The sequence below is a fragment of the Grampus griseus genome (genome assembly GCF_964374135.1).
Source record: "Grampus griseus genome assembly, chromosome: 21".
NCBI lineage: Eukaryota > Metazoa > Chordata > Mammalia > Artiodactyla > Delphinidae > Grampus > Grampus griseus.
The window spans coordinates 12,497,550-12,641,728 of NC_139015.1; the positions used below are offsets into that span (position 1 = coordinate 12,497,550).

General features: G+C 45.5%; 2 protein-coding genes across 4 annotated transcripts; one reads left to right on the forward strand and one right to left on the reverse strand.

The window, feature by feature from the left end:
• Positions 1-12,523: 12,523 nt before the first annotated feature.
• Positions 12,524-101,315, reverse strand: ENPP6 (ectonucleotide pyrophosphatase/phosphodiesterase 6; the record flags this gene model as incomplete). 3 transcript variants are annotated; one of them, XM_082680486.1, is made up of 8 exons in its annotated part: positions 101,041-101,315; positions 57,403-57,582; positions 36,617-36,728; positions 31,951-32,092; positions 30,610-30,789; positions 27,960-28,097; positions 17,362-17,485; positions 12,524-12,853 (listed from the first exon to the last, which is right to left on the reverse strand). In XM_082680486.1, the coding sequence occupies exons 1-8, from the start codon at positions 101,279-101,281 to the stop codon at positions 12,648-12,650; spliced, it is 1,323 nt and encodes a 440-aa protein (XP_082536612.1). In that variant the 5' UTR covers positions 101,282-101,315. The 3 variants fall into 3 exon arrangements, with proteins under 3 accessions (XP_082536612.1, XP_082536611.1, XP_082536613.1); XM_082680485.1 differs by lacking the exon at positions 12,524-12,853 and having other exon boundaries at positions 17,120-17,485; XM_082680487.1 differs by lacking the exons at positions 12,524-12,853; positions 17,362-17,485 and adding an exon at positions 25,071-25,189.
• A 3,110-nt stretch (positions 101,316-104,425) lies between these two features.
• On the forward strand, positions 104,426-105,161 carry LOC309839030 (signal peptidase complex subunit 2-like; the record flags this gene model as incomplete). The annotated part of the gene is made up of 1 exon (XM_082680520.1): positions 104,426-105,161. The coding sequence occupies one exon, from the start codon at positions 104,426-104,428 to the stop codon at positions 105,110-105,112; it is 687 nt and encodes a 228-aa protein (XP_082536646.1). The 3' UTR covers positions 105,113-105,161.
• Between the last annotated feature and the right edge of the window lie 39,018 nt (positions 105,162-144,179).

Here is a 144,179-nt window from a genome sequence, read left to right on the forward strand (position 1 = left end):
TTTTGTCAGGAAACCTGGAAGGCCACTGCTACCATCTAGTGATCCAGTAACACCATTGTTCTCATCGGCTGGTCACACTAACTCTGCAGAAAGCAAAATGCCCAAAAAGCTGGGACTTGGGACCAGAGAAAATTCTGGTAGGAAAATTGGAAAGCTGCCAGGCTTGTGGCCGAGTTGGGGAATTCCTGAAGAGGCGTTCCTGGGAGAAACTTGAGTTGCATCAGGGCCCCTAAGGGCCTGGCTCTGATGCTCAGAACAGGAAGGATGCTCCTGGAGAGGGGAGCAGGAAAGGGTGGGCTGACCCCATTTCTAGTGGAGTCGCCTTGGGGACTGTCAGCTGCTGCTGTGACTCCTACTAGCATCGATCTCCAGAACAGGCCAAATGGACCCCTTCCATTTCCTTGAAATGGTAGGATTTATTTATGTCTATATCCTCTCTGTAGACGTGTATGATGTGGGTTTCCAACACTGTGTTTCTTCAGCTGCACTTTCATCATTTATTCTGCCAGGCTCGGCCTATCCTTGACATACCAAGCCATTAACTTGAAATCAGAAAATGTCTGCGAGGCCCCTACATTCTTTCCCCTGATTATCAGGCCCTACGCTAGCTGGAAATAAAGTCACCAGGCTGGAAGAGGAAAAAGAGTTGGTCTAAACGGTCATGGAAAAGTCTAAACAGAAGATTTTCTTTCTCTCTCCACTTGGAATGATTTATTTTCATGGTTTTATGAGACTTTAATGAGGAAACCTTATCGCTATGCCTGGTAATTATCAACCAAATTTCCATTTCCCGTCAGAAAATCCACAATAAGTAAAACAAAAATGGTGGAATCGGGAGACTCTTTGACCTCTGCGACCTGTATGGCTGAGGAAAAACTCACTGCCACACGGAGGAGGTGACAACGAAACACGTGTGTGACTTCCCTTGTGCACCGCTGCCGCATCCGGATTGACGTGTAACTCAGTCAGTGTAGTGTAACTCAGCGCAAGCAGACGCAGTTGCCCTGATCCTTCTGAATACTATCCCACGACATAGCTGATTAGGACAAAGGAGAGTACCATTTCCCTCTTTATGGTTTAATGTAATTTCTAGTCTGGTAAACAGTTCCTTCTGCTGGATGAATGAGGTCACACCTGAAGCAAAGGCCTGACACGATGCTATGGACTTTGCATTTTGAAAAGCTGAGGTTTTTTTTGGGGGGGTTTCTTTGGCCACAGATCGCAGCTCTTGCCTGTACATGAAGAAGCTACCATTTGGGTCACTCAGTGAAATTGCCATGATTCAAGCCATAAGGATGGATGCTCCCCAGGGTCTTGGGATTCAAGCAGAGAGCTTGTCAAACCTCCCAAACCTCTAGGATGGAAGAGGAGCTCAAATGAGCTCACCAGGAAGATGGAGGCCAGTGAGAGTGTTAGAATCTTCTTAGAATTGTCAGGTGCCATCGCTCCCAGAGCAGCCAGGAAGTCAGAACACGTCAAATCTTTATCTTCACTTCCAGTTTACTTAACAAGGCGAGAATCTCTTTTTCTTACACTTTTCTCTAGGTGTAAAATCTGTCATGCTCCCAAATAACCTATGGATTCCTTTCTGCTTGTTCTGTCATTTGAAAAGAATTATGCTCATACTTTATTGTATATTTATTAGCATCTGGGCCAGTGATAAGAGAACCTGAATAAGAGTGTAATGACTTACTTTAAATTAAAGAAATACTCTTCAAAAAAGTATTTTCAAGTCACTGCAGATAGGACTGGATAGGCTTGTTTCAGGTTCAACACAGTGAACTCCAGGAGAAAGTGGGATGGCTCTCATTTGCCCTTGTCCCCCCTAGAGCTGCGTTCCAACTCCCTCACCCCATCTCTGCATCCCTCTCGTTCTTCCCTTCCCCACAGGGGCAGGTAGGAGCAGAACACCAGAAGGTAGAACCACTCTAGAGCACGTGAGTGGTCACCAGCTTTAGACATCGCCGCTATTTTTATTATCTTTTCAGCGGTTAATTAATTTATACCCTTTGACTCTATATTGGAGGGGTACTCATGTCTGGCAGGCTTTTTGGACTAATGAATGAGCTGGGTCAGGCCTTTTTTTCCTCCTCTTTTCTCCCTTGAGGAGCCATTACAATTTAACCACCCTGTTAAGATCACAATGAAGAACGGGCTCTGACACACCGGCATTATCCAGAAGGGGCCTACACCAAGATCAAGCACTTCTATAAACTAAGACCCACATGGTATACTGATCTAGAACCATACTGTCCAACAGAAATACAGTGTGAGTCACAGAAGAAAATTAAAATTTTCTGGTAACCTTATTTACAAAAGAAAAACAAGTGAAATTCATTTTAATATATTTTAGCTCACAAAGTATTTCCAAAACATTACTATTTCCACATTTATTGGATAAATTAGCCTTTATCCAATGTAAAAATGCTAATTAAATCTTCTCTACTTTTTTGCATTCAATCTGTGAAATCTGGTGTGTCTTTTATACTTGTATTAAATCTCAGTTCGGACGAGCCACATTTTAAGTTCTCAGTCGCCACATGTGGCTAGTGGCTACCCGATTATGCAGCACGAATACACAATATTTATCTGCTCCGACTAACTACACAACCTCAGCCACTTACCACTTGCTGTTCTGGGTACACAAGTGACTTAGTAGTGGTGTGGAGTCTGCCCCAGAACATTCTGCTTCCCCTGTTCTCTCCACTATCCATTCTGAAGCAGAATTTAGAACAAGGGTTAGAATTCAGATCGGCCCAGCCCATCTCTGCCTTCAGAGAATTATGCGTTAGTTCACCCGCAGGTGTAAAATTTAGACCCCTGAGTCTCAAAGTTGGGGCTGCAGAAGAATCAGCTTAGTTAAATTCAGATGACTGGGCAGAACCCCAAGCCAATCGATGATGGTTTCTGGAGGTAAGGCCTGGAAATCACCGCTCATCAAAATCACCAGGTGATTTTAATTCTCCCTGAAGTTTGAGAACCATAGACCCTCACACAACATATGACAGGGTTTCTCTAGGAACTTCTGGTTGCTACTCATCCAGGCCTTTGTTTGGCTTCACGCAGCAACTCACATCACACACGTCCCAGGCCCACGGAGCCTGCTGGGAAGGCTGTCGGTCAATTTCCACCCTGCAGGTTATCATCGCCCAGCTCTAAGCCAGTTGCATCCAGAGACCTATATAACACCCCCGACAACTGAGATACATCTCTGGGATGTATTTTTAAGACTCCAACTCTCCTTTTTGAACTTCTACCCTCTATTTTTGTGTGTGCCAACATAGTTGGGCATGTGCAGCACATTATGCTTATACAACCACCATCCCCAGGGGCTTTCAGAATATTTATAAACATCTTGTCATTAATCTTCATGGCACCCTTGTAAAGTAAATAACTAGTGAGATTTTCTTTATCTGGCAGGAGGGAAATTGAGGCGTTCGAGAGTTGATGTGTGAAGAAAATTGGGGTCTACGGTCTAAACGGTTTGTTAAATCACTTCTCTTTTTGGTGGCCACTGTGTGCCTTCCCTTACCTGACCACTGAGCTCTGCCGTGGTCACGGAAACCCATTTGGAAACACTTCCGATAGAAACATTTTCCTGGACGTGTGCCAACTTCCTGCCTCGGGTGAAAAGAGAGGACCCTTCTATGTCCATGTTGGGAGACTTCAGGTGGGAGGTATGTTCTTCCGTTTTGTATTTATTTGGAACGGAATGATCTTTCCAAATAAATCCCAATTCCCAGGAACCAAGGGGTAAGCATTTGAAATGAAGGGTGGTATCTTGCCGTGCTTACGCCCTCTTGCTCCCCAGCAGAGCTGGCGGAATATGATTAATTCAGGGCTCCCTGGGAGCCCCGAGTCCCCCATAGGGACCTCTGGGTGCACATTTCCGCATGTGGCCCCCAGGCCATTTCTGTCTGTAGACTTGAGGAATCTTTCTGTCAAGAGAGACAGATGTGTGTGTATAACTACCTCAGAGAAGGTGTCCTTTAAAAAAGATTTTTAAATTGCTCTCTTTTGGCTGCCTGATAATCCTCTTTCAAAACATATACCTTAATAAATTTATCTTTTTATGTGTGTTTTCATAGCATAATTTTGTTCTCTGTCTTTTTATTTTAAAGCTCTATTTTTTTCAATTACAAATTCATTATAGACAATTTGTAATATATAGAAAATATAAAGAAGAAAATCAAAATCACCTACAATCCTACCACCCCCAGAAATAAGAAATACCTGTTACTAGTTTGGTGTAATTTTTTAAGGTTTTTTTCCCTGGCTTTTGGGGTTTTTTTGGGGGGGGCATTTTTTTGAGAGGACATGTGGGAAGTGGTATTTAAAAAATCACAACATGGGGCTTCCCTGGTGGCGCAGTGGTTGAGAGTCCGCCTGCCGATGCAGGGGACACAGGTTTGTGCCCCGGTCCGGGAGGATCCCACGTGCCGCGGAGCGGCGGGGCGCGTGCGCCATGGCCGCTGAGCCTGCGCATCCGGAGCCTGTGCTCCGCAACCGGAGAGGCCACAACAGTGAGAGGCCCGCGTACCGCAAAAAAAACAAAAAAAAAAAATCACAACATGGATACTAGGAATACTACTGGATATATAATTGTTTCTAAGTCTTTTTAGCAGTTAGAGCTAGAAAATGTATATTTAAAGATAAAATCTCTAAGAGTTTTTATTGACATTTCTTTTTTTTTACTTTCCACATCACTTTTTGAAAATTATAATTTTTTAAGTTGAAGTATAGTTGGTGTACAGTATTATATGTTACAGGTGTACAATATAGTGATTCATAATTTTTAAAGGTTATACTCCATTTATAGTCATTATAAAAATGGGATATATTCCCCATGTTGTACAATGATATTTCTAATTCAAGTTCAGGACATAGGAGTTTTATTTACCCTCTTCCAGTTTATATCTGCATCTCTTTTCTTCCACTCTGCAAATCCTGATTCTCAATGATACAGGAATGATACAATTAGAATATCCCATATTAACTCTCATGCTTTACTCTACATTACTTACACAATAGTCTCAGGACAAGAGTACAGATATTCCCACCACCAATAAGACTACTGACAAGAGTTAATTTTATTTTTTGCAAAGTCTCTCCCCATTTATGTTCCCTCCACTTAAAAAGTTATACCATATCTACATTGCCAAAGCACATAGACACTGCACACTGCCCTCTCTCCCTTGTTCTGTAATAACTGTTTATTTCATGTTCATCACTAGGCCTTATGTCCATGTGTCCCTGGTCAGTTTGATTGTCTGAAGCTTGTGCTCTAATAGATTCATCAGAAAAGACTCGTGGGCACAATATTTCCTAAATTCTTTCCTATTGATAACAATTTGAACCTTTCATACTTGAAAGTCAGTTTTGCTGGATATAAAAATCCTTGACTTGCATTTTCTTTTCATTAGTATCTCAAATATGTTAGTCCATTTTCTTCTGTCCTATTGTGTTGGAAAAGGCATTTTTATTATAAATCACTTCCTCTTTTTGCTTAGATGCCCAAAGGATTTTTTCTTGGTCTTAAAATCCAGTAATTTGTGGGTTTGATATTAGTGGTTCTGGTTGACAGTCTCAGATATGTGAAGTATTCTTTCAGTATATAGTGTTAACTTTTTTCTTTTTAATTTCAAAAAAGTTTCCTTGCATTACAGTTTTAATATTTATTCTATTCCTTTGCTTTTGTTTTCTTCTTCTTGGATTCGTGTTACTGTATATTCAGTGTTCTTTACTTGTCTTCAGTATTTGTCACTTTCTCGAGTCTTTTTTTTTAATCTCTTAATTTTGATTTTTTAACCCTCTCTTTTACCTTATATTCCTCCTAAGGCATTATCTGTTGTGATTATTAACTCTCTGGTCCATCTAGCTTAGATTTTATTTCTGAAATTATTTTTATATCTTATTCGTTCTTGAGTTCAACCCTTTCTGCCTTCTTATAATTTGATTTATGTTGTTCTTTCATATTGTTTTCTTAATGTATTTTGGCTCATCTTGAAATAGTAAGTCATGGTTTCAGTCCGCTTTGTGATCAGGTCTTTCTGGCACGATTTCACTGACTGTTGGACTACTATTCTGCTCCTTATTATCATTTAAAAATAGTATCTTAATATGGAATTTGACTTCAATACTTTTTACATTTTTATTTGAAATTAATTTTTCTAAACTTTAGAAGGAGATGCGGTGCAGGATAGTCTTTCTGATTTTATACGGTATCTTCTTCTGTTGTTTTCATGTAGTATTCAAAAATATGACATTTCTGGCTAGAAATTCCTGGCTCTCTTTTTTTCTGCCATGCTTATCTGGACCTTCTCTTTCTTTCGTCTCTATTGTCCCTATCTTGCTGGATTTTGATTTAACTTTCGGCAGAGTCTCCTCAGTTTAGGGTCTTGTCCCAGCATTGCGACCTGACTGGTCAGTTTCAAGGGCTTCTAGTGGACAGACTGCCCCCATCCCCTCCAGATGCCACTGTGGGAGTGGAGGGGTCCTTCTGAACACCACCTGGTTCTGGAATATGGTGGAAATTCAGCTCCTGCCTGTCCTGCTGACACCACACTGAGGCCAGAATTTCCTGAGCAGCAGAAGGGCAGGGGTGGAAACACAGCTCTTCCAGGAAGGGGATTTCATAAACACCACTTTCCTCCCTTTGAAGGCTTTTCTCCACTTCCTCCTGTCATCCACTCCTCACTTCTCAGTAGCAAAGGCAGATCAGACTCAGAAGGCATGGGAGGGAGGGAGCCGGTGACTGGGACTCTTCCTCCTTCTCCACATGCTACGTCTTTAGCATCCAAGGCTCTGAACCCCCTTCTTCTGTCTCTTCCAAGCCGTAGGGAGATGTACAGGCTTGTGTTAGCATCTTGTTGAAAAGTCGAATTAAGCATGATGAAGACAGGGCTCATTTATCTTTTCTTCCTTTCTTCTCATCTGCTACACTTCCTCGTGTTCATGGCTAAAGAGGGAGCCCGCTGAAATGTTGAAAAAGAAACCCCTGCCCTCTGGATCCCGTGTCACACATTAGTCATCTGTCAAATCCTTCTACTTTCTACAAAATGTTTCCTAGCTCTGGCTTTTCCAACCCATTGTTACTGTGAGAAGCTCTGTCCAGATTTAGGTGAACTGACCAGAGTGTCCTAACCTCTTCCCCTCCTTCCTTCCTTCCTTCCTTCCTTCCTTCCTTCCTTCCATAATTCATTCATTTCATCAGGCAATTATCAACTATTTTGTGGCAGACTTTGTTGGTGCTGCAGATTTGGTTTGGAGACTCCAAAAAAGAAGATTCAATCCTGGCATTCTGCTTAACTTACAGCCTAGTTGGAGAACACTTGACAACAAATTATTACAAGGCAATGTGACTTGCTTTGCAATAAACGAAACAAGAAAAGAATGTGAAAGCACAAAAGCCTTACAGAGAGTCTAGGCTCTGAAGGATAAATGAAAGTTTGCTAGATGGAGAGTGGGAAGGTCCATCCCAGACATGGGGCCAACGTAAGAGAGTTGACACTGGCACATTCAGGGGCCAAGCTGAGAAATTTGAGATGAAGCATTGAGAGACGTAGGGGGAAGTCAAACTGTAGAAAAGGATGGGAAGCAGAATTTGGAATTTAATTACACAGGAAAGAGAGACAAGGGTGGTTTTTTAACCAGGTGAGTAATGTGATCAGCCTTGCTTTTGCTGCCACATAATCCCACAGGCCAGGCAAAGGGCCGACAGGCATGGAGACATCAAATGGCCAAGAGCAAGATCCCAGAGGAGGCAGTGGGTGAGGCTCCCGACACCAGCTCCTCTGCTCTAGAGCTGACGCCTTCTTTCAGTAACAGGTGTTACTCCTGTTTTCTCTGAAATTCTCTCCATGCATTGCCCATAGCAACTGGAACATGGTGTCCTACAGAAATGAGAATTCAACTGTGTTGGAAAATGGAAGAAATGACATAGGGAACTATATTCAATATCCTGTAATAAACCACAATGGAAAAGAATACGAAGAGGAATACATATGAATATGACTCACTTTGCTGTACACCAGAAACTAACACAAAATTGTAAATCAACTATACTTCAATAAAAAATAAATTTTTTTAAAAAAATGGAAGGAAGGAAATGACTCTATTGTGAGTTCTGTGAGGACAGTCATGGTCTTTTTTCCTCTATGCATCCCCAAAACATAGCCCAGTACCTGCTGTGAAGGAGGAACTCAAGAAATCTTTGATGAACTAGACTGACTCCTCCGAAAGCAATCGGAAGGGTGTGTTAGTTTCCTGTAACAAATTACCAGAAACTGGGTGGTTTAGAACAACAGAGATGTATTCTCTCACGGTTCTGGAAGCGAGAAGTCTGAAATCAAGGTGTCAGCAGTGCCGTGCTCCCTCTAAAGGCTCGAGGGGAGGATCCTTACTTGCCTCTTCCAGCTACTAGTATTTTGATGGGTGGCGTTGCATGCAGCTGGTGTAGAGTGTACAGCCGGGAGGCCTAATCTGGTCCAGAGGAGTGTAAGGAAACATTTAGCCCGAGTCCTAAGGCAAGGGGACACTTACTAGATGAGGATGGGGGTACTAATCAAGGAGGAGAAAGTGATGTGAGGGAAGTGCCCTAAGGCAAGAAGAGCTTACAGAGTGAAAGGGAGAGTGATACGAGATCAGGTAGAGAGAAGGGTGCACATGGTGCCGGTCCCGATTAAGCTACAGGTGTGACATTAAGACGGGGGGAGTCAATGTCGGGGTTTGGGCAGGGACGTGACCTGGTCTGAGTTGCATTTGAGAGAGACCCTCAAATGGAGGAGAGGAGAACGAGCTGGAGCCAGCCCTAGGATCTCAAGGAGACCTGTCAGGAAGCCAACGCACAGTGATACGTAGAGCTCCTGGCTGGGATGCTGGTGAGAAGGGGCACGTGGGCTGTTACAGGTTTCCGTGGTGAAGCCATGAGGATGCTCTGGGAGAGACTGAGTACGTTTGAGTGGTAACATTGGCCATAGACTGGACTCAGGCCACCACAGGGATCATGGTTACTGCATTTTCATGAAATATTCCAAATAGGCAAATCTGTAGAGAGAGAGTGCAGCTTAGAGGTTGCCTGGGAGCAGGGTGGGGGGAAAGGGGGAGTGAGTGCTAACATGCGCGTGGATCTGGAGTCTCTTTTTGGGGTGATAAAAATGTTCTAAAGTTGATTATGGTGATGGTTGCACAATTCTGTGACTATACTGATGCCGTTAAATTGATACTGTAAAGGGAAGGATTGCATGTGAACTGAATCTCGATAAAACTGTTTTATTTTTAAAAAGTAAATATGCTTAGTATATTTAAAATCTAATCTCCTTCCTTCCTTCCTTCCATCCATCTGTCAAGTTTATAAGCTTGAGATGGAATATGCTTAGTCCATGAAATGAAGCATAATTATATTGTCAGTTGGGTGATAAGAAAAAATAACAACCCAAAACGGAAAGGTTTGTTTAATTGGAGGAACTGCAGACAAAGAGAGAGAATATCTGCTGTGTAAGCAAGTCTCCTCAGTGATATTCATTCTTTTTCTCATTCAACACATATTTATGGGACATTCATGAAACATTTGAGGCACCGCACTAGGTGCTATTTTATGATTTCAAAGCAACACATAAGTATAACTTCCATAGCAGAGACCTGAGACCAAGTTTCCCACGTTTTATAACCAGGCTGTCAAGGCTACCGTCTCCCGTCCTCCTAGTAAGTAGTTTTCAAGAGCTGACTTTGGTCTATCACAGATTGCTTACAAAGATTAAATACACTATCACATTTGGAAATCTCTCGATATTTACAGAAACGTAAAACACTTTCACAGAAAACTCATAAAAGAGCTGTGTGTCTTGAACAGTGAGTTTGTCTGGTAGCACCGTTGGGGATCTTACACTCACAGGGACTTGGGTGTGGAGAAGCCTCTCCGTCACTGGGGCTTACAGACCCGCTTTGGCTTAAGAAGGGTGGAAATCTGACCCAGCTGGGACCAGCAGCCAATGCCAGCCTGATGGCTCCTGAAAATAACTGGCAGATTACGAAGTTGCTGTCAGGAGGCTCAGGTCTACCAAGGTCAAATCAGAACCCGTCTCTCCTGAGAGCAAACCCAGACCTTAGAGTCACGTGACTTAGAAGTGTCGTGTCCACGCCAGATCCTCTGAACCTGCGTCTCTGGAAGAGGGCCAGATGACGCTTGCAGTCCCAGCAAGTTTGCAAACTGCTGTCTGTGGCTGAACTCAGACCTGCTGTGGATTTCCAAGAGCCCTTTAAAAGTAAAGAGAGTTGGGACTTGAGCCCAAGTCTGGGCTCTTGACGGCTAGAAAGAATTCCCTGGGCCTGCTCTTATTCATGTTTAAGTCTTCAGAAGTTAAGTGAATTGGGTTCTGGCCATTAGGCCTGTGGGCAGGGAAAGTAGCCATTCATCTTATCCTTCATTTAAAGATCATTCCTTTCATCTGTCTTCGGCATTTGCAGGTCAGTCCAATTACCTTCCTCCTGGAATTAGCGATGAAGTGGGAAAATAATCCAGGAGACAAGGTGCATGTATCGTCCTAGCGGGTATTGTTCCGATGGGACAAAATGCGTTTAGAGGAAGTAGAATTTTCCTTGGGAAAATAACATACCTTTAAAACAAACATCAAAAGAAAAAATTCTAGCCATATAATTAAGCCACTAAAATATATGCATTGCTTTAGGTAAAAAGGTTTTTTCTCCATTCAGTGTCTGAATTTTCTTTATTATTTACCAATAGTCATGATTCCAAAAGTACCTTATTCTCATTTATCTATTCAAGACTACTTATTGAGCAACTATACTTTGTCAGACGAATATCTGAAATTTTATTATGGAACTTGAAGATGTGAAGGACGAGGGAGGGGAAAAATTGGTAGAACAGGGCAGGAAGGACAAATCCGAGGCTGTGTGTCTGTTTGTACCCCTGTGGGATCACTGGGTTTCTTTTAGGTCTCCTTCCTTCACAAGGGAGCACAGTGGGCTGCACTGGACTCATTAGAACCCAGTCCTTTAAGGAGAAAGAAACCTGTGAACAATAGATGCCTATTGCAACTACCCGCGCCAATGTTCCGAAAGCACTAATTGGCTTCCGGCCAGGGCACAAAGGCTGATTTCCCTCCCAGGTGATTCGATGGTCTGCTGGCACTTTAAAACCCATTACATAAATCCTTAGAAATCTTCTGTGAAGGTAAATTTGATATTTTTCAGCAGTGATCCTTTGCTCTCATGATTCAAGGCCCAGGAACGGTTCCCAACCTTGTTGAATCAGGGGAGCATACATTTTCATTTTTCAAGGTAAACAACACATGAGGGCTTCATCATCCTGACGAGACCTGATCTTTTGCCCTTTCCTGACAAAAAGCCTCATTTGCAGATGTGCCTCATTTAGTGCAAACTCATTTTTAATGCGATGATATAGGTATATGACTCTGATCATATAGAAATGCAGTTATCCCTTGTTTTGCAACAAGAGCTCCTACAGCAAACTTAGAAGACTAAACTAAAAACATTTCATCTCAGGCTCAGTGCCTCTTCTTCGGGGTTTCTTAAGGTCTCTGAGGCGGCGCTTTGACCAGACTGTTTCCTAATCCAGTGGCTAAGTGGTTAGTGACTGGGATTTGACTCCATCATGTGGCCGCCATTCCCCGTGCCCCACCATTCTCCTTGGAATTCTGGGTCACTCAGGGGTCCACTTTGCTGTGGTTGTTGAATAAGCAGTGCTCCAGGACACTGGTGCATCAAACTTACACTTAATTGCATCACCATTTCACGCAATGACGTGAGATTTCTTTAAGTATGTCCACACCATCATCAGCCAGACACCCTTTTCCCTGCCCGTGATGATGTCAGGGGTCGCTAGTGTCTACACTCTGTACGGGTTTCCAAAGAGAGGCAGCCTCTGAGTGAGCCTTCCCACAGGCAATCCAGCGCCTGCCGTGTGCATGTTCACACCACGATACGCTACAAGGAGGCTCACAGAAGCCCGTATCTATTGGAAACTCTTCTGCTCCTTCAGGCAGGGAGAAACTTTCGTGCACTCGGACTTTGGGAAGGAACGCATGTCTTTCAATTTGTTCCATGAATTCTGCAGTTCCCATTGATTTTTATTGCTGGGTGAGCCAAGCTCAGATATGCCCTTTCTGGGACTTTGTATAAGGTGAAGAAACCCCACGAGCTGAGTTAGAAATAGCAGCTACTGCTTCACATGGGCCTCCTTTGTCCCAGACGGAAGGAGCAGTATGGGATGGTGGCCGTAGACCCTGAGGGTGGCTCCCGGGTTTGGACAGGGCACAGACAAGGGCCTGCTTTGTGCAGAGCAGGACAGAGAGGGGCCGGGATTCCATGGAATACCCACCCAAGGTCTGGTCGCTACAGGGGGAGGCCCTGCTTAGTTCATCTGAGTACATGGAACGCAAGGAGAAAATAACCTATAGTTGAACAAATGAAAAGCTAGGAGTTTCCTTACCTCTGGAAAAAGCAAAGTGGTTTTGTTTTTGTTTTTTTAAGAAATAGGGACTTTTATGTATAGAACCATCCAAGACTAATACATTTACAATTGTATGGCCTTGACTGAACTGACGAAGCTATTAGTGAAATAGGAGATGGCCAGGCCTCCCCCGTGGGGCACACACCGCGCTAGCAGTTCAGGACAGCAGCGCCAGCAGCGCCAAGGCCAACGTGCAGGCGCCCGGCCGCGCAGCCAGGGCCGAGCTGGCCGGGTCCTTCAGCATGCATGTCACCCGGGACCAGGACCCGTTGTTGGGCAGGGGGGCGACACCTGCCACGTTGCACATGACGTTGTAGACATCCACGGATCTGATGGGAGCGGCTCTGAAGTTGGATTTGAAATCTGAAAGGGAAAGGCAAGCAAACGAGTTGTCACGGTCACTCCTGGGCAGGGCAGAGACAGGCATGGAGTCACGATGTGGAGGAGTTGCATTCAGCATCCAGGCAGCTTGGGACTGGAAAATCCGCCTCGTCCGCGGGGCCTGGCCAGGGGATTGTGGACCTGGAAGGAGATCTGGAAGGTTCTAGCTTATGGTAGGAGGTTGCTTTCTATGGCTCGTGGAGATGTTTCTTTGAAAGACAGATCAGACAGCAAACTCTCTCTGTGCATAACTGTGCTTCCCTTGTGACAACAGAGCTTTCCTTGGGGACCCAAGGGCCATCTGAAGCTGCTCGTTTCTGCAAGCCCTGCGGAGCCGCTGTGGTCACAGAAGTTTGACTGTCCTGCCGGGCTCCCCAAACCCACTCCAGCTGCGTACTCTTCTTCCAGGCCACCTATCTGGCAGGGACTGGTTAGCCTGGGTGCTCCCCAGTTCAAGAATGTGTCCCATTTTCCTGCCACATGGAGGTCCCAGGACTGGATGGAACCTGAAATTATACAGTTTCCTCAGTGTGCCTAATTCACAAGCAATAGCAACGGTCTCCTAAATATGTCTGGAAGATCAGCTGCACATTCCTTGGGAGCCTTTCACTGGCAGATAAAGTAACTTAGCTGTGGGGAAAATAACGAAACTGGTAGTGGAGTTAGAGACCTGAGTGGAGGCTCAAGGGAGCTCATGAGGGAGAGGGCTGTGCCTCTACCCAAGGCTGTGCCAGACTCCACGGGGACACGGGCCCCCGAGGGCCTGGCTGGCTATTCACAGCATAGCAAGTAAGGGTGCTGAAGGAGGGACTTCAGTCCAAAGTGGACCCTCTCTTTCTCCACAGGAGGCAGAAAAGATGCTGAATGAAAAGTGTTTGTTTAAAGAGTGAGTATGAGACTTCAGTAATATTCATAAGCTCCCAACCAGAGCTTCCAACAAAGTACCCAAAACTTAAGAAGCTGAATTCAGGAAGGAGTTTTATCCATCAATAAAGACCCATGCGTGTGATTTTAGTCCCTCTAAAAAAAATTTTTTTAAAACAGGTAGTTTGGGGGCTAAAGATTATTTTCTATCTTAGAAAATAATCTTTATAATTGCTCTGCTAAAATGATCACATATACTTGATTTAAAGAGCAAACAAACAGCAACATAGCCCAGAAGTGTCCACACCAAATTCTACTCTTGTATTAACACTGCAATTATAAATACAGAAGGAAGCTATACACTGAAAACTCTGCCACAGCGTATGTTAGACCCAGGGCAACTTCCCAAGTGACGGGTTTTGCTTATTTTGAAGAATTAAAGTTGAATTCAGTATAAAGAGGTTCACAGGCTCTACAACCAGCCTGTAGCCACTTACTAGCTGGGTAACCTCAGGGGACAGGCATGGAGATGGCGCCTAAATCCTAGTTCCAGCCACGCTGTATGTGCTCAATAAATGAGAGCTGTTTTTAGTAATAGAATAAACGCCCAGCAAGGGAAAGTATGGATTGAGAATATTCACCCTATAGATGATTTGAAGGGTTCACTTTACTTTTAGGGCAGGGAGGGTAAGAGTCAGCATCACCTCAGGGTAAACACTCACTTTCCAGAACTTCCTGGAAAGGAGAACGTAGAGGCTGCCCTGGATGCCAACCTTTCCAATATCAAGGAAAACACTACAGTTAGAGAGGGTGGTGGTAACGCTGCCCCAGAGGAGAATCAGCTACAGCTGAGAAATCAGTGGCAAGGCTGTCCCAGGGACGTGGGAGCGACTCCCCTCCCTCTGACTTGCCGTGGACCTGGATGTGAGATCATCCTGCCACATCACCTGGTGGCCATGTCCTGTCACGTGGGAGGGTGGCAGACAATAGCATATCCAAGACAGCCGTCCCCAGCCTTTCAGACATCTCCTTCTTTAACATTTGGCAAGAAAATTTGAGATCAAGCTTTACTGACAAAAAATAAATGTTAGAAAAGATCATCTTTTTATGTTGAAAGTACAAAATCAAATCCGGTACATGTAAGCAGGAAGGAGAATTGGGGTTTCTTTCCCACTCCATCTGGTTCACGGCTTCCTGGTCTACAGGGCTGGGATTTTGAGCCCAGTGCAGAGATGATCCAGACTGGAATGAGAGCTTCTAGAAAATTCCTGAACAGCAAAACAATACCTGATCCAATTGGGAGAGGCCAGACAAGCCCTGCTAGCTCAAGATGGTGTGTGAACCTGGAATGGGAATCCAAGTTATTTCCATGGGTTTACATTTTTTGGATATTTAAACTGTTTCTCCTAAAGAGAGAAGGTTCTGGAGGCTCCCGCTGTGCCTGAACACCTTGGGCTGCTTTCCAAGTGAGGCTTGCTAGCTCGCTGGCAGCTCACTGAGTCACACTCCTGCTGTCTTATCTCGAATGTGTTCTCCACGGCAAGATTAGGTTGTTCAAATTAGAAACTGGGATTAAGCAGAGAGAGGCTATCTTCCAGAATTATTTCCCTTTCTCTTAGCTGGACCAGATGACTTCTAAAGCTGTATTGGGGCAGCCGCAGCGATGCTCAGCGTCCTTCCATGAGAGAGAAGTACCTACAATTAATCAGGAGGGATGTACCTTTATCTCAAAGTGCAGCTAGATAGCTATTAAAGGCCTCGCTCTTAAATTTTCTTCTGAGTAAACAGTCAGTGCGTAAAGCTGTTCAATCTTTCATGAGAATTAGAGCCAGAAACGTGATGGTTTGTGGGAGGCTCTCAAGGCTGTGTCTGCCTGGAAACATTTTTGCAATTAGCCCAGTCCAGTTTCATCAGGGGTCGACTTTCTGTCTGTAAAAGACTTAGGCTTTTAGTTTTAAAGGAACGTATGAGGGAGGCCTTTGCTAATGGACAAAATCTCCCCACTGAATTTAAGCTATTGCAGCTTTGGGTACTTTGTTTAAAGTTTTCGGTTTGACGCTAGACGTGCTTCTGCTTTAAAATCTGCCCGAGACTCTTACTCGTAAACACTCCAACTGACAACTGTTTCGCATTCATGATCTGATCCCTCTCTTCTGGGGAAAGAGGAGGCGATGTCTTTGAATGAAAGCCCTGCTGGCTAATGTTCCCCCACATAAAGGCCATGGCCCTGGAACGTCTCTAACCTGATCTAGCAGCTGTCACCTCAACATCCTCAAGGCTCCATCCTGAATTCACTTGGCTTTTGAGCTGCGAAGCTCTAGACTGGGGCTTGGCTAACAGGGAGGGCCTGTTAACTGTTATCAGGTGATGGCGTCATGCTGGGGCGTCCTTTGAACTCTCTCTTAGGCCAGTGTCATGACCCCAGTTGTGCTCTATAAATGTTTGCTGCCACTGGTGCTGACGCTTACTTAAGGACACGGGAACCTGGATGACACGTGGGCAATGATTTGGACCGACATGTTCCCTAAGCTCAGGCTCCCAGAGGCGCCCAAGGAGGGTGCAGAAGCTGACACCTTGCAGTTCTCAGCAGCTATCTTGTGGTAGGTAGAGTGACCTGAGGCGGATGGAATGAAGGGGGCTGATACATTTCTCTGTCCTGTTACATCAAGGAGAAGGGCAGGGCTTCCAGGCATGATCTCTAACCTATAATTTGAAAGGAAAGCATGGACTTTCATGGGCTGAAACATTTTGATCAACATGCAGAAAAAGGAACTTGGAATATGGGTCTTGGGGTAAGCTTACTGTGTTTAATAAGGAGTGTGGACAGCAGGAGGAAGGTTAGCAGCTCATGAGCCAGTCCACTGATTGTTGATGGCTGTTGACTGATTTTTACTCTGTTTTTTTAAGGGGGTATTCAGGTGGTAGTATGATCTTTAGAGTGTTTGATAAACTTTTCTAAAATGTGGATTTACAGTGCTGTGTTTATTAAAGCAAATAACCAAAGAGGCTCCCTCCATCTCCCCTCTCTTCCTGCCCTGGGAATGTAGGTCAAGGAAGGCACAGTAAATTTGCTTTCATCCAAGACATCCCGAGTCATTCAGGCTTATTCTCAAAGTCAGCCACAGAATCACTTCCTCGCCTGCCCTTGAGCACATCCTAGCTTCTGGTGGGCCCTAAACCGAATGACCTGCACAGGGGTGGGTGCTCTAGCCAGGGAGGAACTGTGGAAGAGTCAGACCCTGTGAAGCGATCGCATCAACTCCAGGACGCGCAGCTGTCAGCAACCTGGTGCCTGATAAGCTTTCCTGGACATCAGATGGCTGTGAGAGAACATTTTGATGAATTAAGTAAAAAAATGAATCATAAACATGTGGAACATTTTTTTCACTGCGCTCGAGATTTAAAACTTACAAGGAAAAGTATTTGGCCACGTTTGCCAAAACCAAGAAGCATTTGAAAGCCAGCCAGCTGAAGACACTTCATGGAGACCGGCTGGGTTTGCTCAGCTTTGCTCATAAAGAGGGTCCATAAAGAAATCACTCCAGCTCTACTAGTGCCATCAGCCCCTGCTGGCTGACGCTTCCTGAGGAAGGAATGACTAAGAGAATTCGGTCGTGTCTTCCTACCGGGTCCGAAGGCCAGGAAGATGCCCCGCATGTCCCTGAGCTCGTTGTCATATCCGTGCCATCCGCGCTGCCAGCCTTGCCTCTTGTCAGTGCTGTTCATCCAGAATGGAAGCATCTCTCGATTCTGCAATCAAGCACGACATTTACATCGCCCCGTGTCCAGACATCTGGACGAGTGAGCATCCGGTCCAAACTGCCACCCAGTGGACTTCCTGCTCAGCGGTCTCAGTCAGGGTCATCCAACCTCAGCTGGATCACTTCCTACTCCAGGGAGCTCAGACCTTTGGAGACCGCCCATTAAATTGCCAAAGAGCTTTAGTTCTGAAGGTATCTTCTTATGTCGGGCTGGACTGAACCTCGTAAGCAGTTTTAGAGTCACTAAGTATAGCATGTCAGAGACAGAAGGGACGTGAAAGTCTACCTGTGGTATAATAAAAAATATAGTTGGCCTTTGTCCCGGGTTCCCTGGCCCAGAATGCCTAGACCCTTGGAATTTCCTGAGTGATGGGCGTGTTTTGTTATTTGAAATGAGCCCCTTGCTCTGATACCTGAGTTTATGCTAATGAGATGACTCGCTGGGGTAGGGAGCTACATAGCTCCAGGATCACCTGGTCACCTGAGGAACCAACCACAGGATGAGAGGGTTAGAACTTTCAGCCACATCCTCTGACCTCTAAGATTGAGCTCAGCTATGTGGCCATGATTTAATGACCCACGCCATCGCAATGAAACCCCAGATAAAACCCCGGGGACAGCGTAGTCCAGGGAGCTTCTGGATTAATGAACACATTGTTGTGATGGGAGGGTGATGCACCCAAAGAGGGCCTGGGTTCTCTGCACCACTCACCCACATACTTTGCCCTGTGCGTCTCTTCCATTTGCCTGTCCCTGAGTAGCATCCTTTGTAATAAGATTGTAATCATAAGTATAGCACCTTTCTGAGTGCTGTGATTCATCCCAGTGAATTATCGAACCTGAAGGGGGGTTGTGAGAACCCTCAAATTTGTAGCCAAGTCGGACACAAGAGTGGGCATCCTGAGGACCCAGGACTTGCGGTCAGAATTCACATGTGCAGGCAGTCTTGTGGGACGGAACCCCTTGAAGTGTGTGTCTGCTCTAACTTGGGGTGATGTCAGAATTGAATCGAATGGTAGGACACTCAATTGCTATGGGAGAATTATTGCTGGAAAACACAGCGTCTAATCGAATCACTTTGTTTCTTTAGTACAGCATGGAAGCCCCGAGGCAGCCGGCTTCCCACAATCCCAGGGGCGCCCACTGCAGGAACCACCCGTCCTCCTTTCTTCCAGCTCCACCCCGGGGGGTGACTCGGAACATATTAGTCCCCTCCTCCCCATTTAGTCAACATTTGAAGATAGCACCCGTGTTCCTCTGCTCCAGGCTTTGGTATCTTCACTTTCTTCGACCATTCTTCACTGAGGATGGCTTCCAGAACTGTTACTGCCCTGTCACCCTTCTTTCCTGCAAAACTAAATTTTCTTAGACTGCAGCTGCTTACTCGAGAGACAACAAGCTTAAAGAAGGTTTTGCAAATCCTAAGGAGGCTGCAGCCAGTTGGACACAACCCGAGCCCTTCTTGGCGGACTAAGCCTTCATTTCCGATATTCTAATCATCTTGCTCAGCACAGGGTTTAATATGACAAGTTTTCCACATGCAGGAGGTAGAACTGACCACCTCCTGGAAGCAGAGGAGCTCAAGGACCAGGGATTTACAGGTTGGCTCACAAGACTCATAACAACACGAGTATTTTGTGTGCTGTTCGGTTCACCAAGAGCCTCCCCCAACGTGCACTTAATCATCACCACCTCCCACTGTGGATGGTATTATTTTTCCTACCTTGGCACAGAGAGGTTAAGTGACACTCTTAAAGTCACACAGCTGTTGAGAGGCAGGGCTGGGATTGGAACCCAGGTCGACAGTCTCCTGGTCTTCATGTGCCTTCCAGGACCCCATAGCCAGAGGTCGCTGCAGGGCTCCTGCCAGCACAGGACAGTGGGCTGTCCCTGTCCCTTGCCTCTTCACTCACTGAGTGGTGGCCAGTTACAGAGTATGGAGATGAGATTTTGCACTAGGATGTGGGTTGAATTCCAGTGATCCTGGGCAAGCTGCGTAACTTCTCCAAGCTTCAGCTTCCTTGCTGGATGTGATACTACCTGCCTCACAGAGATTCTGGAGGATAACCCGGCTGTGCGCTAAGCCCGAAACACAGTAGGTGCTCGATAAATGGCTGGGGACGGTCAGCAGATGCCACTGGCTGCGGGGCGAGGCGCTCGGGTCCTGTGCGGCAGGGTCGAACCCTCCTTTGCTTATTTAGCTGTCACATCGCATTGCACACCCATACAGTCTCACCCCATAAATCACTCCCTGGCATTACCGCTTTCCAAATCACACTGTTTCATTGACTCTCTGTTTCCTGAATTGCCATCATCCCCTATCCCGCCTTCTCCAGCTGTAGCTTGTAGTTTTCAATGGGAATATATTTATTAACATACTGCATTTCTGACTTATACTGTTTCTTGTTCTTTGTCTGTGGTGAGCTCACAACACATCCCAATTTAGCTTCGTTCGCTAATATCACACGCTGCTCCCCCCGCTCCAGTCTTTAGTGATTCCTGAAGAACTAGGTAGACCATACCACTGGTGATGTCACTAATCATGAACCCCATGGGACATATGTGTCCCATGACCAAGGGACAGGTGGAAGAGAGATGAGGACTGATTGCCTGATTTTAAAATTCCAGCTTAATTCCACAACCACAAACATACAGCAACAAAAAATCTCAGCCCTGAAGGTAACTGGGGATGGGTCTGATCACAGGTCAATCCACCAGTTCTTATTAACACGACAGGTTGCTCCAGTGAAACAACTATTCTTACTGATTTTAAAAAGTAATAGTAAACTGGCTGGTTATGTGAGAAGCGAAGTGATTGAACGGATTACATGACATAATCTAATGACATTATGTAATTAACCTCAAGAAGGTGCAGGGATGATTTCCTTCCTCGTCCTCTCCCGGTGCCTTTCACCATCTCACTGGGCTCTGTATCCCCACATTAGCATCCCAGCGCAGGCCTGTGCGGCCGTGTGACACATACCACACAGGGGCAGTCCTGCGGGTGAAGCGCCCCAGACCTCAGTCCCCAGGCAGGGGGTCCTCAAGCTACTGGTTGAGCCTCACCCCTCCTGACCCTATCAGGCCCAGGGGCTGCCACACAGCACTGCCTAGTGACATCCCAGGGAGGTGCCCGAACCCTGCAGGAGAGCAAGGGTAGAGGGCTCTATGTGTGAGCGTGAGTGTGTGAGCGTGAGTCTGCGTGAGCGTGTGTGTGAGCGTGTGTGTATGTGAGCGTGAGTCTGTGTGTGAGTCTGTGTGTGTCTGTGAGCGTGAGTCTGTGTGTGTGAGCGTGAGTCTGTGTGTGAGCGTGAGTCTGTGTGTGTGTGAACGTGAGTCTGTGTGTGTGTGAGCGTGAGTCTGTGTGTGTATGAGCGTGAGTCTGTGTGTGAGCGTGTGTGTGTGAGCATGAGTCTGTGTGTGTGAGCGTCTTGGTGTGTGTGAGCGTGAGTCTGTGTGTGTGTCTGTGTGTATGAGAGAGAGAGTGAGGAGGCCACCAGAAGGCTCTAGCGCAGAGCGCAGGCAGCCCTGTGGCTCCGCAGTAGCGGCCCCCAGGGAGCTCTGAGTGGCGGAAGGGCTGACACAGAGGAGGCCCTGTGAGGCCAGGGGACCTTGTGTAGTGACCGCACGTGGGGAGAGCGTGAGAAGAAAGCACCACGAGGCTGTCGGGAGGAGTGAGGCAGTGTCTACCCGAGGCTGTGCCAGTCCGACAGGGTGACCGACTGTCCCGGTTTGTCGGGGACTGAGGGGGTCCAGGGATGCAAAACTTCCTGTTTTAAAACCAGGACAGGCCTAGGCGAACCGGGGCAAGTTGGTCGCTCTGTAATGAACACTCTCTTGTCAATTCAAATAAAATCCTCACCAAGTCCATTTGTTCAGCACCTTCCAGTACCTTCCGGGACCCCTCCTCTGTACAGGGGTGGACAGCAGTGCCGGGACGCCCCCCTTCATGAGCCCCTAAACTAGTTCGTCGTTTCCAACAGGAAGGACCCAGAAAGAGTTCACAGGAGGAACACTGTGAGGAATGGTTGTTATTATGTTTATAGACTCGGGTTCTTTTATTTGGTGCCTGCGTTGTATTTGAATGCCTCACTCCACTACCAGCTCACCATGAAATGTCTACCAGAAGCCTGCTGAACTGGGGAAGCCAGATTGCTTAGGAGATAAGACTTGTGGTTTCTAGACTAGATCTTTGTCTCATTCATCCTTGGCATTAAAAAAAAAAAAAAAAAGTAGCATTCACTGTTTACCCCCAAATCAGCAAACCAGTTAATGAAGTTGGTTCAACCACTGACTGGACCTATCTCTTTGACTTGTCATTTTTGGATTCCTTTCTGCTGCTGAGCTGCAATGTCTCGGTAGCAGTCAGAAATGGGGGTGGCGCTGGGAATGAGGATCGGGGTGGAAGCGGGGTTGGAAGGCTGGGAAGAAGCAGAGGGTGGCCTGAACAGTCTGTAGTCATTACTGTCTGTCTGCACGTGGCCAAGGCACTTGCTTCGATAAAATGTCTGGTCATTTACTTGCTTTGTACTGTTGCATTTGGGGAATATATTAGCACGTATATTTCTCACCGCCTCCTTCCGATTTCCCCTCGGCGTAGATCAGAAAATGGTTACTAAGCCACAGAGAAGAATACTCCTGAGGGCGCAGGAAATGTCTTCCAGCTCCAGGAAAACATCTAGACTCCCGGTCTTGCCTTGCACCCAAAGTGACTTCTCTTGGGGCAGCCCCAAGGAGGTGGTAATCCGTTCTTCGTGGGTTCCCTCCCAGGCCAGAGGCGCCGTTCGGGGTCTTGTCTGGGTCCCCCTGCTCCATCTGGGTGACCTGCTCTCCAGTCTTTCCCCTTGAAACTCACCGTCTACACTGCTGGATCCCAAGCCTGGCTGTGCACACAGTGCCCTGAGCTTAGCCCGGCTCCCACTTTGGGTATTTGGATTCAGCAGGTCCGTAAGGCAGGAACTCTTGTCTATTTAATCATCATCTCCCAGGTGACTGGGATGCATCGTCTGGCCTGGAAACCACTGGCAGTCATTCACCTGGCGTCTGTCCCATGCCGTGTTCAGTGAGTATCCGTCGTTTCCTGAGAACGCTTCACGTTATGCTGGGTTACCACACTGAGGTCAGAGGCTGTGCCTCAGGCCCCTTCGTGGGGTCCCACAGAGCAGCGCAGGGCCTCCCTGCCAGAGACAGCATAGGGCCTCCCCGCGGCAGGCGCAGAGTCCAGCATGGAATCGCTCACACAGGCTGCTTTCCAAAGAGGAACCTGGGCGGCCGACCGGCTTTTCCCACCTGCCATCGAGGCTCATTGGCCGGCGCCAGGTTCACAGTTGGTTAAACATTTTGACCATCACCCCTCGTGTCAGCCACTAAAAGAGTACTTCCTGTCGAGGAGTAGGGTCAGGGACCCGAGGGCCCCCTCCTCCTCTCTTGATGAGGCCTCTCACCCCACCTCTAGGGCACTGGGGAACAAAGTTGAAATCTGGTCTGATTAAAATCAATAAATAAAATGTGAACACCTGTCTAAGGTGTGTGAGGGGCCTAATACAAATGAAATCTACGTTATTCCCCTAGGACAGGGTTATAATAGCGACTTCCCACGCCCTCCACATTGCAATAAACTCACATCATCTCAGCCTGGAAAAGGCACCCAGTGATGTATCAGAAGTGGCTTCGATTAGAACCCTTGTGGAAGGGAGCGCAATCCGCCTGGCTCTGGGCTTTTGCTGCTAGGGTTAAGGTCGAGCTAGGCGTCTATTACAAAGCACCGTGTCTCTGGTTTTGTGGCATCGTCATTTTAAACCCTCCTCCCGAGAAGCTTCCTGTGGGGATGACTCCTTGGAGCCCCCCAGGAATGGTGGTCATGAACCTTCAGATGTGTGTCTGCCATGCGCCACTGCAAAGACTTGTCCCCCAACAGTTTCTCTTTCTCCGTCTTAGAAGGCTGCCTCTTTCTAGAACGGAATTTAATTGCTCAGGCCTCAGGCCCCGGTCTGACCCTGGCAAGCCTGCTGCCACACGCAGCCTAATTCTGGAAATGGAAAATGCCAGACAGCAAAATCAGCAGGGACCAAGGGCAGCAGAATTCCTTGGAGTGGAGGGAGGTGTTGGAGGAGAGCACTGAGCGGATGGGCTTTCCTTTTCTTTTTTTTTCCTTTTTTTTTTGCGGTTACGCGGGCCTCTCACTGTGGTGGCTTCTCGGTTGTGGAGCACAGGCTCCGGACGCACAGGCTCAGCGGCCATGGCTCACGGGCCCAGCCGCTCTGCGGCACATGGGATCCTCCCGGACCGGAGCATGAACCCGTGTCCCCTGCATCGGCAGGCAGACTCTCAACCACTGCGCCACCAGGGAAGCCCGATGGGCTTTCTTTTATTCTTTTCTCCCCCGGACCATGTTTACTGAAGCGTGCCAACAGTGAGGAGGGCGTCCGTGTGCTCTCCGACAGTGCATACCAATGACCCTAGTCACCCCCAGAAAGCAAGCAGCTTCCAGCCCCCAACACCAGCTTCCTGAAGCTCCATTACTTGTGCCTGGACGAAACCGCTCCAGCTGCCACTAAAACTCAGAAGCCACATTCTCCAGCTTGTCTTGATTTCCCCAAATATTTTGGGTTCGGGCCTAACTGCCATTCAACCCCAGGCCTTAGAATTGAGCCCGGCATTTCATATCCTTTGCCAATTTTCAAAGTAAATCTTTCCTCTGGAGACAAATTCGGGCCTCCCTTGGAAGCTTGGGCCTGAATTTGCTGCATTTCCCTCCACTCAGACGAGAGCCCAGAAGATCAACGATGAAGCGCCCTGTCTCACAGTCTTTCACCAGCTTCCGGCTGCATCTGGCTGACTTTTTGAGCACAGTGGCATGAAGTGGACACTGTTCAGGAGAGGCCGCAGGAATTAGCCCCTGGAGCTGAGTAGGGCCTGGGGAGAGCTGATGTATCCGCCCGCCCTTGGGCTCCAGCTGTGGGCTAACGGAAGCTAGGACAATTGCCATTAGTGGTTTCAACACCTTTTTACCTGTTGAAATCTCTTCTAGGGCTACCAATAATTAGCCAAAGTTAAAGGCCTGACTCAGCTTTCCTCTCTGTCTACTTGGTCACTGATTTACTAACCTACAAAATAAACAACCTGTCAACGAGTAATCAAGAACCAACTGTCTCAATATTTATGAATTCATCTCTTAATTCATATATCACAAACATGTACTGAGTTTCTGCCATGTACTAGGCTCCACAGAGGAAAACGAAGGTCAAGATGCCACAGACCTGCCCTCAGGGAGCTTCCACCCCAGGAAGGAAGAGTTCAAAAGCAGACAGACAAGTGCAGCACCTGGGGAGTGATTCAGGGTTTTGTGAGATTCCAAGATGGAGGAAATTAGGGAAGAGCTGGGTATTTCATGGAAGAGATGGTATTTGAGTTGGGCTTAAAAAACAGGCGGGAGTCAGGAAGGAGAAGGCACTCTGGGTTCTACTGACAGTTTATTGGGCTATTGATGGTACCAGAACCCACTGAGTACAGGTGTGGAGAGCAGGTCAGGAGAGCATGAAGTACGTTGGGATCCAACCACTTGACACCCGACGCTTGAGTCTTGCATTAGAAAAATCATTTTCACAAATAAGAAAATTCCGGTTCAAGTATGTGCAAATCTCCCATGTTGGTGAGAGGAAAGGAGAGGGCTGGTTAGGAAGAGTTTTTTTGCCTTGTGACAAAAGCAAGAAAAAAATGAATGCCAACGTTAGAACTTCTGTGAAGCAGCTGAGACTTATCTCCAGACCCCACTAGGAATCAGAAGGGTGAGTCCATAATTCCAATCCACGAAATCAGAAATACCTTGAACATTTTAGTGGAAGATTTGAAGGCTCTTTGGAGAACTGGATGGACTTCGTGCTTAACGGTTACATCTGGGTTGTAATTCTTTGTCACTCCTAGCTCTGGGACCTTAGTCAAGACATTTAGAACTCTGAGCCTCACTTAACTCAGTAAAATTGGGATAACGTCCACAATGCAGAAACAGTAAGCAAGAGACACTTAATTCAAGGTGGGATATATATGTTGCTCCCTAATAAAAGTATGAGATGTACAAGAAGAAGCCACATCCCTGCCTTCCTGCTTTGGGATGAACTGAAGGATGGGACGCTTGGAGCTACAGCAGTTATCTTGTGCTCTGAAGGGAAAGCCAAAAGAACTGCAGAAGAACTGACTCAGGGCCTTGATATCGAGTTGCCGGATGAACCACCCTGGAACTTCTTACCTCTAAACTTCTAGTTATGTGAGATAATGAATCTTTATTATTTAACCCATTTATTCAAGTGGTGTATGACTTATAACCAAGAGCATCTTGACTGATACCCCAAGTTTCCCCATCACTGTGTTTTAATCACTCATTGGGAAAATGTGCATCGTCTTGCTAGATGTGCTAATGCCAAGATACTGTATTGACAGTTCAGGTACTTCCAGACTGAACCTTCTCTGACAGCACTGACGGCTGGAGCAACTTCCCTGGTGACTGTCCACCCCTCCTGGAGGAATTGAGATGGCTCCTCGTGAGTTGTCCACTGTCTTCATGACACCCTCTGGCTTTGCCACTCTCCCTATGTAAGCCAGTTTTTCCATAAATTATCTCAAATCACCTCTGTACTCTTATAATCTCCCTCCCTGCCATGGACCAGCCTCTCAGTGTGGTTGATTTCAGCAAAATGTGAGAAAGTAAACAATAGAGGCACATAGTCCTACAGAGAAATGAGTGACAGTTAACTGTGGATTAACCCTCAGCATCGATTTGCTTTTAAAAACTTAAAACAATTTTACCAGAATATTCTAAATGGAACAAGTTGCAAAATGTAAGCCCTTTTGTACGGCTTGGGAAGTTGGCTTTATGGAATAAAATTGAAGAGGCACCCAGTCAGGTGGCCCACCTGACTGCACATGTGTTCAGTGCAAAGTCCTAAGAAAACCACTGGAGATGAAAATGCTGTATAACCTCACTCCTGGTGAACTTCAAACGGTGTGATAAAGTGACCAGAAGCGTTAGTGCGCTTAGAGGAGAGAGCGCTAGGGGGCAGAGGGACCTTCTTGGAAACTTCCAAAATCACATGGCGTAGGAAGCCGAAGTCTGCTGATCAGGAGGACCCAGCTTGGCCGCGGACAGCGCAGCTGACATTTCTGACCAGTTCTGCTTTGTTTCCTCAGTGACCAGCTGCTTCTCTGGTCTGAGAGCACACAGGAACAGCTCAGTCCTCCCGAACGACTGAAGTTTACGTCAGGGAATCCCCGTTTTCCACACCTGGGTCGCTAGATGTCCACTCCTTTTGCCTGATCGGTATTTCTGCCGATCGCCACCTGCCCTCACTCTGGCAGATTAAATACCACTCTTAGGCCTTATACAGTCGTCCCTCGGTATCCACAGGGGATTGTTTCCAGGATCCCCTCGGATACCAAAATCTGTAGATGCTCAAGTCCCTTATACAAAACAGCACAGTATTTGCATATAACTACACACATCCTCCTGTATATTTTAAATCATCTCTGGATTACTTATGATACCTAATACAATGAAATGCTTTGTAAATAGTTGTAAATACAATGAAAATGTGATGTAAATGGTTGCCAACATCCAGCATATTCAAGTTTTGCTTTTTGGAAATTCCTGGATTTTTTTCCCCTGAATACTTCTGATCAGAGTTGGTTGAATCTACAGATGCGCAACCTCGAATTTGACTGTACTTTGTTGGCCTCAACCAACAACTCTCATGTACCAACACCTGCTACTCTCTTTTAGCCTGTAGTCTGGTCAGTTTGTAACCCAGCTTCATACTCATACTGACAGTGATCCAGGCCCTGTCTGGGAACTGACTCTAAACAGGATGTGACTGCGGATTCCCCTTTGGGGTGCCTTACCAGCTGGCCGGGTATCAGAAGCTGATGCAAGGGCCTAGTGAGCTTGGAGTCCAGGTGGGCAAGGAGGAAGCTGCTGAAATCACCCGGGCACCAGGCAATTAGGGTTTGGGCCCAAAATGCAAGATAAGCTCTGTAAAATCAAGTTGGCAAACCAGAGACCTGGACCTGTGGACTTTTGTCTGCCAATCATTTCCCTTTAAGGTGAAAGCAAAGCCGAGCCTCTCCTGGCTTTTCGCTGCCCTAAAGCAATTGCTTTGGTTCACAGTAACTGTTCCACTTTAAACTGAATAGGTTACACTGTAAGCCTGGGTAATTGAGTTAAGGCCCATTTGTTAAAATACAGCAAGTCTGGAGCCATGAAGTCTAAACCATGGCTCTGGGTCGGAGTCTCCAGTTTGCGTCTACAGAGTCACCTGACCAAGCCTTTGGATTCTCTAAAGAAGGAAATAATACAACAAATGAGACGTAAGCAAAAACGAAATTTTTCAGGTGGAAAAGGTAAATAATTGTTTACCTTTGGCCTTTTGATAGAATTTGTATAATGAATATCTTGTCATATGTTTTATATTTACCTCAGTTATGAACCATCCTTCATCGGCCACTAAGGTCAAAGGAGAGACAAATTTCCCCTTCTTGTAGTAGAACCTGCTCGGGATGGCCTCCTTCTTGTAGACAGTCATGTGCTCCACTGTTCTCAATTTGTTATATATCTGCAAGGATAACCAAGAGTGACCAGTTTTGCATTCTCTCTCTTAAATGTATGTGAATATTTATTGGACCTGGAGGAGAGGAAGGACTTTATAAAAACTTATTTATGTCAAAAATACTACAGTAAAATAAAAAGGTGAATGAGAAGTTGGTCTGCCTGATGTTAAACACCACCAAGATCAAAGAAAAGCATTTATTCTTTGACTAGACCTACAGCATGTCCTATCTGCACCTGATTTTTTTAAATAAATTTATTTATTTTATTTTTATTTATTTTTGGCTGCGTTGGGTCTTTGTTGCTGGGCGTGGGCTTTTCTCTAGTTGCGGCGAGCGGGAGCTATTCTTCGTTGCAGTGGCTTCTCTTGTTGCGGAGCACGGGCTCTAGGCGCGTGGGCTTCAGTAGTTGTGGCACGCAGGCTTCAGTAGTTGTGGCTGGCACGCTCCAGAGCGCAGGCTCAGTAGTTGTGGCCCACAGGCTTAGTTGCTCCGCGGCACGTGGGATCTTCCCAGACCAGGGCTCGAACCCATGTCCCCTGCGTTGGCAGGCGGATTCTTAACCGCTACGCCACCAGGGAAGCCCTACACCTGATTTTAAAATACTAGTGACTGTTTGCCATTAATTACACTGCTAATTTTCCGATGAAGATGTAAACCCTGTACCTCTTTCCAATATTTAGCAGCAGCTTAAATCTTTATGGCTAGAATTAAAATCAACCGGCTGGTGTTGATTTGTTGGCCCTTAGCCAAAGCTGGCATATATTCCTGGGTAGAACTGAATATAAAATTGAGTTTATCAATTCAACTCTGGAAAATAATTAACCTTTAGGCTGTTTAGTAGAGAGTTTCTACTGGCCCCAGGAGTTATGATTTCCTACTTAAGAAAATCCATAATTCTTAAGAAAAGTAGGGGGCATCACCAGAAAGATTTTGCATAAGTGAAAACTCTGATGACACATAACGGGCCTCACAAACTGTTGTGTCCGTCACGTGACAAAGTGTCACCCAAACATAGCCCCAGTTCTGAATAATCTACCAACTGCTTTAGGCAGCTTGCACTGCCTGATGTACACACCACATTGGAAGAAAGAAGCTCTTCCCAGCTCGTGAGCTGTTGATGCTCTAGCATCCTGGAGACGGCATGTCCCTAGGTGCCAGATAGGAGATAACAGATGACGTTCCTTGCCAGGAAAACAGAACTTCTTTGCAAGAAGCCATTTACTGTGGGACCTGCCAACGTGTAAAATATTCTTCCCAGTTTCATATTTAAGGAGTTCACGAGAAGCCTGTGCAAACATATTCAGCACCTCCACTTGCTGACCGTGGAGCCTGAGAAAAGGGGGCACCCGTCGGGGGAAAGGGACGAGGCTGGGGAGAAGCCGCACTGCGGGCACCGAGTTCCTCAACCCCAGCCACACAGATCTCGGACTCTCATGTGGGAGGGAGCGGTCAGGGCTGGGAGGAAGATCTCTGTCTGGGCCAAAAGGGCCGAACCCCAGCCTACACCTGCCGTGGGGAAGCAGGGCAGGCAGCCGGCCCAGCCGAGGCTGATTCCCATCTCCCTGCCGATGCGCCGCCCCTGGCAGCGGTGGAGGCCTCCCCCAGGGGAGAGAGGCCCAGAGCCTGTGCTGGGAGACGCCCAGGCCACACGGGCCAAAGCAGTCAGCTGGCGGGGCCACTCGCTCCTTCACCTTCAAAGCGTGGTTTACCCGCCACTCGGAGGGAAAGATAGTTTGGAGGGAGGGGTAAGCAGGGGCCTTGTCATAGAGCGTGCCAAGTCCCCGGGAGCCCTGCCCCACGCCATCTGCACGCCGTGGGAACTCCGCCACGGCCTTGTGGGGACGCCCCCTCGGATGGTGGTAATCACCGTAGGCGACACACACATCGTCCCTGCAGCGGGCCCAGCTGCTTCCCGTGCTTCACGGCCGCCCAGGAGGGCAGCTACAGTGTCGTCAGTCAGCACACGCAGTGGAGAGGCGGCAGGAGGGCCGCTTAGGGAGCTGCTCGGCTGCTGAGTGAGGGGGTCTGAACCCCGGCCGGCCGCGTGACTCCGGGCTAAGGGGCCGACCCACGGCACACGCGGCCTCAACCTGTGCTCGTCCGTCGCCTTCTTCTCTCCAGTCGCTGCTGAGAACAGGTCAGACTGGCGGCTTTCTCCAGAGAAGGGCCTTCTGTGCAGGCTTCCGCTGTCCCCAGCTGTGCAGGAGAAGTGGTGCATTTTGGCCAAGAACGAACCGGCCCCGCGCCACGTTCTGGGCACTGCACACCCTCGTCTCGTTTCGTGCCCACTGACGTTCAGTGCCCGCTTCAGAGAATAGAAGACACGGGAGGATGAAGCACTGGACCGAGGTCACTCGGCGAGGAAGGGGTCAGGTGGGTCATCTGCCACCGGAGTCCCGGCTCCCGAGGCTGCCCTGTGCCTCCGCCTTAAAGCTACACACAGACTCAGCGCAGAGTCATGGCCTCTGAGAGTGCGCTCTGCCCCCGTCCCCCCACCACCCTTCCCCCCCGTCTTGCCTCAGAATGCTTCCCGGGCGCCGGCCACAGGCTCACAACCGGCCCTCGGTCCTTCACCTGCTGCAGGTCATGGAGGCTGATGTACTTATCCAGCTCAATCACTTTGTCCATCCAGAAAATGTCAGTCATCCCGTGATCTGAGAAGATGATGACGTTGAGGTCGTCCTGCAGCTCGCGCTCCTGTGGGGAGACAGGCAGTCAGGACGGCGCCCAGAGGGGGACCCTCTTACACCAGCTGTCTGGCAAAGAGGTGTTTTCAACTACAAGTTATAGGAGAAAGCCTTCTTCCCCAGTTCTGAATTTAATCATCTGCTTGTCTGCCCTATAAGACACGGTTCAAAATCATAGCAGAAGTGCTGCAGGGAGGGAACGAGAGAGCCAGTCCCCGTCCGATTAGCGCTGAACATAATACGTACGAGGCTCCAGCCTTTTAAGATAGCCTTTCTGTTTTCATCCTCTTTGGGTCTTTCAACCAACTTGTGTGGGAATACAAATATCACTCGCCCGTTTTACACGTGTGAAAAATTAACCCCACAAAAGTTTAAAAACATAATATTTTAAGTCAGACAAAGACAAATATCATATGATATCACTTATACATGGGATTTAAAAAAATGATACAAATGAACTTATTTAAAAGACAGAAATAGACTCACAGACAGAAAACAGACTTATGGTTACCGAAGGGAAAGTGGCTGGAGAGGGATAAATTAGGAGTTTGGGATTAACATATACACACTACTTATATAAAAAACAACAAGGACCTACTGTATGGCACAGGGAACTGTATTCAATACCTTGTAATAGCCTATAACGGAAAAGAACCATATATAGTCTATTTATCTATCTTTCTCTATCTCTCTCTCTATATATCTGAATCACTTTGCTGTACACCTGAAACTAACACACTAACACAACATTGTAAATCAACTATACTTCAATAAAAAATAAAATTTTTTAAGTTTAAAAATAATACTTTGCTAAAAGTCATTCAGTAAGGGTGTGGCAGAATCAGGGAGAGAACCCAGGCCTGGGTTCCGCACCCACACCAATCTGGTTACCAGACTGAATGGTTTGGTGAAGCGTCAGGCCATCTCGCCAGCTGAGCCAGGCGGTAATGCAGATCTGGGTCATTTCAGTGCCACTGGCCTGGCTGTAAGACAAGGGAGGTCGTGGTACCTGGGGAGGCGTTGCGTGAAGAAACGAGACCCCTCAGACCCTTGAGCTGGCCCAGTGAGCTCTCAGCAATAAGAAGGAAGATGTCGAGGGGTGTGACAGTCAAGGAGACAGAAGAAGAGGGACAGAGGGAAGGTTAGCCCAGTGGTCCTGGTTCTCGGTCACCTGGATCCACGTGGTCATGTACTTCAGGACGGTGTCCACGGCCCTCAGGGCTTCTTTCCTCTGTGGCGACGAGGGCCCATAGTGGTGGCCTTCCACATCGATGCGCTCGTAGTAGATGGCCACCAGGTCCGCCTGGCCGCTCCTGGGGAGGGGGCGGGAAGGGTGAGAGCTGAGAGAGGCCCTGCCAGCTTTCCCCCCTCCCACCCGGCACTCCTGGCGGAGGCATGGGCATCCTCCAGCCCGTGCCCTGTGGTCCAGGCACAGCGATACCTTAAAAAGAACAAGGGGGTTCTCCAAGGGAGAGAGAACCTTGGAGAAGGTGCCAGTCCCGGGCACCCTGGTGACAAAAGTCAGAGAGCATGCTTATGGGTCACCTCCCCTCTCAGCTCAGCATGACCCAGGAGTTGGAAGAGGACTCGCGACAGGCAGGGGACAGTTCTGATAACTCCCCTCACCACGAGCTGTCACCAGAAGCTCAGAGAAAAGAGAAGCAATCATTCAGAAAACGTCTCCTCGGATACAGGGGTGGGAGGGAGACACAGGAGGGAGGGGATATGGGGATGTATGTATATGTATAGCTGATTCACTTTGTTATACAGCAGAAACTGACACACCGCTGTAAAACAATTATTCTCCCATAAAAATGTTAAAAAAAAAAGTCTCCTCCATTATTGCTGGTCTTCGAGGGAGCCTCTAAATAAAACACTAGACTGTAGGTTTCACTGACCCGCAAGAATAAGAACAAGCTTTACCAGGCAACCTGGCAGGAGGCAGACAGGTTTGTGTTTGTGTTCAGGGCCTGACATCTCTGGGGACCCAGGAAGGGTCAGCTCCAGGGCGGGCACAGGGTGAATTCTAGCACTGACCACACTTTCTGCATCCTGGAAAAACGCCCCCCTCGGCCAGAGTACTGGTGGTAAAAATCCAACTATTTAACCCTCCGTGCGAAGCTGAGACTGAGTGGGAACTAGTGACAAACCTGGAGTAGGAGGCTGAGGGAGTCGGGTGGGGGGAGAAAACACTGTGCGATGTACCCCCTCCTCCACACAGCGCACAGCTTCCCGCTGTGACTGCCCTGCCCACAACGTCCCCAAAGCACCTGAACAGAGCAGTGATGCTGATGACGGTGATGGTGCGGGCAGCAGTAACAGCGACTGGCAGAAGAGGAAGCAGTGGAAAAGGAATGAAGGCTAACTCCTTTGTGTGGACTTTAAGGGTTAATAACTAATCCTCTTGGCGGACTGCCTTATTTCTCTTGAAAAACTCTATTTAAACAAACACACAAGTGAGGCGGCCTGGTCTCTCCTGGTGTGGTCTCCCCCGACACTTGGAAGGAGAGAACGTGTATCCTTAGCGCCTGTGGTGCCTTGGGCCTTGCAATCCACAGAAGAGGAAAAAGAACCTCACAGTGGTTCCAGAGCGTGGTTTGCACAACCCCGCCCATCCTTCTGGTCTCAGGAAGATGGTGCTTCTTCCAGGAAGCATCCCTGATGCCCAGGCTCAGTTGGGTGGCCCTCCTGGGCACTCCCACGGCTTTCCTGGTTCATCTCTGGGTTGTGATTTTTCACACTGTGCTGTAATTGCCCATTTATGTGTCCTTCCCTCCCCTCTAAACTGCGGGGTTTTTCACCCTGGGATGCATTCACTCTCCACTGTGTCTCAGCTCAGCCTAGGGTCTGGCACACAGTAGGAGCTCTGTAACTGTCAGTTGAAGGTATAATAATAGTAAGTGCTCAATAAATCATAGTTATTCTAGGTCAGGCACTACGTTGAGGGCTTTTCATACATTATCATAATTCATCCTCACAGCAACCCTATCAGGCAGGAATACGTTAAACAGAGAGTTCAGTACTGTTGCCCACGTCACACAGCTCGTGAGAAGTGGAGCCAGCACTGAGACCCAGGTGGAGCTCCAACACCCTGACCCAGATACTCTGAGAGAATGCAACAGCCCGCACCAATGGGGAAACATTCTGCTACCCAAATGACCATGTGGAAGTGGTTCTTACTCTGCTATAAGAATCCCACCAACCCCAAGAAAGTGAGGCGTGAGACAAGGCAAAGGTAGCCGTGAAACTGAGTCCCTTTCATTTCTCGGCATGAGCTCTATGTCTGTGGCTTGGATGTGCCTCCAGATTCTGGATCTGAGATGAAAAGTGTCCCTAGAGAAAAGCATTTGCAGATGAGGAAATAGGCCAAAAAGGATTCTAGGCCTCACGGACCTCTGAGACATGGCTAGGACTGGAAATGTGAACTTCCCACGTCCAGGGTCAGAACACTTGACTCCACCAGCCCGGGCTTTTGAATGTCCACACCGACTCCATTCACTACACGGGGGTCGGTTCCAGAGAATGTTCAGCCTGGCGTCTTCCTTCACCATGGTCATACTTGCCAAGAGGGCGTACCTTTTAATGATGCTGTGATGTTCTCGTACCCTGAGGTGTACTTCATTCACAGTTTGGAGGATATGCTGGTTTCCAGTTAAGGGAAATTGCTAGTCAAGTGTGCTTTTCTCTTTTTAGAACAAAACAGACTGGCCCTTCTTTAACAAATACCATGTCCCCCCTCCTCCACAATGGGGATTGGGGTAAGTTATTATTTGCTTGCTTCTCACAAATAATATTATCATCATTCATACTCGCTAGTGTATGAATGACTAATACAAATGCCCCCTGCATCTACAGACAGCAGAGAACAAAAAGTCACTCAGGGTTCCACACGTGTGCAGGCAGTAGGGAAAAGCTCTAACTTGGGAACGGCATTTTCATACATATCCCTAAACTCCTTTGAGGCCCATGTTCCTTACACTGATGGACTGATAGCATTTCCTCCACCACATTGGAACATAATGGAACTTTCCACAAAATCATGCCCTCGGATATGTCTCCGCACTGAGCTGCCTTTTGTACTTGTGCCTGTAGCATCCCAGATGCGCTGGCTCACACAGAACATCCTATGTTTAGGTGTGTACACTTGCAGGGTGGGGCTTGTATGTGGAAAAAATTTCACAAGGTTTACTGGTTGCGCTAAAGCTCAGTGAAATGCTTTCAGGTCACTACAGTTTAGACACTTCACCTTAATACAGCAGCCACTGGGCTGGTTTCTTTAAGGCTATTTGCCATATTCATAAATCTCCGTGCGATCAGAAAGCTAGTAAGTCTCACAGATTCACCTGATGGCTTTGTGTCAGGAAGCTGTCAACCCCAGATGCCAGGAACACTGGAGGTGTGATGGTTGAGATTCGGGGATTTATACATATGCCTTTTGTGAAAGACTTCTATGTTGGAGCTCGTTGATTCATGAGGGACCTGAGTCTTCAAGGGCTAAGAGCTCTTGCCTGTTGGAGTTTAGCTGACAAATTCTTGGTGGCCAGCTGTTTTCCACATGGATCTGGTCTCCATCACTGGTCAGCTCATTTGTAATGGAGCGGTTGGGTGAGGAGTGACGGGTGGAAACGCCTGCAGATCTGTTATTGGCTATTTATAGCTTTCAGCCCAGGAACCATGCCAGAAGGACATGTGGCCATCGGCCCAATTACCTGAGAGCTGCAAGGGGCCCCCAACCCTGGATTTCAGGGACACCCAGATCTCCCATCACCTTAGGATCCTGTCCAGATTTCTTTTCAATGTAAAGAGTTCACAATGTCACATCAATTTTCCTTACTGAAGTGGGTTGGAGAGAATTAGGGAGAGAGAATGGTTAAAGGAATGGTTGAAGCTGCTGAGTGTTAAAAAAAAAATTGAGGGACTTCCCTGGTGGCGCAGGGGTTAAGAATCTGCCCGCCAATGCAGGGGTCACGGGTTTGAGCCCTGGTACGGGAAGATCCCACATGCCGCAGAGCAACTAAGCCTGTGCGCCACAACTACTGAGGCTGCAGTCTAGAGCCCGCGAGCCACAACTACTGAGCCCGTGTGCCACAATTACTGAAGTCTGCGTGCCTAGAGCCCATGCTCCACAACAAGAGAAGCCACCGCAATGAGAAGCCTGTGCACCGCAACAAAGAATAGCCCCCTCTCGCCGCAACTAGAGAAAGCCCGCACGCAGCAACGAAGACCCAACCCAGCCAAAAATAAATAAATACATACATTTTTTAAAAAAAATTGAAAACTTAGAAATAAGTCAGTTTCCCTGACACACTCATGTGCTATTCAGACCATTACTGATTTCTGCATTTTTCAAACTGGGTGTGATAGTTCCATGTGGAAGAGAAAAAAAAAAAGGTTCTATGTACTAATATGCTAATAGGCTTTGTACATTTCCAAGAAGATGGCAGAGTAGGCAATTTTTCCAAACTTATTCCACCAAAGATCTTCCTTCTTTTGTCAAAAACTTATATCTTTGGAGAGTCAGGCATTCACTATATCATGATTAGAGAAATGCTGACATTCACATTGCTTCTCTATTTTCCATCAACACAAAGAAGAAAGTCCTAAACCCCTGGGGACTTCCTTGCTCTCAATTCAACGTTTCCAAAGGGTGCCCCTACCTAAAATTACTCAACACACAATCATCCTCTACTAGAGGGTAGCAATCACCATGTGAGAGGCTCACTACCTCTCTGAGACATACTTCACCTATACCAAGTCTTCTTAATCCACTTTAGCATTCATTATTGGTCCTGGAAACAGGAAGAACAGTGGCATGGCTAAGAATTTGGGACACTTACTTGAAGAAGTCAAGAGCATCGCTGACTGCATTGGCAAAATTGATATCCGTTGGGACATTTTTATATTCTAGGCAGTAAGTAGGTCTGACACCAAGAATCTCAACCTCACAGCCTAAGAAGGAAAAAGACAGTAAATGGTTACTTTCTTCAATAATCAAGGTAGGGTGATGAGCCTATTTTAGGAAGCAAATACCATTAGTCAAAACAAAAATTTTTGTTCCTTTTCATGAAATAAAAGAATGTATTATTGATAAGTGGTGTATTTAATTCTAATTTTGTTTAACTGGAGCAGAGGCTCTTAAACGTCTTTCCTATACAGCACTGGTGTCTCATGACAGGGACTGGCAAAAATTGGTTAATGGTTGTCTTTCCCAATTTGAAACAACAATAACAAAAATTAATTAGTACACAGAATGTCTCAATTGAAACTTTTTTCTATAGATTTTTTATAACTACTAATTCTTCTAGTGCACCTTTGCCTATTCTAGAACCAAGTATGAGGTTAATATCTGATTAGCCTGGGAATAAGAAAATAAAGACTTCACTAGTCTAGCTGGACTCAGAAGTACTGCACTGATGGGCAAGTCTAAAAATCACTGAGTTAAAGCAAGGGCCCTGAGCCGTCCCCTTACCTCTCCCAAAATGAAGTAAAAGAATGAAAGTATTCAGATGTTGGGAGCTGCTGTGGCTTCAGCTTTTCTGCCCCAGGCCCCTGAACAAGTTGAAATGGTTGCCCCGAGGAAGAGACATCCAACCTCCTTATCAGAAAATAGGGCAGGAGAGGAACGTGCCAGTCTCAGTTTGTTAGTTGGGTGTATTTACTGGGTACCTACTATGAACTAGTCACTACGTTCAGACATAGTGGTGTATTTAATTCTAATTGTGTTTGCTCCATCCTGTGGCGTCCCAGAATCTAGCCTAGTAGGAGGAGGATTCCGTGCAAACAGTGTAATAGTTGAAGTCTAAAGTGAAGTGCACATTTACTGGGTGGTGAGGGGACTCAGACGAGGCACATTTAATGCAGATATTATTTCCTTCTGGAAGCTTTCCTCAAATCCCCGTGTTGGACTCAGTCTTACAGACTGTGTCTGGCCCATGCGTTGGGGTTAGAAGTGGGAAGAAAGGGACGTCCAAGCAAAGAGAGCAGCGGAAGCAAAGTTCAAAGTGAGGAACAATAAGGTGTGTGTGTAGAACAGCAAGCACGGTAACGTTCCCAGGCAAGGGGGTCTGGAGGCCAGATGGTGAGCTTTTTTGTAGCCCAGAGAAAATGATTCCCACTTACACTTGGTATGATCCTTACGAATCCTATAAAATAGCTGATGGTGCCTTCACTTTATACAGGAGGAACTGAGTCAAAAAGGTGAAGAGGGGGCTTCCCTGGTGGCCCAGTGGTTGGGAGTCCACCTGCCGATGCAGGGGACACGGGTTCGTGCCCCGGTCCGGGAAGATCCCACATGCCACAGAGCGGCTGGGCCCGTGAGCCATGGCCGCTGAGCCTGCGCGTCCGGAGCCTGTGCTCCGCAACGGGAGAGGCCACAACAGTGAGAGACCCGCGTACCACAAAAAAAAAAAAAAAGAAAGAAAAAAAAGGTGAAGAGACTTCCCCATTGTCTCAGGGCAATAATGAGGAAGAGCTGACATTTGAATCTGGTTTTATCTGACTCCAAAACGTTAGGTATTCTTTTAAAACAGTATCTGACGAATTCAGACATGCAAGGACAGACATTATGGACATTAAGGACAGACAGACATTTTTCCATACTATTAAGATTTACTCAAGCTAATCGAGAAATAAGTCAAAATAAAAGAACCCAAGAACGAATAAGATAGGGTTTTAAAATAAATAGCAGTAAACGATGAAATCACAAAATATAGTTAAGTATTAGTAATATTAATGTAGTTATGTGAAAATATTTTATTGAAAAATAAGGTGCATATTTTAAAAAAATGTTTAATGTAATAACCTGGATCTAAAGTTCCCAATTATTTAACCAAAAAGGAAAGGAAAAGCATTTTCATTGTTGCTGGAGGGAAGGGATGGTCAATATATAGTGTTCATTCTAGACATTGATTTAAAAGTTTGGAATATACAGAAGAAAGTTGTATGCATAACTTCCAAATCACTAAAGGAAGAAAAAGAAGCATACAAAATTAATCAAATATCAAAGTACACGAAAAGAAAAAAAAAAAGGAAATATCTAGGAAGCCCTAATATTGAAAGCATAATAAAAGAGAAAATCAAATATATTCAAAATAAATGTGAATGGGTTACACTCTACGAGAATGTCAACATGAAGTAACTATAAACTATTTTTAAAATTTACAGGTTAGGTAAAATGACACAGCAAGGTTAGATATAAAAGAATAGACCAAATAAACCCCCCCAAAAGTAAACCAAAAAATCAGCTCTCTCAATAGTATTCAAGTTGATTATGGTCTCAAAAGCCTGAAACAGCTACAAATCCACATTAATAGTTTAAAACGTAAATGAGTATTTATATACCATAAATATACACAAATATACATAATTATTATTAAAGAATTCTTATAAGAATGGAATTGTTATAAAAACACAAAAGTTGGAAAAACTGATCATATCCTCATCCACAAAGAAAATCGCATTAACTTCCAAAAAAGTAGAAATTATACAGCACAATGCATATTATCTGACCACAGGTAATAAAACTATAAATTAATTATAACAGTTAACTAAAAATAAATCCAACTCCTTATAAATAAAAAAGAAAACCTTTATGAAACGATGTAAAGAGGAAATGAAAACTTCACTGACAGACTAGTTATTAACAGTGAAAATTCTACATTTCAAAATTTCATGGGGGGACTTCCCTGGAGGTCCAGTGGTAAGGAATATGCCTTACAGTGCAGGAGACGCAGGTTCAATCCCTGGTCAGGGAGCTAAGATCCCGCATGCCGCGGGGCAACTAAGCCCGCGTGCCACAACTACTGAGCTCACACGCCTCAACTAGAACCCGCGCGCCACAACTACAGAACCCACGCACCCTGGAGCCCGTGAGCCACAACTAGAGAAGAGAAAACCCACACGCCACAACTAGAGAGAAGCCCGGGCACCACAATGAAAGATCCCACATGCCTCAACGAAGATTCTGCGTGCTGCAACTAAGACCATATGCAGCCAAAACTAAATAAAATAAATAAATAAATAATAAATAAATCTTAAAAAAAAAAACTTCATGGGACACATTTTCATTTAGGTCCGAAGCAAATCAGGAGCGCTGCCGTCACCGCTATAACCTGTTACTGTTATAGAACTTCTTATCAAGGCAGTTAACAACAAACAGAAATTTTAAATGAGTGGGGGAAATCAGGAGGCATGCATGAGTGTTTCTCTATGGGAACATTTAAAAAAAATTTTGTCTGTAACCCTTGGCAAAATACTCATTTTGCTTCATGACACAGTACAGGACACACACTCTCACAGAGGAAACAGAAGTTTCACTAAAATATGAGCAAAGCATGCTAATACTTTATTCTATTCTATTCTGTTTTAGGTGGGTTTTTTAAAACACTGGTTAACAATCCACAAACTGATGTCACTGTCCGTTATGAATCAAGACCAGTGTTTGAAAAACACCAATATGAGGCACACAGCTAGGAGTAGGTTTCTGGGTCACTCTCCTCCAGAGTGGCAATGTTTGGCAATATTTATATAATTTTTATTGTATACATGCTTTTCCTTGGAAACCACTTCAGAGGACATATTCTAAGAAAATAAATTTGTATATACAAGCACCTTTTTTACAATATTATTTAGAATATAAAATTAAGAAGCAATTTAAACATTTGGTAATAAAGGTATGGTTAAATTACAGCACATCCAAATAATGAAATACCATGCAGGCATATACAATTATTATGCCATTTGTATTTACTGCCATACTATTTTAAGTGAAAAAAGGCTAGTAAATAGTTTGTGAAGGATGATCTCATTTTTGTAAATACTTAAAGCATATTTAGGGCTTCCCTGGTGGTGCAGTGGTTAAGAATCCATCTGCCAATGCAAGGGACATGGGTTCGAGCCCCGGTCCGGGAAGATCCCACATGTCATGGAGCAACTAAGCCCGTGCACCACAACTACTGAAGCCCGCGTGCCTAGAGCTGGTGCTCCGCAGCAAGAGAAACCACTGCAGTGAGAAGCCCACACACTGCAACGAAGAGTAGGCCCCGCTCACTGCAACTAGAGAAAGCCTGTGTGCAATGAAGACCCAATGCAGACAAAAATAAATAAATAAATTTATTTTTTTAAAAAAGCGTATTTATGTCTAAGAAAGAGTGGAAGTGAATATAACAAAATATGACAGGGTGAGATTTGTGTGGCTGCCTTGGTAGACTTTTTTCGGCTAAACTGAAGCCATTCTGAACTTCTTTCTTCCTTTCCATCCCTTACTAAAGAAAGAGGAAAGCTTTCTCATCTGCCCAGGGTCCCTTGGGGGTAGGAATGGTCATGTGACTCACTACTGGCATTGAGATCTGCTGAGATGCTTCAAGTGGGAGGCTTTGCTTTGATATGAAAAAATTAACATGAGTTGCTAGCGCTACCTCTTTTCTTCTTCTGCAGTTTGGAATGTAGGTTGTAAGGACATGATCCCTGGACCGGCAGCAACCATTCTGAAACCATGAGTCAACAAGCATGAAGGGAAAAAGTTAATATGCTAATATAGAGCAGAAGGATCAAAAGAGCCTAGGTTTTTAAAATGACATTGTTAAACAGCTGAACCACATAAAGTATATACTTCTTATGTGATACAAATAAATTCCTATATGTTTAGTCACTGTTGGCTAGGTTTTCTAAAACTTGCAGTAGATAGTTCATAACTGATACAGAAGGATCATAGCTGACTTTTATATTCTTATTATTCCTTATTGAATTGAACTAACTTTCCTAAAATAAATATCTGTTATTTTTGTAATAAGAAACCAAAAACATATTTTTAGTGATAACTTCCAACTTCCTTCTAATATACCCATTAAGACACAAAAGTTCTATTGTATGAATATCCAGTTTTTAAAAATTATGAATAATGCTAATATAAAAATTCTTGTACATGTTCTTTGATGCACTTAGGTATGCATTTCTGTTGTAATATGTGTAGGAGGAGAATTGCTAGATTTGGGGTATGCGTATGTTCACCTTTATCAGATAATGCCAAATAGGTTTTCAAAGTTGCTATATTAATTTGCTCCTCCTGGCACGATATGAGACTTTGTTACTCCACCCTTGTCATCACTTGGATGTATAACTATTAATTTCCATTTAAGAATGACTTTACTTGCATCCCACAATCCAAATACCCATAGTTACTTCTTCTTTGAACCATGAGTTATTTAGAAGTCCCTGGTTATTTTCCAAGTATATAGAATTGAAATTTTTCTTTTTATTATTGATTATACTTTAATTACACTGTAGTCGGAGAACACATTCTGTATGATTTCATACAGTTCCAGTTTGTTGAGAAATGCTTTATGGCTAAAATATGGTCATTTTTGACAAATGTTCCATGTGTACTTGAGAATAATGTATATTTAGTGGTAGCTGGGTACAGTGTTCTAGTAATATCAATTAGGTAAATATGTTAATTATGCTTCATAAATTTTCTGTATCCTTCTATATTTTCTTATATTATCAGTTACTGAGAAAGATATCTTAGAACTTATTATCATTGTGAATTTACCCATTTCTCCTTTTGGTTTTATCAATATTTGCTTTATTTATTTTGAGACTGTGTAATTAGGAGCATGAAAATTTAGAATTATTACAACTTCTTGGGAGATTGAACTTTATATCAACGTGAACTGTCTTTCTTTATCTTAAAAATAGTCTAAGCTTAGAGTCTGCACCGACTGATGTTATAGCTGCACCAGCTCTCCTTTGGTGAGTGTGTGCTATGTCTTTTAAAAATGCTATTACTTTCAACTTTTCTGCATACTTACATTTAATGTACACCTTTTATAAGCAGCATATATTAGTTTTTGCTCTTATCCAGTCTGATAGTTGTTTTAAATGTGAATTTCTATTAAAGTTTAACATAGATACATACAAAGTGAATAAATGATAAGTGTACTGTTCATCCTGACAAAGTAAATGCAGCTGTGTAGCCGGCACCCAGATCAGGAAACAGAACATAACCTTCACATACAGGCACCTTCTCGTGCCCCCTTTTAGTCACTGTTCTTCCAAGTGTAAACACTATTCTAACACTGTAGATTAGTTTTACCTGCTTTTGAACTTTATATAAATAGACTCATTCAGATTAATTGGAGTATTTAATGAAATATTAGTAAAAAACAATAAACGTTGACTTGCAATGTACTTAAGGAAATTTTTATGTTTAAATCAGCCACCTAAATACATGTCTTGTATTCATTACACATTTGACACTTTTTCTCTCCTTTCTTAATTCCTTTTGGATTATGTATGTATGATTATTATTGCTCCTTTTCCTCTCCTCTATCACCTTGCTATTTGTATATTTTAATTAATCTCTTTCTGGAATAGTGCCCTAGAGATGATTTTTAAAAATTGAAATATTGGTCAATCGAAATCTAATATAAATTTGCACTCCCACAACTTCCCAGGCAATGCAAAGACATTTAAACACTTTAACTTTGAATTTTACATTTCTCCTACCTTCTGTGCTTCTGTTGTCATGTATTTCCATTCCATATGGGTTTTTAATCTAAAAATTATTATTACTACTATTATTATTAGCTTAGTTTTTCCTACACGTTTACCCTTTCTGTAGCTCTTCATCCCTTCCTCCATCTCTGTGCTTCCATTTGTGACAATTTTCCTTCCACCTTAAGAATTTAGCATTTCCTCCACTCTAAACGTGCTGGCAATAAATTCTCTCACTGTTGTGTCTCTAGAAAAAGTCATTATATTGCCTTCCTTTAAAAAAAATTTTTTTTTATTTATTTGGCTATGCTGGGTCTCAGTTGTGGCACGCAGGATCTATTTCCCCGACCAGGAATTGAACCCAGGCACCCTGCATTGGGAGCACGGAGTCTTAACCACTGAACCACCTGGGAAGTCCCTTGCCTTCATTTTTGAGGGATATTTTCACTGGATATAGAACTGATCATTATTTTTCTTTTATCATTTGGGGATATCGTTCTATTGTCTTTCTGGATTCCAGTATTTCTGTTGGAAAGTCAGCTGTCAGTCTTATCACTGCTTCTTTGAACAATTTTCTATTGCTGCTTTTAAGTTTTTTTCATTTCTGTGGTATCAGCAGTTCTGAAATTAATGGATTTCACAGCACTTCTTGAGTCTATGATTTGCTATTTCTTGTCTGTTTCAGAAAGTTCTCAAACTTTATCTCTCAAATATTACTTGTGTCTCATCTTCTCTCTCTAATCCTTCTGTGGCCTTTTCACTATGTCCCATGTGTGTCGAACATTCTTTTCTGCCTTTTTCATCTTTTTGCCTATTTAAGCCGGAGAGCTGTCTTCAGTTATAGAGTTCACCTTTTAAAAAAGATTCTAGTTTACTACTGCAGGTGTAGTAAATTTTGTCATTTAGTTCTTTTATCATAGCTCTCTTTAAAGTCATATCGGTATCTGGACCAGCGGGTTTGAGTCTATTGTCTACTGTTTTTCTCTTGATTTTTCAGTCAAGACTTGCCTGTTTATTTCTCCTGAGTTTCCAGTCAGGACTTGTTTTCCCATATTCTGGGAATGCTGCATATTGTATACAAAAAACTGTAGATATCATTTGACACTCCATATGTTGTTATCTTTTTCTAGAGAGCGCAGGCTTTTGCTTATGAAGGGCACCTAGGCTACAGGCAGACCATCTTAACCCAGAGTGGAGTTAGTCAGGGATTAAGATGACTCAAAGCTCAGCTTGGGTTTTATGAAGGCTTCAGTCCTCCAGAGGGTTTCACCCCTAGTTTACTTCTAGCTCCTTCTTACTCCAAAGGCATTGTCCTTTATTGTCCCAACTGAAAGTCTAGGATGTTTACTAGATCTCTTCTGCTTGGTGGCCCATGAACTCCAATTTTTGTCATTTCCCCCATCCTGTGATTCTGTCAAAACCTCAGTTCAGTTTCTTAGTCTCCCAGCTGCTGTTTCTGCGATCAGTGTTTAAATGCAGGGGAGACATGGTGCCAATTTCCAGATACACCTTGTTCTCTAGGTCTTAGTCTGTCTCTGATCCGTCACACTGTGTGCGCGTGCATGTGCGCGCACACACACACACGCACACACAGAGTCCAGCAGCGTTTTCAGTTGTTGCTGGCGAGAAGAGTTGTTTCAAAGTAGCTTTGCCTGTCATTGTACCAGTGGAACCCCAAATTTCAATAAATGATCTTTTAAAATAAAAAGTTACATTTTATTAGAAATGTGTCTCATAATGAAAGGAATAGGATGTTTTTAAAAGTCAGTTGGTAGGCTTCCCTGGTGGCACAGTTGTTGAGAGTCCGCCTGCCAATGCGGGGGACACGGGTTTGTGCCCCGGTCCGGGAGGATCCCACATGACGTGGAGCGGCTGGGCCCGTGAGCCATGGCTGCTGAGCCTGCGCGTCCAGAGCCTGTGCTCCGCAGCGGGAGAGGCCACAACAGTGAAAGGCCCATGTGCCGCAAAAAAAAAAAAAAAAAAATCAGTTTGTATATCCATGGATGAATATGATTGCTCTCTAGAATGAGACAAGTTCAGAATCCATTCTATTCCTATTTGTTAAATCTAAGTGATAAGAAAGTTGTTTACATAAATAAGTAGATGGAAATAGAACTAGTCTGTCATTTAATTCTTTGAATGGCTTCTTTGAATGCCAACATTCACATAGTGATCTATCATCATAAATGTTTAAATAGTGTTTCAGCTGACAACTCAATTGGGTTTTTCTTAAATAATTTAAAAGAGAGCATGGGTAAATACTTGACTATTTTTACGTTTTGTTATTTTGTCACTAGATGCATTCTTTTCTGTACACCTACACCAACATTTCAAACTGTTTCTTTGTCTGGCCCTGGAGGCTTTTCTATACGGAGGCAATGCACCTTAGTAAGGTTCTTGACTGCTGAGGGGTACTCCTTTCTTATATAAAGTAGGAAAAGGACATGTTTTTAATCAGGACGATTTTTGCAATATATATGAACGTTGATGATTTTAAAACAGATTCCCTTAAAATTAATCTTGCTCTTGGAAATCCTTACAGTTTGAAGACCCTGAACCAGGAAACTAGGCATTAGTGCTGCTACTCTAAGGGAACTGTAAAGTTCAGAAAGCAGCAGGGCTTAGAGTGGTGCAGGCAGCTGCAGGTAAGATATGACTGACAGTTGTCATTTATTCTCAGGGTTGTTCCCCAGCTGAGGCTCTATAAGCTGAGCGGAGAGAGGGAAAACCTTCGCTGCAGAGCCAACGGAGCATTAGTGCTTCCTGTCTCTTCAGATACGCAGCCAGCCAGCCAGAGGAGTGAAAAGGTTGTGTCTCAGTCCAGCAGAGATGCCCTGACACTGCAGACACAATTAATTTGGATCGAAGCTACATACCTTCACGTGGCCCTGAGAAGGGAGAGACCGGTACCCAAGTTCACAAAAACTGAGGCAAGTGCAGCCATTCTGCGCTCTCTGTCCTGAATGGTCTCTCCCAGGTGAAATCTCCCAAGGCAAAAACAGTCACCAGACCTCTAATCTTAAAACCCAGAATGAATAAAAATGACTGGCAAAGGAAACAGCCAGCAAGCAATGACAGATGCCACGATGGAACAAGGAATTAGTGAAAGTGGTATATTTAGAGACGGCAAGGCTCGTTATTCCTGGAAGAATTCGTCTGGGGGCTTCGTTTTGTTTTCCTTAGTCTTTACCTGATGGAAATCATCAGGCTGGAAGGGGTGTGTTGTGTGGATCCCACGAGCTATTTCTTTAATCAGGAGCCTGTGGGCCCCTTTCTGGACCCACCGTGGGCTCAGTCTGTGAACCTAGGCGCACTGCTCAGCCCCTCGGGCTGTCGCCTCCAGGCCACTTTCATGGCCTCCCAGCGAGTGCGGATCTGGGCAACTGGGGTCCTTCAGGTCAGCCCACCGGTGCCTGAGGAAAGCAGGGATTCCTGAATCTCTGCATAGGGGTCTGTGGGGAAACAAAGGCAGTGGCCTGGCTTTTGCAGTTTCAAAGACCAACCAGGAAGCTGGCAGTAAGATTTTGGTTTCACCGGTGCTTCAAGGGCAGGCTTAGGCTTTCCTGCATCTTATTTCCTCATTGTTCCCAGGGAACTTGAAAGGGAATTGCCCTTAATTAGGGCTCACCGTTCAGGTCCTCGTCTTATCTCTGTCTAGAGTCTGCCTTCCTGCTGGACAGTCCCACCTCAGCAACCTAATAAATATATCCTGAGCTGGAGGGAACTTAAAGCACAACCAAAGAGGAGCGCCACTAAGCCCATGCATCTCTGTGCCAAAAAAAATTTTAAGTCACTTCTTCTTCAAAACACTTAACTTATATCTGCTAGACAATTATTTTAATATATCTATTTTGTCATAGCAACATGACTGTCACAGACCAACATATTGTCAAAATAAATATGCAAATCTATGACGACTATAGTGTGAGCCACGCCCCCGCGGACACAGCATCCGGGCACAACGAACAGCTTTCGCGGCCCTTCGCAGCAGGCTTACATCAGTGCCTTTTATTTTGCAGCTGAGAAAACAAACGCCTGCGATGGGAGAAGTGACTGTCCCAAGGTCTCCTTGCCACCTAGTAATCAGCTTCCTGGCTCTGATACTTTTCCACTGCTTTCCTGACTGATCCTTGCTTCCTGCCAACTCTCTCCAAGGAAGTTGAGCCCATGAAAATCGCATTTCTCTAAACTTCCTACAACACAGGTCCCGCCTTCCAAGTGCCGCTCGGCTTCCAACTTCCACACACCTTGTGACAATAACCCCTGTGAGCTGCATTTTATGGGATAAGAGGCAGGTGCACTACAGTTGAATATGCGTCTCAAGAGAGCTTATTAAAACAGCTAAGTCAATTAACTCTTAGAAACATGTCACCTTCTCCAGGAAGATACATCTGAGGCACAGGAGCTTATGGGGACAAGTCCTTGGGGAAAGTGTGGCCTTTGATCTCAGAGGCCCTTTCCCAGGTCAGCTGGGCCCACAGAGCTGGGAGGTCTCTTCTGATCTGGGGATGGGGGGGGGCGCGGCGGGGTGGGCTGGCCCGAACACAGGATGCCATGCAGACTGGCCTTGTGCACAGGAGCAGACTGGTGAGATGAGAAGCACTCATCCATTAGAGCAGGTTCTGGAAACTCAACGGGAAAGGACTCACTGGGCGTGAAAGGTGATAATGGGAACCTGAGGGCAGAGGGGCATGTGCCTAACCCAGGCTGGGTGTCTGCTTTAGGAAGGCAGTGGTGAAACCTTAGCAAGGCATCATGAGGCCAAAGATCTCTGCCTCTGTGAGTCAGCTTTAGATGGGAGAGTCTCTGTCCCAGGGTCAGGGACCGTACTCTTCCCCAGCAGGCCCAGGTGAGGAGTGAGGGGCGCCTGGTGCCCCTCATATCAGCCACGAGCAGCATCTCTGGGTCAGAGGCACATGCCTCAAGGTCATCTAAATCCTGCAAGTGATGTCATGCTCCCCAGGGGGAAGGCATCTCGACTGCTGCACACGTGGTGGTCCCCACCAGAGCCTCTTCCCGGAGCAGGTGGTTTCCTGGTATTTGGATCCAAGAAGCCTGGGCCTCCTCGGGATGCAGGAGGCCGGCAAGCCCTTGACCGCAGGCTCAGCCTTGCCAGCGGCTTTGCTAGAACTCTAGCACCGACCCAGGGATTCCTCATCCCCCAGCCCTCCAGTTCGAGCCTGTGATCTCCAGGTCTTACCAACTGCCCTTTACCTCCCACCATGTATCTGGGGGAACCCTGGTCTCCCCAGCTTCTGAGCTGGTTCTGAACCACTTCCAGGAATGGCTGGGAGCGGGAGTGAGTGCTACATGTGGCCCTGCAAAGCCAGCGCTCTGCACACCTGGGCAAAGCCTGAGGGCCGCCCCAGTGGCCACACCTCGAGCACTCGGTGCCGCCTCTGCACAGAGTCCTGTGTGCACAGCTCGCCCTGTCCGTGGCTTCTGCCCCCCAGCCCTGAGGCATCAAAAAGCCAGACTCTGTCCTCTTTCCCTCCCCTGATGACCCAGTGGCCAGATCCTTCCATCCACCCCTTTCCTGGGAAACTCCTTTCCTGCCCCTGACTGGCCATGATAGCCTGTTTCAGAATTCTCATGGCAATTTAAAACAGGACTTGTGTTTCACTCTGTGGCCTTTGCTGCAAGTGTGTATTTGAATCCCTGATGTGACCTTGCAGCATTGTTTTGGACCAAGAGTGACCTGGCCAGAGCTTCCCCCTCCCCCCGTGCACCCCATGTGACACATTAGAAGGACACAGGCTGAAGCTGCCTTTTAAGAATCGGGGGGCAAGGGTGGGGTTACTGTATAGCTACTAACCATATATTCTAGTCGGATACTCTCTATATCTTATCTCATTTCACACGCCCAGCAAGCCTGAGAGGCACACGTAGTCATTCCTGTGGGACCGATAAGGAACCCGCCGCACAGAGAGATTAAGTGACTATACCCGGGTCGCACGGCAAAGAAGTGGCTGAACTGGTCTCAGCTGTTTTCTTTCCGGTCATGTTCTAGCTCTTTACATTCCCCTGAGGTTCCTCAAGGGCTCCAGCCAGCACAGCAGGGAGAACAGGAGGGGAGAGGCCGGGAGGGGACAGAGCTCTCTGCACACAAAGGGCTCTGGTGAGGTCAAAGTGCCACGTCTCTGTCCCCCCTAAGGAATCCCTCTGACAGATGCTGGATCCCACAGCCAGCGGCCCACCAGCTGAGAAAAGCACTGCAGGGGCAGCTGAGCCCCCTGCCCGCTGGCAACGAGGGCGTGTTTGGTGCCGAGGGGGAAAGTAGAACAGACCCGGGGGTGGGTGTAGGCCTGCCTCGGCCACCAAAAGCCAAGCCTCCAGCATTCTCTACTGGGGACTGAGTTTCTACAGGAAGTCCCGACTCTGGGTTCTTTTCTTCACTCTGTCAGGATCCCTCCCCCTGAATCCCTCCGCTCCCGCCCTGGGCTGTGGGGGGCAGTTGAACTGGCAAACCTGGGATGGCCGGTGGGAAGACCCTCCCCCGCCTCGGCCAAGCTCAGGGAGGGACCCTGCGCGGGGCGTGGACTAAGGCAGCCCCAGCAGCAGCCCAGCCGGCTTACTGTGTCCTGGCTGTGTGTTCTGGGAACTTCCATGCCCCCGTCTGTAAAGTGGGGATGACAGCAGTCATGTCTTAGGACTGTTCTGAGGGTTGAGTAAAATTATGTCTGCGAAGTGCTGAGTTCACTTCAGATGCTCAAACTACTCATCTCTTTCCTTTCCCTGTTGATGTCAGGTTTCAGACAGGCCAGCGCCAACGACACAGAGTGACCCTGGGGACTGGGGCAGGGGGGAGAGAATGACGGGAAGAGGCTTCTTGGGACAGTGTGACCGGCAGGGATGGGAGTGCGGGGCTGCAAGCCATGCCAGGGCTGTGGGCACCCAGGGCAAGCACGCTAGGTCTATGCACCAGGCCCGCTGCAGAGGGTCTCTCGCTGCAGTCCTCAGCCCCTAGACCCACACCAGTGACATCGGAACCTCTGAGGATGCAGCCTGGGATGGCCTCAGGGTATTCTTAGCATACCCAGGGTGGAGAATCACTCCTAAGGAGGGAGAAACAAGGACAGAGATGCCCCTTAAATGGCAAGAAAGGAAGACCCAGCTGGAGTAAAAAGGATCATGACCTCGTCCAAACTTGATTACTTCCCAAAGGCCTCACCGCCAGACATCACCACATGGGGGGCTAGGGCTCTGAGGTACGGATTTGGGGGACACGTTTCAGTCCCCACCAGTGTCTGCATCCTTGTTCAGAGAGTCAACTGTGGATCACAATGACCCTTTTCAGACTTTCTGTAGCAAAAAATAAACTTCCATTGGGTTAAGCCACTGAGACTTCGGGGCTTATCTGTTTCTGCAACTGATATGATCTAAAACACCTTTGTTCCTTAAACGCAAGTCCCTTTACATACCAGAGCCCAAGTCCCTGGTTCTTAAGATATGGCCATTTCCAGTTTCCGATCTCTTCACTCCTGCCTTAGTCACTCAGCTGCAACCTTGTCGTATTCTTTGTAGCTTCAGGAACACGGCATGCCCTTGCCTGCTCATCTTGGAACCTCAGCACAAGCTCCTTCCCTCTGCCTAGATGCTCCTAGAAATCCGTCCCACCTGCACATCCATTACCGTGTCTATTACAGTCCCAGCATCATCCACGGTGGGTGGTGACTGCTGAGTCCTTATCTGGCCTCCCGACCTGAGGAGATGTGCTTGTTCATCATTAGAATACACGAACTCCCAGCGGGAGTCAGAGGGTTCACTAACCAGAACAATAAAAGGTGTTTTGGGGTTTTTTTTAATGTTACTTTTCCTGTTTAATTGAAAATCGTCTTTACGGAAAAAATCATGGCAAACTTTATTCTTCGTGCACTTTGTTTTCTTCAAAACCCGTATTAGATGAGGTACAATGATCATCGTCTCTATTCAAGCAGACTCTTGGGCAATAGAGGGAAACTAAAGGCTACCCTGGGGTTATTATAATGGACCTTTCTTGAGACTAAGTTGAAAAATGTTAAAGAAATTAACAGCTACAAAGTTCAGAGAGCTTGCCAGCGATGCCCCAGATAATAAGTCCACACGCTGTCTCTGCCGCCCCACAGTGTCACTCGACAATGAGCCCGGGGATGGCCACTCCCCACTTGAAACTATTTGGTTCCTCTGGTCTCTGTGACAAGAGGGGCCAACAGATTTCAGCTGGTGTCGCTCTCCAGTGGCGCCTCCCCTGCCTCTCGGGTGACATCAAGCCCCCCATCAGACGTCTTCAAAGGATGGCATCACTCTCCTTAGACTTTTCCCAGCTCTTCTGGCTTTCCTCCTGCTTCCCGAGCAAGTCCATCTTTGTTTCCTCCACAGACTCACTCGCCCCATCTGATCGTTAAGCATGAACTTCCTCCACTCCAGGCTGTGTCTGGGGCCGTCTCCTCTCTTCACGTGGGCTCTCCCCCGGCTGACCTTCCTGGCCACAGCTCCACCAGCCCTGGGCCCTCCCGAGAACCACACATCTGTGTATCTCCAGCTCAGTCCTCAAGCTCCAGGCACACGACGTGACATGTCTCAGAGTCAACACAGACGTTCCTGTGCCTCCAAACCACTCCTCTTTCAATTTCCCGGGATGGGCAAAGACACACCTTCCCCCCTTAGTCCTGTAAGCCAGAAACCAAGTGTCATGCCCGTCACTGCTCGGTCCCTTAATCCCAAAGTGCATCACCAGGCCCTGGCAATTTTAATGTCTAAATATGTCCCCAACCCACCCATTTCTCCCCACTTCCTTTACCCTCATCCACACTCTTCTCACCTCTTTGCTAGGTCTGTGCAGTACCTTCCTGACGGGTTGGCCGTCCCTCATCCAGCCCCTCTGGAGGCCTACTTGCCTTTCTCCACGGTGCTGCCAGAGTAATCTTGCCAAATTCAAACATGGTACTGTCACCCTCCTCCTTAGAACTTCCAGTGACTTCTTACGCCTCTCAGCGTAAGATCAAATTCTTCAGCTGGCCCATGGAGCCCGGCCTGCCCTCAGCTTCTCTCCAGCCCATCCACACGCCACATCCATCCCTTAACATACGCCGTGCTCCCGCGCTCCCACCCCGCTACCCTGCCCATCCCCTCAGGTGTTAACTCACGTCACCCTCTGGGTGAAACCAGATCCCCTATTAGAGGAGGTCATAATGCAATATGCTTTTCACTGTTATACTTTAAACAAGTGGCCTTTTCATTTCTATGGGCGAGTATTAGATTATCACGTGTCTCCTTGACTGAATGGATGGTAAGTTCTCTGGGGGGCTGGGGGTAGGGTGGGGAGAGCCTGTATCTGGTGTTGCTAACAGTTGTCTCCTGAGAGCTTATTACAGGGCCTTGAGTCACACCCTTTTAAGATGTTTTATGAAGAAACAGATTTGCCATGATTTGTGAAGAATGGAAGTTTGTCCCTGGATTTCTCTTTAAGGCTTCCTAGTTACCGTAACGGATGCTGCTGAGAAACTATGGGCTCTTCTGGCCAAGGCACCATCCTGCAAAAGGAGACTGGACATGGCTGGACAGCTCATAAGACTTTCGAGTGCTGGGGGAGTCACCCCTGCAGGCAGCAGTCCAGAAAGGCACCACCTCCTCAATATCTCTGCAGCAGAAATGGTTGACGCCTAGAGATCCTGCAGGACGCTTTTGAAGATAGATCACTTCTCTGAGACAGCCTCTAACTTGCCATGTGAATTTGTAATCTTCTTGTTGCTGACGCGGACAGACAAGGGCAATGAGGCAGACCTTGCCCAAGTTACCAACAAACAAAGGAAAGGACTCAAGGTGAATTTGACCCAGAGAGTCTTAGAGAATTTTAACCCAAGCCTACTCTTGGCAGACAACATTAACTAGAGGAGTTTGGGCTTCATTGATACTTTAGTGAGTTTCTAAGACGTTTCCCTCACGTTGAAAATAATCAAATCAACTAGATATTATACATATGTATGTATTTCCGTGTCCAAGACCACCTAGCAGTCCTCATCATGGTAGCCTCCTGTGTTACATGAGCACAAAATTGTGTATATAGTATGTATGCGCTTGTTTTTCTAATACAAAAAAAATCCATAGTTTTTATCAGTATCCTAAGGAGGTCTTGATTTACAAGTGTAGGAACCAGCAAACTACATACAGAATAAAGCCTCTTCTGGTCCTAAAATTACATACGTCTTAAAGCTTAATGCCAAATTGGTGGCAGTGTTGGAAAATTTAGTGAAAATCTGGACCCCCTGTATCTGATTGTTAAATATTTGCCTGAAAAAAAAATTCAGGTTTTATGCAGATATTTGGAGTCATGTAGATAGAGTCCAAGACCTTGGCTGTAACGTTAACCCACACATTTGCATGATTGATGCTAGGCTCCGGACCTCCCCTGAGCCTAAGTGCATTCATCTAAGTTCAGCCCAATGGAAGGTTGTCAGGGACCCAGCACGGCAGGGAAGGGGAAGATTCTGTGAACAACCACAATTCCTGATCCGTAGTCAGGACATGCCTCCTCACGCATCCAGAGGAAATCCTCTTGATTTTAACAACCAAAACTCGACTGGAGCTGAGTCAGATACCCATCTGTTAACTCCCCAGCCAGCCCACCTCTGGGAAGTAGGGGAGGAGAAGCCAGCTGGAAATGTGTCTTTCCCCACATAAAAGGTGTCTTATTTGTCTCAACACCTGCACAGGACGGGAAGAGGCCAGCAGAAGACCCCAGACCCACACCCAACACCCTCCCGGAGCCATATGAATGGTTGCCCCCAATTCCACCTGACTGCTTGGCCATAAGGAGTTAATACTGCAAAATCATGACTGCAGAGGTAGAACTGAGAGTCTTCAGACCCTTGCTCCAAAGAGTTTTTAAACTACAGACTCCTAAAAGGCTGCTGGTTTTTGTTCCTTTTTTTGTATTTCACGATAGCCATAATAAACTTAAAAACTGCTGCCACTATGTAAGGGAGCATCGACTGTCCAAGGAGTTCAAACTCTACTTCCATGCAATATCTTATCAGTACATATCCTCCTATATTCCCCCACTTCACCTCCTCCCGCCAGGCATCCTTCTCTTTGGGTTGCTCTTGATATGAAGTGAATATTGGAGCCTCTTCTTTCCCCCCACTTCAATGAAACTCCTTTGACCTCAAACCAGAGGGATGGAATAGGGGAATAAAATTAGTGAATGACACACACTCAGCTCTCATCCTTTGCAGAGCACTCCTAGGTCCTGGTGACGCTGGTCCTGGCTGATTTGGGGGAGCCTTCCCCCCGCAGATATTTGAGTTAGGGCCTGGGATCATTCCCTGAGGCACATTTTCCTCTGCACAGCTCCACGGCACCACTGGGTGGGGTAATAAAGGGTCTGTTTACGATATTAAATTTCTCAAGGCTTGAGGTGGGGTCTTTTGGACTCTTTACCAGTGATCAATTTTTCAGTCTGCTGCTTTATCTACCTGACAGGAAGACTTGAACTACTGCCATTTCTAAATTGCACTTCTAAATATTGACTTAATGGCAAGACTCAAAGTGTCATAACACAGCTCACTGGAGCAATAAAGATTTTCCAGGCCTCATCGAGAGGTCTGTACAATGTCTGGTGGGGACTGGAGAAGGAAGAGGAGGGTTTGAGAAGAAAAATAAAACCAAGTCATGTTTAAAAGAAATGCCACTGCACTTTACTAAATCTTGCAGAGACAAATGAACACTCACTGGGCTATGAGCTGTGGCCGGAGAGGACCAAGGTGGAGGGAGAAAGGACAGCAGTGATAGTTAATCCCTCGGCTGTCAACCAGTAAGAATGGAGGGGCCAGAGCACGCCTGGCTTGGGCTGGGCGGCAGGGCCTTCAGAGACAGCTGGTTCTCAGGGAGCCTTTATTTGTGGATACAGTTTAGAAGGAATGGACAGTGTCTAAGAAACAAGAGACTTTTCATCCAATTTCTATCAAGACTTCAACATGGCCAGATGGTTAGCTAACATCCATGTAGATCACTGAGGAAATTCCGGGAGGTTATCTGTTTTAGCTTCTGCCCTCCTGATAGGAAACACCATAAACTGATCTCAAGCCGTATGTGTCACATCACATGAGCTGCTGAATCAAAGAAAGCGATTGGCCGTTTCTTGCCCTTCAGGAGCGATTTTGGAGGAGTGACAAGATATTTTACATTCACGTTAGCACTGAGACTTTGTAGCTACTCAGTGATACATGAATTCAAATTGCTGATTATGATTAAGGAGCCAGACTCTCCAGGATGAGATAAAGAGCGACGCTCTGTAATACAGCTGAGAGAAGTCTGAAACATGGCAACTGTCTCCTTTAAGATCTTCCCCCCCTTTCCACGAGCACTGGCATCCGTGGCTCCCCAGAAGGCCATCAGAGGAGAGTGTATGTGCAGGAGGCATGTGGGGATCCGGGAGGAGGTGCCGGGGGAGGTGCTCTTCAGAGCAAGAAGAGATCAAGTTCCAAGACACAGAAAGTCACATTAACCGGATCCCGTGGAAGATGGCCCTTATGGAGTCGGGACAGCATTCGTCTTGATGGTCCTCAGGTTCGTTTCGAGGTGGTCCCTAAGAGCGCGAGTTTGCTCCCGGCCCCTCCTAGGCCTATGCCTGCGGGCCCTTGTGTTTGTTGATGATGATTGCTGAGAATGACCTCAAAGCGCAGCAACATCTTTCGGCTCTGGATCTCGTCGCGTGGGGCTGAACCCGAGCTGGGCTCCCCGACCAAGTCTGATTAGCTTGGCGGATGCACCGACTTGTTTTCTCAATCTTAACGTCCAGCTCCGTGAAAAGTTGAGTCTCCACTTAAGGTAGAGTCTCTTCAACCCTTCCCGTGCCTGAAAGCTTCTTCTTATGTCAGCCCAGGTAGCTGCTATGGATCGAACGCCAGGCGTCTTCTGAAGCAACCCCAGCACTGCCCCGACACTGCATCTGCCCGCAGAACCAGCCTGTCTGTCTGTTCTTCCGCCGGGTTTGAAGTAACGCGGCTGCCCTGGCCGTCCTGGGCTCACCTGTGGATGCCAGTCTCTGCTCTGCAGCAGCTTTCTGGGCACTCAGCACAGCGCAGCTGTGGGCCTGCTTTCCCTGCTCTCCGTCCATCCTTGCTTGACGCCCCTCCTCCGAGAGTTGGCACAGCCTTGAGCCCCCGGAGCAGCTCTCCACGTGGCCACCTGCAACCAGCATCCTCCAAACTCTCGCTCCAGGCCCACGTCCTCGGTGTGGGCCACCTGTGACTCAGCCCGGGCTCACTCCCCCTTCCCCCCGCTCCCCCGCCCCCCAGAACCCGTCACTCTCGCACAGTTCCATCAGGCTGCCGCCGTCTCCAGCCCAGGCCAGCAAGATCCCTCCACATGCTTCCCCCACTTATCCCTTCATTTCTTCTAGGCCTCCTGATCTCTTCTTCCACAATGACAATCATCAGTATTGCACCGGGAAGAGTTAGGAAAAATGTGTCTACAGCCATGTGCATGGAAAAGTTATATTGCCCACTCGCTAGGAACACATCCTACCAATGCAAAGTCAGCGGTGAGTTGAGTATTCTGTTGTCACTGAATCCTGTCATCCTTAATAAAAGAGTTTGGCTGACAAGATGAGAGTCTCCTGAAGCCCCTCACAGCAGCCAGGGCAGTCTGCATGAGTGCTTACCTCCCTCACTGAAGTAAGTTAAGTACTTTAGTTTCTCATTGATTTAGGATGTACAGGAGGAATATTAATATAAAGGGACTTCATTTAATGCACAACCAAAAAGTTGTAAGAGCTCTGAATCCTCTTTTCAGTATTGCAGGGGAGCTCAAAATCTGTAGAAATGGTACTCCAAGTTCTTTGTAAAGCAAATGAGCACCCTATAATGTATCTCTCCAGTGTAGCCGAAATTTTACCCACGAAAACGCATGATATACTGCAGAAATATTGCTGAACCAAGGGAATTAGGAAACGGCATTATGTCTGCTCTGATGTTAGAGAGTTTGAACCAAAACTTAAAGAAACATGTCCATAAGACATTTCTTGAACAAAGACCCCATTTTCTAAATCCCGGCTTGGTCCTCAAACACATCTACATGCTTTGTTCTCAGAGACTCCAATGGTGCTTTGAGATTTGGAAGGTTGGACAGGCATAGATGTCAACACACTCACCTGGCCAGTAGTACATGTAGACCTTCCTTTTGGCCTTGGTCAGAGTGATCCACAGAGGTTCTGATCCATTCCACCAGAGAGGCATCAGGCTGTCTCTGTTGACCCCTATGTCAAATGACTTGTTGGTGGCGGGGTCCCACATGTAGTTCCCGATCATCTGATGGACCTCACAATGGCGACCTACGTTAATGAAAACACAAGGCTGTCAGTTTATTGCTCTGGTATTTTTACTTTTCATCTTTATTTTCTGAATTTAAAAGCCATTCAGGGGCTTCCCTGGTGGCGCAGTGGTTGAGAGTCCGCCTGCCGATGCAGGGGACACGGGTTCGTGCCCCGGTCCGGGAAGATCCCACATGCCGCGGAGCGGCTGGGCCCGTGAGCCATGGCCACTGGGCCTGCGCTTCCGGAGCCTGTGCTCTGCAACGGGAGAGGCCACAACAGTGAGAGGCCCGCGTACCAAAAAAAACAGTATACATTCAGTGCTTTTATTGTATTCACAAAGTTGTGCAACCATCACTACTGTCTTAATTCCAGAACACTTTCATCACCCCCAAAAGAAACCTCATGCAAATTAGCAGCCACTCTCCATTCCCTCCTTCTCCCAGTCCCAGGCAACCACCCATCTACTTTCTGTCTCCATGCATTTGCCTATTCCGGATATTTTGTATAAATGGAATCATACAATACGTGGCCTTTTATGTCTGGCTTCTGGCATTTAGCATAATGTGTTTAATGTTCATCCATGTCGTGATATCTATCAGTACGTCATTGTTTCTCGTGACTTAATAATATTCTACTTTGAAAAACAAAGCAAGAAAACAACCCTCCCAAAGGAGTGTTACACAGAGAGGAGGGCTGCTTCTGTTGGTTACAGAAGTGAAAGACACAGCGCTTGGAATCTTTTGAAACATTAGGCTTAAATTATTTATTTTGGAGCAATCTGTTACATCTTTAAAGTAAAAATAACACAAACATTGGCACGTGCATCAAAAATTGCTGCAATTTTAGTGAGCGTCATTTGGCGTCGGGCTGAAACACGCTTCACGGAGCTCACTGACTGTGCTTAATCAAAATGGCTTTTTTCGTTTGCTTGTTTGTTTGCTGTTGTTCTGTCTTCTTGCCAGCAAGCCCCCCAACACCCACACTTTATTTTTAATCAAAAAAAAAGGAGAAACCGTAAAATAAAATTTTGAAAATTCATAGACCCAAAATATCTTAAAGGAAAAACCTTTTATTTCATCACAGAAACCCATGCATTCCACAAATGATGCTTGCAACTAAAAGCCCAGAGAGCCAAACAAAATGCTTACCCAAAGCTGTAGAGTTAGTTTTTTGACCCTGACTGAAGCTTTCACATGTAAACTGACAAAATTAAAAAATAAAAACTTTGAGAAAATGATCCAGTGATTAAGGAACTTCTTAGTTTTATTTATTCCTTCAACTAACATTTATTAAATGCTCCTATGAACTATACATTGTGATAGGTGTAGAGACTCAAATCTGAATAAATGTAGTCCCCAACCTCAAGTGCATTGTTACGTAATACTCAACAAAGTGTCCCCTGCACAAAAGAGACAGGCCTCCTGGGAGGGGCTAAGAAGGGGACCACGTTGTAATCTTTTTTTTAAATAAATTTATTTATTTTATTTAATTATTTTTGGCTGCATTGGGTCTTCGTTGCTGCACACAGGCTTTCCCTAGTTGAGGCGAGCGGGAGCTATTCTTCATTGTGGTGCGCAGGCTTCTCATTGCGGTGGCTTCTCTTGTTGCGGAGCATGGGCTCTAGGCGCGCGGGCTTCAGTAGTGGTGGCAGGCGAGCTTCAGTAGTTGTGGCATGTGAGCTTCGGTAGTTATGGCTCGCAGGCTCTAGAGCGCAGGCTCAGTAGTCATCGCACTTGCTCCGAGGCACGTGGGATCTTCCTGGACCAGGGCTCGAACCTGTGTCCCCCGCATTGGCAGGCAGATTCTTAACCTCTGCGCCACCAGGGAAGCCCAGGTTGTCGTCTTACTTGGAGAATTATAAGGACTGTCACCAACTCGGGTGCTGAGGATAATTCCTACTACTAAAAGGAGGGGCATCCTTCTTATTGGTTCTGTTATCCTTTCTGGTGTATCAGAGTTTAACAATATTAAGGGAACCTGCCTAATGAGTAAAAGTTCTTATCTATTTCCTTAACCCAAAACACTGCATCCCCTATCTAAACGTTTCTATCATCCTAATGACGCTCACTCACCCTTTTCACGAGGCAAGATAATCATGATAATAGTCGTGGGAAATGTGTCCTTTTGGGTCTTTCTCTGTAGATGCTCTCTAGCGCTCTCCCAAGGGCAGGGAGGGCATCTCACCTGGTGCTGGTGCGTACAAACTCACAGGAAGGGTGAAAATTAGAAGGGGGTATGAAAAGCGTTACTGAAGTCAGCAGACCAAACGGAGCCTCTGAGTGAATCGCTGGGAGAGCGTCAGAAGGGCTACAGATATCAGATACGGGAATAGTAAGGGAAGGTACCAAGTGGGGTTGTGTGTGTGCAGGAGTCTCTACTTTTAACTGGAACTGTTTCAACTATTCTAGAAGGAATGCGTGAAACCCAAATCTAAGCAGGGGCCTCACGTGATTCAGTTTTCAAAACGTGCTACATTCAGAGAAGCATGAAAATATTTTTTTAAGTACTTATATAACCTTTACTTGTATATCACAGACCCCCACAATATCTTTTGATAAAATTTCCCTCTTCTTTTCAACACTCACGTTCAACACTCTAGACCCAAAGGGTGGTGCAGGCTCTCTCACCCTCCTTCGCTCTTTTCCTCATGGGTAAAATATTATGGCCTCCTTTAGATTGTAGAGCTGTAGTATGACTGGACTGTGGGGTGGGTGTGTGTGTGTGTGTTTGTGTGTGTGTGCGTGTCAGAGAGACAGAGACAGAAAGAATATTCTCCCAGAGAATTTCTGCTAAACTAAATTCTCTACCTCTTACACTTATTTTTTTTTAACACCCATAAGGCCTCATTGAGGAGAGGTAGGATCTATGTGTGCAGTTAACACACAGTTCTGCCATATTTGTACATTTCAGATGATGAAGTCTTGTTTCCTGTGGTTCTCTGGGCCCCTTAGCTTTTTCCATAATGGGTCTTCTCTCCTCACCATTAGGTAGGACGTAGCATTAGCTTTCATATTTTCTTTTCATACCAATTGCTTGTGGTGCCCGTAGACTAAGGTGAGCTTCAAAGCCTTTAATTATGGCGTTCTTCAAGGAAGCGTCTTTGAGACGAGGCCTCCAGAGACGGCTTTGGTTCCTGTTCCCACCTAGCATCCTGGCTGGTCTAGGCTGGCCCAGAGAGGCACATCCATTCTAAGGGGAACTCAGACCCACGGAGGTAAGTGATCCGTTCCCACTCCCCCGAGACCCAACCCCTCTCCAAAGGCTGGACGCGAGGCACCAGCATGGAGGGTCCTGCCCACTTCCTGTGAGTGAATGGTGCCGAAGAGGATCCTGGGGCCAGTGGTTTTCCTTATATGATTAAAGGGTTTCCAAGTGTAGAGGGAGCTGTTTCAACAAGAAGGTCATCTCAGACCCCTGTTTAGAAAGTGGGTTTTATTCTTTTAGCGGACTGGGCCTTGAGTTGAAGCGAGAGGGTGTATTCTTCAAAGGCTTCATCACAGATGCAGTGCTAGCCCCCAGAGGCATCCCTTTGTTCTGGGAAGCACTGCCTTTCACGGAAGCCAGCAGGAGACGTATGCTCTCCATCTCATCATCTGCTCGAATCTCCTCTCCCAGCTGAGCCGATTTTGCTTCCCATGAATATATTAAGGCTGGTAGTCTGTGTCTGTAACAGCATGAGTCTGCTCTTCCTCAAGCTGGTTTCCTTACCTACCCAGGCCCTCTCTTGCTCTTTGGTTTTTATTGCTTGGCTGAAAGAACACAACACAACACAACATGAGGTACTGGCTTCTGCAGCCTACAAGCTCTGGTCTCCATATTTCTGCCTGACCTGTATCTATTTTTATGCATCTGCAACTTTGCTTGATTTTTCTCTGCTTTGGGATTTCTAAGCAGATCTTGCTGTAGTTTGATTATTTGGACCCTTTGCTCAGGGCGTCAGGAGAACCCTTCCTGACACCGTCACAAACCACAGACCTCAAGTGGCTTTTGGGTATGATGTAAGGAAGGTCCACTTCTGCTCCTACCCGCCTCTCCCTCCTCCAAACGCAGCTCTGTGGGTCTTTAAACTTTGTGCCAGCAGGCTCAGCGTTCACTGTGAAAATGCAGGCAGCTCCTGGCACAAACATTCCCAAACACAGATGAACATTTTTCTCCCTTTTCCCCCCTTATCCCTAAGACCGAAGAGTTTACAGACTTATTAATATAAAAAGTGGCAGTCAGCCCGATACTTGACGGAGCTGTGGACTCTTAACCCATCTGCAGACCCCACCTCAGCTCAAGAGCTGCTGCATTTGACTGGGAGCTGCTAGTGGCTCTCGCGCGTTGGGGGCCAGGGTGGGGCCGCTGTTTGTCTCTCTTGGTGGGAGCTGATGCAATAGCGTCCATACCTAGAACTGCTGTAAGAAAGCAGCAGGATATGACACCTTCATTTTCTATTCCTCAAAGCCTTAGACAGGTGTGTTCTGATGTAATGACCATCACCAGAAGTTTCTTAGCAAGTACCCATAATCCTCTGCACCATATTAAATGTTTCCAAACATCTCAAAAATGGCTGGCATTCACATCAAATGAGATGCGTGAGGATCTGCCCATTTCACCTGGAACTGGGAATCAGTAAGGTTGCTGCTACTTAGTCTTCAGTCAGTCTTAATCTTTTCTCATTACTTCCAAGCACTGAACGTTAATTCCTTTTACGGTTTCTTACTTCATTTATTCTTTTTTTTCATTCACTCAACACGTATTTATCAAATAATGTTTACATGCCAGGTATACAAAGATCAAAAGATGTGGTCCTGGTGCTTCCCTGGTGGCGCAGTGGTTGAGAGTCCACCTGCTGATGCAGGGGACGCGGGCTCGTGCCCTGGTCCGGGAAGATCCCACATGCTACGGAGCGGCTGGGCCCATGAGCCATGGCTGCTGAGCCTGTGCGTCCGGAGCCTGTGCTCCGCAACGGGAGAGGCCACAACAGTGAGAGGCCCGCGTACCGCAAAAAAAAAAAAAAAGAAAGAAAAGAATGGAGTGAACAGTGCTTGACTTCCTCCCAAGATATAAATCAATACGCGGGAGCATCTTTTCTATACTGAGGCAAATTTTCAGACCCTTTCTAAGTGTGGATCATCTTCAAACATTTTATCCTTTGTGTTTTCAATGTCATGAAATATGTCTGAGACTTGTTTTAATGTGAAGTAGTTTTGCTGGTGTCACTTCCTCTAGGACATCTTCCTCCTTTTCATCACCACCCCTTTCTTCGTCGATAAGTTCGCCTTCACTAACTCCTCCGGCTGCATAGTGAGTCTCCAATAGTGTCAGTGTCAACTTTCCCACAGTCAACTATTTCCTCTATGATTCCAATTCCTTTTGATTCAAATACTGCAAAGTTATGTGCACAGTAAATGCAAAAATTTCTGCCACACCACACACATATTACTTGCTGTCACTTTCTGCCATGATGCTTGAATGTTTTCAGTTGCATGTTCTATGTCATATTTCCTCCAAAATTCAGCTAAAGAAATTGCATGATCTCCCACTGTAGCCTCAATAGCCTGTCCAAAAGTCCATCTAAGATAATAGGCTTTAAAAATTGAAATAACTCTATGGTCTATTTGCTGGATTATTGAAATTGCTTTTGTCATAAAAAGAAAATGTTCAAATCTTCAGGTGTCCAAGAGAATCAGGGTGACCGGGGGCATTATCCAACAGTAGTAGTTTATTAAAAATTAAATTATCTGCATTTATCACTGGAAGACAAAGAGGGAACACAATTATATGCTTTGCTGTCTGTGCATGAACTAAATAACACATGGGCAGCAACCAACCAGCAACAGACCTTGAAAGAAGTGATGTGATTGGTCACTGATTATGATGCACATTTGTTATTTACACAGTGATTTGTGGACTGATGAGCTAGGAATGAAGTTTATATTTTATGCTGCAATAGTTACAATTAAGGTTGCCAGATTTATTTTAGTTAATATACCATGGTAACTGAAATTTGAATCATATTGCAGAGCTGGTATTATTTAGCTAAACTGCAGTAACTGGATTTTGTGCTTATCCAAACAGTGCAAAGGGAGGAGAGTGTTTGTGTACACAGACACATGTAAATACATATATGAATACACAGCACACAGTAAAAACTGTTCTGATTAACTTATTATTATTAGGGTAGAGAGTCACACAAACAAATGTAATCTAGAGAGCAGCTGGAGCCTCCTTTCTTTCGAGCTCTCCACATGATTTGTCCCAACCCTGTTTCCACCAGACTCTTGCACTTCCCTGTGACACTCACTAACTTGCAGGCATCTCTACTTCTAGCCTCCTGCTCCCATAACATATGGCTCCCCAGAGGTGAGGCTCAGTGCTTTACGGCCACTCACACGACATAGTCATGAGTGGGGTGAACTTTACTGGGGATCCAGTGGGGTGCGCAGGGGAAGACTGAGAACAGTGCAAAGAACTTCAAATTGAGCGCCAGACATCCAAGTTCTGCAAAGTCTTTGCAGCCTCCCCCTCCAGGGCCTCCTCCTTGGCCCGTCACTGGAAAGATCGTAGCCTTGCGCATCTTACTGACTGACTCATGTCTGCTCCATTCTCTGCTCCACAGCACCCACCTCCGAAACTTCTCTCGGGAGGTCAAAGTTTTCTCAGAAGCAGTTCAGCCCCCCAGAGCTCCTGCTGAGCTCCTAAATTTGCATAGCTCGTTAGCTGATAGAATACTGAAAAAATATGGGGGCGGTGGGGGGGCAGGAAGAAAATAAGGAAGGAAGAAACCAAAAGAAAGTGTTTCTTTGATCAGGAATCGCCGACTTTATAAGGCCATTCTAGTCAGAGCTGCCAGGTTTATTTTAGCAAAAAAAAAAAAACAAAACAACAAAACGCTGGAAGCTTCCCAGTTAAATCTGAGTTTCAGACAAAACTTTTTACTGTAAGTATGTCCCAAGTAGTCCATGGAACATGCCTCTGCGAAACAATTATTTGTTGTTAACCTAAAATTCTAACTGAATATCCTGTACTTTATCTGGCAACTCTAGAGAAAGCATCCTTTATTTGTCCCTATTTCACAGTAACAGTAAAGGATAAGAAGTGGAATCAGCAGGTGTGGGCGGAGCCCAAAAGGAACGTAGAATGAGGAGTGGCGGAGACTGCCTGCAAGAATCAGAGGAAGCTTCTAGAGGAGCTGTGAGTTGAGAGCTAAGTAAGACGTTTCCGGGCACAAACAGCACTGCAGACAGAGATGATGGCATGGGCAAGATTACGATGGGATTGGGGGTGTGGAGATTTCTTATTCAGGTAAAATGTAGAATCTTGCTCTCCATCACTCAGGGTTCCCTTTCCTTGAAAGGTGAGATGCTCTTAATGATATGCTGAGCTAATATAATTCAAGACAGCCAGGGCTTCATTCAGCCAAGGTCCTGGCACAATACATCACTGCTCATTAAAGGGGTGATTTGCAAAGGGGTGGCCAGGGTCCTGGGGAGCCCAGAAGACATGGTGAAGCAACCCAGGCTTAGCAGTCGCAGGGAGCCACTTCCACCCACCCTGCACCTGCCCCCCAGGCTTGAAGAGCTAGGGCGGCGGGTGTGGCCAGCAGGGAGCCTGGCGGAGATGGATACTCCTACGCTGCTGTCCTCCCGCTGTCCAGCTGAGGCGCTGCACCTCCTGGGGCTCCAGGCAGGCCAGGGAAGGGTGAGTAGGGCACAGAGGCAAACAGACAATATCCAGCACAACCGCCAAAGAAAATCATAAGACGCGGATTTCTCAAGAAAATCATGTTGACCTCTTGGGCAGGAGTCCTTAATTAAACATGGGAGACCACCTGAGCCTGAGGTCCCCGGCAGAGGGTCTTAGGAGTGTGTATGATCCCACACACATCTCAGAAATGGAAGGGACCTCAGCTGGCCTCCTGGTCTAACCCTCCACCTGTAAATTCAGAAGTGAGGAATGACTCTCTGCATTTTATATACATTAGCTGCAAAAGGGCTGAACATTTCGTTCACTGTCCCAGTGCTTATAAATGGTGGGTGGGGTGCAGGGGCAAAGAGAACACGAACGACCTGGCCTTGAACCACCGCTCTTTCACCTTTCGCGGCTGCAGTAGATTAGTGGCTACATTTGTATTCTGGGACATAAAACTATGCTGCTTTCAAGATGAGACCTCTTGGCTCTTTTTTAAAACCATTTACTTATGTCTCTAAACACACACGCAGAAAAACAACTACATAGCGAAGGGTATCACTAAACACTCAGGTTCCACAGCCAGTGAGGAATTTCTCTGTCATACAAAAGGCTTTCTTAATTCTTGGTGTACGATCACCTTTACAAAGCCATATTAAAGCCATTCGTTGCGTTCTTCTGACATCCATGTGTTTCCACTAGATGAATATGGCTGTGTCTACTAGATATCAAAACAGCCGGGTGAAAAGTGAAAAATTAAGTTATATTTTAGGCACATCAATTTAGCCAAAACATAGAGATATAAATACAGGTTACAAAAGATTAATACAGACCTTGGAAATGATTCTTTCCTTAGAACATATACATTTTCACCCAGAGGCAGCACTCAGGTGAGTTCCGAGTCCACGGCTGCAGGCAGGCCTCTGGGGCCACCCGCTGGAAGTCTGGGTTACAATCATGTGTGACGGGCACACGGAACAGGCTGTGGGCAACCTGTCCATCTCTGGGAGGTGATAGGTACGATGGAGAGAGGACGGACATGTGGTCAGACAGATCAGAGTTGGGGTTAAGGGGTCTTCCCCCTTTCTAGTTGTGCGGATTGAGGCTAATCTTTAACCTCTCAGAGCCTCATTTTTCCATCTCTAAAATGGGAATAACATTACTTCCCTGGCTGGATTGGGGTGAGTATTAAAGATAAAAATAGTTAAAACGTGTGTAATGCTTACTATGTTCCAAGGACTGTTCTAAGTTCATCTGTTACAGGTTGAATTGCACCCTCCCAAAAAAGACATGTTGGAGTCCTTAACCCCTAGTAGCTCAAAATGTGACCTTATTTGGAAATTGGCCCTTTACAGAGATAATCAAGTTATTGAACAAAATGAGGTCATAGGGTGGACCCTGATGCCCTTATAAAAGGGGAAAGTTGGACACAGAGACAGACATGCACAGAGGGAGGATGATGTGAAGCCACAGGGAGAAGACGGCCATGTACAAGCCAAGGGACAGCAGGAGCCACCAGAAGCGGCAAGAGGCAGGGAAGGACCCTCCGCTAGAGCCTTCAGAGGGACCACAACCTGCCAGCACCTTGATTTCTGACTTCTGCCCTCCAGAGCTGTGCTGTTCTGAGGCACCCAATTTGTGGAATTTAAAGCAGCCTCAGGAAACTGACACACTTAATCTTCACGACTACCCTAAGGGATAAGTACTACTGGTAGCCCTACCTTACAGGTAAAGTAACTGAGGCCCAGAGAGGTAGCTTGCCTAAATTCTCACACCAGTGGGTAGAGTGGAGCCAGGATTCGACTGAGGGAGGCTGGACACAGAGTCCTCGCCCTTAACCACTACGACCCACTAACACTAGTTCACCAATGTATGACCCGGCACTTGATACAATCCTCAGCCTTAAGAAGCCCACGGAGAGGGAGCTGCTGCCACTCTGTGCTTGCTTTCACGCCATCTGTAGAGCTTCTGCCCTCAAGGACAGGTGGACTTCAGGGGACCACTCAGTCCAGGTGTCAGGTTCCGGGGATCAGTCCACTCAGGAAGCACTTTACCTGGGGCACCGCATGGATGGGCTAGAGGCCAGGTTAGACTCAGGAAGGGTCATAACCTGAAGGCCAAAGCCCTGAGCCAACTTGACGGGTGTCTGCTGATCAGCCTAGTAACAGGACTAGTTATCAGCTCTTGGCCACCTTCCATGTACCTGAAACTTGGTGCTTTGTGCTTCCATCTCATTTAGTCTTCAACACAACTCTAAGACGTAGATAATACTGTCCTCATGTTGCAGGTGGGAGAACTAAGGCTCAAAGTGGCTGTGTGGCGAGGCTAGCGCCACGCAGCTAATAAAAGAACAGAGCCCCAGTTCAAAGCCAGGTCTCACTGACAGTGCCCACGCTCTTCCCAGCAGCTACTCCCTTCTGGCCACTGGGTGGCTCACCAGCCCCATAGGGCTTGGTCATTTTAATAGAAATTGCCCCACAATCCAGGACTGCCTCTAAGACTCTCACCAAGGTAACCATAGAGAGGTGCTCAGATCTCCAGAAAGCCAGATGCTCCTGCCTCTTGCAATGGATTATCATGCACAGACTTTACCATAAATATCTCTGAAGAAGGGAAGGCTGCCAGACAAGGGATACGAACAAAGCGGACGGGAAGCTTACCCTCCCTCTCCCTCTGGAAGGGGTCCAGCTGTGGAACGAGAGGCTCCCAAAGGTCTGAAATCTGGAGATCTCAAGTTAATGGGTGCATTTTAGAGAGTGAACGTATGTATATACCTCACCTCAAATTGACGTGACGCCAAGAGGTAACTACACACCGGATCCAGAGCCGGGCAGCCTGAGCACGTTATATAAGCCAGACTTTCCCACCACGAGACTCCTCTCTGAGCTTTTCCTTGAGCATCTGGAGGGTCTAAAGATGAGTTCAGACCCTGTTTACACTAGTGAATTTTCAAATAACTACTTGATGCCCAAGAGACTTGAATTAACAGTACATTGCGCAAAATTAACTACCTAACTTACAAATCGGAATTTGCTTTACGATCAGCTCTGCTAGGAAATAGATCTGATTTTCTTAACTTGTTCAAAGACAGAATTTGGTATGTTAAAGAAGTGGTTTCAAGTGAAATATGCAAGATCAAGTTGAAAGAAAAGTTCACAATTTGCACATTTTTAAACGCAACTACTGATGTATGTGCCAGACACAGTCCTGATCAAGTCTGAGTCACAAATATTGCAAGACCAAGATAACAGGCTTTGATTATAGTGTGAAGTATATGGACTGCAACAAAAATAACCCCAAAATGTTAAAAGGGGAGATATTTTTTGATTAGAGATATTCATGCTCATAGTTTTGAGGTCACTGGACTCAAAAGAATGTATTGTTTTATTTTTCTGGAGTGTACTAGCTTGGTGCAATTATTTAACAACTAGAATACAGGGACAGAAACAAAAATTATTTTCCTGAATAAGGACAAAAATGTAAGTTTGGGACTTTTTGTTTTAAACACTCTTTATTTGGGGAAAGCTAATTTTTATCAAAGTTCAAAGAAATTTCCAGACAATTTAATCTATCCTTACCTCTGTGCAGAGTTGGAAAATTAATTACTGCATTTAAGATGGAATCCCTTTTGAAACACACTCCCATTTTACTAAGTATTTCTAGGGACTTCTAAAGATGGCAGGTGCTTGGAGGGGGAAAGTCCTTATTCCTAGCCCTTATTCTTCCATACATGAGAGAGACGCAGCCAATACCTCTATCCACAAGCTTCTCCACTCTCTCCCTAGTCATAAAGCATTCATCTCCTCCCCGCCCTTTCAGCCACCCTCCCCTTCCCCAGTGACATCAGGCCGGCCACATTCCTCATGCTACTGGGAGTGGTTACTTTGGCATAAAACAGGCTCCAGCCCCCTCCCATCCTGTCTGCCTTCAGGTGGTGGAAGGCCCCTTTTTCGTTCCCTCCCCGTAAATTCACCCAGGACAGGAGTCCTCCCTGCACCAGGGCAGTGGGTTTCTTTAGTTCTCCAGCTGCCCTGCCTGTGACTGGGGCAGGGGTGGGATAAGGATGGAGAGTTCAATGCTGTAAAAAAAAAAGGGGGGGTCACATTTAGGTCTTGGATCCAAGCCACGTTCCCCAATCCATCTTTTCAATTGGTGTAGAACCTGGAATGGCTGACGGGTGAGCTCCAAAGACAGGTACCAAAACATTATTGGATCAACCATTAATGTCAGGAATTGATAAAGAATGATCAAATTCAGCTATTCAGGTGTGTGAGGGAATCTACAACTTTATTGGCTCAATCTAGTGTGAACCAACCAATCTACAATAAACAAACAAACAAAAACCTATGTGTGAAGTATGATGCTGGCCCATCAAGTTCACTGCCTTGGGTCAGGTGTGACCACAGAATGGTGAGACCAGTCTCGCAAGTCACAAGAGGAAAAAACAGTTTAGGTCACGGTTGTAGCCACAGCTTATCTGCCCTGATCAACAAGCACCAGCGATCAGCATATAAACACACAGTGTTTGGAGTTGACACTGCACCTGGCCTAATGATCTGTGTATATAATCCTCCTTGGGTGCTCTTAACATATATAAAATGTGTTGAAAGATAATTTGCCTTAGGGATGAAAGAGTAACTCAAATGAGCAATTCATCACTTGGCTAGGTGTGAGAAGTATCTTTTTGATGTATTGATAGTTTCCCAGTCCAAACTACTGACACCTTTGGAATAGAGGAGCTTCTTGAGTTAAAAATAGAAGCATCAGGAAGGATGAAAACTGGCAGGAACTGAGGACCTATGAGAAGCATGTGGCCTAGTGGAAAGCATTTGGGGGCCCAACAGACCAAAGTCTGTCCCTGCCTGGGATCTCATACAAGTCACTGAACTGCAGTGATCCTCAGCTTTCTCCTCTGAAAAACGAGATAATCATACCTTTGTCTAGAGTTAAATAATTTGGGGTAGGCAAAACTTTAGCACAGTGTCTGGTACGTAACAGGCATTTGGTAAACGCACACCACCACCTAAATCCCCCGTTAGAGGGCAACCCTGTCTCGTATTTACATACCAACTCCTGAAGCAGACTCTCAAATCCCCTTGAGGGAAAAAAAAAAAAAAGCACTACCGCTCATTACCATCGCTCAGGAAGGTTTGCAAGGAGTGAATCCCAAATTCAGAAACTAACCACGGGGCTCTGGACGGCTGGGAAATGCCTGGCCTGACACTGCCCTCTACTGGCCGTCACAATAATCTCCACCACCCGCAGCCTCACCCACGGTCTTGCCGGGCGCCACGCACCTCTAGGAGCCTCGCGTTTTGTCCTTGCATCTCACGATGTAAAGGCACCCCAGAATTTCTAGAGCTGCTTGTGAAGATACTAAATATGCCAAGAATTCAGGCCGAGGCAGACAGCGGGGCCAGCGGGGCCAGGTGGCCACACCCCCAGGGCAGCCCCCTTAAGTCAGCGCAGCAAACGTGAACGGTGCACCCTGCGGAAGGAGGCGGTATCCCCTGGTCTGGACTTGATTCCTTCTAGGTCTCTGTTGTGTTTCCACATGCTCCACCCCACCCTAATCCTCGTTTCATTTCACTTTTCTTTTTAAGATTGTTGCTTCTATTTGGTATTTTATTATCCTTGACCCCAGCCCTTTATCCCCCTGCTTCTCTTCTTTCCTCTTTCGGTTAAGGTCGGTGATCTTTTTCTACCCCAATCTGTAATGGTCACTGCAGTGGACATTTAACTTCTCCAGTACCCTTTGTTCTTTTAGGAGCAGCTACCACTGCCCCTTGGGAAATTCCTTCCCTCCACCCCCTACACGTGGTCCTTTCAGGAGCTTACGAGACCCGACCTCTCCAGCTGTAGGTTAGTGGGCATCCATCCCAAGCTGTGCCAGTTAGAGTGCCCACCCCTGGCCACAGTGACAGGTGCTCTAGGATCCAGGCTGGGCGGGTCAGAGCTGTGCCCCCGCCCCCCGCACTCATGCTGGGAGATCCAGCTGGGAAGAAGTGTCCCCAGCGTGAATACGCGCTCCCTGGGGGAGAAATCCAGGCTGTGGTAGGGGCGAATGTGGACCATGTGGGCTGTAGGAAAGGAGCAGCGAAGGCTGAGGTGGCGGTACGGTCCCGGCAGGGTTGTGCCCTTAGCTCTGCTCCCAGCTCCCCCTGTGCCGCTGGGCGCAGGGGCTCCAGAACCTTCTCTCTGCCGAGAGTCACAGGCTTGGATTTCCACCCCGTGCATCCTTCACCTTTTCCGGGACTCAGCTCCCTGGAGCTGGCACACGGGCTCTGTGGGCATTTCTGGGCACTCTGCCCTCTTCCCTCTGAACTCACGGTGCCTCGCGCGGACACGGCTGCAGAGGCTGCTGACTCAGAGCCACTTTAGGTGGAGGCCCTGGACCTGGGTGGTGCGTGGCTTCTGAACACCAGGCCTCAGCAGTCTGGCTGGGCTCCTTCCTCCAACGCTTACTCACCCGTGGCAAATCTCACACATCGGTTTGCTTTAAAAGTGCTCATGGTCTAAGTCTAGGTTCGCCCCTGCTGAAGAGCTTAGATACAATTTAAAAGTTCTCTATTATGGAAACTTTCACACGTCCAAAAACAGTATGCTAAACAACAACAGAGAACATTCTGCCCTGGTTTTGTATGTTTTCCTTCCCCTACTGGAATATTTTTAAAGCAAATGCCAGACATAGTATCTTAAATCTTAAATACTTCTGTGCCTATCTCTCATACTGAAGAACTTCTTTAAAAAAATGACACTTTTGTTTCATACCCAACAAAATGAACGATAATTCTTCGCCATCATCTAGTACCCCGTCCATGGTCAATTTTCCCTGATTATCTCAAAAATGCCTCCATGCAGTTGGTTTCTTTGAATCAGGGTTCTAACAAAACGCGTAGTGTATTTGGTTATGACCCTTGGTCTCCTCTAATCTGTAAGGATTCACCTCTATTCTGTTTATTTATTATTTATTCACCGTTTACTTACTGATGAAACTGAGTCTTTTGTCCTGAAAACGTCTCATATTCTGGATTTGGCCAATTAGAGCATCGTGGTGTTACTGACATGTTCCTTCAGCTCTTGTATTTCTTACCAACTACTAGTCTGATCTAGAGGTCTGCTTAGATTCAGGTTCAATTTTTTAACACAAGAATCCATTACAGATGGTGCTGTGTACTTGCTCCTGCACCACGTCATGTGCTCAGAACATCTGGCTGTCTCGTTGTTTGTTAAGCTTGATCTGTGGGTTTGGATGGTGTCAAGCTAATCCATTTACTATAAAGTTTCCCATCAACCTTCACCTAATGGTTTTAGCAACCACTGATGATCCTCACCCACATCCATCCCTTTTATAAGGGTTCCCAAGTGAAACTATTTTCTGAAAACACATTCTTTTTTGAATCTCTCTTTGCCTGAATGTCCCTTGCATGGAAGTGGGTGGATGTATCAGTTATCTACTGCTGTGTAACAAACAACCTCAAACCTTCAGTGGCTTTGCTTTAATCCTAGGCTAAGCTACTGAAATATACAAAATACTATGTGCCTGCAACATGCTTAGTAATAACCAGGACCATATGAGAACAGAAGCTTTTACTATGTGCCAAGCACTGTGCTGAGAGGTTTCCAGAACAATCTCATCATATCTTCACATTAGCCTTATGTGGCAGATATTTTACAGGTGGGAGAACCTGTAAAGGTTCTGTAAAGGTTTACAGGTGAAGTAAGTTACCTAAGTTTCCCCTGCCAGGATTGGAACTAATCTGTATTTAATTTGCACCCCAACAGTATTTTAAAATATGATTTTTAACTGTGGTACATGCACTTGAGTTTACTGCTCCCAATCTGAGATACACTGGGAGATTCCCAGGGGACATGGAAAGGGAGAGGTGGTGACTTCAGACACTCAGCGTACTGCACAAGTACCCAGGCCTTGGGGTCCACAGAGTCCACGTGGAACCCCAGTTCCATTAATCACCTGGCTGGTCGACTCGGGGGCCTCCCAATTTCCTCCTCTTTAAGATGAAGGAAACGTAACCCACACACCTGCTAACTCTGCTTGCCCTCGTCTCTTGTTTTCACCCCACAGCAACTTTGAGGCAGAAATCGTCACGTCTATGCACACACTGGAAATAATCCACTCCCATGAAAGCATCAGTGAACAACGTACCCTTTACTGAGGGTTTCCTAACAATACACTGTGCGCAGCGCTTACTCCGAAACCCCTGAGAGATACAATTTCCAAGTCTCTCTTCTCGGCCTTGCAGCTCCCAGGACCCCACTCTCTCTCATCCCTCACCCTGCTCAGTTTTGGTTCCTGACTCCCTCCCACCCAGATCTGTCCCCTCGTCCCCTCGGCCTCTCAGTCCCTCTCCTTTGTCTTTGGCAAAAAGGTCTTCAGCTCATTCCAGTCCCAGTTTCCAAACCTGCAGACCCACACCCATCTCCCTGCTTCAGCAAACTAAAATCCACCCCCCTTCCCAATCAGCGAGGACTATAAACAACCTGTTCCTTTCTTCCTCTCACAGGGATGACAGAGAGAGAATTCATGTAAAAGAATCGCATGGTAATCCCTGAGTTGAGTTTGGGATTGACGTGTACACGCTGCTATTTTTAAAACAGATAACCAACAAGGACCTACTGTATAGCACAGGGCACTCTGCTCCATACTCTGTAATAATGTAAATAGAAAAAGAATTTGAAAAAGAATAGATACATCTCTATGTATAACTGAATCACTCTGCTGTAAACCAGAAACTGACCCAACATTGTTAATCAACTCTACTCCAATATCAAATAAAAATTTAAAAAATAACTCCTGAGTTAAAGGCAGCTGTGATTTTCATAGCAGCCCTGTTTTCTCCCTTCTACAGCACTACTGAGTTGATGCCAAGGGTAAGTGACAGAAAAGCCCTAGGCTTGGGGCTACCTCTGCAGAAGAGGGCACTTTATCACACCACTGGGAGAAAGCAAAGCCAGTGCTGGAATGGGAATCTATAAGTTGTTAACTTGTGGGCCAAAAATTAGGCACTCTCTCTAAATGGAAGCTCCACCAACTGCAAAGCTAGAGTTGAATTCTCATTCTGGAGTACTGAGAAGTAGGAGCCCACTTACATCAAATCTGGTCTGCATTCCCACCCCCAGTGGGGCAGTGTGTGTATGAGAACAGAACTAGAAGACCTGGGCCAGGTCTGCCATAAACCATCATGCCACACTAGCATCACTGTCCCTCCAGTGGCACAAGGTCAGGTGTCCACAAAAGTGGCAGGTTGTGTGTGGGTGGGATGGAGGAGAGGACAGGTATCAGGCCACAAAAGCCAGTACAAAACCATCTTATGAGCCGTGCACCATTGTTACCTCCACTGAACAGAGACTAGGAGAGGCTGAGTATCCCAAGTTCATGTAGTTGGTAAGGGGTAGAACCAGGAATCCGACTCCAGGACCAGCGCCCTTGGCTATAGACCAAGGCCTCGCCAAGCATCATCTTCACCATCACAGCCAGCAGGTACCAAATACTGAGTCTATGTCAAGTAGGATACTAGGGGCATCACCAGAATTCTTTTTAATCCTCACACCGACCCTAGGAAGAAGATACTACCATCATCCTCTTTTCACATGGGGGAGCAGATGGAAGCCCAGAGGAGTCAAGTGGCTTATTCAAGGTGACGAGGGGCCGTGAGAGAAGGTGTGTGCAGGTATCTGACCTGGGGTGTAGCTCCTGAGTGCCGTGCCACGCTGCCTGTCCACCGGGCCACAGGGAGCACACCTCCCTCTGCCCTGAACTGCAGGAAGGAAGGACGGTGCTGAGGACCAGAGCTCTGGGTACCCCTGGGTGGGGGCATGAGCTGTGAGTAATGAATGTTCTCAGGCTGGGGGTGAGGGGCCTAAGGAAAACCCTGTTAGAGTTGACTGAACCTTTTTCAAAGTGACTCAGTGGGAAATGTCATCATGAGAGTTAGCAGAGGATTGTGAGAGCATCGAAGCATGAACAACACATATCTGCATACCACCTTTGCTGCCCGGGCCCTGAAGGTGGCCACTGCGGGGAGCGTGTGGGCCAGAGATATCTGCATACCACCTTTGCTGCCCGGGCCCTGAAGGTGGCCACTGCGGGGAGCGTGTGGGCCAGAGATATCTGCATACCACCTTTGCTGCCCGGGCCCTGAAGGTGGTCACTGCGGGGAGCGTGTGGGCCAGAGATATCTGCATACCACCTTTGCTGCCCGGGCCCTGAAGGTGGCCACTGCGGGGAGCGTGTGGGCCAGAGATATCTGCGTACCACCTTTGCTGCCCGGGCCCTGAAGGTGGCCACTGCGGGGAGCGTGTGGGCCAGAGATATCTGCATACCACCTTTGCTGCCCGGGCCCTGAAGGTGGCCACTGCGGGGGAGCGTGTGGGCCAGAGATATCTGCATACCACCTTTGCTGCCCGGGCCCTGAAGGTGGCCACTGCGGGGAGAGTGTGGGCCAGAGATATCTGCATACCACCTTTGCTGCCCGGGCCCTGAAGGTGGTCACTGCGGGGGAGCGTGTGGGCCAGAGATATCTGCGTACCACCTTTGCTGCCCGGGCCCTGAAGGTGGTCACTGCGGGGGGAGCGTGGGGGCCAGAGATATCTACATACCACCTTTGCTGCCCGGGCCCTGAAGGTGGCCACTGCGGGGGAGCGTGTGGGCCAGAGGAAGGGATCTGGGCCTTGGCCTTGAGAGACTCCGCCTTCAGCTACCTTCTGAGGCCCAGTTTTCTCATTTCTAAAGTGGGACTAAAAGAATCTCACCTCTTTGGACAAGATTAAGAAAAACTTAATATCCTTAATCCTTAAACTTAAGGACACAAGCGTCAATAAATATGAAAATGTTTGAGAACCTTTTGGAAGAAAGATGCTACATCCACGTGGCGTGGTGTCTGGGTGTACTGTGCGCACGCCCTGCTTGTATGTGTTATTGCACCGAGGGACTTTTTGCTTCCTATTAGTATCAAACCAGATTGTCAGACTAATGGGACATAACAAGAATATCTGATTCTGTTAGGCAGATACTGAGCATGTAGAAATAACTGAACAGCTTTTAATTTTAGAATTCCAGCTGTTGCACAGCCAACGAAATAGATTAAACTCGAATATTCTGAGCATAGATACTTTCCACCATTGACAGGCAGGTGAGTAACACTGACGTGAATGCCCTGGAGGACTCTCCCTCTACAATATCAGTACAATACACAATATAACTAGATCCTGGATAAAATACACACACACACACACACACACACACTTGTGTGTGCGTGAGTTGGAAATATTGCTAAGCTCACAATTGGTCCCAGGTCAGTAGTGTCCCTTCTTTCCTAGAAATGCAAACGAATATCTTCCTTCAAGCAAAGTTCCAATTTAAGCCCTCAGATTTCCCATAGACTAAGCTCAATCAAATACGAATTTTTTTTAAAAAAAGGCCAAACACACAGAGAAATAAATCGTGTGGCTCAGGCAAGTAGTTCTCAGCCAGTGTCCCTTGCCTTCCTTCCACAGCGAAAAATCATTGCTGGGACACGACAGCCCAGCCAGCGATGCTAGCTTCCAGCCACCCTTGCGTCTAGGTGGAGCCACGACCCGTGCTTTGTTCAACAGAAAGAAGGCAGAAGTGGCAGGTTCCACTTCCAGGCCCGGCCCACAGAGACCACCTCTGGGATGCTCTACGGGCGCCCCTGTCCAGAGCAGAATGGTGGTGGTGCTCAGGGTGATCTTGGAGGCCACGTGTTGAACATGGCAGAGCCTTCCTCAGCCAGGGTCCAGGGACCTTTCAGGAATGACAGCACAGAGCAAAGTCCCACCTCAATCCACCAGCTTGATGTTCTGGGAATAAGAAAAAAAGATCCAGAGTGTCAAGGCACTGCGAGTTTAGAGTTTAAGTGTGCAGGAGCTGAATCTGCCTTAACTAATCCGTCCCTGTGAGAGTCAGCAGAAACAAGAAACCACAAATTGAGCACCAAGAGCTTTAGAGTTTGGAATTATCATATTTAGAATATGAAATAAGCCTTATGACATGTTTAAGGAAACAAAAGAGACTCAAAATTATCGAAGGGCAAAAGACTATCAAAAATAAACAGGCAGGATTAAGAAGGAATCAAACAGCACTTTGGACATTAAAAATATAATCATTTGAATTAAAATTTGGTGGTAAGCTAAATAGCAGAATAAACACAGCTGAAAAGATAGTGAAATGGAAGACATAAATGAATGACCCAGAGGAAAGAGAGTAAAGAGAAAGAGATTAAAATATGAAAGAAAGACTGTGGTGGGCTGAATGGTGTCTCCTCAAAAGATACGTCCACTCAGAGCCTGTGGATGTGACTGTATTTGGGGAAAGCTTCTTTACAAGTGAAACTAAGGATCTTGAGATGAGATCATCCTAGATTATCCAAGTGTAATAAGAAGAGGAGACCCAGACACACAAAATGGAGAAGGCCGTGTGGAGACAGAGGCAGAGATCAGAGTGATGAATCTACAAGTCAAGAACACTGAGGAATTCTGGCAGCACCAGAAGCTGGGGGAGAAGCACGGAACATTCTCCCTCAGAGGCTCTAGAAGGAACCAACCCTGTCAACGTCTTGATTTTGGACTTTTGGCCTCTCGAACTGTGAGAGAAAAAAGTTCTGTTGTTTTAAGCCACCTAGTTTGTGGCAATTTGTTATAGCAGCCCTGGGAAACTAAGACAAAGGCTAAGACATAAGGAGGATTAGAATGAGAGGTTCTATGTTACATCTAATAAGAGACTCAGAAGGAAGAAGAGGGAGAGTGGAGGAAGGGCAACATTATAAGACATAACAACTGATACTTTCCCAAACTGATGAAATACACAAATCCTTAGATAAGTAATCCAACACATCAAAAAGCAGGTTAGGGCTTCCCTGGTGGCGTAGTGGTTGGGAGTCTGCCTGCCGATGCAGGGGACACGGGTTCGTGCCCTGGTCCGGGAAGATCCCCCATGCCGCGGAGCGGCTGGGCCCGTGAGCCATGGCCACTGAGCCTGCACATTCGGAGCCTGTGCTCCGCAACGGGGGAGGGCCACAACAGTGAGAGGTCCGCGTACCGCAAAAAAAAAAAAGCAGGTTAAATTGTAATACCAAAATTCATACCAAAACAAACGTAGTGAGAATGCTGAACACCCGCTTCTTCACGGTACATACCTGGGAGTAGAATTACTGGGTCGCGGGTAGTATTTTCCCAGGACAGTTCTGGTTTACACCTGTTGTTCCTGATTCTTAGCCCCTTTTTCATTTTCAAAAGTGTCCTGATTTGCACAGATTTTGAATGTCACCAAATCCCCCCATAGAGACAAACAGAGCAACACAAACATCCCATGGACAACATCTATGACAAAACTAAGTGACAAATTCTCCCTGTGAAGCTTTAGGTAAAAGCCTGTGGGAACAACCCACCCAAGGCTACCAAGAGCCACCTGATGTCAGCATCCATGCAGGGCAGCAGAGGGAGAGCTGCGGGGACCCTCTCCTGGAACTGTACGGACACCTTAGACCTTTTTACACTTGTCCCCCTGTCCTAACTTGCATGACCCCTTGTCCTAATTTGGATTTTGAAAAATGCAGTATTCTTGCCAAAAAAAGTTTAATGAATCTAACCATGAAGAAAAATCAGACAAATCTAAAATGCAGCCACTTTACCACATAACTGTCTGGGCTTTTCAAGTATGTCAACATGGTGGAAGTCCAAATGAAACAAAAAGGCAAGGATGCCACTCTTAATGGAGAGCAAAGAAACATGGCAACTGAATGGACTGCTTGACACTTGATTAGATTTTTATTTCAGAAAAGGTTATAAAATATATTTTGTTGGCAATTGAGAAAATCTGAAAATAACTGTCGTCATATGTGAGAATATTCTAGACGTGCCACATTATTTGCGGAGTGGGGGAGATGAAGTGTCATGATGTTAGCAATTGACTTTCAACTGGTTCAGTTGAAACAAAATAAAACAGAAACCTGCATTTCTCAAGTGAGAATAAAAGCAAACATGCCAAATGTTAACAATTAGAGAATCACAGCACACGGATACTCATAATACTATTTCAGCGTTTTTGTAGCTTTAAGATTTTTTTTATTATTATTATAAAAGCTTGGGAGATATCCATATGATGGAATACTACTCAGCAATAAAAAGGAACACACTACGGACACGCCAACAGGTGAATGAGCCTCAAAAATACTACGCTCAGTAAAAGAAGCAAGACCCAAGGGACCACATGTTGAATGACTCCATTTATGTGAAATATCCATGAAAGGCAAAGTTAAAAACACATAAAGTAGATTAGTGGTTCCCTGGGGCACAGGTGGTGACAAATGGGAACTACCAATAAATGTGCATGAGGGGTAACACCTCACGAGGGATGAGACCACCAAGATGAGAAGAGAGAACAAGCAAAGACCAGAGGACAAGAACCAAGCTCCTCTTGGAGCCTCAGCGTGAAGGGCTTGCAAAAGAGAAGTCAGTGGAAGTTACTAGAAGGGGAGACTGAGAGGAGGATGGAAACTTGGGACCCAATAAGGAGACAGTCTGTAGAAGGCAGGGATGGTCAAAAGGTAAAATTCCACAGAGAGAGGTTGAAAGATGGCATTGGATGTTGCTATTAGAAGGTCTTGGGTGAACTTAGGAAGAGCAGTGGTGGTAGAAGGATGACATCAAAAGTTAGACTGCCCTTCACACATCTGCGTGACCCTGCTTCCACCCTCACCCTCGCTGGTCCCTGTTCTCTGCCCCAGTAGCCAGAGGGATTTTCTAAGATGAGAGTTATATCACACCACCCCTCTACTCAAAACCCTCCAGTGCCTTTCTCTGCACTCAGATAAGGTCCAGAGTCTGCAAGACCTCCAGGGACCTGATGTGGCCCTGTGTTAGCTCAGGCCCTTCGGGAAGGAGACACTGAGAGAAGATTAGACATGCATGAAGTTTACTGAGGGAAGCAGCTGTTACAGATGAAGAGGAAGAAGCAGGAGCAGGCGGGAGAATCCTCCACCTGTGAAGGTCTGACATTTGCGAAAGGAGGTGGAGAAGGAAGGGGCTGGGAAGAAAGGGCCTCTGCAAATGTAAGAAAGTTTGGCCAGATTGATGGTGGTCCTTCAACCAAAGTCACCCATCAGAGGAATGCGCAAAGGTAGGGCCCCGGCCTTGCTCGGTCATTGGCTAGGATCAGCCTGGGAGAAGTGGGGCTTCGGCACCAGCACAGTGGTGGGCCCAGCAGGCAGCAGGGGAACCATGGGTTAACCAGGCTCCCCGCAGCTGGACGTCGGAGCCGAGCATTTCTGCGGCAGCCCCACCACTTGTTAGGTCCCAGGCCTCGTCTGCCACTCTCCCCATCACTCACTTTTGTTGTGGCTACCCTGGCTCTTTGCTGTCCCTCCAAGATCCCGAGCATGTGCCTGCCTCTGAGCTTTCCTCCCTGCTGTCCCCTCATCTGGAACTCTTTGCTGTCACATATCTATGTGGCCAGCCCCCTTACTCGCTTCAGGTCTTTGCTTGAATTCTATCTTATCAGAGAGGCGTTTGCAGACCACTCTATATAAAATGGCATTCTCCGCGTTCTCGGAGCCCTTAACCTTTTTCACTTTTTCCATAGAATTTTTTACTACATGACATTATTTGTTTATTTGTCTGTGGCACTTCACAGGAATATCAGTTCCATGAGGGTGGAAACTCTGGCCTGTTTTGTGCATGTGTATCTCCAGTACCTAGAACAGTGTACCTCTGGGCTCACAAAAGGCACTGGATGCTTTTTTTTTTTTTTTTTTTTGGGTTCGCGGGCCTCTCACTATTGTGGCCTCTCCCGTTGCAGAGCACAGGCTCCGGACACGCAGGCTCAGCGGCCATGGCTCACGGGCCCAGCCACTCCATGGCATGTGGGATCCTCCTGGACCGGGGAACGAACCGGTGTCCCCTGCATCGGCAGGCGGACTCTCAACCACTGTGCCACCAGGGAAGCCCACTGGATGCTTTTTGAGTAAAAAATAAATGAAAGATGAGCACCTCTCATGTCCATATAGCAAGCACTCTGGGAATATTTATGTAATGGATGAATGAGTCAGGCACTGTTCCAGGAGCTGGGGATACAGCAGTGAACAAGACTCCCCACTATCACAGAGTATACATTCTTTAATAAAAATAAAAGACTGATTATTGGATGCTAGAATGTAATAGATCATTTATGGGAGCAGAGGTATCTTGTCATAAGTCTCTCTGAGCTAACATTAAAGGCACATGCTCTCATAGGAGCCTACCCCAGGAAAGAATGTAACATGGCCATGGGTTGAACAAGCCCAGTGGTCTTTGCTTTCATTCTCATGTTTACATTTCAATTCCAGAAGTCAAGCATTGGTTTTCACTGTGCCTGAAGCATTTCCTCGTGGTGTCTCCTTGTGAAAACGTTAACTGAGCCCAGCTGCAGTGGGGAGATTGCGCAAAGTGAACATTTTCTTAAAATACCAACCCTATTCTAGTTAACAAAATCAAACATCATTCAAGATTTTTGCTCCAAGTAAAGAAGGTCATTTCTTCACCAACTGCCGTTTCTACTCCTCCCAATATTATCTGAAGATCTGGAAACCTACGTTCGATTTGTGTCATCGTGGGCACGTGATGAGAAGCTTCCATCCTGAAGCCACACCTTGGCCTGACCACTCTATGTTTGCTGGTGGTCGCTAGGAGTCCCCTCCGTGGGAGCACAGGCGGGCATCTCTTGTAAGATGTAAAGGGAATTCAAGAGAAGCCACCTGTGAAAAGTGATGTCGAGTAGCTCCAGAGGTTGGAAAATTTAGGAACAATTTAGCTTCAGGGAGAAGCAATTCTGATGAGAAAAGATTCAGGAGAATGTATTACCAATTAAATGGTGGAGACATTTCAAAATAAAGACATCAAACCGCAATTGTGAGATTCATTAGTAATCCACTGGGCCCACTGACAGGGCCATTTTTGCATTTTATTTGTTTCCTTATGTGACAGAGTAGGTACTGATACCATGTAGAAGTCAACATCTGGTCTTATTAACACTTGACTTGAAACTGAATCCACCTAGAAAGACTGATAGGAATCGAAATGACAGGTAAGGTGCTTAAGCAAGCGAATGTATTTGCCATTCTTTTAAAACACTTCATTTCCTGGATTTTCCATCTGTGACCCACCAGGGCGGCCACTCGGCCTGTCAGGCTGTTTCAGAGGTTTGGAACCTAGCAGCTCTGTGTGCCTGGGGGCCAGCAGGCCCTGCGCAGGGAAAGTGGATTGGAGTTGGTACGGTAAACAGTTCCACCTGGCTACACCAGAGAATTCTTCCCTCGCCGTCCTCCTTTCCCTGCCACGGCTCTACATGGGGGTTATTCCAGTGAAACAGAGGGGGATGGAGTCCATTAGGTTTTTCCCAAAAAAGAATTAAACTTTGTTCCTCAGGTAAACTGGTAGTGAAGGATGTGATTTTAAGTAGAAATTTCTGGCCTAGGCTTCTAATCCCCCAAATCCTACCTCAAGCCAGGCCATTTTCCCCCTTTTAAAAATCATAACTCTGAAACTTAACAGGGCGAGGCGTGGGGGGCAAAAACTACATTCCTGCTTTGAAAAATAAATGTATGGTCGTCTTGCTTCAAATGCTAACCGCAGCCGCAGTGCCCTTTCGGTTCAGTAGCGACGCAGTGAAGAGGGGCATGGATCAGCTAACAACACACTGCCCTCCCCGTGACGTGAGCCAAGGTCAGAAGGTTCGGGGGAAGCAGAGCAGAAGTGGTCACGACAACAGATAAGAAAGAGGACCTTGGGCTTCCCTGGTGGCGCAGTGGTTGGGAGTCCGCCTGCCGATGCAGGGGACGCGGGTCCGTGCCTCGGTCCGGGAAGATCCCACATGTCGCGGAGCGGCTGGGCCCATGAGCTGTGGCCGCTGAGCCTGCGCATCCGGAACCTGTGCTCCGCAACGGGAGAGGCCACAACAGTGGGAGGCCCGCGTACCGCAAAAAAATAAAATAAAATAAAGAAAGAGGACCTTGCCACAGCATTTGAACTCACTCCTCGGAGCCCTAAACCCCTTCATTTTTTTCAGAAGAGCAACTCGAAACAAAAACTTTGAGGCCAGCGGGTTTAGAAATCACCATAGCCGGACTTGAACCAACATCTCTTGCTTCTAATCCATGGCCCTTCTCACGCAGACACCATCAAGAGACAGGGAGGAAGTGATGAGGCCAAGCCCAGATCGGCACACGAACACAGAGAGGAAGGGGGCTCACGTGAGGGGAGAAGTGGTCAGAGTCTGGCCGTGACCTGAAAAACTATAAACTATGGCGAAGTCAAATACAAGGTAATCTTGTTTGGGCAGAAGCACTGCCTTTTTATGTCACGTTATTAAGAAATTCATATTCTCCTGCTGACCACAAAACCACCTGGAGGTGGAAGCTGGGCAAACAGGATACCTTCTACCTCACACCATGTCGCCCGAGGGGACTGCTGTTTCTGAGAACTGTCCCAGACTCTCAGTTATAAATGGCTTAAACTCCCAAACCTAAAATCTCTTGGGAATGAGACTGAAGTTGTTTTAAGCCACCAGAGCTCTGGATTACTCACCAATTTGGAATTTAGTGAAGAGGTAAACCATAGGAGTTTTAAATTGGGTCTCTACTTGCCTCTTAAAATATTTGACAGAGTTTGCAAAATACTTAATTATACCCATTTCTGCTTTGCATTCCTAAAACCTGTCCTGGGTCGGGTATGGATTGGGGCTGAGGAGAGTCGTAAGGCAATGTCTGACGCAATCTTTGCCACGTCCATTTGGATCTTCCATCTGCTGCGAAACTAAAAAGGTCCCCCTTGATGGCCTAGCAGCAGGGACTGCCTTTCTGTAAGGAGTGAGGGGTGGAATGGGGCAGAGAATAGCTTAAAAGGAAACTGGCTGAGTATTTAGGATAAAGCAGCTTCCAACTAATTTTAAAACAAACACAAAGAGACACTTAACGGAGCTCCTGCTAAGTGTGAGGGTAGATGAGACACTTGAGTGGGAGGGTCCTGCCCTCACCGGGACCACCATGCCCTCCCAGGCCCCCAGAATCAAGTGTACTTACGTGCAGCTAGTCCGAAGCAGCGCCTCGGTGGCCTGGGTCAGTGTCCCAGATGGGGCTTATCAAAAGAAGCCTGTTTAAACCATTCCTCACAACTGTTCAGCCATGGCCATTTGAGATAAGTAGCTAAGTGTCTGAGGTTGAATCCTCTCTTTTGTACTCAACCCCAGAAGCGCTTATTGTTCATATTGTCCATTGAGACACACAAAGGAGGGTTTAAAAACAGGGTTGTCCGTGAGGTTGCCTAGTCTGGAAGAAGCTTGGAAGGGCCGTGACACATGCACTGTGGAGTCTGTGTGTACAGGCGAGTGTCATGTGCGTAATGCAGCTACAAGGTCACTGTCTGAGGGACGGACACTTAGATGGCCACACAGGACAGTGCTGCGCTGAGAGCCACTTCTTTGAAGGCGGGAAGTCCTAACAAGAGCACAGGATTTTGTACTCACAGTCCTGCCATCCTGGGGCTCTGTGAGCTTGAATGAGTAAGTTAAGAGCTCACACATAAAAAGAAACGAAATTGAGTTATTTGTAGTGAGGTGGATGGACCTAGAGTCTGTCCTACAGAGTGAAGTAAGTCAGAAAGAGAAAAACAAATACCGTATGCTAACACATATATATGGAATCCAAGAGAAAAAAAAACATGTCATGAAGAACCTAGGGGTAGGACGGCACTAAAGACACAGACCTACTAGAGAATGGACTTGAGGATATGGGGACGGGAAAGGGTCAGCTGGGACGAAGTGAGAGAGTGGCATGGACATATATACACTACCAAACGTAAAATAGATAGCTAGTGGGAAGCAGCCACATAGCACAGGGAGATCAACTCGGTGCTTTGTGACCACCTAGAGGGGTGGGATAGGGAGGGAGGGAGGGAGATGCAAGAGGGAGGGGATATGGGGACATATGTATATGTATAGCTGATTCACTTTGTTATAAAGCAGAAACTAACACAACAATGTAAAGCAATTATACTCCAATAAAGATGTTAAAATAAATAAAAATAAGGACATCCAAAAATAAATAATCAAAATTAAAATTAAAAGAAATTTTTAAAAAGAGCTCACAACCTCGGTTTCCTCATCTATAAAACCAGTATAGGGCTTCCCTGGTGGCGCAGTGGTTGAGAGTCTGCCTGCTGATGCAGGGGACACGGGTTCGTGCCCCAGTCCGGGAGGATCCCACATGCCGCGGAGCGGCTGGGCCCATGAGCCATGGTCACTGGGCCTGCGCGTCTAGAGCCTGTGCTTCGCAACGGGAAAGGCCACAGCAGTGAGAGGCCCACGTACCGCAAAAAGAAAAAACAAAAACCAGGATAACTATGCCCACCTTACATGGTTTCCTGAGGACTGACTGAAACACTATCTGAAAGCACCTGGGACTAGGTGCTTTAGACACATGGATGTAGGAATCCTGCAGACGTTTGGGAAATGTACATCCTGTTCCCTCTTGACTAAATCTGGTGGCTGTAACAAAGGAGGACAATAGGAGTGCTGCAGAGACAGAGGCCTCCATCGTCCTCGCAGACTCTGACTCCACCAACCAGAGGCTGCATGGTGAAGATGCTGAGTGATGGACTGGGCTGGGGGAATGCAGAGGTCCTCGTTCTGGTCCTGGTTTATCCACTTCCTGGCTAGGTGACCTCACACAAACTGCATACCCTCCCCAGACTTGAGCTCTCTCATCTGCAGATTTGCCCTTACATAACTCCCAAGGTGATTATAAAGATCGTCTGAAGTTATCAACATTAGAAAGGAAGAAGTAACTGTTTTTATTTGCAGGAAACATGATCTTGTAGATTCTTGTGATGCAGAGAATCCACATAATTCTATGAGAACTAATAAAGAAATTCAGCAAAGCAAGATGCAAGATCAACACCCAGAAATCAGTTGAGTTTTCATACACCACAAATAACATCAAAAAATAAAATGCCTAGAAGTATTTTAAAAGAAGTGCAAGACTTGTGCACTGAAAATTATAAAGCAGTGTGGAAAGAATTTGGAACCTGAATAAGTGGACGTCTCATGTTTATGGATCAAAAGACTTAATATTGTTAAGTTAGCAATATTTCCTAAATTGTTCTATAGATTCAACACAGCACCTAACAAAATCCTACCTGGATTTTTTTTCCAGAAGTTGAAAAGCTCATCCTAAAACTTATTTGGAAATACAAGTGACTCAGAATAGCCAAAACCATCTTCAAAAAGAAGTAAGAAGTGGGAAGACTTACACACCCCTATTTCAAAACTCACTGCAAAGCTACAGCAATTGTGATAGTGTGGTCCTGGCATAAGGATGGACATAGGAAGTAAAACTGAGAGCCCAGGAATAAACTCTAACATTCATGGTCAGTTGATTTCCTACAAAAATATCAAGAAAGGAATAGTTTTTTCAACAAATGGTGCCAGAGCAACTACCTCACACCATACACAAAAATTAGCTCAAAATGTATTGCAGAACTAGATGTAAGAACTAAAAGTATAAAACTCGCAGAAGAAAACACAGGAGTAAATCTTCATGATGTTGGATCAGTCAATTATTTCTTAGATATGACACAAAAAATACACAAAGAAAAGACTAAGATATTGGACTACATCAACATTAAATGCTTTTGTACTTCAAGACACTTCGGGAAAGTGATGACAACCCTCCGCCTGCGAGAAAAATGCTTTCAAATCATATACTCGATAAGAAATATATATCCAAAATATATAAAGAACTCCCAAAACTGATAATAAAAAGACAACCCAATTTTTAAAAATGGATAATAGAATTTGAGTAGACATTTTTCCAAAGAAGTTATCAAATAGCCAATAAGCACATGATGTTAAGCATCTTAGTTCTTAGGGAAATGTAAATCAAAACCACAATGAAATACCCTGTCACTCCCACTCGAATGGCTATAGTAAAAAAGGAAAGACAATGACAAGTGTTATTGAGGATGTAGAAAAATGGGAACCGTCATACAGTGGGAATATAAAATGGTGCAGCCACTTTGGAAAACAGTTTGGCAATTTTCCATGTTAAAGGTAGCATTACCATATGACCCAGCAAGTTCATGCCTAGGTATCTACCCAGGAGGAATGACGACGTATGTCCACACAAAGGCTTGTACACGAATGCTCATAGCAGCCTTATTCATGATAGCTGAAAAGTGGAAATGGCCCAAATGTTCATCAGCTGGTGAATGAATAAACAAAGTGTGGCCTATCCATACAATGGAACGTTTTCTGCCAGTGAAAGGGAATGATGTACTAATACAACACGGATGAACCTCAGAAGCATTGTCCTGCGTGAAAGAAGCCAAATACAAAAGAACACATGGTTCCATTTATATGAAATGTCCAGAAAGGGCAAATCTTTAGAGAAAGAAAGAAGGTTAGTGGTTACCTAGGGCTGGAGGTGAAAATGGAGAGCAACTACCCGGCCCAAGTTTTCCTTTGGGGATGATGGAAATATTCTAAAATTATATTGTGGTGATAGTTGCACACCTCTGTAAACATACTAAAAGTCATTGAGTTGTACACTTACAATGGATAGATTTTATGGTATGTAAGTTATACCTCAATAAATCTATTAATAATTTTAAAAGATCACTTGAGAGCACAGCTATAGAGATCCACATATAGGACCTCATTAGCATATCAACACTAAGTTACATCCCTCAGATTCCCAGCTACACAGTCAAATATCAGCCCCCAAGTCCTCCAAATGCAGGCTTTACCTACAGTCTTGTCCAGACTTTCCATCTCCCTACTGGTCTCCAAACCCTGCTGCTACATGCAAAGCCCCTTTTTTGTTTCTTTTTAATTTTTCTGTTTGATAATACTGTCCATCTCCTATAGAAACTTCTTCTTTCCTTGATTACTCTGACCTTATTTGACTCCTGATTTCCATTTGAGGTCTTTGCTAGAATGTTCTGTGATAGGTCTTTACTTCTTCCTTGTCTCCTTTCCTGTCTCTTCTTCTATGTCGTGCTCCCTAAACGTAAGAAGGTTCCCCAAGGTTTCATCTTGATCTCTTTCCCTTCTCTTGACACAATCCTCCCAAGGAGCCTCATCTACTCACATAATTCCCACCTCTATGAGGACAACTCTGAAATCTGTATCTGCAGCCTTCATGGCTAGTAAAGAAATCACCACCAGGTGTCTTGCAAGTGCCCAAAGTATGAGACTTAGATACTGTATTGATATATTTTATTGAAACATTAGCCAGTATATTCCCTTCCATCATGTTTCAAGTAGGTGTCCAGTCCCTTTTGTCTCTGGAGAGCTGATATTACCTGCTGGACACACTCCTTCCTTTGGGACTTTTTATCATCTCAAACTGACCTCATTTAAACACACGGTGAACATGACTTTAAAGGGGAAGGAAGGAAGGAAGGCATATATGCCTTGAGGGAAGCAAGGAAGACAGGAAAACAGGATGGGCTACATAATTCTGGGGACTTGACTCCCAGGCTCCTTCATTCTCACCTTGGATTTGGATGGCCTCTCCCAAACCCACACTACTCAGAAATGTCAGAGTAATCATCTCAAAGCCCACTTCTGCTCTCCAAACGCTCCCCGTTATTCCCGCCTCTGCCCCTCGACTTGAGCAACGCCATTCACCCTCTCGGCCCTTCTGCCAGGTTTCAACCTGCCCAAATCCTTCAGGCTTCGCTCAAACAGCGTCACCTCAGCAAACCTTCCCTCTTCACCGCACACCCTTAGAAATGGTCCCCGCATACCCTGTGCCTATTCTGTCCTTATTCTGTCCTGGCCTATGACTATTTCTTTCTGCACATACTGAGCTGCTCAGCTTAACTGCAAGCTCATCCAAGACAGAGGCCATGTCCCTTCAGAACAGCACCTCTCACCTAGGAAATGATCATATATCCCCGCATAGGGAACGATCATACACAAATGTACTTCATGAACATACGTCAACATTACATGCTGTTGTAATTACCAAATTCTGTGGTTCAGACAGTAAGGGGTAAAGGAGCCAGCAAATGGATGAAAATGAGATCTCAGAGCGCCATCCAGCTCTGAGATGCTACTATCTGTGGGTCAAGGCCTTGTAGAGGGGGGACATCTTATTTTGGCTTCAAAGAACAAGATGGGTGGAGGGAAGCAGGGTCCGGGCTGGGGTGGAGGCTTGGGGGTTCCAAGGAGGATGGGAGTAGAGCGCTTCCAGAAGTAATAAGTAGTATAAGCAGAGGGAAGGACTGGGCGTTCTCAGAGAGGCCTCCAACCAAAACAGGGAGGTAAAGAGGTCATTCTGCAAAATTCCATTCCCGCAGGGGTTCCACAACTGGCCAACAGAACCCTGATGATCCCTGTGTTTGAAGGGGAGGAATCAGTCTGTTTCCACTGATGGAAGCTCCTGAGGTGAGATTCACCACACAGCTGGCTAGTCAGTTCAAAAGGCTAGTCAAACAGGTGGCTGAGAATTGAGTAAATAAAGGCATTTTTGTTTCCATTTGATTATTTTAGCTTTTAGCAGCTGTTAACACAGTCTGAGAGTGAAGTCTTTGGACTGTGACTCTCTTATCTGTTCCATCAGAACTTGGTGAGGTCCTTTAAGGCTTGTGAAGGACAGCAGCCAGCCCCCGATGACCAGCCAAGGACTGGGAAGTGGGGGGGGGGGGCGGAATGGCTGAGCTGAGTCTAAGCACCCTCCACCCCCAACACACACACTCTTCTAGGCGCTTCCACTACCTTCCTGACTGGATCTTTGATGAAAGCTACACACAAAGTTTCTTCGAATCCCATCTCCACTTCAGCTTACACATCTCAGGAGGCATCAAGGAGGGTGAGAAAATAGCAAAAGCAAACCAAGCAGGGAAGCCCGGCCGGGAAAGAGTGGAGTGCTCAGAGAGCACAGGCAAAGTGGCCGGCGTGGATAAACAGGCAGGAAGGGTTGGGAAGGATTCCTCGGCTTCCATCCCTGCACATTTGAGAGAGGCCAGACTCTGGCCTGACTCACAGGCCTGTGTTTGGTGAGGTTCTGCCCTTATATAGACGCTGGAGCTGAATCTTACGCCCCAGTCTCTGTTCTGCATAGTGAGACAAATGAATGCACTAGCATTCCTAAAGCATCTTCTGCTTTTCGCATTTTGTAATTCTGAATGTCTCTGGGGGAAACTTTGGATTGGGATGTAGTGGGTTTTGTTACATAGTTCCAAGCTCATTCATACAGTTTTAGTGTTCTGTTTTACACCGACAAATGCACACTAAAATGGACTATGAAAGTCACACACAGAAACGTACAGGGAGGGGTGTCATGTTTTGGTGTGAGGCCAGCTGGCTAAGCTGTGGGGAAATGGGCCAGACTGGGAGTAACCAGAACCTGGAATTAGATCCACCCACAGAGCCCAGCAAAACCGGAGAGCCTTGGGTGCTAGGAGGTCCAGGACAACAGGCTGAATGTGGCAGGGGTGCTCGTTTGGACCTGGGAAGGGGAAGCACAGCCCACGTGAGGATGAAGGAGGGGACTCAGAAGCCTACAGAGTATGGCCGGAGGAATCCAGAATCCAGTGTCGACACAGCAGTTTGTTAGAAAATAGTGGGACCTCAGCTGATGAGGTTCAGCGCCAAAACTCCAGAGACTTAGAAGACAGATAAATACTGTAAGGCTTCCACCATGGGATCGAATGCAAGCCTAGTTCCTGGCACCGAATCAAAGAAGTGCAACAGACACGAATCAACTGTCTCTTCTGAGCAAGCTCTGGGCCCAGATGCTTTGACTGCCCGCGTTCCACTACACTCGCTGTGAGTGAGTGTAGACCAGCAGCAGGGTAGATTGCCATGCGGATGGCCTGGCCTACAGTCGGCGGAAGGCCTTCAGAGGCTGGACCCAAGGTGGGCTCTGGTCGACTGTCTCCAGTCCCCGGAGGGAAGCCCCTGACTCCCTGCCCACGCTCTTTCTGCTCGAGCAGGGCTTGCCAACCTGCTGCCCATCAGACATTTGTGTTGGGCAACCTGGGGTGAACAGACAAGGCTGCTCTCCCCAAGGGGATGGGACGGGGGACCGGGTCCCCGAGCACACCTGTAACCCTCTCACGGCCCACAGCACACAGGTGAGGATGCTCTGCTGCAGACGCTTACGTGAGTTCTCCCAATGACCGCGTCTGTCCTCCTGACTCAGACCTGGCACCACAGGAGCGCTCACTCTTAAAGGCGGGCGCCCAGGGGAAGCTGCTTCAGCAGGGGGGTGAAGGCTCGGCATTCCCCTCACCACAGGCCCGTCTGTGATTGCAGCCTGGGCAGCCCTTCGCCCAGATGCGTCTGCCCCTCGTGGCTCTGTGACATGCCTATCAAGCCCTTGCCCCTCTCCTCGCTCCGGAAAGCGCCAAAGGCAGGAGTAGGTTCCGATCGAGCACAAGATGTGACGCAAGCCGAATGCTGCACACAGGACGCAGCGGAGTCCCGGGCCTGCCCGGGGTCCTCGCCCAGGAGACCGTGGACACAATGGCCTTATTCACGGATGGGGACTCTGAAACCCCAGTAGGTGCTGTCTAAAGTGTCTCTGAAATAAATGTTAACATGCTGACTCAGGCTCCCTCTGAATCCATTCTAAATGTTCTTTAACCCATTTGTGGCGTAGCACTGATGATGAAGCAGGTCCTGAGAGCAGCCTTGGCAGGAAGCCTGTGGTCCCACCAATCAGCAGTGGGGAGAGGGGAGAGGGAGTGAGACAGGAGACCAGCCTGGTATGGAGACCACCTGGCTCCAGGAAGGGAACCTCCTAAAAGAGGGTCTGCTGTGCTTATAATCAAAGACTTTCACCACAGCTCTGCCCGCCAGCCTCTCCGTCCCCTCCTGCAGGGAGTGCGTTTCATTTCCAGCAGCCGAATGAACACCCTGCCATCACCGTGGAAGCCAAGAGAAACATACTTTTTGAAAAGTGGCCCTTCAGTGTCGAGAGGTCTGATGGCGAGAGCTGAAATAATGACATGCCGGGAGAGATTATTTTCGTAAATTCTTGGAACGCGCTTTTTTCTCCGGGCTTGAGCCGGTGAGCGGCCCTCACGGCTTCTGTCGCCCGACACCTCACACACCCAGCCGCTTTCTGCAGGCGGCTTACTCAGGACCCATGACACGCACCATAGCTTTAAGTGGAAACGTGAAATCTCTGGGAAGTAAGTGACAAAATTGAGGCAAGAGTTCATGCAGATGAGGAGACAGATTTAATTGTGTGTTTGTGAGAAATGTCCTCTACCAGCCGTGGGGCAAGCAGAGAGAAGAGAAGTCCATATACTGGGGTCCACTGGAACCCACAGGAGAAATTTCTCTCCTTGACCCCCATGATTATTCTACATGTTTCTGGAACTCTCCTTTAAGAGGTTGTCTCTGACCCCCTAAAGGGCCAACTCCAGGTGAATATCCTAATCCAACCTGAAATCTATTCTGATGAAAATTTACTTTGTCAAATAAACAGCCGTCCAAACTTTCCCATCTTTGCTCATAGGAGCCCCAGACTTCTGAATTTCTTGTAGGTTTGGAATTGATTCAGGTTCCCTTCTTTTCAGCTCTTCCATGTTCACTCACTACCCCATCAGCAAGTTCTGCCTCGAGGGCGCTCCTCAAATTCAACTCTTCACTTATAGCCCATAAGAAAGAATAGATGCTCCAACGTTTGAAGTAGAAAAAAAGGAAAGGCGGAGCCTACTGAATTATCTTCAATTTAGCCTTCAAAGCCTTCTATCAATTGCATGCCTTTTTTCTCTTTTTATAAAACAAATTCACCTCTCTCTAACCCTCTACCCTGTACCCGGGATGGTGAATGGGTTTAGCACCCTTCCCTCTGTCTTGTTAATGTGTCTCTGACTATTTCTCTGACTGTACTTGTGCCAAGTCCCTCATCAGAGTCTTTATAGATTTTTTTTTTTTAAGATCTGGCCCTAAATTTATCTCCACTAAAAATCTTTCCAGTCATCTTTCAGTGTTTATTCCTAGATCCACCTTTTCCATGGAACTGTTCAAGACCATTATAACTCCCAATAAGACCTGTCTCTCTGAGTTGCAGACACTTAATCTCTATGCCATTTGTTTAAATTAATACCTACGAGTTTCTTATAAAATGCACCTAATATCCATTCAGCGCATAAAAGTTAAATATATTCCCGCCACCTCTATGTGAGGATTATATATCCTGAACCATTGGCATCAAGCTTGGTGATATGATTTGCTTTGGCCAATGAAACGGGAGTAGATGTGACTTGTGCCACCTCTGAGCAGAACTTTTAAACATCATTACACTGTTCGCCATTTTCCCTTTTCCCTCTGCCATGCGAGAAGCACGTCTCATTTAGAAGTGGCTTTTTCAGCCTGTGTCTCAAAATGAAGAGGAAATGGGGCAGTTAATCCTTAAAGTCCATGCACATGAGTGAAAAAAAAAAATCTTAGTTGTGGCAAGCCTCTGACAGAGCTTGCTACTGCGACATGATTTAGCCTAATCTTATTGGTCAAGTGGGTAATAGGCACAATTTTTATAACGGTGGTTTTACACAAAGTTTCTCATTCTGTCCTCACAACAAGCCTATTGGGTAAGCTTTACTTTCTCCATTCTACTGCTAAATAATATTAAAACTCAAAAGCACTTCAAATCCTGCAAGTCAGAAAGTGAGAGAATGGATGAAATTAGATCTTTGGCAGCAAATCCATAGCTCTTTCCACTATACCATGTACTGTGGGTTGAACCGTGTTCTCTAAAGAGTTATGTTGAAGTTCTATCCCTCAGCACCTGTGAGTGAGACCTTATTTAGACACAAGGTCTTTGCAGATGTAATCAAGTTAAGATGAGGTCACGAGGACGGGCCCTAATCCCTAATCCCATATGACTGGTGTCCTTATAAGAAGGGACACACAGGGAGAACGCCATGACAGTGAAGGCAGAGATTGGAGTGACACTTCGATGCAATCTACAAACCAAAAATACCAAGGACTGCTGGCAATGCAAGAAAGCTGAGAGAAAGGCATGGAACAGATGCTGCCCTAGAGCCTTCAGAGGGAGCGTGGCCCTGCTGGCACCTTGATTTCAGACGACTGGCTTCCAGAACTATGAAGGAATAATTTCTATTATTTTAGGTCACCGCATTTGTGGTAATTTGTTACAGCAGCCCTAGGAAACCAAACACCGTGACCACCTCAATTTCAGGGCATAAACCATCAGGAATTCTCAGGAAGTAGGTCTGGGGGTGGAAGTGGTGTGGCTAAAGAAGCCTTCATTCTTCCATCGGCTGCCCCGTGGTCCCCATCCTGCCTGTGTTAGTTTCCAAGAGCTGTCGTAACAAAGTACCACGGACCCGGTGACTTGAACAACAGAACTTTATTTTTCACAATTCTGGAGGCTAGAAGTCCAAAATCAAGGCGTCATCAGGGTTGGTCTTTTCTACAGCCCTCTCTCGTTGGCTTTGTAGATGGCCACCTTCTCCCTGTGTCTGCATATGGTTTTCCTTTGGTGCCCATCTGTGTCCTAATCTCCTCTTCTTATCAGGACATCAGCTATGTTGCATTAGAGCCCACCCTAACAGCTCCATTTAACTTAATTGCCATTTTAGAGACCTATCTCCAAATGCAGTCACATTCTGAGGCACTGGGGGAGAGGACTTCAAGATACACATTTGTGTGTTGGACAAGGAAGACACGATTCAGCCCATAAACCATTTCCTGTTTTCAAATATCTAAGGAGCCTCTCATGAGCCTTAAGCAATGTGGAGTGGAGACCGAGAGCACAAGACGGCCTGACCCTTTAAGTCGCCAGACCCATCCCTGGGCCTCACAGCCAAGACCACACAAAACGTGGCCTTCGCTGCCCTCTCACAGTTGTTCTCACGGTTCTGAACCATTCGCCTCATTCGTGCTTCACTGATGCCTCCGCCTCCTTAGCTTCGGCAGTCTTGGCTGGAGTTAGGCTCTGTTTAGGGCTATGCTGATGACTAGTGTATTGCTGCACCCTCTACACCCCAGGCCCTTGAGGCCCAGCACCCTCCTCATGGGTGACTCTCCTTTCAGCCCTCTTGCAGCCCCTGACCTTATAGTCAAAATGTAAAACAAAACTGATAGACATGCTTTGAGGTTATATAAGATTATTAGGCATAAATGGTAATCGGTTCACCTAAATATCTGTTCATTGCTTTCACAAGGCAAAGCATAATTTCAGTCTTTTCCTCTGCCTGCTAGTTTAGTAGTATCTAAAATCAAAATAATAATCAAGTTCCCTGAAACTCTGAACGCTTTGATCATTATTATAATGCTTCTTCACTAGGATAAATTTTGTTTGAAGACAGAGCATGACAAGTGAAGGGAGGGTGGCCAGGGAAGGAGTATCCACTGCAGTGACTTTGGGGAAGAGATCTAAAAAAAGCAACGGAGCAAGAATTCCCTGGCGGTCCAGTGGTTAGGACTTGGTGCTTCTACTGCCGAGGGCGCGGTTCAATCCCTGGTCAGGGAACTAAGATCCCTCAAACTTTGGGTCTTTCTGGGGAAAAGCATTCCAGACAGAAGGAACAGCAAGTTCAGGTGTCCTGGGATGGCCACCTGCCTGGAACAGGTGAGGAAAAAAGGGAAGAAATGGTGGGGAATGAGGCTGGAAAGGGCTGGGTGACCTGGGGCCAGTTCTGTAAGAGCCTGAATCTACTGGAGCGTCTGAACAGAGGAGTGACACCATCGGGCATGTGTTTTAAGAGGACTAGTCTGGTACGCATATGAGACAAACTGTAGGGCAGAGAGGGTGGGGCACCAGGAGCTGCTGGGAAGCTCTAGGCTGCCGAGGGTGCGCCCTCTGGTCAGGGCCCCAGGGATGGAGGCAGGAGAAGCAGAGGCTCTGCGATCCATCCTGAAAGCAGAGCCGACTCAGCTGCGGGAGAAAAGGTGGTGAGGAAGATGGGGAGGGGCCGACAAAAGGGACCGGAGGAATCAGTGAGATAGGAGGAAACAGAGAGAGGAGGGCGTCCTGGAACTGAGGGCGCTATCAGGAAGGAGGCCATCAAAGCAGAGGACTGACCCTTGATGACCAGGAGGCCGCTGCTGAAAACCAAAGCATGACGGGGTTTTGCAGGAGAGAGAGTAAGCGGGGAGCAGTGGGCACCCCAGACAGAGGCATCTAAATCCAAGGAAGCCAAGCCCTGGGCTGAACAGCCCCGAGCAGATGCTGATCCAGGGGGAGGAGAGGCCAGGGTGCCCTGGAGAGGGGCCGTGTCCATGCTGCTTGTGCTGTGGGCGTGCAGAGGCCGCCACAAGTGAAACTGAACTCGCCAGAAGGCTGACGATGTGGGCTTTTTTTCAAAACATGATTTCTCAAGTACTTTCTGCATTGATTTCCTTTGGTCCAAGTGACAGCCGGTTTTAATTTAAATCGGCTATTTTCTTAAAGGCAAGGGAAAGCTTGCCTTACCCGGCAATCCCTCACTCCAGAATGTGAGGCCTTGATATCTGGGAAGAATTTGCTTCACGTGTCATTTCTAGGAGGGCGGTCAGGACTGCCATCGGCACAGATACTAATTCTAAGCAGTTAACGCCCTTGGTTTTGCTTTGATTCCACCAGAGGATTAATCAAGTGTCTTCATCCAGGCTGGGACTTTATTGGGGCTTCCCTGGTGGCACAGTGGTTGAGAGTCCACCTGCCGATGCAGGGGACGCAGGTTGGTGCCCCGGTCCGGGAAGATCCCACATGCCACGGAGCGGCTGGGCCCGTGAGCCATGGCCACTGAGCCTGCGCGTCCGGAGCCTGTGCTCTGCAACAGGAGAGGCCACAACAGTGAGAGGCCCGCATACAGCAAAAAAAAAAAAGATTAAAACAGGGCTTCCTTGGTGGCGAGGTGGTTAAGAATCTGCCTGCCAATGCAGGGGACACGGGTTCGAGCCCTGGTCTGGGAAGATCCCACATGCCGCGGAGCAACTAGGCCCGTGAGCCACAACTACTGAGCCTGCGCTTCTGGAGCCTGTGCTCCGCAACAAGAGAGCCCGCGACAGTGAGAGGCCCGCGCACCGCGATGAAGGGTGGCCCCCGCTCGCCGCAACTAGAGAAAGCCCTCGCACAGAAACGAAGACCCAACACAGCGAAAAATAAACAAATTAATTAATAAGATTAAAACAGAAAGCTTCCCCATAGAAGTTACACTGTGGTTATATTTTAACTAAAATTAAGTTGATCTACAGACAGCTCTTCAGACAAAGAGCTTATGCATCAAGTAAGATATTATGATAAACGCCACGCCTGGGGCTGTTTATTCCAGCCTTCAGAATGCTCTCACATGCTACTCTGACTGGAAGAAAATCCTCCTCTCTTCTGGTCTTGCACAGCGTATTAGGAAACTACCCATTGGTCCTTTGTGTAGCAGTCTGCTAGGGCTGCCCTAACAAATTACCACCAACTGAGTGGCCCAACAACAGAAACTGGTCTCTTGCAGTTCTGGAGGCTGGAAATCTGAGATCAAGGAGTCGGCAGGTCTGGTTTCTGGTGAGACCTCTCTCCTTGGCTTGCAGGTGGCAGCCTTCACACTGTCCTCATGAGGTCTCTTCTCTGTGAACGTTGATCCCCGATGTCTCTTCCTCTTCTTAAAAGAGCATCAGCCATAGCGGAGTAGGGCCCCACTCTAACAGCATCATTTAACTTAATCACCTCTTTAAACACCATGTCCTTAAATATGGTTACATTCTGATGTACTGGGGGTTGGGATTTCAACACATGAATTTTGGAGGGACACCATTCGGCCCTTGCTACTCATTTGGGATATTAGTAGGTATATGATGTGTCTTTCCTGCTCAACTTGAATGTAGGCTCCCTGGGTGAATGGCCCTGTTTTAAGATTCTATGTGTTCCCAGTAATCAATTGTCTGATGGATTTTCTTTTTTGCAGGGGGGCGGGGTGCCAGGCCGCACAGCTTGTGGGATCTTAGTTCCCCGACCAGGGACTGAACCCAGGCCCTGGTCAGTGAAAGCGTGGAGTCCTAACCACTGGACCGCCAGGGAATTCCCCTGATGGATCTTCTTGATCACTATTGGAATTGTGTTCACATCTGTCCTGATGCAAACACATTTTGAAGGAAAAAAAAATCAGTCACAGTGGCTTCATGTCAATGATTGGGCTAGATGATTTCCAAGGTTCCTCACAAATCCTGTGACTGTTCATTGCCCATCACCATCCACGTGGCTTCCCATGGAATTCTCCTCTCTAAAGATCAGTCATGTGCTTAATTTCTAATACGTAGGCCTCCCAAGAGGTGCCAGTCCTAACTTTTTCTAATTTCATGTCTGCTTCTGGCAACACCTGAGATTCTGGCCGGATTAGGACCCAGAAGCTGAGGAAACTGAGGTTCAGGGCAGTGCGATGGCTTGCCCATCCCGACCCTGCAAGGACTCCAGCCAAGTTCTCCCAGCTCCCAGGCCAAGTTCTTTCCAATAACCCATCATTCCTCATTATGAAAAGAGAAGAACACCAAGGGCTTTATGGATTATGGGCAATAATTCATGTAAGGAATTGAGATCACAGTCTGTCTTATAAATTCTGAGGAACCTTAAGACAGCATACCTTTTAGTACCAAAAGGATCTAGCATGATTCTTTCGTTGGTTCACAAAATGTTCATATGCTCAAACCATATGTTTAACTACTATTCCCAATGGATAGATCCTTCCTTATATGAAAAAAAGAGGAATTTTTCAACATCAGGTGGAAAAAGAAGCATAGATATTGGGGGAAATAGTCTAGATTTCATGCTGAGTCAGTTCCAGGGCAGTGGAGGTGGCAGCAACCTGATGGCCAGGCCACCCCAGCCCACAATCCCACTCCAAGCCTTTACGTCCACTCAGTAGATACAAGTCACACCCAAAGACACTGGCACATGAACATGAGTCTTGCTGGACACATCCTATATACAATATTGCTTCTATCGAAGCGAAAAAGCCAACTTAAGCACCAAGCGAGCTTTCAAGTCAGATCCTACATTTTACCATCAAAACCTCTAAGGGCGTAAGCCGTATGCAGAGCCTGTGGCTTTCTCGGGCTAGACTCAGTTTGAAAGTAAAGGTAAGATCTTTGTCAAACATTCACGGGGCCTGCACTGCCCCACCACGAGAAGGGCCCTTCTGTCGTGCCTAGACCAGAGAAAATACCCACAGCCTGACAAGACAGTGTCTGCGTGACTAAGGCTTTGTGCAAATTAGTCCTTGTGCTGATATCAGGAACATGGATCTGACAGACAAAGGGCCGAGTCACTGGCTGCGTTTCTCCGTGGAGACCGTAATGGTCCCTTTTTGCTCACTGGAGTCTGACTTGCTAAAACGGATTTTGTTCCTCTTCCACTGAGACTGAGAAAAGTGCACGTGGCAGTCTGTGAATCGAGCCTCGCAGCAGGGCTCTGAGAGACAACTGGTGCCGGGGTGGCTGCAGGTGTGAAACTCCCCGGACAGTGCTGAAGTCGGCCTGTGACACACAATAACCTCTATGTGCGGCCCGCAAACGGCTTCCCTGCAAGGGCAGATCCGTGCCAAGGGAGGACGAGGAGACTTTTGTTCATCTTCTTTATCTGAGAGATGCTGATTGTTTGTCTGTTGGGGGAGATTTTTGAAAATGAGCAGATAAATTCCTTGCTGTGTGTCGTCTGGCCTTTTTTTTTTTTTTTTTTTTTTGCTCTCCATGCCTTTATTTCTGATTCTCCAAAATCTCTTTCCCCATTAATTTTATGGCATTTTTATGTACACATGCATACAGTATCCACGTATGAAGTCAGAGATAGCAATTTGTCTTTCCAGGATCCTTGGGCTTTGCTGTCCTGTGAAGATCCATAATGAGATAAAAGAGTTCTCATCCCCTTCCTGTTAACAGAATTTACAGTTTTCCCTGCGCTCAGAGCACATAGCTAAGTCCTACATGAGCATTAATAGCAGTGCATTCTTACCAGCCTCCCTGGACAGCTGGCTAAATTCTTTCTGAGCGCCTCGCTGGCCCTTACAGAGGTTAGCTGATAAACAAACCGGAAGCTAGGAATCTCACTGTGTGAGCACAGACAGAGGATCAAATTCGTGGAATCACATTTGGCGTGCTAGCAATCCCAGATGGAGGTCATTTTTAGGCAAAAGTCTGCTTTTCCAAACCCAGGCACAGTCTGGGTTAGCTGGGGGGTTGGGTTTTGTTTTGTTAACAGATGCTAGAAGTTAAAAATGGGAATCTGAACTACACATCAATTTTTTCTTCTCCGTGTCATTTTACCTGGCCCCAAGTAGCATTGCTAAGTAATACTTCAGGATCTGACCTGAAAACTCCCTCCGAGTCATCCAGGAATCCCACATGTAACCTTCATAATCTAGCACATTGACAAACAAGCCAAAACAGCTCCAGGATGACAGATGACTGCAGGGCAAAGGGGACAGAAGGAATCTGATACAAATGAAGACCCGTTGACTTTTTAAATTTGAACTTAGAAAATACGGAGTAGGCCAGAATTTTTTATTTGTAAAACAAATAACCACTTTAACAATCATCTATTCATGTAGTTCTCTGTTCTCCACACTGAGAATCCAAAACAGGTCCTGGGAATAACTTTTGGAAAACAACACACCCATGAAAAAAAAAATCTCAGCCAAGAACACACACTTCCTGTCTATCTCTGGGGTCCCAAAGGATGAGGGAAACCTGAGCATTTCCATGAGACTCTAATGCCAGGAGCTCACTGCTACTGTTGGACTCCAGCCCGCCCCTCCCCACCCGGAGGAGGACACGGTACTCACCAGTCATTAGGCTGTAGTAATTGGGGTACGAGAGACTGGGAAAGTCTGGGGTCAAGTAATCCGCTTTCACCCCCCTGCTCACAATCTCCCTGAAACCAGGCAAGGACTCCAGGACCTCATCACTGATGTAGTCAGAGCGAAAACCATCCAGCAGAAACACCAGGAGCTTCCGGCGGGCCGGGGCTGGCTGTGCCAGGCTGAGAACAAGGGCCAGCAGGAGCGCCCCGAGCTTCTCTGCCATGCTGCCAGGAGCCTGCCCGAGCACGGCTGGCACAGCCGTCCCTTTGCAGAGACTGAGGATGGAGAATCTGTAGCTATTCTCTCTTCTAGGGGCTGGACCTTGACTGCTGGCCTTCCTGAGCCAAGTTCACTTTCAGAATTTAAAGGTACAGCACCCCCTTTTAAAAACATCTATGCTCACCCTTTACTAGAAAGTCCGGAGATCGACCCCTTCGGAGAAGCCAGGTTCCCAAACAACCCAGAATTAACACCAGGGGAGAGAGTGCAACCTTATTATGTGGGCCGAATGTTCCAGAAATACAAGCGCCCACAGAGAGGTGGAATTTGAGAAGATGACAGTAGTTAGCACTAACTTTGCAGTTGGGCTAACCAAACGAGGAGGCAAGGAAAAGGGTGATCTCTTGGTTTGCTGCCATCCCACACCTCTGCCCAATTTAAACTCTCTCACTGACTTTTTCGCTTACAATTTAGTAACGCAAACCTCTTAACTCAGGATGTAAACAAGAGACCATAAAATTCATCTTGGGCATATCTGTGGACTTTTCAGCAGGGCCTCCATCTTCATAGCATTTAAAAACAAATTATTTGTCTATGTCTCAGCCACTTCTTCTTTTCGTATGCATCTCTATACAGCGCTTATTGTTTTACTTTTCAAGCTGCCCGTGTCCAAACCCAGCTGTAGGAGGCGATGCCTCTCAGCAGAGCCATAGAGCCAGAAAGTTCCACAATTGAACGACAGACTTGGGGGTCATCATGGCAGATTGGTCTGAGGTAGCACTGCCCAAGAGGGCAGCAATCAGACAGAGAGCTGGAGGACGAGAGTTTGAGATGGACAAGCACAGCTAGAGATAACCAGGAGGCTTCATGCCAGGAAGGACCAGGCAGAGGAGGGACTGGGAGGCCGACTGGGAGGTCGGTGAGGGCAGCAAACACAGGGGGGTCAGGAGACAAAGCACTAAGTCCAGATGGCTGCGGTTCCCTAGGCTGGGTCTTTCATTTGGCAGAAAATTAAGTATAAAGGCTTATAAAATGTGTATGGCCCATAGCAAGTCCTTAACAAATGCTAACTATTATTAGCATTGTAACGTTGCTTGGATCCTGGTGAAATTTGCAAGGCCCTGGGCAAAGCTTCACAGGGACTGAGGGCAGTCAGACACCAGCCGCTCTGATCTTAATCAATTCTACAGTGGCTGTCACCCTACCTCCGCCCTCTGCCTGTGCCTTGTCTTCTTATCCTGTCCTATTGCATTTAGAGTCAAGCCCTCACATGAGACCACTGGTCACTTTCTACATTGTGCTGGGAAAAAAAAAAAAAAAAGCACCTTGGCCAAATTACCATTCCCATCTCAGCTGGCTGAGACAAGGATCAGACTTCATTTTCCCAATAAAAGTAATGCTTTTTACAATTAAAAAAATAAGAGAAAGAGGACAGCTTATTCTTAATATTTTTATAATTTGAAAACACAATGTTATTCTTATCTCTTTGAGTTACGTTGTACTGTTATTCTAAACGGAAGGAAGGAGTAAAGCAAAGGGAAAGGTGCTGATGCTGACGAGCCGATGGGCTGTCCTGGCCGTAACCATCACACACACACTGGAAGAATTTCCTCCGGTAGGGAGGGCCTGACGAGGCAGCAGATAAAGCTAGATGCGCTGTCAGTTCCTGAGTATGTCCAGGGTAGGGGACTGTGGAGATGGCATAATAACGCAAACCCACATGAACTGCCTTGGGGGTGGCCCCTGAGCTCCCTTGGGGAGAGGTTAAGGACTCCAAATGTTAAAGATAAATGTAAAAGGGGCATCCACTTTCCTCCGCCTCTAGCGGGAGGTCCAACCCCAAATACGGCTCCCTGAGTGCCTTACCCAGTTGTTGAGGTGGGGAATCCTTAACTAACAAGCTCCAAATTAGAGTGTCCCCAGATCCCCAGAGGACCCCAAGGCCCCATGGATAGCACTGTGGTGCGTCTGGGTGTGGGCATTGCTGCTGTGCACTATATTGTTTTATGATGAACATATCATGTTTTATGATAATGTTTAGAGAGTTTCTCTAAAGTTTTGGATCAATAAATTACTGTAAATAAGCATCTTTAATATACATACCAATATATGAAGAAAGAAAGAAACACATGGGATAGAATTCAAACCAAGGAAATCCCAGCACTGCCTACAGTCAGACTCCTGGTCTTATACTGCCTTGTGGCCTAGAAAAGGTTGGAAAGAAAAGCTAAAAGTCAACAAGGAAAGACAACAGATTAGAAAATGTGGTTATTATTAAGTGCCCAAAGCCTTGTGGTCCGAGACCTTGTATGCCTGTTATCTGGATGTCCTCAGTGGGGGGTGGTCATCAGCATCTAATATGTAAAAGTGCTCCTTTTGCCACTTGATTTTCAAGGGTTGACAATGCTATAAAGGTCACTGCCCACAGGAGTTTAACCCAGATAATGCAGAAACATGAAAAATTTCCTCCAGAACTTGGAACGAGCTTTGTCCTGAAAGCTGTTCCAGGTCTTGCTAGGGACAGGCATGAGCTCTCAGGAATGTGCTGTCCAGATGGGTCGGCACTCTGCTGCCTCGCCTCCATGGAGAGGCAGATGAGATGGAAGGAGGGAGTCCTGGGCTTAGAGAAAGAAGACACGATTCTAGAGCCTGGGTTCTGGCATTCTGCAACTGTGAGATTCTGAGACAGCTGCTGCCTTTCCATGCTTTAATTTTCCCCTCTGAAAGTGACAGAGGCGTTAAGATCCTTCCCAGAATCAATTAGAATTCAAAAGTTGTGACCCAAGTCAGCCCATGTTAGCCAACATCAGCCTTCACTGACCCTGTTAATCCATACATTTTTGGCAGCCCATGTGGGCCCACGTCAACCCTTACCTTCCCTAGAAATCAGCAGTCTTAGATCCTCAAAGTTCTTGCCCTAAAGCCTGACCATGGCAAGTGTCCCACCTGCCTTCTCTCTGGTCAGGCCTTGGAATTAGAATCTTAACAGATTTTAAAAAATTGAAATCCTACAGAACGTGTTCTAGATTCAGGATAATATTCATCTAAAATTAAGATTAAATAAAGACATTTTCAGATAAATGAAAGCTGAGACAATTAGTCCCCAACATACCTGTACTACAAGGAATACTAGGCAGAAGCAAGCAAGATGGCGGTGGCGGCGGCGGCTGCTCAGGGAGGGAGAACCGGTGGTGGCGGAGGCAGTAGTGGGGCTGGCAGTGGTTCCAGCTGTGGGACAGGCAGTAGCCGCAGCGGCTTGCTGGACAAGTGGAAGATTGATGATAAGCCTGTAAAAACTGACAAATGGGATGGATCAGCTGTGAAAAATTCTTTGGATGATTCTGCCAAAAAGGTACTTCTGGAAAAGTACATGTATGTGCAGAATTTTGGTCTAACTGACGGTCGCCTCACCATCTGTACCAGCTCCTGTTTCTTCGCCATAGTGGCTTTGATTTGGGATTATACGCACCCCTTTCCAGAGTCCAAACCTGTTTTGGCTTTGCGCGTTATATCCTATTTTGTGATGATGGGGATCCTGACCATTTATACCTCATATAAGGAGAAGAGCATCTTTCTCGTGGCCCACAGGAAAGATCCCACAGGGGTGGGTCCTGATGATATTTGGCAGCTGTCGTCCAGTCTCAAAAGGTTCGATGACAAACACACTCTGAAGCTGACCTTCATCAGCGGAAGAACAAAGCAGCAACGGGAAGCCGAGTTCACCAAGTCCACTGCTAAGTTTTTTGACCACAACAGGACCCTGGTCATGGATGCATATGAGCCTGAGATATCCAGGCTTCATGACAGTCTTGCCACAGAAAGAAAAATAAAATAGCTACTTCTAAAAGCAGCCATCTTTTGGCTGGATCATGCTGAATTGAGGGGTGAGGGAGAAAGAAACAGAGAACTTAATATGGATAAAGTAAGAAATGTAAAACATGTCCATTTTGTCTGAAATTTTAGTCCATTCTGTATAAACAGAATTTTCTAGCTCAGATATGAGAAGTTGTAGCTCTGCTATCTAGCTGTAGCCTCTTTGGTCTGCTGATGGCATTGTTTTGATTTGCTTTTCTGGAAAAGCATTTTTGCTAAAAACCGTACAGACTTCCTCCTTCATACCTAGCAGTACTTTATATAGTATAGCTTTGTGCCATGCAGCATTTGAAGACTCAATTTTTTAAATTGTTAACCTGTTGATGACTTTATTGTGTTAATTCCCATTTCAACAGCTGTTTCCCTTAATTCAGGATACAACTTCTTGTGTATGACAGTTTTCCTTCACACACGATTTTTGTGGGTGTGTATATATCTAACTTGGGGAGAATTTGGGAAAAAAACCCCACAGTTTTTTAATTTGTTTAAAAGAGACTTTCTCCCTGTTACATTTTGTGCTCTTAACCAATTAAAGAAGCCAATGGCATTTTTAGTTTAAAAAAAAAAAAAAAGAAAAAGAAATACTAAAGAATGTCCTTCAGGTTGAAGGGAAATAATACAAGATAAAAATTAAGATTTACAGGAAGGGAATAAAGAGTATTAGAATTGGTGAATATATGGATAAACATAAAAAAGTATATATTTTTCTTTTCTTAATGTCCTAAAAAATTGTTTAAAGTAAAAAAAAAAAATTGTTTAAAGTAAAAAACAACACTCTGATAGGATGTATAAATTTATAACTTATGAAGAATTAAAAGATATAAAAAACAGTAGCTTAAAGACAGTAGTAGAATGTTTAAATGGAATTAAATTGTTGTGACTTTTTTATTCATTTATGAAACGGGAAAAGTCAGATGTGAAGAATAAAATCTAAAGTGATCAAATAGTGACTCTAAGTAGATTGTAACAAGGATACATATTGTAATGCCAAGAGCAACCACTAAAAATTACTACAAAGAGGCATAGCTAATAGAGAAGTAAACTACCTCAACATAATAAAGGCTGCACATGACAAACCCACAGCTAACATCATACTCAACAGCGAAATGGGAACGCTTTTCCACTAAGATCAGGAACAAGACAAGGATGCCACTCTCACTCCTCCTATTTAACATAATGCTAGAACTCCCAGCCAGAGCAATTAGGCAAGAAAAAGAAGTAAAAGGCATCCAAGTTGGAAAGGAAAAGTAAAATTGTATGCGGATGATACGATACCATATATCTAAAATCCTAAACCCCCCAAAAAAAGTTTAAAACAAGAACTAGTAAATGAATTCAGTAAAATTGCAGAATACAAAATTAATGTACAAAAACCAATTGCTTTTCTATACACTAGCAATGAATTATATGAGAAAGAAATAAAGAAAACAATCCATTTATACAATAATAGCATCAAAAATAATAAATTATTTAGGAATAAATTTAACTAAGGAGGTGAAAAATCTGTACACTGAAAATCACAACACATTGATGAAAAAACTGAAGACACAAATAAATGGAATGATATACTATGTGCATACATCAGAATAATTAATATTGTTAAAATGTCCATACTATCGGGCTTCCCTGGTGGCACAATGGTTGAGAGTCCGCCTGCCGATGCAGGGGACACGATTCGTGCCCCGGTCCGGGAAGATCCCACATGCCGCGGAGCGGCTGGGCCTGTGAGCCATGGCTGCTGGGCCTGTGAGTCCGGAGCGCAACAGTAGAGGCCACAACAGTGAGAGGCCCGTGTACCGCAAAAAAACAAACAAACAAACAAAAAACAAGTCCATACTATCCAAAGCTAGCTATAGATTCAATGAAACCCCTAACAAAATTTCAATGGCGTTTTTCACAGAAATAAGAAAAACATTCATATGGAACCATAAAAGATCCTGAATAGCCAAAGCAATCGTGAGAAAGTAGAACAAAGCTAGAGGCATCACACTTCCTGATTTCAAATTTTATTTGAAAGCTATAGTAAACTAAACAGTATGGTAGTGGCATAAAAACAGACACACAGACCAATGGAATAAAGTTGAGAGCCCAGAAATTAACCCACACTATGTAATCAACTGACATTTGACAAGTGAGCCAAGAATACTCAATGAGGAAAGAATAGCCTCTTCAATTTATGATAGGAAAACTGTGTCTTCCTATACAAAAGAATAAAACTGCACCCCTGTCTTACACCACTCACAATAATTCACTTGAAATGGATTGAAGACTTAAATGTAAGACTCAAACCCATAAAACTCCTAGAAGAAAATATAGGGGAAAAGCTTCTTGACATTGGTGTTGGTGATAATTTCTTGGATACGACACTGAAAGCACAAACAACAAAAGCAAAAATAAACAAGTGGACTACATCAAACTAAAAAGCTTCTGCACAGCAAGAGAAACAATCAACCAAATGAAAAGGCAACCTATAGGGCTTCCCTGGTGGCGCAGTGGTTGAGAGTCCGCCTGCCGATGCAGGGGACGTGGGTTCGTGGCCCGGTTCGGGAAGATCCCACATGCCGCAGAGCGGCTGCGCCCGTGAGCCATGGGCGCTGAGCCTGCGCGTCTGGAGCCTGTGCTCCGCAACGGGAGAGGCCACAACAGTGAGAGGCCCGCGTACCGAAAAAAAAAAAAAAAAGGCAACCCATAGAATGAGAGAAAATATTCACAAACCATCAATCTGATAAGGGGTTAATATCCACAATATATAAGGAGCTCAACATTTCAATAGCAAAAAACAAACAATCCAATTTAAAAATGGGCAAAGGGCCTGAACAGTCATTTTTCCAAAGACGACATACAAATGGCCAACAGGTACATGAAAAGATGTTCGATGTCACTAACCATCAAGGAAATGAAACTCAAAACCACGACATGTCACCTCAGACCTGTTCAAATGGCTATTACCAAAAAAGACAAGCGATAACACGCGTTGGCAAGGATGTGGAGAAAAGGGGACCCTTGTGCACTGTTGGTGGGAATGTTAAATTGGTACAAATATTATGGAAAACAGTATGGTGGTTCCTCAAAAAATGAAAAATAGAACTACCATATGGCCCAGCAATCCCATTCTGGGTATATATCTGAACGAAATTAAATCACTGTCTCAAAGAGATATCTGCACCCCCATGTTCACTGCAGCATTATTCACAATAGCCAAGACATGGAAACAACCTAAATGTCTATTAAAGAGTGAAAGTATAAAAAAAATGTGGTACGTATATACAATAGAATGTTACCCATAAAAAGAAGGAAATCGTGCCATTTGCAACGACATACAAAGACCTTGAGGGCATCACATTAAGCGAAGTAAGTCACAGAAAGACAAATACTGTATGTTCTCACTTATATGTGGAATCTAAAAAACCAAAATCATAGAAACAGAGTAGCGTGATGGTTGCCAGGGGCTGGGGGTGGGGGAATTAAGGAGATGCTGGTTTAAGGGTACAGACTCCCAGTTATAAGATAAATAAGTTCCGGGGATCTAATGTACAGTATGGTGACTGTAATTAACAATTCTCTATTATATTTTTGGAGGTTGTTAAGAGAGTAGATCTTAAATGTTATCCCCACAAAAAAAGGTAATTATGTGAGGTGATGGAGGTGTTAACTAACCTTATTGTGATAATCTTTTCATAATATATTTCTGTAATTAATCAAAACAAAAGAGAGAAAGAACACTCCGCAAAGTATTAGAATTAAAGGTAAAAAAGAGTAAAAGGCAGCACCGAAGAAAATTCGTACAACAATCATTCCACTTGTCCCTACTAGCAAAGTAGTTTTATCTGCACACTTTAAACGTCTTCAAGAACATACTCCGTACATAAAAGGCAGCTAACTAATCATACAGATTAGTTACACAGATACTACGCGGACTATCTAAGAACTGTTAGCCTGACTCCTAATCTCATGCTCTGGTCCTACCTGGCCATTTCATGGTGGGGAGAAGGGCCCCTCTCTTGATCACTGTCAGCACTCACTGAGGGAGAACCCACGATCAGCCTTCAGAGGGAGCCTCCGACTCAGGTCTCATGCCTCCGGAGTACAGACTAGGGCTGAACTCACCCCACCAAAATTCTAGTCTGCAGGACTGGGCTATTATATATCTTTTGAGGCTCCTCATATAATTTTTTATTTTTTGCGGTACGTGGGCCCCTCACCGCTGCGGCCTCTCCCGTTGCGGAGCACAGGCTCCGGGTGAACAGGCCCAGAGGCCATGGCTCAAGGGCCCAGCCGCTCCGCGGCACGTGGGATCCCCCCGGACCGGGACACGAACCTGCGTCCCCTGCATCGGCAGGCGGACTCCCAACCACCGTGCCACCAGGGAAGCCCCCTCATATAATTTTGATCAAAAGCTAGGCTTGGGAACCACTGCTGACGATGACAGGCAGCAATGGACAAGCCTGAACATGGTCATGTCATCATCAGATCTGCATTTTAGAAAGCAGGCTCTGGAAGCCATGGGGAGGCAACATCAGTGCCGGCGGAAGCAAGAATAATAACATCCATCTTCCTTGATATTAAGAACTTTACATGCAAAACTTCACTTAGATCTTCTGATCATTTTGTAAGGTAAGTATCTATACCCTAAAAATGCAAAGAAAATCAAGGTTCAGGGAAGCCTAATGTCAAACAGCCTGAAGTGTCAGAACTGAAATTCAAGCCCAGGTCTCTTTTATAGCTTTATATTTTAGGAGAATACATTCAAGTTGCGAAATTAGGAAGAAAAATCAAAGGCTGTGTAAAAGAAAAAAATAATAAACCCTAAGTATCTTTAGCTTATCTTGATTAACATGAGAGGGGGGAATAGAAAACCACCATTAGGACACTGCAGAAATAACTGTCACAGGCAACATCCTCCGAAGGATGCTAAAATTAGTGAGAGAACCAGAAAGTGAGGAAGTGTACAAAAAGCAAAAGGATGGGGCACCCCAAAGGGACATGGGAGCCAACCTGAAAGAGCTCCCAATTGCCAAAACCAGAATAAAATAAAGGATGCAGTACTGGAATATTAACCCAAAGTATAAAATAAATACACAAGCTCATACTGGTATAAACAAATAATTGAACAAGCAAATAAACAGGGAAGAAGTGACAAATCTTCCTTACAAAAGAATTCTAGATAATAGATGCCGATGCCCTCACGGCAAGAGGTAGTACTTAACCCCTACCTACTTGCCATCAAGGGTAAGCTAGACCTAGTGACCCACTTCCAAAGAAGAGAGTAGGGACAAGGGAAAAGCAGTGACTGTGCAGTGGAGAAATCTGGCAAACACATCACCCAAGTGATGGAGGTTAATATGACCAGTGATGTCATGCAGACCTGATGTAACCCCCCATATAGCAAGATGAGACTGGCGCTTCTCTCTGTGGTGTTCCTTCCAAAACTCCAAAACGCCAGTCTAATCGTGAGGAAAACACCAAACAAGCCCAGACTGGGGGGTATTCTACAGGATAACTGGCAAGGACTCCTTAAGAATGTCAAGGTCGTGAAAAACAATAGAAGATCAAGAAACTGTCACAAACCAGAGGCAGCTGAGGAGACATGACAACTATATGCAATGTGGCCTGGGATCCTGGAACAGAAAGAAACATTAAGCAAAAGTCAGTAAATCCAAATAAAGTTGCTTAGCTATTAGTATTGCACCAATGTTAATGCCTTAGTTTTGATAATCGTACTCTGCTTATGTGTGATGCTAACCTTAGGGGAAGCTGGGTGAAGAGCTATGGGAACACTCTGCCTTATTTCTGCAATTTTTCAGTGAGTGCAAAACTTTTTCAAAATAAAGTTTAAAAATTTAAATTGAAATCAGAAGCCTGGCATCAATAAGACAAAAGTGTTTTTGAGAATACAAAACAATGGAGAAACAATTGCCCTTGTTTAGAAGCTAGGAGAGAAGGTTATCTCGAATATACACAGTCAGCCCTCCGTATCCGCAGGTTCTGCGGCCCTGGATTCAACCAACTGTGGATTGAAAATATTCAGAAAAAAATTCCAGAAAGTTCCAAAAAGAAAAACTTGACTTGGGGTTAGTAGATGCAAACTATTACATGCAAAATAGATAAACAACAAGGTCCTACTGTATAGCACAGGGAATTATATTCAATATCCTGAGATAAACCGTAATGGAAAAGAATATTAAAAAGAATATATATATATTTATAACTGAATCACTTTGCTGTACAGCAGAAATTAACCTAACATTGTAAATCAACTATACTTCAATTTAAAAAAAAATAAGAAAGAAAAGGGAATTCCCTGGAGGTCTAGTGGTTAGGGCTCCGAGCTTCCACTACTGGGAGCCCGGTTCGATCCCTGGTCAGGCAACTAAGATCCTGCAAGCCACGTGGCATGGCCAAATAAATAAATAAGTACAGGGGAAAACAACTTGACTTTACCACTCACTGGCAAATATGTATGTAATATTTACATTGTATTTACGACTACTTACATAACATTGGCATTGTATTAGACATACAAGTAAACTAGAGATGATTTAAAGTATACGGGAGGATGTGCATAGGTTATATGCAAGTACTACACCATTTTATATAAAGTACTTGAGCATTCACGGATTTCGGCATAGGGACAGGGGAGGGTCCTGGAAACAATCCCCTGTGGATACCAGGGGAGGACTGTACATACTACTACCACAAGAATGAAGACTGAGTTATTCTGCATCTTGTCATGCTAAGTTTCTAAGCCTTCTGACTGAAAGAGGCAAAAGATTTTCTGTATATCGAAATATTTGTTCTAGTGGTTCCAATGACAGAAAGCTTATAACACTGTGACCATTAAAAAACAGTTTGTTGGGGCTTCCCTGGTGGCGCAGTGGTTGAGAGTCCGCCTGCCGATGCGGGGGACACGGGTTCGTGCCCCGGTCCGGGAAGATCCCACATGCCGCGGAGCGGCTGGGCCCGTGAGCCATGGCCGCTGAGCCTGCGCGTCCGGAGCCTGTGCTCCACAACGGGAGAGGCCACAACAGTGAGAGGCCCGCGTACCGCAAAAAAAAAAAAAAAAAAAAAAAAGTTTGTTAAAGGAAATCATGGATGCTGTGCTACTCCACTGTGCCCTAGAGAAGCTGTCAGATATGACAGAAGCTGTCATATTGTACAAGGAGATATATACACGGATATTTATTGTTGCAGTGTCAGTAACGGCAAAAAAATAGAAATAATCTAAAGGTTCATGAACAAGAGTATGAATAAGTGATATCAATATTCATAGAATAAAACACTATACAGCCGTCCAAAAGAATGAACTAAGCATAAATGTCTAGTTCCTGAAGATCTCAAAAATAATGGTGAGTGAGAAAAACAAGTTGCAGATGGATACACACAGTATAGAATATTAACATAAAAACATGCAGCAGGGGCTTCCCTGGTGGCGCAGTAGTTGAGAGTCCGCCTGCCAATGCAGGGGACACGGGTTCATGCCCTGGTTCGGGAAGATCCCACATGCCGCGGAGCGGCTAGGCCCGTGAGCCACGGCCGCTGAGCCTGCGCGTCCGGAGCCTGTGCTCCGCAATGGGAGAGGCCACAAGAGTGAGAGGCCCGCGTACCGCAAAAAAAAAAAAAAATGCAGCACAATATTCTATATAATAATAGTACCAAGACTACAGAAATGACAAACACCAAACTCAGGATTGAGGTTTCCTCTGGAAAGGAGAGAGGAGAATGAAATCAGAGAGAGGTACACTGGGGGTTTCAACTTTGTTTGTAATGTTCTATCCTGGAGGTCCAGTGGTTAGGACTCTGCAATTTTACTGCCCAGAGGGCCCGGGGTTCAATCCCTGGTCGGGGAACTAAGATTCCACAAGCCTCAGCGTGGCCAAAACAAAACAAAACAAGAACATGAAGTGTATACATATGACAAAAGGCTACAATTTCACAAACGTGAGGGTTGGTACAAGGATGTTGTTTATATTATGCTCTTGGATTTTATGCAGGCCAGAAACATAATATAACTTTAAAAAAATCAGCAGGCCCTGGTGATGAACTGAACATGTGGGTGGTTGGGGGGAGAAAAGGGTCTTAGATGATTCCCAAGGTTCTGCCTTCAATGACGCAGTAGTACATTTGTCAAGATCGGTGCTGTAGGAGAATCGCCATCTTTAAGCAATCACCTCATCATATAAATCAGAAAAAAGAGGGAAGTTAACCTAATTCAAACCATGATCCAAGGTAACAAAGGGACTTTATCTTCAAAACAGGACTAGGGAAGTGATCTCAGCAGAGCCGTCAAGAGTGAGCAATTCTGAGTCCTGGCTCAAATACTCTTGTACAAATGACCTAATGTTCTCTCTTTACATCTTTGCTGGATAAATAGAAATCATCATGTATGCTGAGGAAAGTAAAATGGATTATTTAATAATTACATAAAAGTCGAATGTAAAAACTCATGTAAAACCAATAGAAACTCCTCAATGCTTTTCAAGAAAACTGAAAAAATGGTTAGTCAAAGGACTATGTTTGAGTTTACATTAAATACATGAATATGAAGGGAAAATACAGTAGCATGTAAACCTTGATAAAGAACTGGCACATCTTGGTTGCTGCCAGATGGGAAGAACTGCTTTGAAAAACGTAACTAGAATCACAGAATTACAGAGTTGTGATTGGAGAAATAATCTAGTGGTAATCTGTTAATTTCGAAGAAGAGAAACCTGCATGTCAAATAAGTATAAGAACTTGCCTGAAGGATCACAAAGGTAAATAAAGGCAGAGTCCAGAGTAGGTATAATCTCCCATATTAAAGCTTTTTAAAATTTCAACTTTATTTATTCTGCCTCTCTTCCCACCCCACTCCCTTTCATTGTTTATTTGCCTGAAATATATTTATTTCCTGCTTGTAATGGTCCACAATCCCTTATTTGAAACCCTATATGGGGCCAGCTATGTTTGGGAGTTGAGCGTTTTTCTGATTTGAAAAGGTAACATATGGTGCGTGTAATATATACCATATAAACACCTGCAGCTTTAGAAGCATCACCCGATAATCAAATCTGTTAATATTTCCACAGAAAAAAATGTATACACGTTCACACTAAGTGGGATAAATAAAGACCATTACATCAAGGTGAGTGCATGCCACCCAGTGAGTTCAGATAAGATCAGGATTTTCCTCAAGTAAGTTATCAAAATCTTTACATTTTCAGAGTCTTTTGAATTCTAGAATTGTGGATAACGGCATAAGCTTTATGTTTGGGAGAAAACTCTAAATGTATTAGGTAAAGATATATACTTTGCTCTTAGTCTACAGGGCGTGGTGAGGCCACGTCTGTGCAGAGTGTGGTTAGAAAGATAGAAAGGGACGGGTGGAGCCAGTCCCACGGCTGCCTGGGGTCCTTGCCAGCTCCATTTCTAGTCCATGGTACCCTTTCAGTGAACCCCTTTTTCATAAGGGGGTCTGAGGGACATGGATCTTGGCACCAACAACCAACAGTAAGACTAGTAGCTGTCAAGTCACATAAAGTACTTCTTTTCTACCCAGGGCCTCACTGGTGGGTTCAGAAAGAAGTCTCCAGTCCCCCTCCTTGAGAAACTGAAACGAATGTTAACGATGCATCTGCCTTAACTGGTTCAGGTGGAAGCAGAAGCGGCCCAGGTCACCTAGGAAGATACCTTCTAGACCTATGTTTATCCAGGCAGAAGAGTTTGGTCCTGGTTTGACCCAAGCTCTCCCATGACTGCAAGGGGCTGACCCCAAATGTCCAGTTACTTGGAGTCTATTCAATGAAGAGATCCACGGATTGAAGCAATTTGCAAATATGAATTCATTACAGAGACAGTTTATCTTATTGAAAACAGTGACTAATTTTGAACACCAGATGCTGTTATTATGCACAATATGTGCAGCACTGTAACCTTATGCTGTAAAAGGGCTAAATGTACACATCACAGAGAATGTATATTCCAAGCCAGTGTTTGCTGCCTGCAACCGAAGTTTAATTTGAAATCTGGTTATAGCATTCATCTATATAGAGGAGCTCAGCCAACTTATCAGTTAATTGGAGTAGCCTCCTGATCAAGATGACACCATTTGCCAATAAAGCAAATGTGTCTACTTTAAAAAAAAAAAAAAGGAAGTACAGTCAACAAAACCTTTAAAGAGCCTGACAGGGATGTCATTTCTAGAAATATGATGAACTAATACCAAGACTGACCTACCTGCTGAAAACAACTAAAATGCCAAGTGATTTCATAGCGGAGACCCTTTTGCCTCCTCAAAACACATGAGCAATATGGCACGTCCCTGTTAGTAACCATGGTTTTTGTGCTTATTCTTCCAGGTTTGAATCAGAATCTCTGAGTGAGTATAAGAGACAGAGGTGAGGTGGGCGCGTGTTATTATCCAATAAACCATTGCACCTCTGAGATACGCCACACAGGGCAGCAGGCTAAATAAAGTCACTCGACTTCATTCCTACTGGGCCCAGTCTGCAGCCACTGGACTCCTGTGGCTGACGTGTCTCCACATTGCTGCGACCAGGCTCACATTCTCCACACTAGACGTTTTACCTCACGGAAAGCAATCTCTTTAACACAGAAGTTGCATTTTTTAAACCAAGAGATGTCGGGAGCAAATCTTATGTCGGGAAACCCAGAACTCTCTAACAGAGAAAACACGCCCTGGTTCCCATTTCAGAACAATATTGTCGGAGGACACGTGATTGCCACAGGGCTTGTCTGGGGGAGCAGTGGCCTCTGTTTTAGACCCTACATGACAGCACTTGAAATCTTTGGGATTCTATGTTTTTATACAGAATCAGTTCTAACAACTTATTGGGCTTTATCTCTACAAAGTTTACCATCAGGGAGAAAGAGAAGATATTTTTCTTTTTTTTTTTAATGATAAGCTGCCAGTGGCTAAGGAAGGACCTTTGCTGCGAGTGGCAGGAGTGACTATGAAAGAGGGAGCCGTGGGTGATGGAGAAGTTGTTCGCTGAGGCCTGCATTGAGGATGAGCACGGGATTTGCCCCCTTCATTGTCCTGCTACGTCTGCCCTGGATACCATTTTAAAACACACACAGGATTTCATCTGTCTATGAGAAACATGAGAAATGGCCTCAGTTCTTCAAAGAGCTGTCTCCCTCTAGTGGCCAAAGATTTTTTTTTAGAAAGCCTCAGAAGCCTACAAAGGAGCCTGTGTCCCCTAAGAACATAAAACCACTCATCTTGGTGGGGAGTATGTAAACAATCCTTGAATTTGGAAACATCGTTATAGCATGTAACTTTGTAAGTTTCCTCGCTATAAATCAGGAATAATGCCAGTTTCAAAGGGTTATTGTGAGAAAATGCCTGAGCATCATCAAATGAGATCAACGGAGGAGCGCCACAGGGTCGCAGCTGGGAGGCCGGCGAGGCGCACTCACTGGCGATGTGCTGGCTTTGGCACTGAAGCATAGAGGTCGAAGAGCAAACGGTTATGTGTCATGAACCCCGCCTGTCACTTCCAAATAGCGGGAACCAAGAACCTTCAGATCTTCAGAAGTCAAGACTGTGGACGTCAAGGTTGGCTGTAGAGACTGCTCCTGACAAACTGGGGATGCTCTGTGGTAGGCAGAATAATGCCCCCCATAGATGCCCATGGCCTAAGCCCTGGAACCTGTGTATAGGTTACATGGCGAAGAGGCAATTAAAATTGCTAGAGACAGCACAGGGAACTCTATTCAATACTCTGTAATGGTCTATACGGGAAAAGAATCGAGAAAAAAAAGTGGATATATGTATAACTGATTCACTGTGCTGTACACCTGAAACTAACACAATATTGTAAATCAATTATACTCCAATAATTTTTTTTTTTTTTTTTTTTTTGCGGTACGCAGGCCTCTCACTGCTGTGGCCTCTCCCGTTGCGGAGCACAGGCTCCGGACGCGCAGGCCCAGCGGCCATGGCTCACGGGCCCAGCCGCTCCGCGGCATGTGGGATCTTCCCGGACTGGGGCACGAACCCGTGTCCCCTGCATCGGCAGGTGGACTCTCAACCACTGCGCCGCCAGGGAAGCCCCAATAAAAAATTTTTAAAAATAAAATAAAATTGCTAGCGAGATTATCCTGGATTGTTGGAGTACATCCACTGAGATCAGAAGGGAAGAGGGAAGTAGAAGAGGCGGTCAGGATGTGTTGTGAGGACTAGACCTTGAACCACTGCTGCTGGCTTTGAAGAGGAAGGAAGAGGGCCACGAGCAGAGGAATGTGGGCAGCCTCTAGAGGCTGGGAAGGTCAAGGAAACGGACTCCCCCCAAGAGTCTCTGGAAACAAACGCAGCCCTGCCAGCGTCTTGATTTCAGCCTTGTGAGACCCATTTTGGATTGCTGATATCCTGAACTGTAAGATAATAAGTTTGTATTGTTTTAAGCCACTAAATTTGTAGTAATTTGTTACAGCAGTAATAGGAAACTAATACATGCCCTAATTGCTATCCCGGAGGAAAGAGAGAATACTGTCAGACCTTGAATTTACTCTCTTCAGAAATGACCTGCCAGTAAGCCTCACCATGGACTCAGAAGACTCAAATCTGACCAAGTTCAGGTATAACAACATGGACCCCACAGCGCAGTTACTCAGGGATCTTCCCCATCTTGAGAGGGCTTCGTCTTGGCATTCTCCCTAAGCCTGGCCAGGCAGCAAGCACGTTCACGTGTGAAATCTATTTCTTCTCTTGTAGAATGAGAGGGTTGGATTAAAGAACCTCATTGGTCCCCCAGAGCTCTACAGATTCTATGGATCAACAAGTCCTTAGCCTTTCAAGCAAAGTAACAACAGCGATACTTCTGCTTCTGCAACTCCATCTGTTCCATGATGGGTTCCATCAAAGTGAGACAAGGAAGGCTTTTCTGGCCATTTACCTGGGAGCCCAATCCTTCCTGCCCAGGAGAAAAAAGGGAGAGAACGGGTGTTGTTCCAGACAAGCCCTACGCTGCGCAAGGCTGTACTTTCAGCTTCTCCTGCTCCGGCTGGAAGGCAGCCACCACAGTCTCACAAGTTCACACATGCTGCCTGAGGAAAGGCTTGAACAGAAGTGCCGCCGCCACTGCCAGGCTGCCGGAAAACAGGCTCGAGTTGCCACTCACAGGGGCTTCAGGCTGAGCTGCTCACAGCAGCAGCATCACATCTTCAGCTTTCTTAACTGTCTGCAATAAACTGGAGGTTTTGGACCTGCCAAGCATGATACTGTATTTCACTAAACCCCACAGACCCCAAATCACTACCCTGTGCTAAGTGTTTCTTAAGGGTGATACATTTCCAGAATGAGTTACAATACCTTTCATTCTCCAAGCTGGACAATTTCGTGCACACGACAAGCCAGTGCACGTAAAGCTGTAGCTGGGCCTCCCACGTGACTTCTGTGGGGAGCCGCTGCCATTTACTTTGGCTGAGTCTTTTTGGAGGATTTTACTGTCGAAATTCTCACTCTGCCTGCGTGGTCAGTAAATACCCTTTTCCGGCTTCATTCCAGGCTCAAAACCAGTGTGGATAAGTTTACTCATGGGTTTGATTCAGCTGCATCTTGTTTCTATGGAAACCCAGGCTGCCCCATAAGCCCAATTCTCTATTCCTACTGCCCAGCCCACCTTTCACCGGCAACTTTAGATTTTCACCTTCCCTGGGTATTAACCTTTGACTTTCAGAAGCTGAAGTAGCTTTGTGGAATGTCTACTCTCCATGTGCAAAGAACTCACAAAGAGCTGAATCCAAGATAGCCATTTTATACTGTGTGGTCTTCAGACATGGAAGCCCACTCAACTGTGAAGACAAACCTGGTGAATTCTCCAAGAAGATCAAGTACAGCTGTGAGGAGAAGGATGCTCAACTGCAGAGTGCTGTGATTGATTAGCAATGTCTGCCACAGGCTTGGGGGAGGCCGTGGGGGGGCACGTGTTCTCCCTGAATCAAACACTGTATGTCCACTTCAGAGCAAAACAGCGTATTCAGTATGTTATTCACATGGGCCTCTAGAAGTTCAGATCCAGAAGTTCAGGGGTCAAGCAAGAAGGTTGCCAGAGTCATTTCTGATCCTCCAGAGCACAAAAGCCTTCTAGAGTCAGGTTCCTTGGGGCACGGGCGCTGATGGGTCAAGCTATATGCTTGTCTTGAGCATATGATATAAACCATTAAGAGTTAGACCTGGGCTTCCCTGGTGGCGTAGTGGTTGAGAGTCCGCCTGCCGATGCAGGAGACACGGGTTCGTGCCCCGGTCCAGGAGGATCCCACATGCCATGGAGCGGCTGGGCCCGTGAGCCATGGCCACTGAGCCTGTGCGTCCGGAGCCTGTGCTCCGCAATGGGCGAGGCCACAAAAGTGAGAGGCCCGCGTACCTCAAAAAAAAAAAAAAAAAAGTTAGGCCTGTCCTTTTCTTTTTTTTTCTTTTCGTTTAAATTTATGTATTTATTTATTTTTATTTATTTATTTTTGGCTGCGTTGGGTCTCTGTTGCTGCGCACAGGCTTTCTCTGGTTGTGGTGAGCAGGGGCTACTCTTCGTTGCAGTGCGTGGGCTTCTCGTTGCGGTGGCTTCTCTCATTGCGGAGCACAGGCTCTAGGCGCATGGGCTTCCGTAGTTGTGGCTCGTGGGCTCTAGAGCGCAGGCTCAGTAGTTGTGGCGCATGGGCTTAGTTGCTCCGCAGCACGTGGGATCTTCCCGGACTAGGGCTTGAACCCATGTCCCCTGCACTGGCAGGAGATTCTTAACCACTGTGCCACCAGGGAAGTCCCTAGGCCTGTCCTTAGACGGGGGCCTATTCTGCATAAAGCAGGGGCAGGGAGTATCTGATTTCCCCTTCCTGGAATTGGAGACTCCAGGAGTCTTAACCAGGAATTTTGTCATTGCTGCTGCAAGAGGAGAGCTGGCCTGAGTTCACTTAGGTGAAGTGCGAGACTATCCTTGGGGAGCGTGGAGAGCTCAGTGTACCCCAAGAGGGGACAGATGCAACTGGGTCCAGGGACAACCATCCTAGCAGGTCTCTCCCACAATCTCTTGGGTCTAATCACTCTGTTGGGACCCTGACTACTTATCAGGGTCCCTCTTGGAAAATGAGCAGAGTGACCACTGGTGACCCCTCACTGCAGTCACCACCCCACCAGCCAAGACTGGGCATGGGAAGTGGGGGAACAGCCCTCAGCTTATAGGGTAGATTACAGGGGTCAAAGTCATCAAAGCCCCAGAGGCTTAGGTAATGGAAATGTGTCCAAAACATGGAGTGTGAGACAGAGAGCATCAACAAAGGAGGCGCAATAATCATAATAGAAGTAATAAATAATAGTAGTAGTAGTAGTAGTAGTAGTGGTAGTAAGAAAAATAATAATACTATTCATTGAGCAACTATTTTCTACCAAACATATAAGAAGCACTTTGCATGCACTATTTCTAATCCTTTACAGTCCTGTAAGGTGGGTGCTATTAGTTCCATTCTGCAGTAAGGAAATTAAGATTCACAGACATTAAGAGACTCTCCTGCAGCCTCAGAGCTACTAACAAAGACACTAATACTTAATGCACATGACTGCATTAAGTATTAATTGTTTTAATTAATTATTAAGGAATTAAGTGAGATAATATACATGAGGAATCTTTGCAAACTACAAACGTAAGGCACCATCGCTGTTACACTATTTAAATTGACTAATGTTTAGAAGCAGTGGCCTCAGTAAGGACAGCCAGCAGAGCTGCGGCTGAAAGTCACACGAAGCCATACGGGAGCAGCAAGAACAGGGTATTTGTTATGTTTTGAAATTTCCTGTTAATGATTCGGGCAGAACAGAGATGTGAACACTTGATGACGTTTAAAAAATAAAACCTCTCTAAAATTCAAGAAAAAAGCTTAATTTCCTCTAATCTATTTTTTCCAATTATTTTAGAATTATTTTAGAAAGATGAATAATGTTCAAAATATTTCCATACCGTTATCCACCTTTACATGCTCAGACAGTTTTCAATTCAATGATTTTTTATTGAGTACATCCTGTGTCAGACACTGTGCTAGGCTCGGGGGACTGCTGTCCTTGAAAAGTTCCGAGAAAGTCACTTTTAAAAACTATGAGTATGTGGATTTTTATGTAAACCACTGCTCACTGTCAGCATCTGATCTGAGTGCTCGAACAGAACAATGTTCTGCACAGGTTCTAAGACAATCTAGTTGGTGAAGGGAAACGCTCCAGCCATAAGGAGACACACAGAGACCTGAGAGGGAGAAGCATCATGTCCACTGAAGACAGCTTCCTTCTGTATGATCTACACTCATAATACGGAGCAACAGCAGAGGCGAGCTTCTGAGAATGAGCGCGCAGAAAACAGAGTTCGGAACACAAAGTTTTGTGCAGCAAAAGACTGCACTCAGTAAGTGTGGTGGGGTTGCTCGCTTACTCACTCTGCCGTAATTCTCTGTGCAAAACAATGCTGTCAGTCTTGGCTTGACTGCAGCTCGTAACAGGAAACAGAAAAGCAGTTACTTTCTTTAACTAACTCTACAATATTAATAGATTATATGCTGATAAAAGCAAAGACTCTTTAACAGTCAACAGATTATAGCTCCATTTGAAACAAAAAAACATTTAAATGTAAATTAATTTAGTAGGTTTATAATTACTGTCTAAACAAATAGACTTGTTTCCTAATGAACAGGCCACATTTTACATACATTTCTAATCTTAAATCAATCAATGATTACCACAGTAAAGTCACTTGGTCACTTACTTTTGGGAGGACTTTTTTTTTAAGTGTTATAATCACTGACGGGAGGGAAATTGAGCCACAGGCTTCCTGAGCCTGGAAAACATTCATAATCTTTGGCCCAGCCATTTTCTCTCTAGGAATCCAATCTAAGGAAATAATTAGAAATGGAGAAAAGATTTATGTATAGATATATTCACATTAGTGCTGTCTATTATAGCAAAAATACTGGTTATAAAATTACATTTTATCAATAGCATTGAATACTGAAAAACCATTAAACATCATGTTTTCAAAACATTTTGGGACTATACAATATAATGCTTACAAAAGTAAACAGGATGAAAACTTCATAATAAATAAAATGACGTATGTAAGATACATAATAAATTTATTTTATATATTTAATAATACATACATATTATGTATACACACATATATATCACTTAGGAAAAACAGCTGTAAAGATACACTAAAATGCTATCAATCGTTTTCTCTAGGTGGTGGGATTCTGAGTGGGTTTTTTTCTTCATATTGCTTTTCTGTTGATTCAGGTTCTCACACAAGCCTGGAGATCTGCCAAGAAGAAAAGAATATGGTGGCCAGCCGACACAAACTGGATGTAGACATGTGTGACGATGATACATCCAATTCTAAAATAATAAACTAACATTATTTTTCATTTCTTAAAATAAATATTCAGTGGCAGAAAAAAAAATATGATCATGATGAAAAATTTGGCAAGTACAGAAAAGTAAAAGAATCAAGGAAAGAATCATCCAGAATTCCACCAGTCAGAGTGAAATGCTGTTATCAGTATCTGGAGCTTGACCAAGTTAGTGGCTCTGAGTTGTGCCATGGAGTCCTGAATTCTCCATGCAAATGCCTCAGGAGGTGTCACAGTGGAGAGTGCGGACTGACCAGGTCCTCATCCAATGGGGCGCCGGAACAGAACCCCTTCCCCATTTCGGTCAATCCATTTGCACATTAGACTTTCACCTAATATTCCACTTGAAGAAAGGCTCCATGGAAAACTACAAAAATGACATTTGGATACCTCCATGTTAAACCTCTTCCCTAAAGCTAAACGTTTAGGTTGCTTCCAGTTTTCTCTAACATAATGGAAAATTGCATGAATAGCTTTATACAGTAATCTTTGCCTGTATTTCTGCTTCTATAATTGAAATTCCAAGAAAAGGGTAATGATCGTTTACCCAAGAAAAGGGTAAAGCTCCTGATGTTACCAAGTTGCCCCCAAAAGGTCAACCTGTTTATAATCCCATCGATCTGCCCATCTCCCCACACCCTTGCCTAAGCATAATTTAAAAAAAAAAACAAAAAACAAAAAACACTTTGTTAATTTGATAGATTTAAAATAAGTCCCTCATCGTGCTTGCCCGTTTTAAAGACTGGCTTTCCTCCCCCTTAGGTACCTCTTCCGAGAACCCTTCCGTCAGCAAAATCTGCTGCCCACGGTCCCTGTGAAGAGGACACGGGCACCCACCCCCGCCCTAGAGTAACGGAGGCTTGTGCTTGGACATTTTCTCACTGGGTCCCAGGCGAGCCCCATGACCCGACCTCAGAGCGACTGAGCTTGTAGAACAAGGTGCCCCTGAGAAACGGCAGATGCCAAGGTCTAAAGTCCCTCTTCCTTCCCGAACACTCTCTAGAACCACAGAATCTCAGAACCGGATGGTGCCCTTCAGAGACTCATCCTTCAGGCCTCTAGTTACATAGATGACGGCCCTGAGCCCTGAAGAGGGAAACAAGTATACAGTCAATGGTACAGCCAGGAAGAGACCTGGGTGTTCTGGGAGTCTCGGCCCAGCGTTCTTCCCACCACCAGCCTCCAATATTAGAGGCATCTAATAACCATCAAGTAGTGGCCAAAGTGAGCCCTGACCCTTCGTCCTTCCATCTGATGACACTCTGGGAAGGGTCTGTGCTCATCGTCCAGACATAAGAAATTGAGAACAGGAACTTGGAAGGGTTCGCGATCCAGGGGGCGAGTGGAAGCCGAAATCTAGCGCAAGTACAGGGGTAGAAAATAACAGCAGAAAGAAAACAAGTTCAGAGAGGTGCTTCCCAAACTGGTGGGTTCTTAGAACTCAACTTTAGAAGTCAGCCTTCAAATGGCCACTAGGTGGAGCTCTATTTTCAAAATAAGATCTTAATCCTTTGGCTCTGAACTGGCTTTCAACTCAAATGGCCTTAGCCTGACAATGTCAAAGGCTTATTGCAAGGATTTGCTCACCAAGCCCACTGGCTCCCAACCAGATTTTTTTGGCCAACCTGCAGTCTACAGTCTGTAAGGCCGCCATGAGCTGAACTTTTTCCATTTCGGTCCCTAGATTATTGTCTTAAAAGTAAATACAATGGAGATACACATATATATTGAAAACAGAACCAGGGGAGATACAAAATGTGTTTATCTCAACAAAGAGAATTTAAAATATATATTTAAAATATATTCTAACATAAAATATATATTTTATATATATTATATAAGTAAAATTTAAAATACACTTATATATTTATTTTATGTATAAATGTATAGAATATATATTTAAATGTATATTTATCTACTGCATTTTATATATAATTGTACATATTATATATTTAAATCTCTTTCTTCTGTTGAGTGTTAAATACATAGTTTGTAACTCCAATTATATATAAAACACCTGTTGAATATATTCTATATTATATATATAAAATATACATTTTAGGGCTTCCCTGGTGGCGCAGTGGTTGAGAGTCCACCTGCCAATGCAGGAGACACAGGTTCGTGCCCCGGTCTGGGAAGATCCCACATGCCGCGGAGCGGCTGGGCCCGTGAGCCATGGCCGCTGAGCCTGCATGTCCGGAGCCTGTGCTCCACAACGGGAGAGGCCACAACAGTGAGAGGCCTGCGTACCGCCAAAAATATATATATATATATATATATATATAATATTTTAAAATGTATATTTAAAGTTCTCTCTGTGGTTGAGTGATAAAGACATGCTTTCTGGCTCCAGTGGTTTTGTTTTCCCCATAATAATCACCAAAAACCCTGGGAAAACAGAATAGCCTTTTTATTGACCTGTTCGAGGTTTTTAAAATCTATGTTTCTCCAGCCCGTATTTGTTCAGATATAGTTGAAAATAGAAAAGACAAGGGGGAGAGATTCATTCAAAGAGAAAGAGGCATTTGCTGTTGATCTTCCCTTAATCAGGACAGAAAGCACAGAGGAAAATAAGAGAACCTACTGTACCTATGAGGAAGAAAGGCTTTAAATAGTCTCAACCAAATATGAAAATATGAAACTTCTAACTTCCTTTAGTGACAGTTCCTAACATACAGCTGATTGAGAAAAAGTGTTTAATATTTTATAATTATTTATGCTGCTTTGAGGAAAATCATGTCAGTGTCTCACATAAAAAAATAATACATTTTTGTTTTTTAATGAGATCTGATCAGCAACCCTAAAATGCAATTTCTCTCAGCTGCCCGAGGAAAAACAAAAACAAAAATTTACACCATCACCAAATCTAGGCTTAACAGATAATCTAATGGAAAATGTAGACAAACTCTATTAATGGCACAGCAGACAGAACTGGGTGGAAGGAACACCTACCCACAGTCTTCTCCTCAAGCACATCCAGGTTTCACTTCAGGAAACTGAGACCACATAAAAGAAGTTGGAAGGTATGTCGTACAACCCTGCAGTCTGCCCTCTCCTTCCGGGACCCAGGATCTGAACCCTGAAACAACCAGAAAATCACACAGAAGTTCCTCTTTGTGACATCTAGTTCTCATTGTGATTCCACTTCCATCCCATTCCCCTTTTAATCTATATTCATCCAGAGATAGGAAGAACTTTAAAAAACAAAAATCCTGTGCAGAAAGTAGAAGGAACTGGGGTTAGCTCATCACATTTTAGGAAAAACAGTGCCCACAAGTTCTCTAAGTAATAGAAGAGGACGAAATATACTGGCTAACGTTATATTAGAAACCTAAGTTTTCCATGCACTTCTTGGACTCAGAATACAGTATCAGAGAACCAATTAGACAAGGTAGGAGAAGTTGGCAGTCTGGTAAAACAGAGCTTCTACAGGTCAAAGTTTGCCAGAAAGTGAGAACAGGAACTTGTATTGTCCACCTACCCTCTGGCTATTGGTCCAACAATGAGATTCCACACAGGGGACGTGACCACGGATAATCAGCTTGCCCTACCTCTTTACAAATACTAGCTCTACACAGATGTCACTTCATTTAAGGAGAACAAATAAAGGCGGAAACCCTATGGAGAGAGCTAATTCTAAAAAGTTACAAAAAATAGGAAAGGGATTTTATCTTGATGATCCACAAGAATGGTTTCTCTTAAAATAGTCTACAGCAGGATCCAGAAGATTCAACAAACTGGCAATTTCTACAGGATATAAGAAGATATAGCCTCTATTAAGCAAGGGCAAGAAACCATAAAGAAAGAAGTGAAGATGAAAACTGAGTGATATGAGATAAACTAATGCTTTCAACAAATATTTATTAAGAACCCATTTTGAGTCAAGCACTGTGCTAGGGGTGGAGAATACAGAGATGAGTGACACAGACATAATACCACTTTGGATGTAGGTTATACTTAGGTGGGGTTTATGGACAATACAATAATAACCAAATAATTTAAAATGTGAGGGACTTCCCTTGTGGTCCAGTGGTAAAGAATCTGCCTTACAGTGCAGGGGACGCGGGTTCGATCCCTGGTCAGGGAACTAAGATCCCACATGCCGTGGGGCAACTAAGCCCGTGTGCCACAACTACTGATCTCACGAGATGCCTCAACAAGATCCCATGAGCTGCAGGCAAAAATAAATAAATAAATAAAATCTGACAATTTCTATTAAGAAAATGAACAGGGTGCTTATTTAGGGAATAACAGGGGGTACCTACTTAGATAAAGTCATCAGGGAAGGCTTCTGGAAAGGGGTGGTATTTCATCTGAGTCAGCTATGAAAGAGCAAGTAAAGGGCATTACTGGCAGAGAAAGCAGCAGGTCTTAGGGTGAAAAACGTGTTCTGCGTGCTTGAGGAACTGACAAAACACCAATGTGCCTGGCGAATGGTCCAAGATGAACTTGGAAACATAAGCAGTGGTCAGATCATCTAGGACCTTTACAGCCAGGAAAAGCACTTTAAATTTTAGGTACAAAAGGAAATTGACTGCAAATGTGTATGTGTATGTCTGTGCATGTGGGTGTATTTCTATGTATCTATTTGTGCATATACATATATTTAAATATATGCATACATTATTCATTGCTACGGTATAGAGAACAAACGAGAAGAGACAAAAAAGGAAGCAAAAAGACGATCTTAATTCAGGGATGAGATGATGGTGCCTTGAACTGAGGTGATGGCAGTAAAGATGGAGACGAACCGACAGTTGAAAAAAATATCTGGAGGTTGAAACAACTGTAACTACTGATGGACTAGAGGAAGTCAGGAAGGACAGCAAGGCACTAAGCAGGATTCAGGTGTCTGGCTTGACAACGTACATGAATAGAATACGAAAGAACAGTAGGAAAGACTAAAAATGCAACAGCAAAACTAAAACCACATTGCAGGTACTGAAGAACAGAACTGAAATGGCAGAAAATAGAAGGTAGGCTGTGAGGGGCAAACCTGAGAGACTCTCCCAAAACGCAGAGCAAAAGAGAGCAGAGATTACAGAGATGAGAAAGATGACAAAGAATACAGAACTCTTTTCTGAATACTTGGTATTTCTAAAGAAGGAACCAAAGCAACTGAGTAAAAACAATGAGCGAAGAAAAAAGAATAGTGTCCTGAAATGAAAAATACCTAAGTCTAAAAATGTAAAAACTCATTCTTTACCAAGGGAAATTACAGTCCAACATCTGGATATTTCCTTGAGAAATGCTTCAATTTACAAAATAAGTAATCAGATTTTTTTTTTAAGTTATCTGGAGAGAAAAATGCAAAATCAGCACGGCCTTGGACTTCTACTCCATAACAGTGACTACCAGAGGCAATGGAGCTACCTCTAGAGGTCTGAAACATAACAAGTTCGACTCAGCAATTCTACAGAAAGCCCTCCTTGTTACTCATGTGAGAAAACAATAAAAAGATATGAACACATCCACAAGGGCTAAGAAAATACACTATCCACATGTTTATACCCACAAAAAAATTACTCGACTCCTCTCTAACAAGGGGTGACTTGTTAGAATGGAGAAGTTATGATACAGAAAAAGTGAATGGGAATGTTTTAATTTAATCATAGAAATAAGTCTATAAAGTTGTGTTAAATATATTTTCAAAATAGAAAGCAAATAAAATGCTCCATTATATTTGAAAGAAAAATTATACAATGAAAAATGTAGTATACTACTAATAAAATTCTATCTAAAATCCTGAATATCTACAAAAATTGGGAAAAGTGAGTGAAAATTTTGACAGTGAGTGAAAATACTCTGATTTGTTTTACATGATTGCATAATTGCTGTGAAGAAAATGAACAGGGTGATGGTTTAGAGATTAATAGGTAGAACTACTTAGATGAAATAGCCAGGGAGAGTCTCTCCAAAGAGCTACAGTTCCCTGACTCTTCAGTAGGTGAAACTGAGGTTCCAGAAGGACAGGATATTTATATGTTGATCCCTTAGTATTTAATTAGGTCCAGAACTGACCCAGTTGGAATAATATGACACAACTGGAACTCATAACCAATAGAGAAATGGGAATTAAAGGCAACTTATTTCTTAATTCAGCCTTAGCTGATATATATAGGTGGTTTAAGAAGATAGATCAGGCAGCTTATCCTTCATCTTATAATTACAATAGGGTAATGTTTGGTGAATATGTACAAAACTTTTAGCATATCAATCAAGGTAAATCGATACTTATTTCTGTATCTTGTCATCACAAAGCTGAACAGATAGCTGTTTATAAAGAAGGGCAAAGAGCTTTTCTGTAATATTGAAAAGTTTGTTTTCACAGTTTCAAGGGCAACTGGCTTATAACCATTACCCATGAATATTTATTATAGGAAACTACACTGAAAACCAAAACTATTTATTATCACGCTTTTTACAGAAAAAGTTTGCCCACCCCTGATCCAAGTGTATATTAAATTCACCATTTTTATAACTTTAAATGAACAAGCAATGTTCTACAACAAATATTTCTCCTATCATCCATCTATCTATTTACCAGTCATTCTGGGTGGGGTAGGAGGAGGAAAGACAGGTCAGGTAAGGTAAGACTGTCCTCATCCAATGGGCAGAACCAAAGCAGAGGAAGATCAAAACTCCAGTGTAGCCCCAAGACTGCCCCACCACATTCCTCCAACTTTCCAGGCAGATTCTAAAAGAAGAAGACGTCCAATTAGAGCCAGCTAAAATTACCTGAAAAGGTGAAGAGCTTAGTGTAGTTTCCAACAGCTGGGGCCTGTGACCTGAGCCCAAGTCAGTCTGGGAAGAGAATTCAGATGCTTGTCAGAGAGACCCATGCTCGCTCCCTTCTAAGCTTGTGAATTCTGTTACCTTTTTCCTTCTTGTGCCATTGAACAATCTTTATAAAAAAAACTCTTGATCATCTTGACTGATATCAGTGGAAAAGGATTTTTTTCTTTTCCAATATTTGCACTGGGATAGCTCAGATGATCCAAGCGCTCAATGAGGCCACACGTGGTGGCTGCAGGATCTGGGAGAACAAGGGGCACACCCAGGTGGGGAGCTGGAGAAAACATACCTGGGGCAGGGCAGTGGGCAGGAAGGGCCAGGGTTGAGCTCCTTCCCACAGGATTGGCTCTCCCATGCTACAACAGGGAGGGCCTCTCCTTCCAACAGAATTCCAGGAGTCAAGTTACATGTTGGGAGAGATGAGATGGGAGTCCACTTGGTGCTCTGTGCAGGGCGTGGAGAAGTGACTTTCCTCTGGGAAGTCAAGTGGGTAGAGATACCCCCTGGGAAAATGGTAAAGTGAGAAAGTTAAACATTGTCCCATGTAGCCAGGCCCTGCCCAGAAACTTCAGGCATCCAGTGGCCACAGTCTCAAAGCTTCATGCCAGCCTGAGCATCGTACTGTGGCACCCCACCTAGGCCTGTCCTAACAAGGCCCACGTTTCAGAGCTTCCTAGACCCTCAACCCTCCACCTCTGGATTGCATGCTTTCTATGGACACAGGTCCTGCTTTCTAGATTTGTGACCATATTCTGATAAATTCACCACAAGGTCAAATGAAGTCCCTGCCACCTTTGCGTAAGATATTTGAAATTTTTGTAGATATGCCCAGTCTTGAGAAGAAAACCGAATGCTGAGAATTTCTGGGTCATTTCCTCAGTATTGGATTTCACTAGTGGGTTTTAGTCAGCCCACACAGAGGCTTTGTGACTGTCACATACGAATATCACAAAAATAACAGAAACGTGCTCTCAGCTTCAAGGATGACCACCAGAGACCAATAACCATGGTAACAACCAGAGGCACCCTACAGAAGGCGCTGGATTCTTCCAGGCCCTGACATGAGCTTCTTCATTCTCTGCTTCCGCCCTCCTGCTTTTCTACTTCTTCAATTTTCCTTTTCCCTGCTTTTGCTTGATTCCTTCCTGCCCCCCATACTCTGGAATTATTCCTGGAAGACAGGTGCATGCCGGCATGTCAGCCCCATGCGGGCCGGGAGGGGGTTTTCTGCTTTGTTCCCAGCTGTGCCCATAGTACCAAGAACTGTGCCAAGCACACAATGGGAGCACTGTTTGGTGAATGAATGAATGAATGGGGTAGCTAAGGGACCCGGGGACGTTGTCACCGTCATCGCATTTCTAACGCCCACCAGGGCTGCAAAGCCTATTGCTTTCTTGATGCCTCATAGGGGCATCAACAATCGGTAAATGTTTTCTAGAAGCTCACCCCTCCTCCAACAAGTCTTCAGTGAGATGAAACAAAAATTCCCTTTCCGAATCTGTGTTTTTGGGTACCGTCCAGTTCTCAGTCAAGCCAAGACCAGAGCTTTGACTCTTCGGATGCTTCAGAGCTTGAAGGAGCCCTTGGAGCTCATGTGACTTCCTGCACGGGTTTCTATAGAGAATTGGAAAATTGTACACACGCCTGGAAGACCATTAAGTTGTCTAGCGTTCTGTTCCTCCAGCTCCACGCCTATTCAGTCTGTAAAAATGGCCCAGCAGTGATCCCACGACCTGCCGCGATCAGCGGCTGTCGTAAAGTGCGGCTGCTGTAAAGTATGGCTGTCGTGAAGCGCAGTCCCTGAAAAGTGTTGCTGTCGTAAAGGCGGGGATGAGTCCTCCTCCTTAACCTCTCCCTTTATTTAGATCAGTTTTCCAGATCTTCCCTGAGCAGTGGATGCGCACGAGGCAGCTGAGAAATGAATATCCCGAGGGGGCGCTGACCTGACAATCCACCAAGCACTTTTAATGCGTTTTCTCATTCGATCCTTGTAAGAACCCTCCATTATTAGCCCGTTTCCCAGATGAGGTAACTGAGGCTTAGGTGGGTTAAATGGCTTGCCCCACACCACAATTAACTAAGTAGAGGAGTCCGGACGTGCACTCAAGTCTGCTTTGCACTAAAATTTGTGCTCTTAACTTTTACAGAAAGTTCCAGGTGTGAGGTGACAAGAGTTACAGGTGCTTGGGCTCTGTGCTCTCAGGAAGAGTCTTCACTTCAGAGAACAGATGCCTCCCTTGTAAATATCTTGCACGCTGAAACTGCTGGCCAAAAAAAACCACGGTTTTTGCTTCTGCATGTTTTGTTGTAAGCATGTAGCAAACCGTCTATATTTAGCATAAATGAGTGTTTGTGAGTGGTCCCGGGAATCTAAATATAATGTATTTTGTTTCTAAGTTACAAACAACTAACTTACAAGGGGAATTTTGGTCTTTAGCCTGTTTATTAAATCAGGCACTTTCTGAACTTTCTTCTACAAGAGGAGAAAAGGAATGACCTTTTACTGAATGTTCCTTATATGCCACCATTGTACAGAACGAGTCCATCTATTCCAGTAGCCCAAGGAGAGAGGCCCTCCCCTCAGTTTATAGGTGAGGAAATGGAAGCTTAGACACAATGAGTGGCAGAATCAGGATCCAGACCAAGTTCCAATGGCAAAGCCAGCCTGTTTCCATGGTTCCTCTGAGCTGGCTGGCATCCTCCCCACACTGAGCATCTGGGGCAGGCTGGAAAGCAGGCCACCACGCTCCCAAATGCTCTCTCAGCGAGCAGGAATCACGCGGTCAGGGTGCCCAGCACGGCGCAAGCCCGAATATCAGCTGTCTGTGTTCAGTGGGTCTGCCCTGAGAATCGGAGGGAGCGCCGCTTGAAAAACCACCGTTGAAGATTCTCAACATGAGGGGGACCCATTCAGGCCGGTGACGAAGAGTCTCTCCTGGACCAAGCTCCAGCCAGGCTCCTCTGAGCCCTCTTCTCAACTATATCTCAACTTTGTCCTATATAGACTTGAACAAACACTAACCTAGTTTCTCACAGCTCAAAGCCGCATCCCTAGGTGACCCGAAGTCCCCCTTAAACTGCCAGCTTGAGAAAAGTCAAGGCTGACAAAGAACTGACTGTTCCAGCCAACACCTGAGTGCAGGGCCCCTGCTCCCAGCCTCTGTGGGAGCAGGGGAAGCTAACTTCACGAAGTTCCACTTGACAAACCCAGGGGGGTTTCACGTGGACCAGTCGCCCCTGCCCTCACTTTCTGTGAGTTCTCACTTCCCTGAGTCTACTGAGCCCTGCTCACCGCCTCGCATATTCCCTCATTCTCCCTTTAAAACGCTCGGTGACTTCTGTAAGATCGGAGTTGAGTTCAGTTCACACTGGGCTCTTTCCCCTGTGCCAGTGGTATATTACTGATTAAAATCCATCCTTCCCACTTTAACTAGTGTCCAGCTTTGTCTGTCTTTGACACCAGTCAGCCGGGGCAGGCAGAGCCGCCCCTCTGTGACTGTCACTCTTACTACTCCACAGCCCCCTCCCGGTGCCCCCTCGGCCCCTACCCTGACACTGGTCCTAGCAGCCACTCTCCCTGGCCTCCGCTTCCCGCAGCCTCCTGCCTCTCCCACACCTCCTCCAGGGTTTCCACTTCTCATTGCTGGGAGGAAAAGCAGGAGTCGCCTGAGTCGGGTTCTGGCATGAAATAGAAGAGTGTTTGGGCCAGATGGATGTTCAGGTCGCTGAAATAGCCCATCTGAGCACTACTCGTTCAAACTCTACAAAGCAGCTGTTAAGGGGATTGGGAGGAAGCAGCTTACTTCCGAGGGCCCAAGAACCGGGTGCTGCAGAAAAGGGAGGTGTTGCTGGGAGCTCTGTCCGCCACGCGGTGGTGCTGTCGGAGCGGCCCCTGCAGGGCTCAGCGCCCCGCGCTGGGGAACAAGAGGACGCTGGTGGGGAAGGAAGAGGGCTCTCGGCCACCTTGCGGGGGAGGACTCCTCAAGGCTGGCATCTTCACTCTTAGCTGCCTGCCCTTCAAACCACTTCAGTTATCTGCAGATGGGGTGTCAGCTGGGAGTTTCCATGGGAGTTGGGTAATTTCCAGATAGCTTAGTGTTTCCTCCCCAGTCGTGCACAAGACCAGATGTATCTACTGCTTTCAAGTTTTCAAAAGAAGAGTTGGGGACCTGAGGTTTTTTTTTGTTTTGTTTTGTTTTTGCTTTTTTGCGGTACGCGGGCCTCTCATTGTTGTGGCCTCTCCCGTTGCGGAGCACAGGCTCCGGACGTGCAGGCTCAGTGGCCATGGCTCACGGGCCCAGCCGCTCCGCGGCATCGGCAGGGGGACTCTCAACCACTGCGCCACCAGGGAAGCCCGGACCTGAAGTTTTGATGTGGCATTACTTTAGTTTGTGATGAATGTCAAGGGCGTGTAGCCCAGCATCTGAGCCAGGCTCTTCCTTGTGAATTTTGGGCGTGTACTTGGAATGTCTAGACTCAAGGATGTTCATCTGTAATGTGAGATTATTGGAGTTATGACATTCAAGGTATCTTTAAACTTTAAAATAGTATTTGAACATCTCATATTTTTATATTTTCCCAACACTATTCTGGGCAAACAGTGGTAGCATAAGAAGTAGAATTATGGGGAGATTACATGTGAGTCCTGGAAAATTCTGGGACTCTTTCTATCACTTTATGATCCATCTTCCTGCTGTATTACATCCAAAAGAAATATAAATCTAACTCCAAAAGCAGTGAGAGCAAAGTCATCACCCACCTTAGCAAAATTTCATTAAATTTCACTAATCCCAGAAGCTTCTCAGCCAGAATTTCTCATCTTTCTCTCACCCTTATCTCTTCCCAAGTTTGTGAGCTATTCTTTTCCACCTGAGGGAACCTCCTGTTTCTGTCTTTGCCTGCACTAAGTTTTTCAATTCTTCCAGCTTTACGTATTGCCACTGAAAGGGAGGAGAAGGAGGAGAAGGTCTTCCTATACTTGTTTCTGTCATATATGAATCTAAACACACGTGTAACAATATCTTCCCGGGAGATACTCTTTTCCTTAAAGAGCTAGCAATGTAAATCCTTGACCTTTCAACACAGAGTTCCTCTAATTTCTCAAGGCAGTTTAGATCAGTGTTTTTCAAACATTTATGTGCATCGGAAATCTGCAGATCCTATTAAATGCAGATTTGGATTCAGTCGTTCTGGGGTGGGGCCCGGTATGCTGCATTTCTAATAACCTCCCAGATGATAGCCAGGGACACCGCTGATCCTTAGACCTCAGTTTGAATAGCATGGTTTAGGTTACCTCATTTTTTCTATAATGCCCCTGGAAACATTGAAGCGGAGTTATTACAGTTATTTTCATTACTGCATTTGTCATTTTACAATCAGGAAACCTAAGGAATCCTGGTTGGTCTGTGATTTCATCTCCTCTTAGCTTTGAAGCCAGAGTTGGAGCTCTCTGGTCAATGGATAGTCTGTTGGAGATGGTGCCACGTGGAGGCTTTTCTAAGACAGAGACATGTTGGGATGTCTCTGTATGAATCGTTAATGAATTGAGAATCTGGCTACTGTTTGAAAGAGTGTCTTGAACTGGTTTCTTGGAAGATCCAAGGAGCCTCTGTTTAGGACAGTTCTCAAATGTCACTGGAGCATCAGGCAGGTGTGAAAGATTGTTTTCTGCAGAAGAGAAAAGGCGAGGAAGGACCTTGAGATAATGGGGAGCCCCTGGGCTCCCCTTTCAGCTGAATCTGCCGGCTCTCATTAGCATAACTTCCCTTACAGGCCTGAACTGAAAAGGGAAGTTGGAGGAGTCGGCATATGGAGGGGACTATGGGACTGGGAGCTGAGTCTGATGTCAGTAAAGAAGGAGTCAGTGATCAGACTGCTGGCCAGAGAACATTCGGGAGGGAAAAACGCCAGCCAGCTGCGTTCTTCAACATTATGTGAAATCAAAACATGTCATAGCTGAAGGGACCTCAGGGATCATCTGGCCCTAAGCCTCCATTTGCAGATAAAGAAACTCACCTCCAGGAAGTTGGGTGATTTTCTCAAAGTCATAATATTAGTTGGGGATCTTAGCTGACTTTTGAACTCATGGTCCTGAGCTCTTTTTGCACTTGAACATGTTAATCAACTCTCACACATGAAATTAAGTGTAAAAACAGTTCTTCCCAAGAATGAATGTAAACTCTATTTCTGAAATTCTACAAGCAGTGGCCAGGAAAGAAATCAGCAACAGAGGCCATCACCATGTCCCCCAGAGCCCAGCTGTGACACCTGCAGGCAACTGCATGGTTTGAGGAAGGCTTAGGTTGTTCACACAACATGTCTCTCCAACAGAGAGCTGATTTTACCACACCCGGGAGCATAGTTAATTCCCACAACAGCCCATTAAGTGGATAATATTAATCCCATTTTACAGATTAAGTAAATGGCTGTAGGTCATACATCCGCTGACCTGGGACTCAGACCTGGGTCTGCCTTCTCCCAAATCCTGCCCTTCTTCTACCCTCTGCCTGGCCCCTTGCCCTGCTGTGCCCTCCTTGACTTGCCAGGAGCATTGTCCGGAGCCTCTGGGAACAGGACTTGGTCTTCTCAAACATTGGGAGGAGTAGAATCCAGGGGAAATGAGACCCATAACCCAGCTGCTGGCAGAAGCAAGATAAAGGGAGGACAAAGCAGGACAGTTAGTGGAGAATGTTTGCTTAGTGCCCAAAATTTACTGTACAGTTTTTCCTCTCTGCTCTTGTTTCTATGAAGGGATCGTTCAAGGTACTTTCCAGCAACTGTCTGAGACTCTTGTTTTGATGAGCTGGAACAATAGCAATTCTGTGGGTGGTGGGAGCCCCCTTTCTCACTTTTCTTTCCTTCTTTCCTGTCCTGACCCCAGAGGCAGTAAGTCACCCATATACACCCCAAGAGTGTGTCAGGTCAGGGTAACACCTGGGCTGGTGCTACCATTCCTGCGTAGTGACTACTCAAGTCTTCCTGCCCTTCAATAGCATGGGCTGAGTGCCGGGTTGGGGGGGAAAGGCAGGTCTCTACCATAATGATGACATCTTTGCTCCACCTTGACCATCAAGCTGGGGTTTTGTTTGTGTCTGCAGTGAGGTAGTCAGCTTGAAAGCAGATTCCTATTGGGAGAGAGATTTTTTTTCAATTTTTTAAGTAGGTCAAAAACCCAATTAGATGACCCAGATCATTTTCCACACAGATAGAGAAAATCCCCCCATCCTTCAGTGACAGCTAAGCTGGTTAGGCTATAATCCGTAGGCAGAAGGATGTTGTCACATGGAGGAAACAGGAAGCCCAGAACCTGTCCCTTCTAGAACTGAGGAGTTACAGGAGAAAGGGAAGGAGATAAAGGAGGACAAACTCTGGGGCTTTGGTTTACCTGTTCTCTCAGGACCAGGTCTTAGGAAGAGAGCTGTAGGAACACCCAGATCGCTAAGGAAGGCTGGAACCTCAGGATTGGAAATGCACGTCTCTGGGCAGAGGAAGGGGAAGTTTCAGGTCCATGGGGAACACCAGCCTTCAGCTCAACGCCATATCCAAAATGGCACAAGGTAATGGCAAGTGGGTGACAGATAAACCCAAGGCGGGGCTTCTGGATGCCCTGGGCCTGTGAGTAGCTGGAGTCCAACAGGCCTAGGTGCCACAGGAAGGGAGCAGAGCCATGCTAAGAATGCCATCCGCCAACAGAGATCTCGGATCACTTCAGAAAGGCCTTGGTAATTCCAGACATCAAGATCAGAGGAAATGGCCAGGGCTCCAGACTCCACTGGGGGCTGCAGTATAGCACCCCAACGGGCCAGATGAGGCCAGCAGCCCACACAGAAGGACCTGTGCAAGAGAGAGCCCAACCCAGCCACTTCATTGCACAAACTGGCATGTAAACAGTGGACACGAAATGGACCTAATCATCCCCTCTTCCATGAGGCTGCAAGAGCCACGCCTCTCCTCCATTACCAGGTACACCAACTTCACCGGTTCATTCCACCTGTCGTCCTGAAATAATTATTAACGGTGCTCCCTTTCTATCTCAAACATGTCCCAAATTGATCTGGCATATGTGGTTGTAGAATAAATAATATAGAATAAGGTACATATTGTGATTCCATTTATTAATCAGAAAAAAAAAATCATCTGTATGTCTCAGGTTTCTTTGTGTTTGCACATCTGCAGAGAACGTGTTTGGAAAGGTACTGCTAACAATGGTTACCTGGGCAGTGGGGGGGGGATATGGAAAGTGTTTTGCTATTTTATATGCATGGCTTGTTGTACCAGTTGTGTGTGTGTGTGTGTGTGTGTGTGTGTGTGTGTGTGTGTGTGTTTTAAAGTGGCCCCTTTGGAGGATGAGTTATAATGGTTACTCCACCCAGGATACAGCCATCGTCTTGAGGAAGAACCAGGCAAGACAATAGAAACTGAGAAGTCTGAGCATTTCTGCTAAAGGGACTGAGCAGTTTTCTCAAACTGGGACAGTTTATATAATTGCAAACAGACTAGGTGCGCCAGCTCATTCTAAGCAGAGTATAGTTTGTTTTTCCTGTTACCCAGTGGGGGTGGGCTCATAAGAAAAATCAGATAAGCCAGAGAGAAGCACTTTTTCTGTGCCTATCTGAGCACAGGGTGAGTACTTTCTGTGACCATGTTGGAGTTGAATCTGACTACTAGTTTTGAAAGACCGGTTACTCATTTCTTCTAATTGACAGAAATTATACTATCCCTTGGTGAGAGCATGGCCTGTGATATTTCTCATTTTAAGGTTTTGCTTTTGGTCCACACTCAGGCCCAGAACCAGTGCTAGATCCCATCACTGGGCTGCTGATGGGCTACAGGGGACAGTCACGGGGCCCTCAGCTTTCGGAAGGTCAGGCAGGGCTGGCTGGACAGTCACTTCCAGGCTGGAGAAGCCTCTCCATGGGCCCCAGTGGTTGGGTAAATGTTAGCATTCTCCATGTGCACCAGGACACGAAAGAAACGTTGGGAAGCACCCCTGGAGCACTATTTCACAGCAAATGAGATTTTGTGAAGGGTGACTGTGTCAGTAGAAGCATTATTGACAACTCCAAGAACACTGTGATAAAAGTTGCCCTACCAGTTGTTCACACTTATAATTTTAAGTGGAAAGGAACAAGATAATTATTTTCAGTTTGAAACCAATATTGAGTCATTTCGTTAACTTAACAAACTGTCTTATTCGTGTTTTTGCTTTATCTGATGTTTAAAAGTTATTATAAGATATTTGGAAAGGCTTTTCTGTCAGATGTGCTCCAAAAGATATGTAAATATGATAAATTTGCAAATGAAATGACAGTGTTTGAGGGAATCCCATGACAAACATCGTTGGCCCCCTTAAATATGTTAAGTGCACTGTCCCACTTTTTTATATTCAGATTTCTTTTTAAGTATTTCAATTGCTTGTTGACAGACTTTCCCAAACAGCAGATGTTATGAACAACAACAGCAAAAAGAAGAACAGTGCCATTCGTATCCAGTTATATAAAAGGTTAAGTCACAACTCACTGCAGTGGCCCACGGACAATGCTCCCTGGAGGGAATTCAGGATGGAAAAAAACAGGATGAGGCACTCTGTGCTTTGGATAAAGGGATCCACCCGATAATTAAGATGCGTATCTCAGGGAGAATGCTAATGACTCCAGATTCTTGCATCTTCCCAAACATAGAAAAGCACTAAAATCATTAACCTGAGATATCTGTTCTTTGTGATGAGCAGTCATCTTTTACCAAGATGCATGCTTGGCTACGTGTATTTCCCAGCCCCCCAAAATTTATATATGTATTGACTCCTCCCCTACCTCTTCAGATCAGTTTCTCTGAGCTACTGAGAGGTTGTTTCCCGGGCTATAGCCCTCAGTAAGTTCCCTGAATAAAAACTGAAATTCACAAGTCTTATGCTGGGTGTTGTTCTTTCAATCTTTGACAATATGATTGTTGAGAATGTACTTTACTAATAAATAAAATAATAGGATTTGGAAGTTGAACTTAAACACTTAAGGAAGAAACAGGTTATTTTAAAAGTTTTGTAACCTTCAATAAGTTGAATACTAATTTTTAAAACCTAATGGTCCCTGAGTAATCTTTTCTGCAAAAAAGGACCCTAAGCCCCCAAAATTTACCCTGACACACACATTGGTTTTTGAGTGGAGTCAGCCTTGTGCAGAGCAAGAAAACAAACTAGCGCATCATCACTTCACGCTTCTGAACTTCAGTTGGTGCAATGAACTTCAATGAACGAGAGATGTTATATTTAGGATTTCTTCTTCTTCCTCCTTTTCAGTCCTAAAAATTCAAACACTGGGTGTCAGTATTGCTCAAAAGCACAGACCTATTCTTAGAGTCAGGATGTAAACTGTTTAAGTAAATCCATTGACAAATCACCCAGAAAAGCTTTTAAATATGTTTGTAAGCTTGACCACAGAAACAAAGCAAATTGTTATTCAGATCTCTGAAGCTGGAGTGCAGGTTTCACCAGTTCTCCCACCTGACCAAGGCAAGTCTGCAGTTCTGCAAGTCTGCAGACCATGGGCGAACAGCTACTTTCCCACCACATCTGCCCCTTCTGGGAGCTTCCTTTCCATGCAAGGGACCACTTGTTATAAAACCAAGGAGGGACTTTGAACTGTTTGTCCCCTTCACGGAGGGTAACTGCTTCATGCAGGTATAAAAGTAGGAGAGGGGGGAAAAGAGATTTAAAAACAGCAGAGGAAAATTGAACGATGAGAGGAGTGAGTTGAACTTACAAGCTCACAGTTTCTGGAATCATTCCTAGCACCTGCAATTCACCTCCTGCATCAGAAATGCTTCTTCCTTGTTTTCCCCATGCCCACATTTATTATTCCTCTTCTCTATTCCCACACTCATGTTGAGATTTTTTTTTTTTTTCGGTACGCGGGCCTCTCACCGTTGTGGCCTCTCCCGTTGCGGAGCACAGGCTCCGGACGCGCAGGCTCAGCGGCCATGGCTCACGGGCCCAGCCGCTCCGCGGCATGTGGGATCTTCCCGGATCGGGGCACGAACCCGCGTCCCCTGCATCGGCAGGCAGACTCTCAACCACTGCGCCACCAGGGAAGCCCCATGTTGAGATTTTGATTAGTTTGTTTGGTTGGTGGCTTATTTTAATTGTTTTAACCACAGTTGCCTAGCACTTAGGACCCAGATTATTTTCCGCCTGCATTTTCAAATGGGACTCATTATCCCCTCCCCTTGTCTTATCTTGCGGCTCTTCCCACCCTCCACCAAATGGGAGGGCATGAGTTCACTCAAGTTCTGGTGCTGCTGGAGGCAGGCAGTTAGAAATAAAGAGCATCATCATTTGTGAATGTGGAAACCTCTCTGGTCTTTTTCTCCTCCAGATTCATAGTCTCTCTCTCACTCTCTCCTCTTTCCCATCCACCCCTTTTTTCTGTTCTCTCTTCTTTCTTTCTGTTCCTTTTCCATAATGTAAAATCTATGCCATTGAAAGGTTTCTCTCTGACTAATTCTACTATGGAATTTTCTAACATTCATTTTTGACTTTCAAGGGGGCCCTCACCATCTTGTGTGACATTTTTCATGATTTGATTAATATGAGTGGTTTCTTATTGAGCCACAGAAAAGGGGCTTGTAGGTGTTAACCACCTAGCTTTGTCCTCAGAAAGTGACATGGGGCTCTGTGCTCCATGGAGTTGCACGTAGAATGCATGTTACTATCCAGCAAAGCGGGACGGGGGGCGGGTGTCACAGTCTCTACTCTGAAAAGATCTTGCAGCAGGAGGAGACACATGTCCTTGGTCTGAACAGGTTCCTGCTGAAGCAGGTGGAGGGAGGGGACCAGACCACCTCCAGGATGATCATATCCAGTGAAGAAGCAGATCTTCCAGGTAGAGCTGGGCCGACTCCAGTTTGATCCTGGACTCCAGAAGGGTCCTGAACAAGGAGAGGTCGCGAAGGATTCATCCTCGGTGGCGTCATTAGCGCTTCACTTCCATCCTCCACTTGGCTGCCTGGCCAAGCTTTTTTCCTCCTCAATTTCTCTAGCCCTTGGTTACGCTATCATCTTAGTGGGGATCATCATTTCAATCATCAATATTGTTGACTTTGGTATTAGTGAAGCTTTTAAAAATCCTTTTGGCTAGCACTCTCACATTTTGTCATCTGACATCTCTGCTTTGGACCCATCAGTTAACAGGTATTTAATAATGTACACATTGTTTGCTCATCTGCTTTCTCCCCTTGACAATTACTGTGAACATTTCCCCTCTGTTATTTAGTAGACATGTAAATGTTATTTTGATGGTTGTGTTGTAATCCATCATGTGATATCCCATAAAGTATTTCTTGCTGTTGGACATTCAGGTTATTTCCAGATTTTCACTACTCTAAATAATGCCTCCATAAATATTACTGTAGCAAAAGCTTTGCAATCATTCTTTCAAATATTTTTAAAATACATATGTAATAAATGAACACATGCACTTGGTAAAAACTTAAAACATTACAGATATGACTAAAGTCCCCATTAGTGACTAACTTCAATCTAGTCACCGTCATTCAAATAGAAATAACTATTGTTATTGGTTAATGCATATCTTCTCTTTTTTAATGTGTTTACGTATATGTTCATGTATCTAAATAAAGTATATAGTGCTGGATAGTTTTTATTTGTGAGTCTGGGAATGGTGCACAGATGCTCACATGCTATATATATTCACTAGGTACCATGTCTTGGAGACATGAAGATCTGGAACCTTCTCTGTAACTGTTGCGTAGGATTCCATAATAAGGACAAATCACTGTTTATTGAGTTAGTTCCCTACTTCTGCGTATTTGGGCTCTTTTTAGTTTTTTGCTAAGACAGACGATGCTGGATTAGATCTTTTCCTTGTGCACATGTGCAAATGTTTCTCTGGTGAGATTCAGAGAAGTAGAATTGCTGGGTCATAGAGAAGGCACATTTTTTATTTCAAGAGATAAATTGCCCACCAAAGTGGCTACACAAGAAGGCTCCCACCAGCGAACAAATGAGGGTATGTGTGTCACTGCCAACTCATCCACGCTTTACATGATCAAATTTTGGATTGTTGACTCTCTGATTAAAAATGGATCTCATGGTATTTTATTTGCGTTTCCCTGATTTCTAAAATACTAAGTATCTTTTCGAGTTTATTGGCCTTCTTAGGTCACATTCCTGAAAATTTAATTACTGGGTCAAAAGATATGCAGTGTGTGTGTGTATGTGCACATCTATATTTCTGTATGTATATATGTATGTGTGTATCTGTCTATTATCTATCTCTTTCAAGGTTATATTTTTTCCAAAATGCTCTTCTGCAATAATTGAACCAAACATATACTCTCACTATATAAACTCTATTTTTTCATACTCTCTACAGCTTCGACAATTTGGTGGATAACTTATTATATAGCATCTCATTTATTTTAAATTGTTTTCATTAAGAATAAGATTGTCTACTTTCTTATAATTTAGGGCAGTTTATATTTCCTTGTTGTGAATGGCTTATTTCTTTATTTCTCCCATTTTTGTGTGGGGTTTTTTGTCTTTATTTCTGTATGAGGCTATAAGACCTCTTTATATGCATTAAGAATGTTAACCTACATCTGAGGGTTCAATAAAGTCCAGATAGTTCAATAAAAATATTATTCCTAGTATATTAATATATAATACATAAATATATTATTATATAATATATAATAATATTCCTAATAATAATAGAAATTCCTTACAGGGTAGTAACATGCTGCCATGGAAAGGGTCCCTGGGAAAATCCACTTTGGGAACTACAGCCCCTCAAATAAAAATTTTATAAGAACTGTCTTCCTTTGGTTTCCATATTGCCTCCTAATTTATAAAGTGTCCTGACAGTGTGTCATGATAAAGCAGCGGATTTTGAATGCTTGAACGTGATTAGATGCCAGCCGTTCACTGCTAAAGGTTCAGTCAGTGACTTATGCCAGGTCATTGCAGGTCCCCAATGCCTGGCCACTCTTCACAAGAGCCAGGACTACCCCCTCCCCCCCTCCTCCCCCCACCCCCGCCTACAGGAAGTGGGCAGAGCTGCAGGCCCCAGGGCGGCCCCTGCCGTCACACTGGCTGGAGCCTGCAGCTGCCACATCAAAGCTGGAGCGACAGTGGCAGCTCCTTACTTCCCTCGTTTGCAGGGAATCCTCCCTTTCTCCCAGTTAAAGTTTGCCTTGGTTTTACGTGTTTCTTGAAAGTCTGTATTTTCTATACGAAGGAGAAGAATAGGTTCTAGAACTAGAAAGCTAGTTGGTAATGAAATAAACATGCATAACGGATAGTATGTAAACTAAACTGAAGGCAGACTAACAAGATTGTTTTACGACACAAACTCTAGCCTGGATTCATTCATGGCAGGTTCAAAGCCCAGCTCCACCCTGACTGAAATACAGCTTTGACACAGGGCTCAACTTTCTCATCTGTGAAATGGGAATCATATGAGCGCCTGCTTTAAAGGCAGTTGTGAGGATTAACTGAATTAGTTCACCTATGGATTCTGGCTCTACGAGAATTTGTTGTGCAATATCTCTAATCACAGTTTCTCCATCTATTCTCAGAATAGAGACAGATCTCTGGATGTAAACTACACTTTCCAAAGTAGTAGGAAGGGGCACACGGGGACGTATAAATGCTTCGGAAACACCGTAGCTATAAAAGGAGTCTGATATGAGTAAAAGGACTTTTCTTGTTTGTCCTGGATATGACATTAGGTTTTTTAAAAACCCTCACTTCAGTTGAGGAGTCTGGCAACTACAGATTACTCAACAACGGTTACTATGGTTGCGAGGAGGAAGCAGAAGGAACCTCCCAGCAGTGT